At 37.3% G+C, this 144,179-nt stretch overlaps 3 protein-coding genes across 7 annotated transcripts; all 3 read right to left on the reverse strand.

Moving 5' to 3' along the window:
• Positions 1–1,917: 1,917 nt before the first annotated feature.
• On the reverse strand, positions 1,918–85,483 carry Tnpo1 (transportin 1). Of its 5 annotated transcripts, XM_074077319.1 has the most exons (26): positions 76,277–76,312; positions 75,066–75,155; positions 56,018–56,131; positions 53,500–53,575; positions 49,754–49,903; positions 48,108–48,214; positions 45,478–45,611; positions 36,770–36,851; positions 35,024–35,146; positions 32,752–32,870; positions 29,565–29,625; positions 28,957–29,125; positions 27,590–27,742; positions 26,851–27,076; positions 24,978–25,149; positions 23,567–23,653; positions 22,165–22,272; positions 21,892–22,050; positions 21,724–21,811; positions 18,365–18,463; positions 18,074–18,169; positions 15,202–15,277; positions 14,227–14,326; positions 10,950–11,024; positions 10,044–10,186; positions 1,918–7,631 (listed from the first exon to the last, which is right to left on the reverse strand). In XM_074077319.1, exons 3-25 carry the CDS (start codon positions 56,120–56,122, stop codon positions 10,079–10,081), a joined length of 2,673 nt encoding a protein of 890 aa, XP_073933420.1. In that variant the 5' UTR covers positions 56,123–56,131; positions 75,066–75,155; positions 76,277–76,312; the 3' UTR covers positions 1,918–7,631; positions 10,044–10,078. The 5 variants fall into 5 exon arrangements, with proteins under 5 accessions (XP_073933420.1, XP_073933417.1, XP_073933418.1 ...); XM_074077316.1 differs by lacking the exons at positions 75,066–75,155; positions 76,277–76,312 and adding an exon at positions 85,330–85,483; XM_074077317.1 differs by lacking the exons at positions 75,066–75,155; positions 76,277–76,312 and adding an exon at positions 56,256–56,405.
• A 23,072-nt stretch (positions 85,484–108,555) lies between these two features.
• LOC109680354 (large ribosomal subunit protein eL39) lies at positions 108,556–108,946 on the reverse strand. Its single transcript, XM_020155234.2, has one exon. It carries the CDS (start codon positions 108,883–108,885, stop codon positions 108,730–108,732), a length of 156 nt encoding a protein of 51 aa, XP_020010823.1. The 5' UTR covers positions 108,886–108,946; the 3' UTR covers positions 108,556–108,729.
• A 29,921-nt stretch (positions 108,947–138,867) lies between these two features.
• LOC109680353 (histone H2B subacrosomal variant-like) lies at positions 138,868–139,236 on the reverse strand. Its single transcript, XM_020155232.2, has one exon. It carries the CDS (start codon positions 139,234–139,236, stop codon positions 138,868–138,870), a length of 369 nt encoding a protein of 122 aa, XP_020010821.2.
• Between the last annotated feature and the right edge of the window lie 4,943 nt (positions 139,237–144,179).

Below are 144,179 nucleotides of genomic sequence, written 5' to 3' on the forward strand. Positions count from 1 at the left end.
ATGCACCAAATCCTCACCATCACAGGACATTTATCCTTGTTCCCTATACTCCCCCCCCCCCCCACTGCCTCGTAGACATCCAAAGGCTCACTTCTTCAGGTTTTTGCTCAAATAATGCCCTCAGGTTACCTCCTCTCTCCTCACGCCACACCATCACCACCTTTCATCTCCTCTTTCCCTAATGGGCACTTATCATTCTGTAACACAACAGTTCTATGTAGCCATCTCTGTACAGTAGAATGTAAGCTCTGTAAGAGCAGGGAAAGTGCAGTCTAAACTCAAGTAACTGTTAAATATATAATATGAAAACATACAGATTTTATATATAAAGTTTCCTAAAGTTAAAAAACCATGCAATTAAACTACAACTTACACACACAATAGCACCTTTAAAGCTAATGTTACTTAACTGAAAGGTAATTTACCTGAAACTATCTTTTTGACCCAACATATTTCACTAAGAAATCACTGTAACTATATGCATGTGTTTAAGCATAAAGACCAACATATCCACACTTAAGTGAAAAATTAAGTAATTTCTGAATATGCAAAAATAGTTTTATAAATTGTTCATAAGATACTATATAGCTATGCTAATGTATACTTATTCATTAACTAAGAAATCTGCATATGGGCTGACAGAGTGGCTCAAGAGGTAGAGTGCCTACCTAACAAGCACAAGGCCTTGAGTTTAACCCCTAATTCTGGGGGCGGGAGGAGAGCAAAAGCAATTTGGATATGATATACTAACCAAAAATGATGCAGAAATTAACTGTATATTCATATGTACTTCCAAATATTAACAGTAGTTATATAACTAGACAGTTGTATTAAAACTCATTTAGAATTGTTCACGTTATTGAGCTTGTTTAGTGAAGTTCTTCAAAAGCCAGTATTTAGATTGAAAAGCAATACGTTAACTTGTCAAAGTAAAATTACTATAACATGCAAAGAAATATATTGCATTAGAGATTGGCACAAAACCCTAAGGGTTCTTAGGATAGTAATCCTCTGCATATTATGGTCAATGGATTATAAATTACATTAAACTTCCAAATTGTGACTGACAAAATGTCTTTATAAGCAACAGAGATGTTTCAGGAGGTTCTTGAATTTTTACATGAAGTTAACATAAGACTCAAGAGATTAAGGACTACAAAATGACAACAGCAGCTTGAGTAATTTCCATATCCAACTAAACAGTACAGACAAAATCCAAACTGAAGATCTGTGTAGTTCCAATTGCTACTTTCCTAATCATTCCTAAATAATCACATCAAACGTACACTGTTGGGAGTCAGATTACGAATACAAAGTAAAAACACACTGACCTAATGTTAGTTTTTTTTTCCTGTTCTAAAATGCAAATAAAAAGACCACTTTACAGTTATGTACAAATATTCCCTGGAAAGTATTAATACATTCAATTTTAATTAGTAACATGCAAGTATGTTAATAGATTTCAACCTGAAGAGGAAATGACTATTCTATAAATGTTAATTCTCAAAATTACAAGCCTTAAGTTTTTGAAGGATAAACAGAAAGCCTTAATAGGACACACATTCATACACACTCATGCTCTATCCTTACACCCATTTTATATTCACAGGTTCACCTTTATTTCCTTTTAGGCAGAAGTATCTTTCCTATCACCAGACAGCTGAATCTAGAATCAATTGTTTACAAATTTATCAGTAATGGAAATTAAAATGTAGGGAAAAGTTTTTAATATACAAAACAAGAAAACACTTGACTTAAAAAATAAATGATTTTAAGATGACAAGAGTGCGCTAATGTGTACGCTAAGAAGAAAAAAAATCTTTAACCAAAAATTCCCAGAAGACCTAACAGGACCCAAACTCAGGGAAGGTGACAAAGAAAGCTCATTTCCTTCATTAAAAATCAGAGTGCAACATCTATAGTTAAACAACTTTATTAACATAGTCAAGCAGTGATTAACATTCACATCTATTATGTCACATCATACAAATGTAAATACAAAATTACTACAGTACAATATATATTCTCTGCATGATCCAAAATATTTGGTGGCCCCAAAAAACTCTCTTTAAAATTCAGCAGCTTATCAAAAATTAAAACCGTATTCTATTTAAAATGAAGATCTGTTAGCACAGAGTTAGACTTCAAGAAGTATCAATGTAGTACAGTTTGAGAAGTTGCAGGAGGATATGTTTGAAGGACACATTCTAACATAGTGTGTCAGGTACAGGAAACATCAGATTTAAAGCTTTTAAGCATAACTCATACAACCTAAGTTGTCAGCAGAAAGATCCAGTTACTTATAACTAAAGCTAGTACTACTAAATTATTGCACCCGATGTTAGCATGAGTATTAAGTGTAAAACTTTTATAATTTGAAGTAATGTACCACATTTAAACAGCTCTTTTCAAGATGATTATCTATTGAGTAAAATTAATTGTATAGTATTGTCTAATTATTAGCTCCATAAAAATCAACAAAGCTCAATTTGGTAATAGGTCCACAAAGGAAATAACAATGAAGTAACATGAGAAAAACACAGTGGAACCCCGTAAGGAGACTGACATTAGAAGGGACCATCACTGCCTTACAGGCTAACCATGTTATAGCAGGCTTTCAGCAAGGTAATTAGACCTGTAAAATAGTTGATCTGCATAATACCAAGCCACAGCATAAAAGGATTCTATGGTAAATAAACACAAATTCATAATAAAAGGAAAACTACTGTTTTTCTAATATAGTGAGTAACATACTGCTTGGCAAATAGATCTGGCTTGGTTTTAAAATGTACAAGAGGTGAAAAAAAAATCACCATTTTAACTTCCCTCAATATCATGCATACATTCAGTTGTTACACATTTTTTTACTTAAACACGATACATTCTGGGATACAGACCACAATAAACAGTTGCTATAATTTAAATGTATATCTTAAAATTAATATGTATAATAATTAGGAATAAAGAATTACCTATATATATGTAATGCCAATGGGAGAAAGATCTGTATTAAGACTGAAAAAGTTAGTCACACGTCACCCAGAAGGTATACAGGTGAATGAAACCAACTTTCATGTAAAATTTAAAGAGGCATCAGAAGCATCACTGTATTTAATACAGTATGAAACGCACTAAGTTGGTATACAATGCTATTGCATGGTATTAAACACTAGATAGTATTGTTAACACAGCTCACTACTGATGTGATTTTCATCTGGATTATCTCAGGCCCTTAACTATCTGAAGACCACAGCTTTCTTACTGACACTCCAATGCCTGCACCTCATTAACAGTACTAGCAGTAGCAACAGTTAGTGTTTTCCCTCTGATATTTGCAAAAGTAATTCCGTAAGCAAAGCTCTGTATTATGAAGTACTACCAAAGGAAGGCCTTAATTTGCAATTATGCATGATACACTCTTCTCTTGGAAAGAATGTTTTTTGCACCGTTAACTGTTAATACATTCAATATGAATAATATAGATTAACAATATGAAGCAAAAAAAACCCCAAAAAACAAAAAAACCCCAGCTTTTTCCTTATGGCAAAAGGCTTAAATTTAGACTCAAGGGTTTAAGATTTAAGTAATTCTGGCATTTGGCTATATGGAATAAATTTTATACAGGGGAAGAAAATTTTCCATTTACTTCCTTATTTTTGTGGGTTTGGAGGATCAAATTTAACTTTTGGGTAAATGTACACATAAAGGGCTTGTGAGGAGGACTCTGTACCACTCCAGCCTGCTAGTGTAAATGGAAAAAATCAGACTAACTGAAAAATTCTCAGTGAAACAACAACAAAAAACTTCCAAAAACAAAAACTGAAGACTGTTAAGTATGATGACCCTTTACAAGCACGTCACCAAAGCAAAAACAAGGATATTCACCTGAGATAAAACTTGTATCTGAATATTTCATAACTGAGTAGACAAAGCATTTCAAGAGGAAAGTCAGTTGAAATTATTTTAAAATATACATCTGATCCTATTTTACAATATATGCAATTTAAGCAATTCAGATCAATGAAAAAGTCTTAACCAAAAAAAATCACAGTGTTTATCAATATGTTAATTACAAAATGTATGCTACTTGTTTAGTTTTAAGATGTAATGGCTTGGTTAAAGTGTTTTAAATCTATTCTTCTGAAACCTAATTTGCGTAACAAAATCAAGTAGCAATAATGTAAAGCACAGAACTGGCTCTTAAAGATATTTACATGTTGATTATTTTGGAAATAACCAACCAAAATATATAAAAGTGATTTTTTTACACAGTATGAAGTCATTAAAGAGATTAGACAATACAAAAAGCAAAATTATTTCCTGAATAAATGATACCTGTGGCACTAAGTTCACCTGCTAATGGACTGTAACATGGAAATGCCAAATATGCATTTAAATTACGTCAAACACACTTTCTGTTTCCAACTTAGGTTGATCAGCAGCTTTTGTTCTGTTAGAATCCTTCAAAAGAGAGAAGCTCAAACAGGAAAAAGAAGGCATATATAAAACAGTAAACACTGACCTCCTGAGGTTCCTACAACATAAAAATATTCAAGTAGAAAATCTACATCACTTAGCAGCGGCTCTCTCTGTAGTTGAGCACACCAACAGCATTTTAGTGTGTAAGGAGCAGATGAAGGAAGCCGTGCTTTAAGCATGCCAAGAGGCAGAAACACTGGAATGTAACAAAGACAAACTCACAATCTCAGAGACATTCAGTCAACATTCAAAACTATTAAGAAAGAGTACACCACAAGAATTAAGTTGCTTTATATATATATCCCATGATGTATTAGGTTTTCTCATAACAATAAATGCTAATTCAGAGCTTACCTCAAAAGATAATGGCTTCTGCAAATTCCTGTGCTATACTACATTATCTAAAATATAAATTAAGAAGAAACAACAGCTTCAATGGAGACAATATACAAAAAAAACTCAACCTAATCTCAGGTTGCCAGTCATTATCTATCTAATTTTGTTTTAAAATTTTGTTAAATTTAGAAACAGGTAAAGTGCCTACAAAAATGAGCACATTCTTATCCTATTATACATCTGCCCAACTAGAAATTAATTTTTAATCAAACAAGTGACAATATTGCTTTAGTCAATACAGAATTGTCAATCACAAGTCTAGATAACTTTATTGAGGGGCTTTATGTTTTACTCTGTATAGAGAAGGTGTCTGGCCATTTCTTTTAATTTAAAATACCTACTACCTATTCCAGAATATTAAAATATCTCCCATATTAAATTCTAAAAAAATATTTAAAAGCACTACAGGGTACCACTATAATTTAAGAATAACATAGGTTCTACACAAGTTTTAAAGACTAACAAGGAAACAACTTTTGAGCTCCCAGCAAAGCAATTACTAGAAAGCAAAATGCCAAATACCTTTGAATTTAACTTAAAATTTAAAAAAATTGAGCATTATAAAAGTATTTAATCTCAGGTTCTACAGACTGAAATTTGCAAAGCCAAAGTAAAGAAAAGAAAGTAAAAGAACATGTTAAAACACACACAACACACACACACACACACGTAACAAAAATCTTTTTTGCATGCTACCATGCATTTGAAATTTTTTGAAATGGTATTTATAAAGTCACACGCACACAGCTCAAACTTCAGTGCAATGGCTGTATCATTCAACATGTTTAGAGTATAGAACCATGCAAAGAGGAGCAACTGCTTATAAAAATGGTTATTCAGTATTTATTCTGCAATGCAAAGGTGACAAACTAAAATATAAAAAGGCTGTTATGGCTTAACATTTCTGTTGCAGATTAAATATGCAGCATTGAAAAATGGAAAGGCGTGGCTTCATCTCTGACCAGCAGAGTTAAAAAGAAAAATCTCTCCATTTTCCTTCATCATCATGGGATACACTGCTCAGGCAATCCAAATTAATAAAGACTTGCACTTTCATATGGACATAAGATCAAGTGTACCAGTTAGGTTTTCACATTCACAGTATATAAGAAAATACACATGGAAGGAAAAGTAAAGGGTTAACTTAACAAGGATTTATTCACAGGAATACATGTAAGTAGAGAAAAATAACAGAAAAGCTAAACAAATGAAATGAAGAGGATCCAAACCAACTTTCACTCTGTAGCTTTTAACTTGCACCCTGTGTGCATATTATCTAGGGCACAGAGGGCCACCAACATGCGCCAATACAGTGTAGGAACCCTGCATTACATCCATTAACTTAAACATCTTTAAGATCATGCTTTGAACAAAAAAGGGAAAGCTTAGAAGGCAATATGTTGAGTGGGAATAAACATTGAAATATAGCAATCATTTTTCAACTTCTACAATCGTCTTTATGTGCCAACTAACATTTATGCAGCCTTTTACAGATCTTTTACCATGTAATTTAAATTTTAGAAGTTTTGATAAAATCACTAGTAGTATATAACCATGCAGAAAGCACATCACACTGACAGCACAGAGGCAAAGATTTTGCACAGGTATATCAGCTTTCCACATTGTGCAGGTTACACACAATACAATATCAATCTTATTCCTAACAGATCCTAAAAAGATACTTCAAGGCCTAGTTGTAAACTACAGTACTTTATATATCTATATTCTTAATAAAAATAAAATCCACAAATCTTAAAAAGAAATTTTAAATGCAGGGCTATAATGAATTGGTAAACTGCAACACAAACTGGCGCAACATAGGTAAAGGAATACCAATCTCACTCTATGTGATGCAAGCATGCTACTCCCCACTAATTTAAAGTACTTTCAATCACTATGAGCCAGAATGCATGCCTGAATTTTAAACTGCACTTTAAAATAACGTGTTGGCCTAGAAATTAAATCTAACGAATACAACCATCAAATTATATCCACTAATGCTTTAATGTAAAATTAAGATGTCACCTTTAGTTTGATATGCCCAACCCTATTTATTCCTCCCTCCCTGCCCAGCCCACAAAGGTAAAAGGAGTGACTCATTTGGCATTTCACAGGGAGCTTCATTGTTTAAATTTGCTCTGTTTTATTTCCAACATTTTTTGGGGGTACCTTAAACTGTTAACTTCCAAGAACCTGCTTCTACTATGGGAAGGCAAGCTGATTTTAATTTTATTAGCTTTGTTTGTATAGTTCTTCATCAGCATGCAAAACAAGGCCCCATAATGTGGGAAAATTTATATAAAAATCTTTAAGTAAAAAAAGAAAAAAACCTTCTTCACTGTTTGCAACCCCTACTCTTTAAGATTTCCTTTATTGTGCGCTATGGAATTTTTCTTCTTTCTTATCCCTATGCATCATTTATATGGTTCTTGTTTTGGTACAATTCCCCATAATATTCCAGAATATACTGTTTTGTGAGTAGACGGAATAGATTTTTTCTTGTCTTTTCTTTTTTTTTGCTTCTTCACATCCAGTGCAGAGTTGTAATTGGAGACAGATTTCCACCCACAAAGGCTCCAGATGTTAAAACGTTTCCCAACATCGACTTAATACAGTGACGGCAACACCTCCCTCCCGCCCCTCCCAGTAGGGTTGGGATTGTACTGTATTCCCTACTGGTTTACCCTTCCCCCCTGTAAAGGGTAACATTTTCCCTGGGTGCAGAGGCTCCCTCATAGTCTCCAACACTGAAGGACCTATAAGAAAAAGAACAAAAACAATTTTATCTTTAATAATTGCTTCTTTTTCAGAGCCACTGAAACAGAAAATTAGTCAAATAATGCTATCTTTACCTATAAAGAACATAAGAAATGAGAAATTGCCTAAGATCATGCCAGCCAATTATACCATGCTGCTTCTTCCTCCTAAGGCTCTGAATTATCACCTGCATCAGATGTGACAGTAAAACTAAGTTGGGAATATGCAGAGATAGGTAGAACTCTGTATAGATGAAATTTCCCTTGTGTAATGCTATCGGTATAATTCTTTATCCCTTTTAGCAAGAAGGACCCCAATGCAACTAGATATTTCTTACATAACAAGTTGTCTTACTTTGTTCAAAATTAGCCACACTTTCTTTAGGACAATCACTTTCCTTACAGACAATTAAAGCATCACCATTTTTCCAGTACACCAATATATTAAGGCAACAAATTCGAATCTATCAAAAACCAAAAAAAGGTTATTTTTGGTTGTCTGATGCTGAAAACATTCATTACCATACTAGGGTCAGAACATTCAGTAATTGTCCAAAAGTAAAACTTAGTATGTCTTCTTGATGTTCCCAATTAGTTATCCTTCTAACCCCATTTCATTCAGTTATTTTCTAACACAGTTTAATGATAAAAAGGACAGTGAGAAATTCAGTAAGATTATTGCAATATTTAAACTAATACCTGACAGTAATTACATAAAAAGCTTTATATGTGTGTGTGTGTTATATAAAAATATATATAAACTTTGGGCATTTATGAACATTCATGTGAATGCACAGAAGGTGATTAGTCCACCTGTGGAGAAGTACAAGCAACCCTCTTCTTGCCTTTGGAAAAACAGAAGGAGTACAAAAAGGCAGGAATAAAAAGTACTGACTTGCTGGGTGCCAGTGGCTCATGCCTGTAATCCTAGCCACTCAGGAAGCAGAGATCAGAAGGACTGCTGATTGCCAGCCTAAGTAAATAGTTCTGTGAGACCCTGTCCTGAAAAAACCCTATACACACACACACACACACACACACAAACAGCTGGTGGAGTGGCTCAAGGTGTAAACCCTGAGTTCAAGCCCCAGTACTGCTTGCTAGCTAGCTAGCTAGCTAGCTAGCTACATACATACATACATAAATAAATAAATAAATACATACATACATACATACATACATAAATAAATAAAAAAGGTACTGACTCACTGGTAGAGCTAATTTCAAAACTCATTTCATACCTATCTCAGAAAATGGACCACCAGTTAATTCCTAATTGGTGATGAGATCAAAGAGGTAACAAATTTCAAAAGACTTCTTAGCTCAGTGTTGAACCTTTAAAGTTAAAAGTTCTCTCATTCACTGAACTCTCATGAGCTAACAAAGTGAACCAAACACTCTTCCAAAATGCTAAAGCCACAAAATAGCTCTGAACACTTGAGACCAAAGTGGGACAACACGTACAAGAGGCTTGAGACATTCAGAGGCTGCCAAGTCCCTATTTTCCAAGTTAGATAAACTTGGAAGGTCAAATTTTCCATGTTTAAAAGCTAGCTCAAATTAAACAAGAAGCAAGCAATGAAAAACTACAATAATTCACTTTGGTATACATCCTCTGTACACACATTTAGTACATCCTATGGCTTCCATTCAAATAGGTCTAAATTCAAGTTCAAAACCTAAAGAATGTCTAAACTCTGTTCACTATATATATTGGCCTATGTTCCTAAACATTTACTGAGCCAATTTAGTGTGTTAGGCAATACACTTAAGTTGTGGTATTGCATACTGTACAGTATTTAATCCTCAACACAACTCAACGAAGAAATTAAAGCTAAGAGATCATAATTGCTAATCTCATGTAAGTACAAAGAACCTCGAGAAACAAGAATCAAAGTAGACTCAGCTCTCTACCACCCCAAATCAAAACAGAATCTTCCACAAACTACTTAAGTGATCAATGAAAAAATACTGGTTGAAAATTGAGTGTTAAATGTTGTTTACTGAGCCCCTCCCCATAAGAGGGCATCAGTATTCACAGTGGTGGGGTAAAAATGGTTGACTTTTGAAGCATGAATTTTGTTACTGATATATAGCAGGATCTTTGTTATGAGCTTTAAGGAAACCCATGAAGACTTGAAACTGAGTTCTGGCTCAGTGTACCAACTTGCATTTCTCTTTATCTAGGATTCAAAGAGGAGCCATTCATTTCACCTTGCTCGATGGACCTTTTAAAAAATTCTCTAGCTTTCAACTTAATTTTAAAGTCCAATATAACATGACATGAGATTATGTATTATTCAACCCTTAGAGAAAACAAATAGCCTTTTATTCTATTTAACACCTTTATAGATTGTAGTTGTGGCTAAATTTTCTACATCCCTGAAAATTTCCAAACTTTTCATAACTTACCCCTTATTTTGGAACTGCAGCTTAAGTGTATTAGATTAAACACCATAAAAAGCTGCAAGACGCTCTTTTAAGGGAAGAGGAAACTGGTCGGAGAAACGCCTCCAATTTTCATCCCCAACTTGATTTTTAAATCCATGAAGAATCTGTAAAGAGAGAAGATCCATTAATTTAATAAGAAAAGAGAAAAATTCAGATCTGTATAGCTGCTGAAATCAAACACTCTAGATTTTAGTGTTGAATTTTATTCATTTCCAAGTAGTAGAATTCAAACTTTGTTGGAACCTACATCAACCTGTGACTTGCCTAAAACCACTTCACAGCATGTGCTTTAAGAAATTTAAAACTCAGCAAATATCCTGGTCAAAGATGTACTTCTTAGCAATCTCTATCATACTAAGGAAGGTTTAAGTTCTTAACTGCAAATATAGCTCACTATCTTCAACGTTAGGTGACTCAAATGTTTAACAACGTTATTTCGTATTCTGTTACAGCTGCGTGCTGACTGGAGTTAATCAAAAGCAGATACTAACAAAGCAAGAACGGCACAGTCTCAATCCCTATGGAGGATACTTGGATTTACTCTGGTCAACAGTTTCAGCTTATGCTACAACTCTTAGTCACCCATCTTGGGAACATGCTATTGTCTATTAAGTAAATAATGAGACCCCATGAATCAGTAGTACTGATTAGAAAAATATTTTCAAGGTCTATGACTTACTGACAGAGTCACTGCCCTATCTTAAGACCACGTCAAGTTTTCTTTTTTTTTTTAAAACTAAGAACGAAGGTCATGTAGGCTACTAACAGACTTGAAGAGCCTAAGTTTAAATTAAACAAAAAATAATTCAACCCTTTAGACTAGGATTTTAATAGTTGCAAGATACAACATAAAGACTTATTAATTACCTTACAGAACATGTCTCTGAGATCATCTTTTGGGTTAATCCATGATGCAACAGCATCACAAAAAAATATAAAATCCTGTAACAAGCAAGAACCACATCTTAGATTGATATTACATTTACCAAACTCAGCAAAAGACTAAGTAAACCTCAGAATTTATGCCATGGTAGACTCCCAGCTAAAAAGGATAAATGGGTTGGTGAAGTGGCTCAAGGGGTAGAGCACCTGCCCAGCAAGCCTGAGGCCACTGAGTTCAAACTCCAGTATTGAAAAAAACCAAAAACCATAAACCTTTTAAATCAATTAGGTAGCTGGGCGTGACAATAAATACCTATAACCTCAGCTACTCAGGAGGCAAAGATTGGGAAGATCACTGTTTGGGGAAGAAGGAGGAGTTACCAAAACCCCATCTCAACAAACAAGCCAGGCATGACAGCACACGCTACGTGGAAAATAAAGGCAGAAGGATCACAGTCTGATGCTAGCCACCTGGCAAAAGGGAGAGACCCTAATTTGAAAGATAAACAAAAAGCAAAAGAGTTGGGGATATGGTTTAAGTGGTAGAGCCATTGCCTAACAAGTGTGGGGCCCTGACTTCAATTCCCAGTACCACAAAAATCAACCAGGATCATAAGGAATTAGAAGTGATTACATAGTGGAAGTCCCTAATCTACCCATTGGAATTTAACACCCTACTGTATCTTATCACATAACAAAACATAATGATCCTGTCCAATAAATGTTTTAATATCAGAAATGACCTGGAAACATCAGCTCATCACGTATAAAATGCTGCTTCATTTACTGGATTAAAGAATCCAAGCTCAGCAATATCACTCTTGGGGATATACCCAAAAGACTGTGACACAAGTTACTCCAGAGGCACCTGCACACCCATGTTTAATGCAGCACTAGTCACAATAGCCAAGTTATGGAAACAGCCAAGATGCCCCACTACTGACGAATGGATTAAGAAAATGTGGTATCTATACACAATGGAATTTTATGCAGCCATGAAGAAGAACGAAATGTTATCATTCACTGGTAAATGGATGGAATTGGAGAACATCACTCTGAGTGAGGTTAGCCTGGCCCAAAAGACCAAAAATCGTATGTTCTCCCCCATATGCGGACATTAGATCAAGGGCAAACACAACAAGGGGATTGGACTTTGAGCACATGATAAAAGCGAGAGCACACAAGGGAGGGGTGAGGATAGGTAAGACACCTAAAAAATTAGCTAGCATTTGTTGCCCTTAACTCAGAGAAACTAAAGCAGATACCTTAAAAGCAACTGAGGCCAATAGGAAAAGGGGAATAGGAACTAGAGAAAAGGTTAGATCAAAAAGAATTAACCTAGAAGGTAACACCCACGCACAGGAAATTAATGTGAGTCAACTCCCTGTTTGGCTATCCTTATCTCAACCAGCAAAAACACTTGTTCCTTCCTATTATTGCTTATATTCTCTCTTCAACAAAATTAGAGATAAGGGCAAAATAGTTTCTGCTGGGTATTGAGGGGGTGGGGGGGAGAGGGAAGGGGGGAGTGGGTGGTAAGGGAGGGGGTGAGGGCAGGGGGGAGAAATGACCAAGCCTTATATGCACATATGAATAATAAAATAAAAGAATCCAAGCTTTTCAATAAGCCTAGAAACAACTAGAGTAAAATGAACTTGATTTGAAATATAGGAATAAGTCTAAAATTAAGACCCATCTTTAGAAAGAAGCATAAATGAAATGACTAAAAGTCAGAAGAAAAACTATGTAGCTATCAACACCTAACCTACACAGCAAGAATGAAAAACTCAAAACTCAGTTCTCAGACAATTACTTAAAAAAATAATCAGGTTATTCTGATTGTAAGAGAAGTGCCAACAAGATTTAAGTTATTTCATAAAAATATTTTCTCAGCTGAGCGCTGGTGGCTCAAACCTGTAATACTAGCTATTCAGGAGGCAGAGATCAGGAGGATCACAGTTCAAAGCCAGCTGGGTGAAACAGTTTGCAAGACCCTATCTCAAAAAAGAAAAAAAAGAAAAGAAAAAGGCTGGAAGGCTGGTAGAGTGGCTCAAGGTGAATGCCTTGGGTTCAAGCCCCAGTATCGCAAAAAATAAATAAAAATTCTCAAATGATTACTGTACATGTGAAATACTAACAATTCAACAAAAAACATTCTTACTATTAAATCCAGAAAATTTAGAAACATTACTAATGCTAAATTATGTGCATAAAACGATTTAAGCAAATAAAATGCTATGTGCTTAAAGTCCATGAGTTACTCACTTAGGATTCTTCATTTTTCAAATATCTAAATCTGATGTCAAATTTAAATGCAAGTCAAAGCCAGGTGCCAGTGGCTCACACCTGTAATCCTAGCTATTCAGGAGGCAGAGATCAGGAGGATCATGGTTTGAAGCCAGCCCGGGCAACTAGTTTGTGAGACCCTATCTCAAAAAAATTCCACCACAAAAAAGGGCTGATGGTGGGTGGTGTGGCTCAAGGTGTAAGCCCTGAGTTTAAGACCCAGTATTGTCAAAAAAAAATCCAAGTCTAGTAATAATTCCAGTACTTGGGAGACTGAAGCAGGAAGATTCTGAGTTTGAGGGTAACCTGGGCTACAATAGTAAAAAAGACCCTGTTCCAACAAACCAATCAAGAGCCAGAATATTTAACCTAGGGTCCCAGTCTGGGCTTTGTTTTTTGCACACATGGTTCATAGTTCAACAAGTTCCTCTATTTTGTGTGTCTAGCAAATTGGCAGCTGGATTCAGATTTGGACTTATTCTATTGCTAAATAATTACAGTATCTAAAGATGAAACAAAACAAGGGTGAATAATAAGCTCTCAAAACCAAAGGAATTACAAATGGTTGATTCAGTATTCTATTTCACTACTTCTACTGACTTCTGGTGAGTAACAGAAAGACAGTATTTGGTCACTCTCTTAAGTATAGATACCCTCAAACTCAGCAAACTGATAATCCACAGATGGGAGGCACAAGGAAAATAAATGAGGTCTGAATGTGGATGAAAAAACTCCTGGCCGAATTCAAGCTAAGAATATAACTTTAGTCTTCCAATGTGCTATTACTACCATATTTAATGACAAAAAACGATTTAGGATATGAGAAACTGGCATTATTTCAAGATACTGAGAGTTGCAATATTTTAAGTGTATAATTGTTTCAGTATTTGTGATTAAAGCCTTACAGTATTTCTTCCTTTAGAATTTTATCATTCCGCACATTGTAAGTTAAAAACAAATCCTGTGAATATCTTACTTGGATTACGCCACTGGGATTCACACTGATCATGGTACAAATCCCACGGAATGCTGAATCTTTTTCCTCATTGTCTCTTATGTTTCTGAGAGAGGTACACCTATTGAATTATAGAACTGAGTTTAGCATTTAAGTAAAAAGCAGGTTCAATTTTAATAATAGACAGTATTTAATGGAATAGGCACCACAGCACAGATAATGATTATACTAAAGAGTTTTTAGAAAGTTTAATTTTCAAGTTTCTCATACTTCCTGTATGTTGGGCCCATCTCATCTCAACATAGTGGGAAACAGTGAAATTCACATTTTCTTAAAAGACTGCATATATAAAAATAGACAACTGATTCAACTCCCTCATTTAAACTATTAATGAGCCTGAGCCAAGAAGAGTAAATTCTTAAAATTTAAAAATTGTATTATGACTTGTATTCCATTAAACACTATTTAGAATGATTTGAATTATCAATTGAAGGAAGCAGAACATAGGATATATTGCCACAACATAAACTATTACTATACAACTTATGGTGTAGATGTTTAACTCTGACATTAACAAGCAAATAAGATTTTATACAAAACAAATTTAAACATGTATTTAATGCAATCAAAGTTTCCAAATTAATTCTAAAAAAAGAAACAATGCAGAAACCTAAATTTATAGAAACTGCATGCATCTTAATTTTTCTGGTGGATATTTAAATGCTTTTATGTATAATCAAGCTTTTTAACACAGCAAGCATGTGACAATCTTATCCCATGCATCAATTAGTCGTTAGCCACAACATAAAATAAATATACATGACAATGCTACTGAAAAACCTCACAAACCTGATAGGACAAGATTAGTCACATGGTTGGCAATGATTAAGGATTGTGATTTTTGTAACCAACTGAAAATATATCTAAAAGTGAGATAGAAAGAGAAAGAAAGAGTGAAGAAAAATGAATTAAAAAAAAAGATTGAATAATACACACCAGGGTCTTATAAACTGCTGTAGCATGGGGGCCACCTCTTGAGGACAAACGTAACCAAGACGACCAATTGTTATTGCTAAGGTAACGCAATCACGGTTATACACCACCAAACGCCAACCAAGACATGAGCAAATGAGGGGGAAGGAGAAAAAATAAAGAAAAAACAACAAATAACTCAGAAACAGAAACCAACAGAATTTGTGTATGATAATAAACATAAGATTTCACCAGTGCTGTTTATTACCACCCCCTAAAATAAGGGGCAGCAACATATATGGCATACTCTTGGAAAAAGAAAAACAAAAGGAATAAAAAAACTCTATAAAGATTGAGAGAACACCAAAAACCATCAATTGTTTTTCTCGCTCAATCAAATGTCAAATACTGTTAAAAAGATGAGCGATTAAAATGAATGAATTTGGAGAATTTTCAAAGTCAGCCAAATTTCACAATAGAAATCTGTTTTATTCCCAAGAATTATCAGTAAATGTGATTACATTTGTGAATTGTCTATTTACATACAGATCTCTGTAGCTTTAACAGTTCAAAATTTTTATCACTTCCCTATACCTTTTTTTTAATAAGTGATTTTATTCTTTGAAAATTATCTAGTGAAATTAATCTAAATTTTGGTAGTTTATACTTTGAGTTAACTTTTCCCAAACAAGCCAGTGGACATATGTTACCTTAATAAAAATTAATTGTCAGATTTCAAGTATTATGGTACGTCCTAAATGAATGGATTGAAAAATTGCTATGCTACATCAAATCCCATTCTGACAAACTTCTGATCACTCAGGTAATAGTCCACTAATTACAAACCACACTTGAAATAAAATTCTAATAAAGGAGATTTAGGCAGTCCACTTCGAAGACATGTGATATGTGGACCATAGAAAAAACTGTTTTTACTATAAAAGGCAAAACACAAAATAGATGAGAATACATTGCACATTAATATTTGGCTTCTAAAATTTTTGAAGGGAGCAGACATATTCACCATCAAAATCCAGGAACTCCTTAAACTTACAAAGAGCTAAAACATTTCCAACTCAGAACTGCATTCTGCAATTCAAAGATACATACATATAAATACATTTATACACAACAGGGGAAAAAAAAAAAACAAACAGAAAACAAACCATGAGGTGCTTTAATGGTGTTCTCTCAAAAACTTACAGGTTAACCTTTTATAAAAAAAGGGTGGGGGTGGGGAGTAAAGAAAAATGTTTCAGGATTACTTGAAGCAAACTACACAGATAATACTAAAATTCAGCAGATTCATATGAAGCAAGAGAAAGAAAACCTATGTTCAAAAGACACAAAACTATGCAACATTCTCATTAAACAGGCAAGTATGAACAATCCAATGAAACATGCAATAAAGCAGATGATGGTCCATTGAAAAAGTTCAGTGCAGGATATACTAATTGGAAAAAGAGGAAGTAAGGGTATACTAAGGAATTGGCTTTATGAAATATTGTGATAATGGTTACTGAGTTGCTAATACCTACAATGATTTAAAGAACATTTAAAAAAAAAAATCCTTTTGGGTAAGGAATAAAGAAAATAGTACTTCACATAGTCATTTGTGGTAAAAGTAATCTAATAAACCCCAAGTATATTTCACCATCTGATTCAATAAATCAACTGGGTAGGGGGCATTATCAACCATTTTATTTTTGTTTAGGACATAATCATACTAGAAGTATAATCTTATGAATAAAGCCAATTTATTAAAGGACATATAGCACATTCACCAGCTGATATCCCACAAAAAACTTTAATATACATTACACTCAACATATATTTGCACTTATGCATTCACATTTAAAGATAAATAGGAGGGTTTCTTTAGGTTCAACAATAATTTTCTAATGGCAAGTGTTTCCAATCTGAATGTCATGCATAGGTACTGTATTCTATGGTCATAAAAAATCTGTCAAGATTTTCAAAACCATTCTACATATACTTTTATGTTTTTCAGCAAGAAAACCAAACTCACTTTATGAAAAGACAGTACCCATACAAACAGCTAGATAACTATTTCATAATTAAAAGACTTCCTTCCATACCAATAAACATGATCAGTTTAAATCACATTAGGATAAAGAAACTGTTAATTTAAAAAAAAAAAAAAACCAAATTAAAATTCCTCAGAAGAAAACAAACTTTCTTGTTTAGAAAGCCTTATTTTAATGTTTGTCCAGTAATTTGGTAAAAAACCCTTAACAACTCTGAATAAATTACCAGAATTATCTTAATATCTTTAATAAAGATAGGGATGTCCCTGAATGAAAACAAAACTTTAATCTTTCATTCTTAGCCACAATCAAGGAAGGCAGAAAGGACTCAATCCCCCTAAAAGCGTTCTATAGTATGGAAGGTACTCTTTAATATAAACATGCTTTCTATAATGCAAAAGAGAAACAAGCCTCCTCAACAAAAATCCCAAAGGAACTACTTAAGTTCCAAAGTGAAGGAAACTTTATGATACATATGCCACTGTTAGCCAATTAATCATGGAATTACAATCTATTTTTGGCCATATTTTTTAAAAAAGCCATTACTTTTCATCTCCCAGTTACTCTGAATTTAAAAAGCAAAATTCACACAGCTCAATTCCTAGTTGGAATCTATTGTAAGGAGTATTAAAACATGGGAATGGGGAGAGAAAAACTTCTGCAAACTAATCATGAAATGTATCTAAAATAATATATTTCATTAGTAAGAATCCAAAATAAATGTTAGTAATCAGCAGCTGGGTTTTTTAAAGCTAGCTTTGCTTTGGTTTGGTTTCTCTACGCATCTTAATTTAAAATTAAAAAGCAACCAACTTTCTCTTCACTTTAACAGTTCAGTCATAAGGTACCTGTGTTCTCTAACAACGTCTTTGGTGTGTTGGGTCTGTTAATAATTTCTACAAGCTGGTGCAACACCATAGGAATATAAGGCTGCATCTCTATACCTAGATCATCCCACAAAAAGAGAAAACAAAAAAAGAAAAAATTGAATGTTAAAACATCTGTGTAAAGCATTTGCTTCTCTTATTAACTGTGACAGAAATCATATATACATACAGAAATAGTTAAAAAAAAAGCAAAACTAAAGATACCTAGGCACCTAAACATTTACACTTCTCTTGGGGTGAAAAGACTCTTACCCATTTGAATGGAGATTTCTCCAATTGCCCATGTGGCATTGTTGCAGACTGAAATGAACTCTGGATTTAAGTTGGTTCCCAAGATTGGCATGAAATCAGCTTGGAAAAAACAAAAGCAAAAAGTTAACACTATGTAGAACACTTTCATTTGCAGTCTATGCATTTTAAAGGAAATCTAGGGAGAAACTGAAATCTAGGCAATAAATAAAACATTGCCACATCAATTGTAAAACTGACGAAAAAAAGGGCTAGTAGAATAGCCCCCAGTACCCCAGTACCACCAAAAAAAAAAAAAAGGCTGATGAAAAAATAGGCAACTATATTATAAACATTTTTAAAGGGGCTAACAATATTTGCTTTAATTTGAATTTTCCACTATAAAGAATGAGTTCTCTCAGAGAAAAAATTTCTTATCGGTTAAGGCTGGAAATGCACAAAACAGGCTGGGGCTACCCTGTCATAAAAGAAAAGGACCCAGGAGGTAGCTTGATTAAAGTGCCACCACTAGTAGTATGGCATCTCAAACATCATTAGTAACACTCAAAGGCAAAAACCAAACATCAAAACCACTGAAATGCAAAAGATACCTTTAGATGATGTTGGGAATCAACTTTTTTTGTGGGGAGGGAACATTAGTAAATAAAGGTAAAACATCAAGTAATTGTTCACATCTCTTCTAAGTCGAATGGCACGGTAGCAATTTATTGATATGCAAAGTGTTTCTTTAAATTAAGAATCAGAGTATCATACATTTTTAACCCCTAATAAATTGATGGATTGCTATGGCTTGAATGTCCCCTCCAAAACATATTTAAAATTCTATTCCACTATGACAACACTGATTAGATTATAAGGGCTTTGCCCTCATGAGGTTCTTACTGTGGGAGTAGACTCCTGATAAAAGAATGATGCTCACCAGAGCCCTTCATGTACACTTCTTACCATGATCCCTTCCACTATGCTATGTTGCAGCAACATATTGGATATTGGACTTGCCAGTCTCCAAAACCATAAGCCAAATAAACACCTATTGTTTATGATTTACTCAGTCTGTGTTATTCTGTTAGAGCAGAGCAGCAGAAAACTGACCAAGGCATGGACCCAAGTTAGCTGTCTCTCAATTTTGGCAATATTAGTTGGCTAAGATTAGTTGTGGGGGAGGGGAAAGAATGAATTATAGGACATTTAGCTCATACACTGTGGAGTATTCAGGAACACTCTGTCTCTACCTGCAATGGTAAAGAAAATGCTTCTAGATGTTGACAAATATTTCCCAGAGAGCAAAACTGCACCCAGTTGAGAACCACTATTCTAGATAATAATCAGCATGACTGGTAACATTAGGGAAAAAAAAAAAACCTCAATGACTAAATGCCATTATCTCCTTAAGAAAGCACACAAAAAGCTGTACCCCAGTGGCTCATGCCTGTAATCCTAGCTACTCAGAAGGCAAAGATCAGGAGGATAGAAGTTTGAAGCCAGCCTCAACAAATAGTTCATGAGACACTGTCTCGAGAAAACCGACAACAAAAAAGGGTTGGGAGAGTGGCTCAAGTGTAGGCCCGGAGTTAAAACCCCAGTACTGAAAATAAAAAGCAAAAAGCAAAAAAAAAAAAACAAAAAACAAACAAAAAAAAAAAACAACAAAAAAAACCCCCCAAAAAACCCAAAAAGACCAAACCCACAAAGCCACCAGATTAGTGATGTTCACCTGTAACCCTAGCTATGCAGGTTGTAGAGATGGGAGGATACTGGATCAAGGAAGACCAGACCAGGTAAGATATAGTTGAGAACCTATCTCAAAAACAAGCTGAGTGAATCCCAGCTACATGGGAGGCATAAAAGGAGGACCATGGTCTGAGGCTGGCATTAGGCAAAAGCCAAGACCCTATCTGAGAAATAAATGAAAGCATTGAGGCATGGCTTATGTGGCAGAGTGCTAGCCTGGTTAAGCACAAGGCCCAGAGTTCAAACCCCAGTACCACAAAACAAAAATAAAACCTACAAAAATCAACACAACCTCTCCCAAACACAAAACCAACTATAAATCTTTAAAAAGAAAAACAGAACTGGAATCTCACTAACCTAAGTCTCTAGACCCAATGCCAGTTTACAGAAAATGCAAAGGACTGAGGAACATGTTAAATGACATCAGAGATGTAATCAGTACAATTCAGAACTTGGAGATGGGCGCTGGTGGCTCATGTGTGTAATCCTAGCTACACAGAAGAGATCAGAACGATAGCGGTTTGAAGCCAGCCCAGGCAAATAGTTCGTGAGACCCTACCTCAAGAAAACCCTTTGCAAGAAAGGGCTGGCGAAGTTGTTGAAGGTGTAGGGCCTGAGTTCAAGCCCCAGTACTGCCAAAAAAAAAAAAGTACCTGGGAAACCTGATTTCTTTAACAAAAACAATTCAAAGAAAGATTTGGAGCTATGTGCTGAAACACTAACATTTTAAAAGTATCTGGGGTCTTTGTGCCTGTGGTAGCAGTACGAGGGAAACACGATTTGACATGTACTAGCAATAGCCGAAGCTGGGATACAAAGGGTCTGTTACGCTTTTTTCTATTTCTGTATGCCTCAAAAAATTTTTGTAATAAAAACTTAAATAATTACATCTTTTCATGTAAATTTAAAGCCCCCAAACTATAATTAGGTGATAACTATTTGTCTAACCAGCTTCTCATAGTATAAGAATTCATTATGCTTTTTGAGTAATTATGTTTAAAACTTAATGGTTCCTAATATATCGTAACATTAGTGTTTATGTAAGTCCAGAAATACAGTTATGATTCAAAAGCACAATTTTATCAAATGAAAATCATTTAAGTCAATGTGATAAATTAAGGTTTAAATGAAACATTTAAAATAATTATAATCAAAAAAGTTGAAATATAGAAAGGAAGGAAAAAAAAAACCCAAGACATTTAACTCATGGGTTTGACATCAATACAGGTTCCAGTGCACAAGGAATTGCTTCCTTGTCTTCACAAAAGTCCAGGATAAGTTCTACACTATTGAATAGAAACAAAACATTTCTTTAAAAGCAGTACTTATTTGAAGTATTCTATGATATCTGAAAAATAATGCTGGTGTATTAGAGAAGAAAAGCTGGTATTTACTATTTCTGGATACTTCTATGAAAAAGGAGGCTAGCTATCAAAATATCTAGCACACAGTTCTGAGTGGGCACATCCTACACTCTCAATCGACATTATTCAAACTTCCCTCAGAGAAGCAACAGGGACTCCCCACATCTTGTCTGCTTTTACTACAGCAATTTTTCTTTAACCAGCAGTAAAATGTACACTGTAAAAAAAAACTGAGAAAACCACACTGATAGTAGAAAATACTCATACCTATACAAGGCTTAACATGCTGAAAGCAAGCTTTAGTCAGGTCACCTAACAGGGCAAAGGAACTCTGTCGAACTTCTGGCATCTTATCCTAAAAGAAATAAGAAGAAATTAATTCCAACATGACATAAAGAATCAGGTTCCAATTCCTTTTGATCTTTCAAGTCTTACCTGCATGCACTGATACATTAGTGTTAGGATGTTACTTCGGGCTACCAGCTGTTCAATGTTGCCTCCCAGTCCTTCTGCCAGGCCACTGAGTAAATCAAGAGCCACTATCATAAAATCTTTATCTGGAGCCTCATATTGATCTGGCTGAGCATTGTTCAGCTGAAATTTTAAAAGTTCAAGTTTTACTTTTAGTCAATTATTGAAAAAGTTTGTACATGTTGTGCTATGTTCAGAAAAATATTTATGTTAAGGGAAAGATATTTAAAAAAATACCATAGCTTGTGCAAGAGTCTTCTGTACTAGGTTTACACAACGCTGATACACAGGTTCACAGTATGGAAGGAAGCCAGACTGCAGGGCTGTGGCAACTGAAGACAGGCACTAGAAAGAATAGAGAGTGTACTGAGAAGAAGAGCCTCTACAGCCAATTTTACTCCTCAGATCTGACTGATACATTTACACTCCCATCCCAGTCAGTGGCACAGGTGGCTTTCTGGAACACATCCTGAGCCCCTGCTTAAAAGTGTACGTATGTACGCATGACGCTGTACCCTGTGGAGTCGACTATCAGGAGATATTTAGAAAGGAAAAAAAAATTTGTACTGACCTACACTCAACATGCACAAATTTTTTTCTCATCATTCCCTAAACAATATTTTATAGTAACTATTTACATAGCATTTACACTGTATTATGTATTATAATGCATTGTGTATTATATAATCTAGAGATGTGACATACACAAGAGATGTGTGTACATAATATGCAAATATTACGCTATTCTATGTGAGGAATTTGAGCACCTACAGATTTTGGTATGGGGAGGGCATGTCCTGGAACCAATCCCCCATAGATACCAAGGGACAACATATGCATATACAAATAAAATTCTTTTCTTGGGCCAAAAGTTTCACTTCTCTGGCTACAAACATTCCATGGCAAAAGTTGGTGACCCTTGAAATAACAGAGGAAACAGAATGGAAATAACTAAACTGGTCTATCAATATCAATTCAAATAGGTTTAGGCTGCTACATCTCATATTAAAAATCATATAGCCAGGCACCGGTGGCTCACACCTATAATGCTACCTACTCAGGAAACAAGAGATCAGGAGGACAGGGGTACAAAGCCAGCCCGGGGAAATATCTCCATGAGACTCTATCTCAAACAAAGCAAAACAAAACCCCATCACCAAAACCAAAAAAAGGACGGGTGGAGTGGCTCAAGGTGGAGGCCCTGAGTTCAAGCCCCAGTACTGCCAAAATAAATATATAAATAAATAAAAAATTTCAAATTAGAAAAAGATACAAATGAAATCCCTTTTCACTTGCACCAACTCCCAGTTCTACTTCACACATGTGAATAGTAACACAGATAACATATAAAAGAATTTAAAATGATTTCTTACAAATTTATTATAAACAGCAGACTAGAGATCTACATGTATAGTAAAATCCTTTGTATTTTTTAAAAAAGCTTATGTTCATTATATACTTTTTCTATTTAACATTTTTCTTAGTACAGATATTTCGTAATTCAAGTAAGAAGTATTTATTCAGCATTTAATAGAAATGGTTCTGAATATCAATGTATTAATGTTATCAAACACACCCATTTTGGATTTTTGATGACATACATTCTGAGATTAAATATTACCAACCCAGTCTAGCATACCTCAAGTAAAGGGAAGAGATCTTTATCTTCATCCTTTAACATGTTCCATTTCTGGATCAATGGAGGCATCAGCATCTGAATATATTCCTATTTACAATAATGAAAAGCATATAACGCTCTACTATCATGTGTAAACAAGTCCATTTTGAATCTATAATTAGAACCCATTTAGAGCAATTGTGTAAAAATCTTTACAGAAGGAATTTCTTTTTAATTTGCCCATAAAAGGTAAAGTTTCTTTTTCTTTTTTTTTAATGATATTATTGTTGTACTAGGGGTACACTGTGACATTTATAAAAGTATCAGAGTTGAACCCACTTCCTCCATCACTGATTCTCCTTTATCCCTCCTCCTTCCTTTACAGAAGGAATTTTAAAACCCGTGTTTTGCTCTTCATAGTCTCTTTGAAAATTTTCCTTTCTTTTTGACTTTATTTTACTTACATGTCTATTTTTAAAGTCATGTTTTGTGTATGTATATAAACATCCTCTCTGAAGCAAAATGTGAGTCACGTGATACATCACCACATCAAAATGTACAAATATACTTATTAAATCGCAATCAAGAACAATGTAAGTTTTACTTTCCAGTTATCAGAATTTTTTTAGTCCTGGGACCTGTAACATGTAAAATAGCTAGTGCTTTAGGTAACTTAAAGAGGAATATGGAGGAAAAGGATTCATAGTCACTAGTTAAACTGAAGAATAATTCATAAAAACCAGTAAATAGTCACAATAATCATGTAAATAGGTAGTATCGACTCTAAAAACAATCCACCCTCCAAACCAAACCAAAACCAACACAACTTAACTGTTTTCCAAGAAATTTTAAGTGTAATTTAAAAATCAAACATGCCTTAAGACTTTTTATAATTTTATATTAAATCATTTTTCTATTCTTCAGCAGGGAATTTCAAGCTATATTAAAATTCTATTATCACTTAAATCCTCTTCAAACAAACCCATTTGCCTCTGATATGCTACACTACAGACATGTCACTTCTTCTGTGCTACTATTTAGCACTTTTAACTTACTGCCCCAATTTCTAAATATTTTATACAGTATATGCCCATAAATGGTACACTATGAACAGAAGTCATAATATCTAGAGGAACACTTTAAGGCTGTGGTGTTTATGTATGGTGGTAGATACAAAAACACATGGGATTCAGTAAAAGTAAAATTCAGAGTATAAAATGTTCATCCCCTTTCCTCTTCTTACTCTGAAAACTGTTGGTATATTCAAGAGATGCTGGTATAACTTCTACACTAAACATATGCTTAGATTTGTATTTTTAAAGTAGCAAAAACTAACTTCATATCAACCAAAGTCTTCCCCCCATGCTTATCTACTGGTTATAGCTTATGCAACATATTTTTTTCCTATAGTAGTTGTTCAATGGATACTTACAGGTTTGTTTAAATGATGCCCGACTGAATCTGCTAATGTTCCTATGGCATCATAAAGAATGAGCAGATTCTTATGCTGGTATTTACTAAATGCGAAGACCAGTGTATCAAGTATATAAGCAAGGTAAGGAACAAGTTCTGTACAAGCCTCCTCTTCTAGTGTAGCAAAGGCACTAAAAAATTTAAGAAACAGTAAATATTTGTTGTTGTATAAAAGGAACAGCTTACAGGAGCCATGACACTCAGCCTATTATTAACAGGACACTTAATGTCCTTGCCCCATCACATTAGATGCTTACTTTTTACATTTCTTTCCCATTTCTTAGCTCTCATTCCTTTCCAAGAGGCTGTCACCCTGGGCATCTGCTTAACTGCAATGGTAAAATCTGAAACTATAATGTTGTTGGTGTTTACTCATTCAACAAGTTATTTCTTACTTACTGTTTATATAATCAGAGTGCTGCGATGAACAAGCATAGACTGAAATCAGAATTAGAATGGCTAAGTTCTACCTACACCATACCTTTATCATGCATTATCAGGGGCTACAAAATGGCAGAAATACTGTAATATTTCATATGTATCAGATGTGTAAGAATATACCAGAGTCACTCACCCCTCCTCAAATGTTCTCCAAGCCCTACTTTTAAGTGTTACTATAAATGAAATTATTTCTATTTAAAACCTAAATTTGTCTTAACTCTATAGTCCAGTCCCTCTAGTTCTTAATTTCTAAAACAATGTGTTTATCTTCTGTTTACCCAATTTGGAGCTCCCTAAAAATGATCGGCTTAAGCCACATGTTAACAAAAATATCATTCATTAGCATTCTAAACAACTTGTCCATTTCTTTCATAGCACCTGCCATAAATTATAATCATACAGTTCTTTATCATTTCCTATTAGCCTATAAGTTTCAAGATGGCAGGGACTATAAACTCATTTATTAAGTGTTTAACAATTAGTAGCTTTAAAATAAAGAAAATGAAAGAACTACAGGGAAAAGAAATCTGTCTTCCCTCAACTTCAAAAAAAGATTCAGTTATTAATCACCATATCCTCCTTGTCAACATTTTCCCATCTCATTAAAAATTAGAACTCTTCTAGATATTACTGCCTTAAATATAGTAAGGCCCAACTTAAATTCATCTCCCTCTTTTCAACAGTTATGTATTCCCATTAAAAGTGAATGGTAAAAGCAATCCTGTTTGACAAGGTTAAGAGTTAAATCTAAGGCCTGCCAGTCCTTTTAGAATATAAAACCTTGCTCCAGGAAACAAATACTGCAGCAATGAAAGCAACTCTTAGTCTGATAAAGAGACAGCCTCAAACCCAATTAACAGAACAGCTACTGGCACAGATCCACTAAGCACTAAGAATCATAGCTGGTCAGTAACAAAACATAGAATGTCTGTGGAGTTATACAAATTGACCTGTAGACTAAGGATGTAAATCCGCTCAAATTTTTGTTACTCTCTTAAGAGCAGGTCTGACACCACCATCTCTGTTGTTTGAGGGAACTCAGTGAAAGATAACATCTTCTACTGTTATTAGCCATTGAGTGGAAAAAGAATGAGTTAAGAAAAACAGAGACTGCTGTCCAGTTAAAAGCACATTTTGATTCACAAAATCATTAGATAAAAGCTGTAAATAAAGTCAAATGAAATGTGTAAAATATGCTAATGCACAAACACCAAAGCTACAGATCAGTCCCGTAAAAACTTTACCAAGAAAAAGCAGAGAAAACTAAACTTTCTGTCAGAGCTGGAAAGTTCTGTTGTGAAATATTCCATAAATGACTCAGTACCAGTATTCCATCATTTATCTCACTGGATTACCAATTCTCATACGTCTATGTTATGAATTTGTCCCACCTGCAGGCAGCTTCTTGTACTCTCTTGTTGCTATCCAGGATACGTTTTAGCAATTCTGTCATTAATGGCTTCAGGTATGTGTCCGGTGGCTGGCTGACTACCCAGTGTGCATAGCGGCTAAGAGTCCAGCATGTTATGGAACGCACAAGAGCCTTTTTATCAGAGAGGCACTGAATAAGGTGAGGAATGAGCTCAGGCAGGTATGGAATCATGCCCTGCATGCAACCTAGAAAAAATAATAACAACTGAAATTGGAGTTCACTGTATTCCTATGAATACAGTACCTTTGCTACAAAAATGATGGCTTTCAGAAATGCCTGTAAAATACTTTAATTTCTTTTAGAGAGAGATTTATAGACAAGACAGGATCAATAATAACCCTTTCTAGAGGATGGTGACACTCTTGCTTAATCATGTTTCCTAAACTTTTCTAGGGAATAAAGCTATTTTATATCATTCTGTTCCCTTTACTCCAACAAAAACATCTGTAAAATATCTGGATGGGGTTAGGAGTAAACCTATGATTATGTAGAAACTTATCCTATAGTAGTAGATTCAATCATCCCTTTCAAGGTTAACATGGACGAGTCTTGTCTACCCCCACACTGGCATTACAAGAGAACAAGAATTTAAGAGTACATGACTTCAGAGTGAATCTTAGCTGACCATGGAACAATTATTCAAGGAGCCTAGTCTTATTAGGGCCTATTAAGAACTTTACAATTCAAACTGGACTTACCTTCAGCAATTGCTCCTAAAACCAAGATGCCTGATTCCTTCACAACCCATTCATGATGGAAAAGCAATTCTTTCAGAAGTGGCAAAATATGTGGCAGCAGCTCATCGCGATACACATTTGCAAGCACGTCTAGGGCAGCTGCAGAGCATTTTCCTAAAGGAGTAGTTCATGAAACAATAGCGCTTTAACTTCTATTATAAGTGAACTGTATATTGAGTATTTATTGTATGTATAATGCTCTACTCATATTTTATAGTTTTAAAGTAAAAATTCAATAGGAGGTAGTCACACAAAAATTCTACTGAAAACATTGTTATGACAAAGAATTAACAATCCATCATGAAGACATTCTACTCTGTACATCAGTGCCAGAGTAGAATTCTTTTGTCTACATAGAAAAATTAAAACACTGTTTACTCAATTCAGTGCTTCCAAAATAGGATTCTTTCTGTCACAGTCGTACAGCAAAATATACTCATTTTTCAGTTCTACCTAATATTTCTAGGGTAGATCATTTAGAATCAAGAATGCAATTACTTAGCTGGAAGTCAGGCACATAAATTGAATAAAACTCACCACTACATAAAGCACAAAATATGCCAGAAAATATTCTTTACATGGCCAGGTGCAGTGGCTCACATCTATAATCCAAACTACTTGAGATTGTAGTTCAAGGGTAGCCTGGGAAAAAAATTTAGTGAGATCTCCATCTCAACAAACTAGCTGGGCATGGTGGTACATTTCTGTAATCCCAACTACAGAAGAGGACAAAGTAGGAGAAGCAAAGTCTTAGGCTGGCTGGAGCAAAAAGTTAGACCTTACTAATTATAAAGCAAAAAGGGCTGCAGGTATGGCTCAAAGTGGTAGAGCCCTTGCTAGGCAAGCACAGGCCCTGAGTTCAAACCCTACTTCCACCATTCCACCAAAAAGAAAAAAAAAAAAAATCCCCGACCCCGACCCTTTTTTGGCAGTACTGGTGTTTGAACCCAGCGCCTCATACATGCTCAGCCAGTGCTCTACCTCTTAACGTGCACTCTGCCCTCTCTCTACCTTTTGCCACTGGGGATTAAACTCAGGGCCTCCCAAATCACTTGAGCATGCCTTTTTGCTTTTAGTTTTTCAGATAGGGTCTTGCACCAACTTTGCTCAGGTTGGCCTTGAACTCATGATCCTCCTGACTTAGCCTCCCAAGTGCGGGGATTGCACGTGTACATCACCAAACCCAGCTGTTCAAGAAGGGTTTCACTATGTAGTCTGGATGGTCCTGGAACTATTTTCCTGCCTCAATCTCCTAAGTGCTGCAATATAGGCATATTCCTATAAAATGTTCCAAAGTAGCCAAGTGTGCTTTTCAGTCTCTGACTTACTTAGATTCCAGTCAGAAATTGTATCATCATCATCGATTTCATCATCTTCATCATCTTCCTCTTCAATTCCATCTTCATCATGCTGCTGAGCCACTGTCCTTGATCGATGAAAACGTGGCCTTATATCCTGCTCACTATCAGGAATTGTTTCGTCTTCTTCAACATCACCCTATTTTTTTTAAATTTAAAAAAGACATTCTTAATGACATTAATATAAGCTAATAGAATTTAACAACTGTCAGCATATCCAGCCCTTCCAACTGCACAATAAGCTGGGATAATCTAAGTGTATCTGAATCAAATTCAGATCAAGATCAACATATTTAAAATCAACTCCAAATAGTTTAAGTCAAGGGTAAACTAATGATAACCGTCCTTATTGTCACTAGCTAGTACCAATTAAGCTAGAATTTATTACCACCTATGTTCATTATGCTTGCTCTAGCTTTGAACTTCTGTAAGCTTATTATATGGAACAGGAAGCCTAATGATTACATATTTTCTGTTCTAAATAAATCATAAGTGTCCTTTTGGCCAAATTCAAAGATTTACTAAGTCAACATAGGTTATCAACCATCTCCCTATTCGTCAGAAAACAGTTTTCTTACCTTCAGTAGGATAATATCTATATCTGAGTACTTCATGCCATTCACTAACACAGGAATCAACCTATAAAGAAATCAATCCATGAAACAAAGATCTAAACATCTCAACTGAGTAAGTCTTAACTTTATATATATACTAATAAAACCAATGAGACAAGCACTAGTGATACTGTCTTTGGGTATTCAGCCTGCCTTCATTAAGTAAGGAATACTAACAGGGAAAAAGGAAGCAAACAAGACTTAAAATTGGGGATCTAAGAAGTACAAGCCAGCCAAACTTTTATGCTCAAAGCCCTCTCAAGTTCTCCAAAAGAAAGCTTAATAGTAATTTGCTATCCAGACCTTAAGTAGCAAGAAAGGCTAGGAAGAGGAAAACTCACATGAAAATCTATTGGTAAGTTTTGGGACAAGATGAAGGGTTACATTTTCCTTATAAAATAGAAGTTGTCAATGTCAATGTAAAGAACTTCAGATGTGTGATAAAGATTTAACACAGTTGCTCTAGTGAATGGAAGATAAAGGCTGATTTGGAGCAAGTGTTGGCAGACAGTGAAGTTCACAAATTTCTACAGTCAACAATGCCCCCAGAGGTGTAATTTTCTCCAACAGTACACAACAGCATGTTTAAAGAAGTAGAGGAGGAAAATAACCCAATACTCCAGAGTAGAGGAGAAAGATAAGGGATATCTGGAAGTTTTATGAAGAAGATGGCTGTTTTGTGATTATGGTTATCAAATAGAAGAAAAAAAATCTGAAATTGAGAGAAAAAGTCAAGGGCCCTGGCATCAGGTGGCAGTTAGGTTCTAATGAAGTTTGCAGGAAATATGGAACTAATAAAGCTAGTCAAGTAAGAGCATAAGCTTGCAAAGTGAGATATGGGTGTTAAGTATGACCACGTGGCAATCTATCGTATGTCTGAACAGTCATTGGGCAGATCGTTATTTTTGAACAGGTCTAATTATTAAGCAGCTTTTTTCTGGCGCCAATAGTAGCCATTAGAAGCAAGAGTTTTTAATGCAACAAATGTTAAGAACTTAAATACATGCTAGGCACTGGGTTATTTTACATGGATAATCCATACAACAGTCCTATAGGATATTGAGAATAAAGGTGAGAAAAAGACAAAAAAATTTGGTGGAAAAGCAAATGAGGAACTTTTCTACCATAGAACAAAGCACATTACTAAATGCTCAAAAATGAAAATAGTACAACACTGGTTGAAAAACAGAAAATAACACTATCTAGTCTAGAAACCGATTATCCTTGTTATATTAGTGTTTCAAAGAGTTAATATTGATAGGCTTCATATATATAGTATATTTTAATTCTTAAGCAAACTTTTTTCTGCTCAGCTTAAGCAAGTCTGGTTAAAAGAGCTAAGAAAACAAGTTCTTTTATCACATTTCTTATTGATGTTAATATTCTCCAACTGTGTCAATGCATCATCTAAAAAAATAAAAGCAGTCCTGTTTTATATATAAAAATGGCTCCCAGACCTGAGTTAACCCCACTACTGAAAAAGAAAAAAAGGCTCCCAAACAGTAGTAGGGAAGACAGGAATTAAAATTCAGTTATGACTGGCTTGAGTTATTTAATGTTTGTACTAATTAGCACAGAAAATGAGGTACTTGTCTCTTACTTTGTTACCAAATTTCTGCCCATTTTAAGAATGTTCAGATTGCATTAGTATGACAAAACATCTGCTCAGGTTTTCATTAAATAGTTCTATAGTTTTTATAAGAATGTTTATGACTTTCAAGAGTTAAGTGACCCTACAAGCAAGACCCCAAAATATAAAAATGGCATCACAAATTAGAGATGAGAATAATTAATACATGAATTTCCTAGAGAAAAAAAAATCCATTAAGCACATTGTCTTGTACTTTAACCCATAGGAAGTTCTAGACTGCCTAGAAGAAAAATGAGCTACTTTCTTGACTGGGAAAGAATTTATTGGGGAGTGGGGGGGGGGGAACGGACCTTAGTTGAATACATGAAAACGAGAACATCTAGGTACCACAGTCATCTGGGAAAAAAATATGGGACTCCACAATTACTAAACCAGACATAAATTTTCTAGAGAACAATTTGGAATATTTACGAAGAACCATTAAAATGCTCATAAACTTCAACCGTGGTAAAAACCACTCCCGGGAATTCTACCGGAAAGAGATAATCATTTATGAACAAAGAAATGTTCATTTCAGGATTAAATAAATCCAAACGACCCTAAATAGTCAACACAGAAAAATATTTACACAGTGTACACAGATAATAGTCAATTACAAATTTATCCACACGGGATAGTAAATACTCACTAAAATTTTTAAAGAATTACCTACAGGTAAGAAGCCTGTAGTTGTGAGCTTGCACCCAGTGTGGAGCTGAGATGGCCTGTCTGGGGCCTTACAGAACTAAACGTGTGGATAGCTGAACTTATTTCCTATATGTAACTTTTACTTCACTGGTTCTTCCACTCTGAATTGGCCACATGTTTGCTGAAGAGACATGTTTTCTTCTAAGATAATAGATTCTTTTTAAAAAAAAAGAAAAGAAGAAAGAAAAAACTTTTTCTATTGTTTGAGGGGAAAAAAAAAATCAGTGTTTCTTGGGAAACTGTGTATCTTCTCCCAAAATACAAATAAAATGTTTATGAAATGTTAAAAAAAAAAGAGGAAATTTAAAATTTTCTGCAATTTAATATTCTTTTTGAGCCTATATTACTTTACTTTCAGAAAAAAGCAAGGCTTACTTTTTTGTAATGTAAAACAACTCTTTTTATTATTTTGATATTAGAGATATTGTATATTTATAATTTGTACACTTAAAAGGAATTGGACCAGGCTGAAAGAAATTCTAAAAACAAAAACCAATTTCATAGCATCACAAATGGGAGAGCATTTTTGAGAAAAAACAAACTCCCATCATGGAGTTTGTGGTCAAATTAAGATTATTAAAAAGGGTCCTGCACCATGAACTATCCAAAATTAATTAGTAATCAGAATAAACTATCCCTTATGTAATTTTAAAACAGGTTAATTACTTTTTGAAAACCTATTAAGTCAGACTTCTTTAAAACCTCACTCCCTGATGGCAGAAAAGTGAATTTCATAAAAACACAAGTTTGAAGAATCACTGTTAAGAAATCAAGTTTAATTATAAGGCAGCATTTGTAAACAGGAACACTTACTTAGGAAGATGCCTTACAAGCACATCTTTGCATATTGGCTGCTCAGCCAAAGTGAGCCAAAATTCACAGGCTTCTAAAGCCACATTTTCATCTTGGTCTTGGGTCCTTTGTAGCATGTACTGTAAAAAGAATCTTAATATTAATCAGTTTAAACCATGCAACTAATATGAACTCAGTCCCATATGAGACAATTTATCATGGCTTTCAACAGACTTTATGATAAAAAAAAAAAAAAAGGCTCCTAGAATGACAAGAGCATCAAAAATATCAGAAACCTAACATCTGTGAAGGTAGAGGATATGAGAGTATGTATTGAAAGCTGTTGAAAATGGGGGGTAGGAGGGAAAAGGTAAGGGAGAGCAATGGAAGGGTTGAACAGACCAAAGTAAAGTATACTCACAGCAGGCATACAATGAGAAATCCCTTTGAACACCAACTTAAATACTAATAACGAAAGACAGGACTGTAAAATACGTACAGTTTTGGGAGGGTAATTTGGGGAAGGGGAGGGTGGATGAATGGGATTTAAGGTGAAGATGAACGGTTGACGAACTTCATATATGTTTATGAAATAGAAGAAAGAAACCTCTTGCAACTGCTTTAAGTGGGGTGAGGAGCGGGAGAGATGGTGGGGGTGATCTAACCAATGTTCAAAATAAGCCTACTTGGAATTGGCATAATGCATCCCCCTGTACAATGAATGTATCCTAATTAAAAAAAAAAAAAAAAAAAAAAACTCCTAGGCGATCTAAAATGCAGCTACATTTAAGAGTACCTGCTTTAGAATGTTGCCCAAGGGAAAGCGTTCACTGTATTTATTATGTTTCTGTAATGACTTTATAAAATCACTGAGACTTGACATGAGAATGTTAATAATCAAATATTAAGTCTTCTCAAATTAGGAATTCCATCATATTCTTAAAATAATCTTTTTATAACAAAAGTACTTGTCTCTTGTAGATAGACTTTCACATGTTTAGTATACATATTGAAATTACACGTTTGTCTCTTTAATTTGGAAAGAGGAAAGTAGAAGTAACATTTCATAGTGTGACTATAATTTATAGTTTTTAATAAAATGGTTTTATCATGTCCTCTGATCATATAAAGCTAAACTTTCTCCTATGTTTTCCTAATGTACCTGGGGCTGGAATCAGGCCCAATTTATGAATTCCTAATACACATCCTTTCATGGGTTGAAACATGTAACATGACAAAGTATGGCACACAACAGCTGTCACAGGTCTGTTCCACTACATACACATCATGTCGTACTTCTATGTTACTGAGTACTGCTGAGTGAAGAAATGTAATGTAAATTAGGTCCTCAAACTTTGACCTAGCAAGTAATATAATTTCAAAACCTTGTGATTAATTACAAGCTCTCTAAGCTTTTAACCAATCCTGCCTAACTCTTCAGAGAATAGACTCATCATAGAAAACATCATCTCCACTTCATGTTGCTACAGATCTTGTCTGTACAACAATCCTTCCTTTGAGAAAAGTTGCTGCACACCACGGATGTTAGCCTTCTTCTACCACATCCTAACCCCCATTCTTCAAAGATCCTCCTTGTCCACACAATATGGAACTTTGGAAGTGAAAGGGAGGCTCTAGATAATACGCCATTTAAAGAACTTGCAAAGCTACTTACTACTAGTGTAGGACTACACTTAGCAATGGGAAAACAGATGGTAAAATTTAACTCCAGCACAACCGTCTATTGACTAAAGAATATTATTCTAATAGTAATTATCTTACATATTCCGTTCCTACAAATATGGCTAAACTGAATGACACTTAAAATTTCCTAGTAAAATTATTTTAATTGTATAGGAACCAAGAGTCTTTAAAAATTTAAATGGCTCTGAAACTGTAATAGTCAATGTCTTTTCTAGTGAGAAATCTTATCATTTTTGTAAGTCAAATGTCAATCAGATGAACTTTATTCCAAGAATATGGCACTTAATCTTCCCAAATATTGATCATTTAGCCTACACATTTAATAAACACAATCTAAGTATTTCCTAGTTATCCCAATTAAAAGTTATCTACTTCTTTAAATAACTTCTTCCATAGCATCTTAAATTTCACAAAAGAAAAACATCATCATAAAGGAGATTTATAATTTAAAAACAATCATACTTATTTTTGTACTGTCCCCCAAATGCGCTACATAAATTTAAAACTATAGTTTGATATTATTCATTTAGTGCCTCACATTTTTCTTGGGGAAAAAATGAGGAGAGAGTCTCTAAGGTGCCTGAGTTACCTCAACGATATTGTGCATGTGAGGAAGCAGACGGTCCATTCGAACCTCAAGCAACATCACAAGTGCTCGGCACACATTTTTCCGCACCTCTGGTTCTTCATCACCAGCCAACGCAAAGAGATTCTATTGCACAAGAAACACATTTTTTTCCAGTTAAAACATTTCAATATGTTAAAAAGGTTCATACACAGTAACAAGTGATCTGTCAGCTGGTGATATTTAAACAAACAGTAAGAAGGCGTAACACAAAAAGAATGAATTGACCTACAATTTAAAAGAAGAAAACTAAATATAAGAATACAGTGTCAATAAAAGATGAAAAGGGATTCATTCATTCTTTCTGGCTGTATACTCAGCAGTGTTTTGAGGGAATTTTTGATCTCTAAGAATGAAATTGTATAATCAGGAGACAGGGGTCACCCAGTAGTAGAAGTAATGATCTGATTCCAAAGTGCTGCTGCTCACCAAATTGACTATTGAACACCATACAGTTATGTATGATGTTCCCAACAAGTTCCTCTACAAGGTTAAAAAACAAATGTCTGACTGAACATTAGATTTTTTTGTTTAATTTAAACAATTCCAGTTTTGCAGATGAGGAAATGAAAGCTCATGGAGCAACTCGCAAGCTAGTATGAGATTTGAAATTAGCCTCCATGTAATCTTAGGTCCACGCTCACTCCACTATGCCAACAGTTTCCACTGCAAGAATAACCTGTTTCTTGTAGAGGTTGCAAGTGATGGACTATTTAAATAAATTTCATCTGATGGAAATAAAAGTCAAAGTGCTTAAAGAACCTTGAAGTTGCTACTACTAAGCAGCAGGTTTTGTAGTACTGGGGTGCACCTCTTGGAAAACTGGGATTTGAAGAGGCTTTTGGGTGGAATCCATGGTCACAAGCATGCTAGACAAGTGCTCTACTACTGAGCTACATTTCTAGCCCAAGTAGCAGGTCTTCAAAAGAAACTGTACTGCCTACAGACCATGGTCAAAAAACTATGCTCTCGTCTTTCTGCTTTTATCCAAAAGTCCAGAGAGCGTTTTTAGAAATTTAAAAATCAATTTTTCCCTTGACACTTCTAATTTTATAATAGAAAGCAGAAATATAGTTATACATTGTTTAACTCTAGAGAGACATTCATAGTTAATTTGAATGGTTTAGTAAGGAAAACAATTTTTTAAGTAATCAAGGTATTAATAAGCAGAAAAACACATCCTCAGAATCAATGTTTGTATTGTGATATAAGCAGAAAAATTAGTAACAGAAAAAGTGTTTTTGCTTTCAGCTAACAAAAACCAGTCTAGAGGCTGGGTACCGTGGCTCAAGCCCTAGCTCTTTGGGAGGCAGAGACTGGGAGGTTCACTGCTCAAGGCCAGCCTGGGCAAAATGTTCACAAGACCCCATCTCAACCAATGGCTGGGCATGGAGTCATGCACCCATCATCACCCCAGCTAGATGCAAACAGAATCATGGTCCAGGTTGGCTTGGGGCATAAAGCAAGACCCTATCTCAAAAATAACTAAAGCAAAAAGGACTAGTAGTATGGCTGAAGTGGTAGACTGCCCACCTAGTTGGCACAGGCCCTGAGTTCAACTCCCAGTACTGCCAAAACAAAACAAAAATAATCAACAACAAAACCCCTGAAAAGTCCATACTGTATCACATTTTAATATTATAAAGATAACTAAATATTAATAGTTTACAATATTTAACCTCAAAAATACAGGCAGGGGTCAAATCTTACCTCAATAAAAGAATCAATGTGCAACATCAGAGCTTGAGTCCTACTGATAATAAACTGATTGACACATGCAACAGCATGAGACCTAGAAACAAAGTTTAAAATTTAACACATAATATACAGAAACTATTTTCTGTCTCCAAAAAGCTAATAAGAACATTGTTGCATAAAAAAATGATGGTATATTCATGCTAATATACACCCACTAAAAAGAATTAATCAGCCAGGTGCTGGTGGCTCACAGCCTGTAATCCTAGTTACTGAGGAGGCAGAGATCAGGAGGATCACAGTTTGAAGCCAGCCTAGGGCAAATAGTTCACAAGACCCTACCTCAAAAATACCTAACACAAAAGGCAGTAGAGTGGCTCAAGGTGAAGGCCCTCAGTTCAAGCCCTAGTACAGCAAAAAAAAAAAAAAAAAAAAGAATCAAATCTCTGTGTATCAACAAAGAATGTGAATGATATACTAAGTGCAAAACACAAGTTACAAAGCAGTGTCAGGGTTTCTAAGCAAGTGAAAAATATCTGATGCTATGATCTCTTAGGAGGGTTACTGCAAGAGGGTCTAACTGGTTCCCCAACTTTTATTGATCTGAACCCCACCACAACCTGTTTGACACGTGAACAATTTTACACTCTTGTTCAAATTGCTCCAATTAAAACCTGATCTATTTTTTCTGAGAAAGGACAAATGGCAAATATTGTTTAAGCATCATGGGCCACATCAGACCTCCTGTATCTTCATTTTCTCCTCTTTAAAAATGATCTTTTAAAATATAAATATCACTTTTACTTTGCAGGTTATGGGCTGAGTTTGGCCCAACAAGTGTGTGCTGACAACTACTCAGGACACTCCTTTATAATGGGGTTCTCCTGCTTAACTTCAATTACTACTAGTGCTGTAGCCAACATATTTCAGGGTCTTTTCCTTTGCTGTTCTGCTTTAAATGTTCTTCATTGTGATTTTTCAGATTTGCTAATTCATTCATAATCCTTCCATGGTATCAGAAGTCAACAGGAAAGAAAAAGTATTTTGAGGTTTTCAAATTTAGAACAAGAATCTTCAGAGGCCCTACTACTAACATTTCACAAATAACTTTTAGAAAGTTAAGAACAGCTGGAATTATTTAAGTTTTTAAGTTAAAGCTACAACATTCAACCCAAAAAGGTACCATTTATAACACTATCAAAAACTAAGTGTCTAGGAATATATCCAATAAAATTTCAAGACTGATAAAAGGATAGGCATAAAAATTTTAGCAATCAATATCATGAAGATACGTTTGTCTCCCAAATTGATTTATAGTTTCAACTCGATTCTAATATAAATTTCAACAGTTTTTCATGGCACTTGCTAATTCTATAGTTTATATAGAAGAGAAATGCACAGTACTGTCCAGGTGTAACCTCTCAATACCATTTCCCATGAAAAGGAAAAAAATTTAGGCCAGAAATGTAGATGAAAAACCTGGAACCCCATGGATGGCTGTGCACATAAAATTAATGTCAAAACTTCTTTGAAGTGCATGCCTATATTTCCAGTTATTGGGAAGGTAACTACTTGGAAGGTTTGCCTGAGTAAAAAGGTGTGAGACCTGGCCTGAAAAACAAAAGAGCTGGAGGATTAGCTGTGCAAAGTGCTTTCTTAGCATGCCAAAGGTCCTAGGTTCAATCCCCAGTACTGCAGGAAGAAAATCAAGTCAAACCAAGTTTCTTTATATAGATTATTTGATGATTAAATAATAATGAAGGGAGAGCAATTATTCATGGTACATATTCATGTATGTTGATTTCATAATGGTATCTTTCTGACAATGGGTAAATGGCTTTTTTCCCTGAAGAATAAATTTTTTCCAATTTCATCTCTCCCCTGTACATGATTATATATACACATTACATATATGTGTGTATGTATATATAAAAATATACATTTTGTGGTACTGGGGATTGAACTCAGGGACTTAGTCTTAAGCAAGCACGCTACCACTTGAGTCACGCCTCAGTCCTTTTGATTTTAGTTTATTAGATAGGGCTCTACACTTTTGCCACAGCTATCCTCCTACCTCTCTGTCTCTCTACTAACTGGAATTATAGGCGTTCACCATCACACACAGCCTAAGACCTTATTTTTCAAATTTGAAAAAAAGGTTTTTTTTTAAAAGAAGCATTTGAGGTATTCAGTAAGCTCAGAGCAAATTACAAAGTAGAGAATATTTCAATTCTAATTTTTCATACTGGAATGTCTGCATATTTTAGGTCAAATACTGTTTAGCCTTACTTCAATACTTATTTTATTAAACAAAACTCTTATTTATGGCTATTTCAAGTGCCAAATTCACATCCTGTAAAACTGCATGCTTTATTATCTTCATTTCATTCTGGGACTGAATATGAGTTTACTTTAAAAATAGTAGCACCATCAAAAATTTCTTCCAAGTTGAGATATTCGAGAGCACACTTTAAAAAACTGAAAATTTATTGCAATTTGCTAAAAGCCTCCAAACTGCAGATTTTTACAAAATATATCAGAATCAGTATAAAGCTATGGTCATAAAATGAAGGGCTATAATAAACCTATACTTACATGAAAGCTGGAATATGACAAGTTAGATTTTAAAACAATGGGGAATTATTTTAATGAATGCAGCAGGAAAAAACTGGTACTCAAATGGAAAACACAGTGTATTCCTGGCTTTAGAGCCCTGTGCAGTGGAAGGTACCTATGTACCTGTATAATTCCATATATAATGGTCAGCTAAGGTACAATCTGAGCCCAGGTCAAGAGTCTGAGACTAGGCTGGGCAGTAAGGGGAAACCCTGGCTTTGAAAAAAGAAAAAAGTGGGGGGGAGGAAAAGGAGATGTCCTTATTTGAAACCAAACACCTACAGATACCAAATACGTTAAACTAGTAAGTATCAAAAGCACAAATAATCCAGTAAAACAAAAGACATGTATAGCCAATAGCATGTAACAATACATTCAACATTCTTAATGACAGAAAACTACACTATCAATACAACAATGATACTGTGTCTATTTGATTAACAGCATTTAAAATGTGTGATAATACCAAATGATGAACATATAAATCTTGCTAATAGTACAAATTGGTGCAACCTCTTCAGAAAAGTTTGGTATTAGCACTATTCACTGTAGCAAAAACCCAGAAGTTACCCAAAGGCCGTAGGGGAAAGTAGATGAAACGTCTAATTATCTATCATGCAAGGCACTATTACACAGTAGTCAAAACCAACGACCTATAGCAACACAACATGATAAATATTAGCAACATAATACTAAAATCACAACAGACTACATTTACTACAATGACATTTATGTAATTCTAAGTACCAATCTATATAACACAATTTTCCTATGAATGTGGTAAAATTATCGAAAGAAATTTAAGGGTCTACAGCCAGTACCACCCTGAACGCGCCTCATCTTGTCTGATCTCGGAAGCTAAGCAGGGTCGCGCCTGGTTAGTACTTGGATGGGAGAAATTCAAGGGAAGACTGGCTGAGGTGGTTCATGCCTGCAATCGTAGCTACTCTGAAGGTAGAGAGACTAGGAAGATTTTGGTTTGAAGCCAGCCAGAGTTCCCACCTCAACCAATAATAAAAGCTAGGTATGCTGGTGCATGTCTGCAATCCCAGCTGTGTAGGAAGCATGATCCCGTTCCAGGCTGACCCAGGCACAGATGCCAAGACCCCATTTGAAAAAGAAATCACTAAAGCAAAAGAAAAAAAGAAAAAAAGGCTGGGGATATGGCTCAAGTACTATAGCACCAGCATAGCAAGCACTAAAGCACTTAGGCCCTGAGTTTAAACACCAGCATCACATTAAAAAGAAAAACAAGGGAAGGATGAAGTTGTAGTGGATGCAAAACTATACTCTACTGCCTCATTCTACACTTCGTTATTTTAAGAAGGAAAAAAATTCTAAGAATATACTAGTTAATGCTGGAAGTGTGGCTTACGTGGTAAAGTGTATGCCTGATAAGCACAATTCAAACCCCAGTACCACCACAAAAAAAAGAGTGGTAAGTTACCTGACCTGTGAAAATGGTTTGCTACTCATTTGACCCACAAAACCATGTAAATCAAGAGGTTCAAATCTTCATCTTCACTTAAATACACGAGAAACTGCTTAGGCCATCAAAGGTATGCATATCTGAAAAGCCACCAAGAATCTGAAAGATCTCATTTTAAAGAAGCAATGTGTGCCATTCTGATGTTACAACAGTGGAGTTGGTAGGTAAGCTCAGGCCAAATAGTGGGACAAGACAGGGTCCGTGGCCCAAAAAAGGGTTGGATTTTTGCTGCACATGTTTAACATTACAGAGAGTAATGCTGAACTTAAGGGTGTAAAATGTAGGTTCCCTGATCAATGAGCATATCCAGGTGAACAAAGCACCCAAAACACACACGACCAAACTTACAGAGCTCATGGTCAGATTAACCCATAAATAAGCTCCTCCTGCCTCAGAGATGATCCTTACAGAAAAGGAACAAATTACTCCTAAACCAGGAAAGGAGGTTGCAAAGAAGGAAAAAGATGTCCCTAAAAAAGCTAAAACTTGTAACATGGGAATAAATTCAGTATAAAATAAATGCAAGTAAGACTATACAAGTTAAACAATGAGATATTAAATAATGCAGAAAGATGAGTATGTTTAGTGCAGAGCTAAAATACACAGCAGACAGAATTCTGAGCTATAGCAATAAGGCAAGAGAAAGAAATAAAAGCAATACTAATAGGAAAGGAAAAGTAAAACTACCTCTAGTTGTGGATTATATGATCCAATTTTGGAAAGACCTAAGGACTCTACCAAAAAATTCTTAGATCTGACAAACACTTCCATCAAAGCACAATACAAAGACCAGTAGCTTTTTACAGACCAGTAACAAACATTCCAAGAGAGAAATCAGGAAAACAATGCTATTTAAAATAGCCTCAAAAAACAAAAAAAATCCAATGACCTAGGAATAAACTTAACTAAAGAGGTGAAAAGACCTGTACAACGAAAACTATAAAACACTGAAGAAAGAAACTGAAGACACTAGAAAATGAAAACACCTCTCACGTTCATGGATCGACAAGAAAAATACTGTGAAAGTGGCTACAATACCAAAAGCAATCTACAGATCCAACGCAACTGCCATCAAAATTCCAATGACATTCTTCACAGAAATAGAAAAAAAAAAATCATAAAATTTATATGGGACCATAAAAGAACCCAAACAGCCACAGCAATCCAAAGCAAGTTAAATAAAGTTGGAGGTATCACAATACCTAACTTCAAATTATACTACAGAGCTATGGTAACAAAATAGCATTGCACAAAAAATGAGACGCATGAAGCAGTGAAATAGAAGGCCCTGAAGTAAGTCCACAATAGACATGGCCATCTGATTCTTGAAAAAGGTATCAAAACATGCTGGCTAAAAGAGAGCCTCTTAACAAATGGAGTTGGGAAAACTGGATATCCAGATGTAGAAGACCGAAACTACACTCCTAGTTCTCACCATGTACAAAAATTAATTCAACATGATCAAAGATGTGGGGGAGGGGAAGGTAGCCCAAATAAGTACACACATGTAAGTAAATGTAAAACCAGTAAAAAAAATTTTTTTTAATGATTAAAGAGCTTCCTTAATTGTAAAAACTCTGAAATCACTATAAGAAAATAAGAGGAAGAACTGACAAACGTGGACGTGAGGGCGATCTGTCTGCGACATCTGTCATCCCATTGATTGCCAGGGTTGCTTTGGCTGATCTGGCTGGCTAGGTGGGTATCCCCTTCCTCCCTCACCGCTCCATGTGCGTCCCTCCCGAAGCTGCGCACTCGGTCGAAGACAACGACCATCCCTGATAGAGGAGGACCATTCTTTGGTCAAGGGTATACAAGAAGCTGCGCTCCCCTACTAGAACCTCCAAACAAGCTCTCAAGAATTGATAAATGCAATGCCATAAACTAAAGAGCTTCTGTACATCAAAGGAAACAGTTACCATGGTGTGGAGACAGCTTACAGAGTGGCAGAAAATCTTTTCCAGCCATTCACTGGAAAAGAGGTTCATATCCAGAATATATAAAGTTAAATAAATTAAGCACCAAAAGAACAAATAACCCAATTAATAAAGGGGGAAATGGATAGTTCTCAAAAGTACAAGTGGCCTATAAACACATGAAGAGATGTTCAATGTCCTTAGCCATTTGAAAAAAATAAGCAAATCAAATTATACTAAGATTCCATCATTTTAGTCAAAATGGCAATCTTCAAGAAAACAAAAAAATGCTGGTAAGGATGCAGAGGGAAAAAGGAACCCTTACACACTACTGGTGGGAATGGAAAATAGTGCAGCAACTATGGAAATCAGTATGGAAGTTCCTCAAAAAGCTACATATCTTGCTATAACCACTCCTGGGCACATATCTAAGGGAATGTAAGCCAGCATACAACAGAGATACCTGCACACCCACTTTTATAGAAGCACCATTCACAACAGACAAGCTATGAAATTGGTCTAGGTACCCATCATCAGATTTTTAACAGATAAAGGAAGTGTGGCATATATACAACATAATGGAGTATTATTCGGGCCTACAAAATGAAATTACGTCCTTTGCAGGAAAATATATGGACCTGAGATCATAATGTTAAGTGAAGTAAGAAAGACTCACAAAGACTCATATGTGGAATCTAGACTAAAAAAAATAAAAAGGTATGAATGTTAAGAAGGTAGACTGTTGAGCGAGAGGGCAGAAAGAGGAGGAAGGGTGAAAGGAAACGATGATGGGGGTATGCGTGATAGTGATCCAAGTATACTGGAAATATATCAAATGCAATAGTGTATCAATTACCAAGAATACATTTTTATAGATTTTTCTAGAGTTCACTTTTAATTACTGAGAATTGGTCACAAAAAAGATTCCTAGAATTGAAGTATATAAATCACTTTCATCACCAGTTGAATACTAATGGGAGAGAATTCTCAGCAGATACAAATTATGTCAGAAAGAACACATTATTTTTAAAATGTACTATTCATGCTTATGATACTACCAAAAATATATATCTATTCAACAATTTCCACTACATTTAGAGCACAACAAAAACTAGCACATCTTAAGATGAAAAGCAATTAAAATTAAGATGAAGTAGAAATCAATTAGTAAACAGAATTTAATCAAGAAATAGATTCATGATCACCGTCTGGTCACACTGCTGAATTATAACCCTTTGAAATGGATTTTTTTCTGGGGGGCTGATACTAGGGATTGAATTCAGAGCCTACCTAGGGGACCCCCAGTCATTTGTTTTTCCAGATAGGGTCTCACACTTTTTGAAGTACTGGGATTACAGACATGCATACCATGCCCAAGTTGTTTGTCTGAGATAGGGTCTTGCTTTTTGCCTGGGCTGGTCTCAAAATATTTCTGCCTCCTGGGTAGCTGGGATTCCAGATGTGTGCCATTATGCCTGAACTGGAATGGAATTTAAGTCTAGCTAATATCTTTGGTCTATAAATTAAAGTTCATGCACTTATAACTCCTTCTAGATAATAATTTCTTCTATGTACTAATATGTTTGATAAAAACATGAAACGTTGACAACTGGAAGTTAAAAGAAGTAACTGACAATTAGCAGAAGCAGCAGTGATTTCCATAAAAACAAGGAAGGAAAAAAATTATACAACTGGACCGAGAACAAAAAGAGACACACACAAAAATAAAAAGTAAAGAAGTATAGCAGCCTAGAGAAAGTTTAGTGTAGTTACAGAGACTGACACATTTCAACAACTAAAATGAAGACATCATTATTATAACTTGTGAGGACAACTGATGACAAATAATCAAAGATTACTTTAATATTCTAAGGATAATATTTTGACAACTCTATGTTAAGGGACTATTCTAGGAATGAGAGATACAGATATGGAGATGAAGAAAGCAGAGCAGCTAAACCTCAGGATTAGCCAACTAAGTCGACCATGTGATTTCAGGGTATACAAAAAGTTCTGCTAGTTTTGTACTTAAAAAGCCCCCCCCCCCCCATAATTACACGCAACACTCTTAAACTGAAAGTAGTTAATAATTAATGAGAACATATTATCATTAAAATTCAACCAATTTCCTAATCACAGGATGAAGAAAGAGAACAGGCCAACATTAGACCTAAAAATAAGGGTTTAGAAAAGAAAGCTTGGCTGGACACGCCAGTGGCTCATGCCTATAACCCTAACTACTCAGGAGGCAGAGACAGATACGGAGGATCACAGTTCAAAGCCGTCTTTGGCAAATAGTTCCCAGGACCCTATCTCGAAAAAAACCCATTATTAAAAAGGGCTGGTGGGGTGTCTCAAGGTATAGATACGGAGTTCAATCCCTACTACGGCAAAAAACAAAAATAAACAAAAAACCCCACAAAAACTCAAAGAACTCACAAAAGAATTCATAAAGCATGAATATTAGTTGTTTTGAATGTAATTAGCCATGTAGAAGATAGAGAACTATATCATATTTAATACAAGTTTCATCAGGAAGATGATGAACATTTCACAAGATTTCTTATTAAAGAACAAATTTCAATTATGTAAGTTCACCTTTGTAGAACATCCAGTATCTTTTGTCAATCACAAGAGTATTAGGTAAAGCAAAATATAACCTGCAGTGGTCAGGTGTATAATGGAATCTACTACAAAAATACCTTATTTTAGGGCTACTGTGCTTGAAGAACTGTAAAAATTTAGGAATCATGATGTTGAGAGGGCGATCTAAAACATCACTGTCTAAAATCTCAGCAGAGTCTTCACATATCTTCTGAAGGGCACCAAATGCTCCCTGTAAAAGACACAGATTTATATTATTAGAGTTCATTAAAAACAAAGGCATATAACAAGGCATGGTGCAGCATGCCCGTGACCTCAGCATTAGGGGAAGGCTAAAGCAATAAAATCAAGACTTTTGAGGCCAGTCTGTTGTACATCGCCAGAGCCCATCTAAGAAAACAAAACAAGGGTAAATGAAAACAAAGGAATACTAATTTGTGTGCATTATTATTCTCAGCCCACATAAAATGCTGCTCTCTAAAATCCATCAATTAAATCATTCAATTTACAAACAAATTATACAACTAAATATCTAAAATCTCAGTTGGTACACTTTAATTTTAGCATTAAGTAACTCAGAACTGGAGAGGGTATTTTAGAAATCCAAAACCCTAACTTCAGTAATAGTCTTGCAATTTTAAACCAACATTAATTTTTCTTATTAAATGTTAAATTGAATATAAAAATACATTTTCACAAAAACGTATTTAACCATGTGACACTTCTCTTTTTGAAATATGTAAGTCATCAATTCCATTAAAATCAATTATATATAAACCATTTATTGGGTAACTGGTGACAAAATTTATTAAAAGGACAGACAATTCAAATTGACAACTATTTCTATACAACCACTTTTATCTCAAGGGGAATAATGAATGCAGAGCTCTCACACACCATATAAAAACTACTACTCTATTTCCTAGCTTACTGTTAACAGTTCGATCACTAACAAGATAGTGCTTATTCTCCATCGTTCAGTTAATTTAAAAGGTATCCAGGCTCAAGTGGTACCATGCTTGACTAGCAAGAGTGAGGGGCTAGAATTCAAACCCCAATATTGCCAAAATAAATGTATAAAATAACGTAAGTGTCCAACACAAGGTACAATACCTTCAGGTCATTACCTAGTAATTCTTTTAGAGCTTGTAATACCTCAATATTATTAAATTTTTAAATTTTAGTTTAGAATTTAATTAAAACTATAAAATGTTAGTTTGATTTTATACATTAACTGTTAAGGATTTTAATTGTCATGTTAAAATAACTATATTTAGATTAAGGGGTTCTGAAAAAAAAAGTTCTAAAAACCAATGTTAAAGTGAAATTGTCAACTTTGTTTTCTGTATGGCCACAAAAAACCTGAAAATTTCAACTAAGAACAAATGTTTAGCAATTATCCCATGCTAAAACCCAGAAAGCCTACAATCTTTAGTTTAGAAGATGAGAATACTGTTTATTTAAAGTACAGTTTCTAGGGGCTGGACCATGGTTCAAAGTGGGAAAGCACCTGTTTTGCAAGCAGGAGGTCCTGAGTTCAAACTCAAGTACTGCCTGAACAATAAAAACAAACAAAAAAGAAAACAACCTCCCAAAGAGAGTACAATTTTTGTATAGCAGCTCTACAATTTATTACTGGACAGTGCCTGCTTAAAATTTCATCTTTTATCTTTGCCTTCATACCAAAATACTATTTAAATGGAGCAGCTGTTACATGGAGCTATTAATTTTTCTGTGATTTTATCAATGTTTGCACAGTAAGAGAATCACTGCGTGAGAGAGAATGAAAATTCCTTTTCTTCGGGGGAGGAGAGGGAAGATTGATACTTTAAATAGTCAATCGTTAAGTCTCCCTCTCCTTACCTTCTCTTCCCTAAGACAGGTCAGGCAAGTTATAAAACCACCTGCTTCCACTTTGTTATGTTATTTTAGTACCTTGTCCTGCCTCCAAGCCCCACTACTTTTTGAAAGGGAGGAAAGTCACAGCTTAAGGGACACAAAACACCTAAACTGGTTTCTGCCTAAATGGGAAGCCTGCTAATGAAACACATTTTTAGGAAAGCTGATTGTAGCGTGTTAAAGAAATCATTAACAGTGAGAAACTGTAAGAGAAAAAAAATCCTTATAGACTTCCTCTTCACCTCCCCAAGTAGAATAATTTCTATTGATTTGATTAGTGGCAAAAAAAAAAGAGATGGGAGTTAACATTTGATTAATACTTGACAATTAATAAACAAATCTTAGATATGTTGTACGGTAAGACAGTTTAAGGCTAAAAGTACTCATGGTGTGGGAATCTGATAAATTTCAGTTTATTGTTAAAATGTATCACATCAACCGATTAAGTTTGGAAACAGCTGCTTATTACCTACATATAACATCCCTAATTTTAGAACAGAAAAACAGAAGATATTTTCTTATAGGAAGTAACAGTAAAGAAGTTTTATAATGTAATATTGTTTATAGAAAATAGTAAAGAAAAATGATCAAATATAAAACACAAGAGTAACTTTGGGCTTCTGTTTTTATTGATTGTTGGGCAGTACTGTTTGAACTCAGGGCCTTGAGCTTGCTAGGCTGGCATTCTACAATTTGAGCCACTCCATCAGCCTGGCTTCTAAATTTTGAAGTTGTGTCAGAGCAAGTGTTTTTCCAAAAGTTGTAAATACACAGCATGACAAGAAAAATGGGGAAAAAAAAAAAGAAAAAAAGAAGCAAATAGCCTTACCTCACAGGTGTTATAATCTTCAGAATCCAGCAGGCTACAGAGTTTTGGTAAGAGGTCAGGCCAATTCTGCAATTCTCCCTTGGAGGCTATGGTTGTAATCAAAATACCTTGAAAGACAACACACAATTTTAGGAAAGCTGATTGCATTGTGTTAAGTACTGCCATGCGAGCAACACACTTCAGAATGTCCCACATCAGCCTAAGTTTTCCAAACTATGTAAATAATAGCACTCATCAATCCCAGTATTATCATACCATATCTATGGAAAAAGCACAGCACAAACCACATCTATTTCTAGCTCTGGTTCCCAACAACTCAACCTGTTTTTTTTTTTAATTTATTAAGTATCTGTACAAAGATGACAATTTGGAACTGGTGGAGTGGCTCAAGAGGTAGAGTGCCTGCCTAACAAGTGTGAGGCCCTGAGTCCAATCCCCAGTTCCACCAAAAAAAAAGAAAAAGTATCCAACAATACTAAGGATAGCTTAGTAAAATTAACTCACATTATATAAAAATTACCTAAAAAAGAGCACAAAAAAAATGTACCAAAATGCTAGTAGCTCTTATCACTTGCTGGTGAATTTGTAAGTCTGTTAGGTTCAAATAAAAGATACCTCAAGAAGCTAAGAACAGAGGTGTGGCTCAAGTGGTAGGCTGCTTACCTAACAAGCACAAGAGCCTGAGCTCAAACCCTAATACTGCAAAATAAATAAATAATTTTAAAAACCTGAAAGTTCAGGCTGGCAATACAGCTCAGTGGCAGTGTGTGTGCTTAGTATGAAGCATGGGTTAGATTCTAATGCCACAAGAGAAAAAAAGTCCTAAATACAGCTCCCACACAATCTCAATCTCAGTATCTCTTTCTCTGTCTCCAAATATCCTCTACCCATTAAATCTGAATTAAGTATTAATAATGACACTCAAGAAGGAAATCACAGCCAGGCTCTCTGTTGGCTCACGCCTGTAATTCTAGCTACTCAGGAGGAAGAGATCAGAGTATTACGGTTTGAAGCCAGCTCAGGCAAATAGTTCTCAAGACCCTATCTTTGAAAAAAAAAAAAACCCACAGACTGGCTCAAGGTGTAGGCAATGAGTTTAAACCCCAGTACTGCAAAAAAAACAACAACAACAAAAAGGAAATCAAAGTCTCTTTATAAGCGATGAATAGTACTTTTCAAATCTAAAGAACAAAGTACACAAACCTGCTGTTCAATTAGGTTTAGACAAGGCTAATATCAGAAACATGAGAAATGTTAGTATTTTTGAACCCTACATTTGGATTGTTTCTGTGACACGAGTTTTTCTTTACATGTGAAAGTGACACTAGAAATTACACTCCAACCATTACACAGGCAGAGAGACAACAGGAGCTCTGGCATGCATATGCAAAGAAAAGGCATAGTCTCAGATACCAGTCCCGGATGCCCCACTCAACCAACTTCGACCAAATGCCAGTCACCTTGGTCTCACTTGGGTAAGACAGCTTTTGCCCTAATTGTTAACATTGTCTCAAAAACATTTAAATGTTAATGCCCCCCATCACTATATGACATGAAATGATAACAAAAATTCCTATGAAATTTGTCACTTGTTAAAACAATACAGTTATAAACACAGTAAGCAAGATTTTGGTAATATAACTTACCCACAGTTGCTCTGATCAGAGGAGAGGAGTCACCAATATTATTTAAACATTCACTTTTAATAAAGTCTGTAACACCATTTGGGAAGTTCTGAAAATGTGCTTTCACATTATTCTTTAAGATAAGACCACTCAATGATCTTGTGGGTTCATCTGTAAAAAATTAACAGTTTTCATTTCAAAATGTGCCAACAGTAACTTGAAAAATATTTACATTGAAAGATTGATTTTAACATGTTTATTTTGCTATCACTGGTAAAAAAAAAATCATAAATGATTATCAAAAAATTAGCACTGTAATTGATAGGTCAAGATTTCCCAGTCCTGACACTACTGCCATGTTAAGGGTAATGTTTTTGTTGTAGGGCACTTTATGGTGCATTTTAACAGGGTTAGCAGCATCTCTGGTCTTAGATGTCAAGACGTGACTCCCAAGTCAAGATAACCAGAAATATTTCCAGATAATGCTGTCTCCTGGGGGACAAAACTGTTTCTTGTTGAGAACCAAGTTAAGAGTTAATTTAGTTTATATATGGCTACTGAACTAAAGCTATATTGTTACCTGATATAAACGTCAATAGACCTCAATAATGTATTAGTCACTAAAATACTGAGTGGGATCACTTTCACATAACAAATGTAACTGCCATTAATTCACATCACATTTTTTCACTTGCTTGGTGAGTTTTGTAAAAAAAGTACAGCAAAAAATTTCCCAAAACATTAATAAGTAGAATATATTTTAAAAGAAGTTTAATCCATTTATAAATTCTAAAAAGCAATGCAATACTAGTAAAATACAACTGACAATACAAATTGGCATCACCACCAACAGTTAACATCTTCTAAATGTTTATTATGTACTAAGCACTGCTAAGTGCTTTCCATGTAGTACTGCATTTAATCCTTACAATACTGAAAGACAGTATCATTAACCCCAACAAGTGAAGAAATTAGGGCCCATGCCAAAGTCATAGAGGTTACTAAGTGAGAACGCCAAATTATCAACCCCAGGAATCTGGCTCCAAAGCACACGCTTTGAATCATTCTATGGCACTGTATTACCCTCCACTGAAAGGGCTATAAGATCTAGTATAAAAGGTGATGTGCTCAAATGCTATTGTAATTACTGTTTTACCCACCTTATTAAAAAGTAAGTACCTCGCGCTTGTTCTAGTTAGTATTATGCTCCCAAATTCTGATTGGCACTGAAATCTTCAAGGGTAAAGCACATGTAGAGGCAAAAAGAACAGTTTCTCTGCACATGAACCCTATTTGGGTCATCACAGCAATATAATCTAAGAGCTCTTATGTCATTATCTGAAAATCTCTTTTCATTTCCAATTACAACTCATTTCAATGAGCAACTTGAAACACACTTATACATTCTAAGTTTAACTGCCATGAAATAAATGAAGAGTCAGATATTAACTTCCTCAAAAAGTCAGTGTGTGTAATCACATTCACTGAATGACGTAGCCATGTTATTATTTGAAATGGCAAGCGTATTTGTTTATAGGAAAATATACCACATTGTTTTCACAACAAATTTTAATGACCTATATATAACACAAGGTAAAACAATTTGAAAGTATTTTCTGTATCTTCCCATATATATCCTCTGTCCAAAGTCCATTTGAAAAAGCTACCAACTAACCATCATGCCCCCTCCCCCTTTAAATTTACATTTTACTTTTCTGAGCCTCAATTTGCAAATGTGCAAAATGAGGGAATTAAATCATCTCATTCCTGAGGTGTCTTTCAGATCTAAAGTCTTACTTGGTGATTCGGCACTAAGATTACTAAATAACCATTTTCACTTATGTTCTTTCTCTAATGTGGAAGGCTGTAATGCTAACATTTTTTAAATGGAAAATTAGATATGGCAAATGTGTCTAATCTTGAGCAGGGGTGGGGACTAGCCCAAGAAGAAATAATAAGAGTTACAGGAACATAAAACTCCTGCTACATCCTTTGAGGAATTGTGCCTAAGCAACAGAAGAAATACATTTTAGGATAGAGAAAATCTGAATAAATTCCTTTATGATATTTTATGGTTTTGTTATTTATAGTCCATGTGGAAGCATTTGCTCCCAAACTTTGTTAATGGAATTATGCTTTCTTTTTCTAAAAAGTACTTTTGAATATCTGTACATAACAAGAAAGCTTTAATGAGTAAGGAATGTAGTACTATAACACCTTTATTTAGGGTAAGAACATGATAGAGAATAGACAGCTTTAGCAAACATAATTAAAAATTTCAGGTGAAAGTTACAGATTAGAACATTTCATTTACTAAATATTTTAGTTCCTTAAAAACAAAGTGTGGACTTTTTGTCGTCGTTTTGCGGCCCCAATGATGGATTACTGATTACAAACTACTGTGTAAGAAAAATGTTTATATTAAGAAATAATGTATCATAAATAGTCTACCAAACTAGAATACCGATGATTTTAAAGATAGGCTAAAAGAATTCCTAGTTTTTAAGACCTAGATTTTGAGTTTTTAAATTTTCTACCATAAACCTCAATCACAAATTAAAGCCCATAAAATTGACTAGAAAATCATTAGAAAACAACTCAAAAGAAATCACTATAATGTGTATGAATTATCAAAATCTAAATACAAGATTTGTAAGACTTTACTACCATTAACCTGCTAGAGGTTGGAGCTGAAATCTTACAGATGGTCTGGTTGTCTAACACAGGCATTTTATAGCTGAAAGAAGCAAGAGAGGTTAAATGACTTAGTGTCAGAGTCCAAATAAAACTTCTTAGTTTACAACTCCAAGTGCAGTATTTTTACTATGGCTTTTAAAACACTAATCACAGAATAGGGGCTAGTACTTTCATTTAGAAGCCAGTCATCAATTAGTATCTTCTTTGTGTCTGACAATGTTCTAGGAAGGGACTATTCAATAACTCAAATAATGCTATGAAGAATACTTCTCACAGCAATGTAAGCTTCTTGAGGGCAGCGATCTTTGTTTCATTCAGACTTATTTCCCAGGAGCCTGCAAACTGCCTGACAAAAAGGTGGTACTCAATAAGTATTTGTGAAGTGAAACTCCAGGACACACTGCACGTGTTAGAAACAATGAAATGATTTATGAATCAGACTAGTTAGGCATTAAATTGCCACAGAACTAACTTTTAAATTTAAAACTGTTAACAGTTAATGAGAAAATTTCTCATATACTGTTAAAAAATTTTAAGTTACAAAAGTTCATTTATGAACAGAATCCTTTTGTGAAGTTATTTAAAAACAATATACAGTTATATAGAAGTGTAGAAATATATAGTTCATGAGACTAATAGTAATTATCTCTGCAAAGTGATTTTTCATTTTGGTTATATGACTAATTTTTCCTACAAAACCTTTCTTTCATACATCAGTTAATTATTCAGCATACATATATTCAGTTAATTAAGCCCTGAATTCAATCTGTATATTAAAAGAAATCAATCTTTATTATATCCATGTACAAGAAATGAAGCAAAACACCACAGCAGACTTTAACACATCTTCACTTGCAAAGAATAAGAGAGTTTACTGGATGAAACCCAATTAACAAGCAAATGCTTACTATGCATCTACATGCTTAGATTGGTAGTAACCCAAGACTGCACACCCCATAGATATTAAGCAGGAGGTTATTACAAAATAGAATCTTTTGAAATGAGTCATTCTCAGGATGGTAATAGTCTGCAAGACAGTTTAATTAGTTATTAACACAAACCCTACTTACCTTCAGATTTTAATTTTGTAAGAACAAAAATCAGGTAGTTGTTAAAGTCGGGATATTGATTGAGTTGTTCCAGTTTCTAGAACAAACAGTAGTTAAGGAAACTTCTCTGTAATCTAAGGAAGAAATTAAGCATTTTAAATCTAATAAGAATTCTGCCATATTTTACTAAGAATAAGGATGGCTTATTAATTACTGACATGTTATTTAAAAACATACTAGTGTTTGTTAAATCTATTTGATGTTTTATGAGCGAGATATATTAACTATACAACTTGAAGGCTTTAGCGTGCTCAACAACAATTAAAATTGACCATCTTAAAACATCCTAACCAGTAAAATATTTTAAAGTATACAGTAAGAAAAATTACAAACATCCTAAAGAAATGAAAACAAGTCTTTCAGAGTTGAAGAGCATTTTAGGAGAATCAACTTAATGGCTTTTTAACATAAACAGGTTCTCATTTCTTTTTTGAACTCAAAAAAATTAAGATAAAATGCTACTTATACCTCAAATCCCTATTATATATAAATCATGTAACACTACAATAATTCTACAATCCCCCTCCACCCAATATCTAACATTTCCAGTGACACCCATTTGCAGGTTATTTCGTCATGGCTGGCAGGCAGTGACATATGTTCTAAATCTTTCCTCAAGCCTTGACTATCAATAATCTTGCCAACTGTATTTTACTACACAAAGGATTACAGACCTCAACTTCTGATTAAATACAAGATACAAATTCTAGATACACTATATAAGCTATTCATGACACACTTGAAAAATACTCTCAAAATGTTTAAGGTAAGGATTGATGGAGTGGCTCAAGTGGTAAGAATGTCCTGCCTTGCAAGTGTAAGGCCCTGAGTTCAAACCCCAGTGCCATTCAAAAAAAAAGTTTAGGGTCAGAATATGAAATTCCAAAGAGTAATTACTTTCTTTCTCCAACCAAGAAAAACCTACACAAAGATTACTTGCTTTGGTAAATGGTCAAGAGTAACAGTGTGGTGATATACTAACAAATTTTCTTACGTTTCTTGATAAGGCTTACCTTCCCACAACTTCAGCTGATATACCTGTACTATTTACAATAGTCTTTCAAAAAGTGCTCAAGCCTATACAAAACAAAAATTAAATACATTCTATTTTAAGGAGACTCAAAAGAACAAGGCCACCATTAGCACTCTAAAAATATAAAGCAGTGCCTATTTTTAGTTAAAATACTGTATTCCTCTATCGGAAGCAGTATTAACAATTTCATTTGCTCTTACTCAGGACATACTAAGCCTAGGTAAACTGAACTGTAAACTACTGGACTAGCTCAAGCATAGCACCGAGCATATAAAAGGCACTTAAGTAGATGGTAAAAACAAGAAATTAGGATGGATATACAGTGCTACAGAGGAAATTAAAATGCAATTGTGGACTTGGCCAATTTAAGAGACAAGTAGTTGTATCATGTAATACCTGCAGTTAATTGTCAACCTCTACCATTTGTAGAGCTATGACAAGAATAACCGAACCACGCAGTTTCAGATAAAAGCTTCAATACAACTCAACTACTGTCCTCTCCTCAGCACCAGCAGTATTCAAACAAATGGCTTTTAAAAAAGTCCAGGCAGATCTGAAGCATTATCCCGTCCGTTTTTAAACGGGCAGTGTTCTATTAACCGAGAATCTGAGGACTTGGTCACCTACTGAAGGGCTTAGGTTACAGCAGTGCCGAACTTCTTCCAAACCCTCTGGTAAATAACTTCACCTCTGCAGTGTTCTAAAGTTAAGTTCAAATACACGCTAAAAAGAGCTGACTTACCAAATTCCACACTAAGTAATTTTGCTCTTTACTGACAAACGCGAGCGTTTTCCGCAAAGCCGCCGCGTTTCGTTTTGAACCGGCTGCCCCCGCCCCATCGTCCATGTGCAGCGCGCGCCGCCGGCTCCCATGCCGTCCTCAGCGGCTGGAGCAGAGGCCCGCTGCACACGCGCTCGCGGGACCCCCTCGGGGCTTCCTCGGCCTCGGGCAGCCTGAGAAAACCTCGCTTGCGAGCGGGAGGCTTGCAACAGGTGTGACCACGGGCTACCCCGGCGGGGCCCTTTGCCCCACCGAGGGGCGGGCGAGCGCGCGCCGGGAGAGAACCCCGACCCGAGCTCGCGGCAGGCAGCCCAGACCCGCGCCACCTCCGCCATCCAGCCCGCCCCCGACCCCGCCCCGCAGGACGCATTGTGTGGGCCCCGCCGCCCCGCGCTCCCCACCCCTCGGCAGGTCGGCCGCGGGCGGGGACGTGGCGGCCGCTCCCGCCGCGCCGCGCACATGTCGCGATCCCGGGCGGCGGCCCGGAAGCCGGGCGCCCGGGCAGCGAGCCCCACGCGGCGGCGGCGGCGGCGAGCGGGCCTGGCGGAGGGCCGCGTGCGCAAGGCAGGGCCGCGGCGGCGGGCGGGCTGGAGGCCGGGGGGAGGGGCGGCCGCCGGGGTCGGGGGGAGGGGGAGCGGGCGGCGGCCGGGCCTCGGAAAGGATACTTGTTGCACGGTCCGCTGGATGGTGGTGTCCGGGGACTGGGACTCCTTGAGCAGCTGCAAGATTTGCTGAAGCCCCTGCTCGTCGGGTTTCCACTCATACTCCATCTTGGTTTGCTGCAAATAAAGCCAGACACAGGAAGAGACAAACCAATGTTACTCGGGTGCACAGGCCCGCGGCGGCTCCCCGCGCCGGGAGCCCCGCCCGCCGCAGCCCCGGCGCCCCGCCGCTCCCACCTGCCTGGGGTGTCCGCAGAAAACCTGGGTCAGTGAAACCAGCGGGACCGCTCGCACTCGGCCGCCAACGTCTGCTCTGCCGCCGCGGCCGCCGAGCGCAAGGAGCCGACCAGACTGAGTCACCGCGAATTTGCAATCTGGCCTCAAGATCCGCTCACGGGAGCCCCCTGGGTCCTAGTGCCGCCGAGCTTCCTCCAGCGGCCCGGCCCGCTCGTGCGGATGACCGCTGCTGCCCACAGAGAAGCAAACCCTCCCGCACACCTCGGCAAATCGGGATCCCTTACTGCTTTAAGGAAGCATGGTGGGATAACATAACGACGAACGGTGGGAATCCGACAGCCCACAAAAATGTTTAAGCGAAAATTTTAATGACGCATTGCAATCACAATCCACACCTCGAAAGACCTTAAACATAACCTCTCCAGAACTTGGATGAAAAATTGCATTCTTTCAAAAACTTCAGCTTTTCAGTAAGTTAAATAAACTATCATGAAATAATTGCATTCTACAACTATGGGCTTTGGACCGCAGGAAAAGCAAGAAAAATAATGTAATTTTATAATTGGCTAGTGTTTAATTCTACTACTTTCACATACATTTCTTGCATTCGATTCTTTCGGAAATCTAGCGAGGCTATATTTGCTCCCAGGTTACAACTAAGGTGGAAAAAAACAGCGAACTAGTTCAATTAATCAGTGAAGGCTGGGAGAAGCTAGCTTTCGTAAGCTATCTTAATAAAGAGTTGTATCTCCTATGGCCAACTAAACTATTTTATCAATGACAGTTTCATTAAAACCCAATTCTTGAACAAAAACAAAAAGACAAGTATCAAGCACGAATTATTTAAAAACTCAAACATATAAAGGAGAGGATTGATAGAGGATTTTTAATAACTATTACATGATGCTGACAGCTGAAGAGTTCAACTTTTTCCTGACTTTACTACACTTCTCTAGCTAGCCTTGTTTTTCTTTCTTTTTTTCCTGTTATCTTCTTCACCTTTATTTTCTGCTTAATGTCCTGCAATCTTTGCTCACCACTTTCTACTGACTTTCAAAACAACTCAACCCAGTAAACTGTTCTTAAACAAAAACAAATTAAAAACCCAAAAGTTTTAGCTGGATGTATCTATTGATACTGTAGTATTTTCATGCCAACGTTCATTCTGCGTTTTTATGTACATTATATTTTATAATAATGGGGTTGTCACTTATTGCCTATGTTTACATAATTAATTTTGAAAAATGTTCCATTGTATGGCTGTGCCGTAATTTTTATACTTTTTAACTGACAGACACAAAATTATACAAATCATAAGCATATAACTAGATGAATTTTTACAAAGTGAACACATCTGTGTGACCAATACCAGCTCAAGTTGGAGATCAAACCTAACCAGTGCCAAGATCGCTGACCACTCCTGGTCATGAGCTCCAAGAAACTCCAGTCAAATTTCTAATATTACTCCCCTTCCTTCTTTTAAATTCAATTTTTTTAATAAATAAAACACAGTATAAGGAAAGTTAACTCAATCCTTCACCAAGGCGCTCTCTCTGAATCAGTTTTAACAGTTTGACATGAATCTTTCTACACCTTTCTCTGTTTTCATAGACAGTATACACATATATATTCAGTGTATGTTTTTTTCTCTTTTTAGATCATACTCCGTACTGTACTGTATTAACTCTACAACTTTTTGGTTTTTTGGTAGAGGGGTTTGAACTCAGGGCTGTGTGCTTGCTAGGTAAGCACTCTACCACTTGAGCTATGTATACCTCTAGTTCTTTTTGCTTTAGTTCATTTTTCAGACAGGGTCTTGAGCTTTTGCCCAGGATCAGCCTTGGCATGCCTGTGATCCTTTTATCTTTATCTGGGATTACAGATGTGTACCACCACACCCAGCTTGTATTTTGCGATAGGTCTCCCTAACTTTTGGCTTGGGCGGCTGGCCTTCCACTGCGATCTTTCTCGTCTCCACCTCACCTGTAGCTGGGGTTACAGACCTGTGACACCATGTCCAGTCAACTTTTTTACACAAAATACAGCATGACCACCATTCCAGGACAATACATACAGACTTAATTTATCTTTTAATAAATACATATTGGTCTTTAGAATGGATAATGCAAATTGTCAACTACTTTCTATTTGGCTTCCATACTGCCTCTATTTTTTTTTTTTTTGCCACTATGAATAACAGAGCAAAAAACTTGTATGTCCCCTACACACTAGTGCATGCCAGTGGGATTATTAGGCCAACCTAACAGTTATTACATTATTTTCCAAAATGTTATGCAATTCACCAACAATATAAATGCTTCTTGAATCACCACCAGCATATTCTTTTTAATTGCTGTGAAGCTACTAATGGGGGTGGGGAACTTGAGTCTGAGCTCTAGTTCTGAGTTGACCTGCCACAATGCACATCTGCTGAGGTGACATTCCATAGCTCAGATAACCCCTCAGCTGCCCTTTTCAGTAAATAGGGCCGAATCTGAAAAGCACCTTTATCATCACATCCATCCTAAGGACACTGCACCATAGTATCAGGTTATTACCATACTTACTGCTTTAGCTCTGCATGCAAATAAACGTGTTAGTATTCACAATATCTAATTTGATCAGTCTGTGTTGATAAAACAGGTGTTCCCCAACACCTTACTCAAGTTATCGGCAACAAAGGCTCTTAAAAGTAACTGACTGATAATAGCTTGGGAAGAGACCTCCGGCCACTTTGAAGTTCTGAAGCACATCTTTTTTTAAAAAAAAAAAAGGAAGGCAAAATATAAAGGTTTACTGTTTTAACCACTTTTAGTGTACAGTTCAGTGGCATTAAGTTTATTCTCATTATTGTGAACCATTATCACTATCTACCTCCAGAACTTACCACATCTTAATAACCATTAAAATTAGGAAGAATCTTTATCCTAGAGCACCCAGAACTACTGCAGGGTTAATTAGATAATCTCTGAAGTACTTCAAGCTAACCAAGCACACAGCATTATTATATGAGGTAGAGTCATTTATTTAAAAAATACTATGTTAATTAAATAGGATATCAAGATTAATACTGGTTTTCTTATCAAATTTAAATAATTACTACTTGGGGTGTTCTTTTTGCATGTTGAAGACTCAAACCTAAATGTCTCAAAAAAAGAAGTACTTCAAATTCTTCTTCTTTAGAACACACAAATCATGCTTACTGGTGCATGACATTCAAATGTGATCAGAAAAGACTTTTTTTTTTTTCATTTTTCTTTTATTATTCATATGTGCATACAAGGCTTGGTTTATTTCTCCCCCCTGCCCCCACCCCCTCCCTTACCACCCACTCCACTCCCTCCCGCTCCCCCCCCCAATACCCAGCAGAAACTATTTTGCCCTTATCTCTAATTTTGTTTTAGAGAGAGTATAAGCAATAATAGGAAGGAACAAGGGGTTTTGCTGGTTGAGATAAGGATAGCTATACAGGGCATTGACTCACATTGATTTTCTGTGCGTGGGTGTTACCTTCTAGGTTAATTCTTTTTAATCTAACCTTTTCTGTAGTTCCTGGTCCCCTTTTCCTAAGAAAAGACATTTTATTAAGTCAAAAGACGGTTCTTTAAAAAGTAACTAGAACAGAAGATAGAACCAAAATAAAAAGCAGCCTGTAAGACCAAACCATACTAGGTCCCAAACTGCTAAATTAAATTGACAAATTTTTTTTGCTCCAGTTTTGAGAATGATGTGCAGCAAAGAAAGCCAGACTAGATGAAAACAGTAAAACTAACCTCTCTACTGGAGAGGCTATAAAATACTCAGTAGCTCTGAAAACCTGGACGAGTTGACTAAATCCCTCTAAGCCTCAGTTTCCCCACTATAAAATGGGATTGTAATAACTCTGTGTTAGGATTATAGGTATATGGCACAGAGGATGATTTCAAAAGTGGTAGTCATAATAGATCAACCAATAGTCTCTACTCCTGCAAGATAAAAATGCTCTTCATGAAATGGTCATTACCTTCAGGGGCAGCTTCATCTTCTCGGACTGTATTCTCCAATAGTTCTACACTTCTCACACCTCTAAACCTCTGGATAGGGATTTCCTGTCTGGAATCCTCTTTTAAAACTCCTTTATAAGGTCTTTGGAGCTATACTCATTCATTGCATTTCCAAATGGTTATCTATCTACTTATTGCCGGGAAGACTGAAATCAGCACCTCACACTTGCAAACAAGTGCTATACCACTTAAGCCACACCCACCAGTCTTTCTGCTTTTGGTTTGTTTTTGAGATAGGGTTTGGAGCTTTTGCCCAGGCCAGCCTCAGACCTTGATCCTCCTACCTCTGCCTCCCGAGCAACTGGGATTACAGATGTGAAATACCATGCAGGGCTTGTTTTTGAGACAGGGTCTTGCTATTTTTGTCCCAGCTGGCCTCAAACTGCAGTTCTCCAAATTGTATCTCCCAAGTAGTTGATATTACAGGCATGCACAACTATTCATTGAGAATCTGCATCAGCACTATGATTGATAATGGATACTCTTTCTCTTCTGAGATTTCTACCCCCGACCCCAGGGATCTCCCCACAAGACTTCAGTGTTTTCCATTACAGATCTACAGTTTATAGCTACTTCCATTCTAGAAACTGTCATATTGTATTATAATAGATCATGTGTTCCTTGACAGCAGGGACAGTCTTTTTGTCCTCTTTGCTTAGAAGAGTCTTATTCAATAAATATTTCCTGGATAAGTACTATTGTCTTGCTATTAATTCAACTGAATAAATATTAAGTTAGCAATTATCCTACTCTTGGTGAGCACTGGAGATCCAAAGGTAAGTGAAATACAGTTCTTGTCCTGACTAAGCTCTCATCTAGTGAGAGAGACAGACACATACAGTAAAGTATAAGAAGAGAGAAAAGCAAATATATTCTGCTAGGAAAGGGAGAAGTGGGGTTCCCCCTCCTCCTAATTTCAATTAAATACAAGCAAGTATTTGTCAAGCAGTCAATGTTTTCACCTATGTTGACTTACTATGTGATAAATGCTGGCATCAGTGACATGATTTTCCCAAATGGTTAAGAGTTCCAAACAAAACAAGTTATAGTCATTCTTTAACACAGTAGTTTTTATTGCTAGAAAATTCCACATATATTATAACCTTGCCAAAAGTTCCATGTGTGTATACAAATTTATGTGTAAATATCTGTATCTATAGATATAGATAGATATCTACAGATAGATATAGATGCATGTATAGGTATACAGATGTATTTAGATTGACAGATAGAGAGACAGATATATATACTGAGTTAGGATCTTGACTCTCAAAACTATAAACACATTTTTTTTCCACCTAGGTAACTATCCTAGTAGAACATTCACAAGTCATACAGGGCCTAGGTCGATTGTTCATGGTGAACATCTAATATCCCTCAATGTCATCTTATAAATAAAAAGAGCCCCTCTCAGTCATAATGGCACTCCCAGAGAACAGCATTGCCTCAGTGGAGAATGGCTATGGCAGGGAACGTATGAGGGGGAGGAGGGCATTACACTAGCCCTGTCAGGAGGTCAGTTATGGACTTCCTTGAGGAAGTTACTTTTCAACAGACCTAATAGCAACTACTGAACAGCAAAAGCAAGTATTAGAGGAAGACAGAGGCAAGAAGGACTTCATAGCTTGAATTCTAAAGACCCTGTGGCTAATGGAAAGCTTGGGAAAGCGGTTTTAAACTGACAAAAGACACGATCAAATAAAAACCTGGAATGGGATTAATCCTCCCAGGAAGGAGAAATGGGGAAGGACAGGTTCCTATCTTTTGCTAATTTTAAAATTATGTTAATTTTTATATTACATGTCTATTTTTATAACAAAAATGATTTTGAAAACCCATCAGGTTACAATGAGGACTAGAGGAAGCTTAGGAAAACCTAACTGTCCAACCCACACCTAAAATGGGGTTCAGTTTGTTTGGACATGATTCATGGAAAGCAAAGATACTGCCAAAAATTCTGGTCCATATGTACTTCAGACTTAAACATTCTACTATTTTGTCAATAACATAGGCAGCTAATATTTTTTGAGTACCAGGCAGTGTTCTATGCATTTATAGGTTAACTAATTTAATCTCATGACTCTATGACATTTTAATATTAACCACATTATGAATAAGTAAATTAAGGCACAGAGAAATTAAGTTACTTGCTTACGATTACTCAGATAGGAGATGACAAGGCCATGATTCAAACTCAACTAATCTGGCTCCAGAGTCCACTCCAGTGGGTGTGGTGGTGCACGCCTGTAATCCCAGCACTCAGGAGGTAAAGCAGAAGGATCTTGAGTCTAATGGAAGCCTGGGCCACATATCAAGATTCTATCTCAAAAACCCAAAATAACAACAAAAAAGAAACCAGAGTTCACTCTGTAGGCCCCTGAAACAATGCATCTCCAATAGAAATATTATCAATCTCCATAAACTAGGAAACTAATAATTGTTAAAAAAAAAATAAGATACTAAAGAAATAATATGTATTTGACATCGTTGTGGGGTGGCAAAAGAGAAAAGTGAAAATCATACTTCACTATTATAAAAACTGTAATAGATATAAGAATCAGTATGGATGTAGGCTGAAAATATAAAAATTAGGTATTTTAGTAGCAGTGAGTAAATAAGTTAAAAGCATCCTAAGTTCAATCTTCACAACATTCCTTGTTGCAAGCAGGCATCCAGTATTATTTTCATTTGATAAGCAGGTAAATCAAAACATAGCTTAAAAATTTTGTTGAGTCATTTGCTGAATGTGAATCAGATATGTAGACTTTCACAGTAAATGTCTCCCACAGTGTTATTTATGTATTTTTTTTTTTTTACAAAAAGATGCTACAATAAGGAAGAAAAAATGAGAAATATCCAATGGTTTAAACAGCATACTACCTAAAGAAAATAATTATTTAATAAAACTTACATGAGAAAATGAACCAAAGTTCAGCTCTGAAGGGAAAAATCTATATATAAATTTAAAATTTTAAATTTTCATTTAAAAATGCAATTTCTTAAAAGTCAAAGAATCAAAATATGGAAAAGCTTATTAAACTCTTACCAGTGGCACTAGAAAGTCCTCTAGGAGATTCTATAAGGTGGCCAGAGGTTTTTGATCAAGAAGTTATAGAAGAAAAGCCAAATAAATGGTTGAGACCAAACTAGCTGAGGAAATAAGCTCGACTATATCAGAAGAGCAGGGAAGATACATGTGTTACATGGTGTTAAGACACACAGGTTGTAAGTCACCCTTGATTGATTGACTGATTAGGGTAAAGGCTCTAATCTCTAATTCACCAGTCACAAGAATTATGCTAAGAAATTAAAATTTTAACTTTATGGCATTACAAACTTATTGCCAACTAAGAGCTGGAAGATTAACGAAACAAAGGGAAAATGGTACTAAGGAAATAGGTACTAAGGAAAATTTAAATAATGAATTCTTAGGAGTGCAGGGAGACCTCTAAAGATTACTGGACATGTGCCTCAAATGCTAAAATTTATAAACAAACAGTTAAAAAAAAAAGGTCTGGTATCTAAATGAGTGGGTGATAAGGTGAAGCTTAATTTTGAAATTCAATCTATAACCAGAGACTTCTTATATTTCAACTCATTTAATATTCACAACAGTACTATGAGATAGATATAGACTCCATTTTATATTAACTGAGGTTCACAGAGGTTAAGTGGTCTACCAGCTTGTCTGTGGCAAAGAGGGCATGAAATATAAACTCTGTGCGATTCCAAAGTATGGACTGTGCCAAGGAGTAATAAAGCAACCCTGCTATCATTTAGTGAGGTGCTTCTTATATGCCTGTTATTACTCAGAGTTCTTCAAATGCACGATCTCGTTATTATCTCTGTTCTCCAGAAGAGGAACATACTTAAGAGAACTTAAGCAATGTGCCCAAGGTTACACAGACAATAACGAACAAAACTAGGATTCAAGCCCGGATGCATCAGATTTTAGAGCCAGTGCCTTGAACCACTCTGCTCATTTTGCCAACTCCATGCACATGACTAGCCCTTCACAGAACTTAGCGGTGGGTAAAGCATGAATGCTTTTGGGTACACTTCTTTTCCCTCTCTAGTCCATGCATCACGAAGAATTCAGCAATTCTCTTGATGGTTTTCCAGTTTCTTCAGTTCAATCACTTCTGGTTTAGTTTGATATCTGCACCTTGTTTTTCAGAATTCAAGCTTTTCATTTTTAATCAAAACAAAAGGCTGGTAGTAGCCTACATATTTAACTTCTGATGACCCTTTTGCCATTCTAAAACACCAACTCTCACTCTCCAAGAATGTTTAAGCAATTTATTAAGTCAGTGGTTCTCAACCTGTCTGCACATTATAATCACTGGGTATTTACAACCAGATGAGAACCACTACCTTAACTCAATGTATCTGCTCCTGGAGATCTTCATTGTTTCTTTCTCCAATGAACAGCAGGGCTCTAGCTGTACTAGAAAGCAACAGAATGAAGACTGCACAAGTTAACATGGAAACATAACTGATCACTAAAGTCTCTATGAAAATCAGAACTTAAGAACATACTGCCTAAAGCTAATAATTGGTACTACTTTCTAAGGGCATAGCAGAAGCTAGTAAATACAATGTTCACTTACTTGGTAACTTAACAGCAACAGCGACTGAGTAAGGAGTTGCACTTAAGTTTCTGGACAGAACAGGAAATTTGGGAAAATTGAATTTGGGGGAAGCTAAGTGTTTACTTTCAATAAATTATAAGTAAAACCAACTAGTAAAATAAGCCCTTGATTGTGAAATAGGACTTAAATTTCTCTATCAAAATCAATTTATTCTGCGAATGATAACCACATCTTTCTTCAAATGGCAGTACTAAGTCATTCAAAATGCTGAAAGCAGTAAATCCACACATTAAAATTCAAATACACTAAATAAATAACTTAGTTCTTGCTCTTAGCATTGTAATATTCACCAAAGAGCTTTACTAGGAAACTGCCATGGCTGCATTCAACTGGAGACTTATTTCTTTAAACAGTTCAATGAGTTCCTGCCATTGCCTGTGCAACCCTACCCCAATAGTTTTCATTTCTGTGACACAGATTTAAGAAAAAAAAGCTCTTTTAAAGTCTTCTTTAAGTATTATAACATGATTGTAAATTCCATTTCAGAACATTGGGTGATCACTGCCAAGACTTTAAGTAAATAGAGCACTTAATAATTTTCAAAATACTTTCATATTTTATCTTATGTAGTTTTCAAAACTATCCTGTGAGTTGAAGAAAGTCTTAGAGATGTTAAGTGACTTGCAAAAAGCCACTTAGCTACTAAATGTTAAGAACAGCTGGAATGAATGTCTTCCCATTTTGGTTCCAATGTTTTCACCATTCTAAACTGCTTTTTAAAATTCCTAACTCATTAAATATGTAAGTATAATCAATGAAAAGAGTAACTTTTCTTAAAATAACACTGATTGTTTACTCTGGCTTACATGTAGCATGCATAAAAAAAGCCAATGAAAGGAATGAGTCAACTCACTGCACTCATTTATAAAGGGAGCCATATCTGTGTAGTTGATAAGAAGCCAAGCTGGTGATTTTTTGAAAACCAGATACCACATGGGAATGACTGTTATAGATCATTTCATTTCAGTGAAAACAAGAATAGTTGTTGCTAAAGTTCTGACCGAGAGGGCCCTGGAACCTCTCATTCATATCCAAAGTTACTTTTGATTATGTATAATGTGTTGATTCAACATTTGACAATTTCAAGTGAAAACAGTAAAAGGAACATAGCACTGTGCTTACTGGCAAAGGCTGAATTAGAAAAGGTTGAGAGCAGTTTAAACAGTAAAATAGAAGGGTAAAAAAATGGCCCCAGCTGAATAGCATTAGCTTTTACCTGATCTTTTACTTGTTCATTGGGATCTCACTGACACATACCAGGCACACATCAGTCAGATTTCAGTTATGAGAAAACAGACATAGAGCAGCATATGAATGAAATCAAGTTTTACAATTTTAGTTCTATACTACATGTTGCTGGTAAGCAGGCAAGACAGAGTACAGAAAGCTTGGGTTCCACAGTCACACACACAAGGGTTCAATCCCAGTTCTCTCAATTGGCCTTTTTCAGTAAACTTTCTGAGCCATACTTTAGACATCTGTGGAATGGGGCAGAAGAGATAATTAAATGAGAACATAATACCACAATAGTAGGTACTTGATGTTCACTCCCCTCACACTATTCAGATTCAGATTTACTGAAGGCAATTCATACCACCGGATAACAAGTAAGATGAGTATAACTCACATTACTTTTATACAATTAAAAAAAAAAAAACTTGTCAGTAAGGTGCTGCTATGATTTGAATGTCTCTAGCCTTCTAAAATTCATGTTGAAATTTAATCTCCAGTACACGAGTATTATAAGGTAGGGAACTTGAGGAGATTGGCTGCCCTTGGAAAAGCACCCTAGAGATACTGTTTGGCCCTTTCGCTCCCTTTCTCAAGCAAGAAACAGCATTCATTTCTTCCTCCATGGGAGGACATAGCAAGAAGGCACCATTCATGAAGTGTTACCGCACCAGGTAACACTTTTTTCCCAAGACATTCCACATCTCAAAGGACTATAACATCTCTCTTACACATTTCAAGGAGGTAGAATTGTGTACAAAGTGGTGGGTATGTATACACTTCATTCAGACAAGTATAAAAGGATCTCATAGCATATTATAGCAATACAAAGTTAGATGTTCCAGGAAAACAGTAATATATTAGTAACTTTATCTGGAAAACTAATTTAGAACCAAAGATAGCACATGACAAATTTCACAAACGAAAATGCAACATTACACAGACATGGGACAATGCTGAACTTACTAGTAATCAATAAATAAAATAATAAAGTATAACATTTTAGTACAATTAGCAAGATAATTTTGCAGAAATAATAGCCTATACTGCTGGAGATATATGAATCAGCTTTAATAAATTACTGATAGTAGTATGAAACTAGTGCAACCTATTGGAAATTAACTCAGCAATCTGTATGGAGCCATATAAATTTTTATACTATTCCCCCCCTTACATTCTGAGACTGTCCCCTAAGAACATTAAATTCAGAAAAGAAAGGGTTAATTTCAAATGTTTTATTCCAAAATTATTTCTAATATCAATAAATGTATGGGTAAACAACACAACATTTAACTGATGAGCTACTATGCAACCATCAAAAAAGATGCTTAAGCCAGGTATGATGGCTCACAACTGCAATCCCAGCTGCTAGGGATTGGGAGGATGGTGGTTCAAGGGCAGCCCAGGCAAAAAAAAAGTTAGGGAGACCCCATCTCTCCACCAACAAGCGGGATATGGTAGTACATAACTATAATACCAGCTACCAGGAAACATAAGTAGGAGGATGGAGGTCTGAGGCTGGCCCCAGACAAAAAGACAGACCCCATCTGAAAAATAACTTAGGCAGAAAAGGAATGGAAGTATGGCTCAAGTGACAGAGTGCCTGCCTAGCAAGGACAAGGCCCTGAGCTCAAACCTCAATATCACCACCCACCTCCCCCCCAAAAAAAGAGAAAGTTAATGGAAAATGTTCATGTTTAAGAAAAGAATTGTATACAGAGCATAATTACAAATAAGTAAAAATACATATCAGAAAAGAATGGATTATTAAATGAAAAAGACTGGAAGAAAACAATGAAAAGCTATCAGAGTGTCAGCATTTCTGGGTCCTTTATTCTGACTTTTACATATGGAGAGCAGAGGTAAAGGACCCCAAAGAACGTTACTATTTCATGGCACAATGCTGCTATTAAAAACTATGTCATGAAGAAGCTTAAACTACACCTTAAAAAAAAAAAAAAAAAAAAGGCCTTTTAAGAAGGCAGAAAAATATGAGATGTATTTTAAAACGAGGTTACGGTACTTATCTAGAAAATTCACCTACTTGGGAGCAACTTTCCCCAGATCATGCCACTGAAATAAAAAATCTTCGCAGTAATGGAAAAAAATATCCAACTTTTGAACATCACAAGATTTATGCCAGAAAAGCTGTTTTATAACAGAAAAATCCTAGTCTCAGAGGAAAGCCGTCTAGGTGTTAGAGAAGACAGGTTTTATTTTTTACTTAGATAATGGGAGTTACTATAGACTACTCTTGTGATTTCTGTTCTAATACTGTATAGTAGTAATTTTTAAAATGTAATCATAGTAAGAAATTAATATTAAAGACCTTCTTAAATATGAAATACTAAGATTTGCAGGAACAGTAACACTACTACAAAATTTAAAACAAGAATGCCAAAATTTTATTCAATTTCAAAAGAAGTAACATTGCAAACATGGTTCATTAATTTCCTAATTTTTTAAAAATTTTTAAAATTTTAATTTTAAAACTATACACTTCTGAAGAAAGAGATTGAGGAAGACTATAGAAAGTGGAGAGATCTCCCATGCTCATGGATTGGTAGAATCAACATAGTAAAAATGTCGATACTCCCCAAAGTAATCTACATGTTTAATGCAATTCCCATCAAAATTCCAATGACATTCATTAAAGAGATTGAAAAATCTACTGTGAAATTTATATGGAAACACAAGAGGCCACGAATAGCCAAGGCAATACTCAGTCAAAAGAACAATGCAGGAGGTATCACAATACCTGACTTCAAACTATATTACAAAGCAATAACAATAAAAACAGCATGGTACTGGCACAAAAACAGACATGAACACCAGTGGAACAGAATAGAGGATCCAGATATGAAGCCACACAACTATGAGCAACTTATCTTTGACAAAGGAGCTAAAAATATACGATGGAGAAATAGCAGCCTCTTCAACAAAAACTGCTGGGAAAACTGGTTAGCAGTCTGCAAAAAACTGAAACTAGATCCATGTATATCACCCTATACCAAGATTAACTCAAAATGGATCAAGGATCTTAATATCAGACCCCAAACTCTTAAGTTGATACAAGAAAGAGTAGGAAATACTCTGGAGTTAGTAGATATAGGTAAGAACTTTCTCAATGAAACCCCAGCAGCACAGCAACTAAGAGATAGCATAGATAAGTGGGACCTCATAAAACTAAAAAGCTTCTGTTCATCAAAAGAAATGGTCTCTAAACTGAAGAGAACACCCACAGAATGGGAGAAAATATTTGCCAATTATACATCAGACAAAGGACTGATAACCAGAATATACAGGGAACTTAAAAAACTAAATTCTCCCAAAACTAATGAACCAATAAAGAAATGGGCATGTGAACTAAACAGAACTTTCTCAAAAGAAGAAATTCAAATGGCCAGAAAACACATGAAAAAATGCTCACCATCTCTAGCAATAAAGGAAATGCAAATTAAAACCACGCTAAGATTCCACCTCACCCCTGTTAGAATAGCCATCATCAGCAACACCACCAACAACAGGTGTTGGCGAGGATGCGGGGAAAAAGGAACCCTCTTACACTGTTGGTGGGAATGTAGACTAGTACAACCACTCTGGAAAAAAATTTGGAGGCTACTTAAAAAGCTGGACATCGATCTACCATTTGATCCAGCAATACCACTCTTGGGGATATACCCAAAAGACTGTTACTCCAGAGGCACCTGCACATCCATGTTTATTGCGGCACTATTCACAATAGCCAAGTTATGGAAACAGCCAAGATGCCCCAGCACTGACGAATGGATTAAGAAAATGTGGTATCTATACACAATGGAATTTTATGCAGCCATGAAGAAGAACAAAATGTTATCATTCGCTGGTAAATGGATGGAATTGGAGAATATCATTCTGAGTGAGGTTAGCCTGGCTCAAAAAACCAAAAATCGTATGTTCTCCCTCATATGTGGACATTAGATCAAGGGCAAACACAACAAGGGGATTGGACTATGAGCACATGATAAAAGCGAGAGCACACAAGGGAGGGGTGAGGATAGGTAAGACACCTAAAAAACTAGCTAGCATTTGTTGCCCTTAATGCAGAGAAACTAAAGCAGATACCTTAAAGCAACTGAGGCCAATAGGAAAAGGGGACCAGGAACTAGAGAAAAGGTTAGATCAAAAAGAATTAACCTAGAAGGTAACACCCACGCACAGGAAATCAATGTGAGTCAATGCCCTGTATAGCTATCCTTATCTCAACCAGCAAAACCCCTTGTTCCTTCCTATTATTGCTTATACTCTCTCTACAACAAAATTAGAGATAAGGGCAAAATAGTTTCTGCTGGGTATTGACGGGGGGGGGGGGGGGGGGGGGGAGCGGGAGGGGGTGGAGTGGGTGGTAAGGGAGGGGGTGGGGGCAGGGGGGAGAAATGAACCAAGCCTTGTATGCACATATGAATAATAAAAGAAAAATGAAAAAAAAAACATAAATAAATATATATGTATAAATTGTGAAAAAAAAAATTTTTAAATTAGGAAATTGTAGAGATAACATGTAGTAAATTATCATAAACGGCTCAAACAATATGGTGAACCAGAAGAATTCAGAAACAAAAACCCAAAGATGTAGAGGCCAAAAGCAAATGAAAATGAATTTAAGCTTAGAAAAGAGTGCTTATGGGCTGGTGGAATGGCTCAAGTGTTAAGAGTGGAAGCCTTGCAAACATGAAGCCTGAGTTCAAACCCCAGTGCCACAAGAGTGCCTATAATTTTTCTTCTGTAGTATTAAGTTCAACAGATTTTTCTTGATAATTTTAATTATAAATATTTTAAGAAAAAATTACATACAAATGCCTTATAAGAAAATCTGCATTGCAGAAATAATCCTAAATTGTATAAATGGGCACATCTACAAATATTACATTTGTCACTTAGCATATACTGAACTGAAACAGTATTTTAGCACTTTTCATCTTGCTAATCAATCATTTGTGTCATATATGGTTTTAAGAAAAAATTCATAAACCATTTAAATAACTTAAGACCTTCAGAAAGTAGCAATATATTTAAGATCTTAAAATTAGCCCCGCACCAGGGGCTCATGACTGTAATCCTAGCCACTGAGGAGGCAGATATTAGGAGGATCGTGGTTCAAGGCCAGCCCACATTGCAAAAAAGGGCTGGGAGTGGTTCAAGGTGTATGCCTGAGTTCAAACCCCAGTACTGTAAGAAAAAAAAAAAAAAAAAAGATTTTAAAATTATGTTAGAATCATCAGTGGATTCTTAACATATTTTTCTGCCTGAGGAAACTAATGTAACAAGCGGGATAGAACGAAATGTGTGCTTACACCTGATTTATAGTTAATGGCACAGCCCTGAGTGGCTGTTTAGTCTTCTCAGGTAGACACCACTTATGATTACACTGTTGTAAGCAGCAGCCATCTGATCTGGTGAACTCCCTCAAAAACATACTCTACTTCACTGATGGTTATAAACATGAAATTCACTTTTAATAAAATAAACTTCTCCTAAATCATTTTCCTGGAGTAAGGTTGGGGGCACACACAGCCAATTTTTCCTTAAGTCATATGAAATACACTTCAATTTAAGACATATTTTCAGGTAGCAACTAATCCATATTACTTACATTAACAAAATACATAATGTCCAGTCACCTCTTGAGTATTTGTTCCTCTTCTTTTTGGAGATGGGTCTCACCATCTTGCTATATGCCTGGACTGACTTACCTCCTGGACTCGAGTGACCTTCCTGCATCAGACACTCACAACGGTGCCTGGCTTTGACTATGTGTTCTTACAAGAGTACTGTGCATCTTCTTCATAAAGGAAGGAGCTCCAGTTAGTAAATCAATAAGCAAATATTTATTAGGTGCTTGTATAAGCAGGATTTTACAGCTGGAAGTTACAAATAAAATTTTTAAAAAGTCTGAATGAAAAGGATGAATCAGAAATTCCTAACAACTTTTTAATTTTTTTTTTTGATAGGACTAGGTTTTGAACTCATGGCTTTGCACTAACAAAGCAGGTGCTCTACTGCTCGAATCACACCTCCAGCCCATTTTGCTCTGGTAATTTTGGAGGTGGGGGTCTTGAGAACTATTTACTCAGGCCGGCCTTAAACCATAATCCTCCCGATCTCAGTCTCCCAAGTAGCTAGGATTATAAGCATGAGCCACTGGTGCCCAGCTTCCTAACGTATCTTAAGTTATTAAACTATTTGACCCAATAATTCACTATGTGGGTAGGCACTGGGTGAAAACAACTCAAAAACAGTTGAGATATCCAAGGGTCTATCTTTCCCACAATCAGAAAATTATAGTTTTACCTGAAATCACCATCTCGCCCTAGGTAGAATGGATTTGAATGTATATATATTCTGTTTTACAAATAAAAATTGCCTTCTGTGTACCTGATCAGAAGTACAAAGCTAAACCAAAAGCCTCTAGCCATGGGAGGTAAAGTTAAAGCAAAGCTAGAATTTTATTAGAGCCTTTTTCATTTTATGCCTCATTTACTTATTTTGCTACTGGCTGTTACATTTCTCTATCAAATGCTTATGCAAAAGTATTTTACCACTCTCTTGATTCAGGATTTATCATCTATGCTAAATAAGACTCCCAAACATTACAGTACCTCCAATGTGTTGTTTTGTTTTTAATGGTACTGGGATTGAACTCTGGGGCCTAGTAGGCAACTACTCTACCACTTGAGCCATACCTTCAGTCCTTTTGCTTTAGTTTGTTTTTCAGATAGGGTCTCCTACTAACTTTGCCTGAACTAGCCTTGGGCAACTATTCTGCTACCTTTACATTCTGAGTAGCTACAATTTCTTGTTTTGAGTCTCCCTAACTTTTGCCAGAACTGGCCTTGAACTGAGATCCTCCTATCTCTGCTTCCCAATTAGCTGGGATTACAGTCATATGCCACCAACCTCCTTTACTTATTTAAGCAAGGAACTGAACCAACAGAAGGATGGTCTTTGACGAGGCAATGCAGACACTTTAACTTACAGCTACAGTCTGTCAACAGCTAACAGCTCTGTGTGACTTAGTGAGGCTTTAGAACAAACTGTCTCCCACCAAGGATCTTCTTCTGTGCCAGGAAAATTCAGGAAAAAGGAAGGGGTATTTAGTGCTCTGGAGCTCTACTCTTAGTTCTCTGCACTAAGAATAGATACTGGACCATCCTATACAAATTACTGAAACTCATTTGGCTTATTTCTTCACCTTTGAAGCAATTAAAGACCATGTTCCTTTATGCTTCCAGGAGAAAATCATTCAGTTGACTGTACATAATGAATATGGTCATACTCCATGTACAAAAGCCACCCTTATTTCTTTTCCTTCGTACTTGCCATTGAATTTCTCCAAGCCCATCCTCTCATGTAGGGAAACTTGTGTTCAATTTAATTGTTCAAGTCAGTTCTGGTGCTACTAAATTACGTGAGTAAGAGCTTACATGTCACTTGATTCTTCTGGTAAATATGTGGGCTCCTATGGAAGGGCACAGTGCTGTGCCTGCCTCATTTCTTACACAAGTCACATTCAGTAGTAAGAATAATCTTGGATTGAAAATGTTACAGAAAATTTTTCTTTACAACTTGGTCTTCTCTTCAACCTAAGTCTTTACTCACTAGCCCCTCAAACCCGTATGATAGAAAACTATAAAAGTATTATTGAACCAAAAATCCAGCAGAACATTCTAATTCCCGTTCTGGAGCACCTGCAGTTTCAACAGTTCACTCTTCAATGCTCTTTTCCTAAATTCTCTTAATATTTTCTATCAAAAATTTGACAAGCAGCACTTTGCAAGATGAAACAAACTACACAACAGATCAACTCAACTATATCCATATATTTTTAACTCAACCCTATCACAAAAGAATTGGTGTATTTTATTTTACCATTCTGAACAATCTATACCAATAACTCTGAAAGTATATATGCCAAAGTCTGAATTTTTTACATGTAAGGTTCAAATATCTTCACTCTTCTTGCTTTTCCTTCTGTATTAATGCTTATCAGGGTAACACATTAAACTAATATACTATTATCAAGTGTCATACTACAGATCTACAAACCTAAAAATTACTCCTTGAATAGAAGGATATTGTCTCTGATCTATACATTTGACTTAGCTGTCCACTTTTGATATGAATTTTACATTTTCCTACATACTATGTGGAAAGACCGTAGTAGAGCGCTTAAGAAGGCAAACCCTGCAGTCACTTTGCTTGGCTTTGAGTTCTGACTCTATCACTTATTAGTCATGGGAAGAATAATTAACCTACAGTCTACAAAATGACATAATGAATAGTGCCTATATCTCATGAGGTTATTCTAAGGATAAAATGGCAAAAGTGCTGTCTTAAAAGGAAAAACCCCTCTCTGCCTAAAAAGACATGACAACTAAATGTAATATAAAACCCTAAACTGGATAATGTATTGGCAGAAAAAAATAGTATAAAGGATGCTACTGGGACAACTGACAAAACTATAATTTGGGTGATAAAAGCTTAATTTTCTGATTTTGCTAGCACCCATAAATACCTTAGGTTCCTTTCTTTTCTCATCTACATAACCTCATCCAATCTGGGCAATTAAATTGAACCCTGAATTCCAGACACAAATTACCAATGGCTTACAAGACACATCCATTTGTTTGTTAAACAGGCATCTCAAATATTGCTAGCTGAAACAGAACTCTTAGTCTCTTCTCCATCCCACTCAAATCTGTTCCTCCCCTCTACTATCACTAAATGCTACTATCTTTCTCCCAGATGTTCAGGCCGAAATACTCAGAGGTCATCTTTGATTTTCCTTATCCCTCAAATCTATACCATCAGCCAGTGCTGTCAAAATAGACTCTGAATCTGACCACTCACCCCTCCACTAGGTAAGTTCAGAATTCAGGTCCTGTAACATGATCTGCTACAACAGACTTCCCAGTCTCTTGTTCTCTTACAGCCAGATCTCTGAGACAAAGCAGAAAAAATGAGCTAGTTAAATCTATAATTAATCATGTCTTCATTAAAACCTCCCCTGTTGTCCCATCACAGTTAAAATAAAACCTTGTATCACTATCATAGCCTACAAAGCAATATCTAATCTGGGTCTCTCTCTTGAGATTCATCTCCTAGTAAGTAGTTTCTGCCCCCCTGTTCATCATGTTCCAGTCATACCGGTTTTCATGCAGGTCCCTGATCATGCTAAGCTTGTTCCCACCCTTAGGGCCTTTACTTTTGCATGCTCTTTAGCCTAATATTCACATTGCTCACTCCTTCCTTTGTCCAGACTGCTGACCAACTATGACTTTTTACAAAGGTGATGTTCTCCTCCCTCCCTCTCTACCCCATTACTCAGTATTTCCTCTCCCTGCCTTATTTTTTAAAGTATCAATTTATTTTTCCCTTTTGCTTAATTAAAAAACCTTTAAGAAACACAAAAAGAAAAACAAAACGTAAAAAAAGAAAAAAACCCTTTAAATGAAAAATTAATGACTTTTCATTGTTTAAAAAAAAGTAAGCAATTTAGATACAATTCAGGCTCCCTTCAACTACCTCTCCTAATCCTGGTCCCCCTTGCAAAGGTACTTGTATTCATTTGGTATGTATCTTTGTATAGCTCTTTCCTGTGCATTTAAATGTAAAGAAATAGGGCTGGAGGTATGGGATGTCTGGCTAGCAAACACAAGGCTGATTTCAAACCCCAGTACTGCCAATAAATAAATATATAGAAATAAAAAGCATTTCATTTCTGTTCTCTAATAAATCATTCCAAACATGCCTTAACTTCCCTAGTCATTATACATAGATCTATTTCATTACTAGGAACAGTACAGTTTTGTGGGTTTTTTGAGCAGTAGTGGAGTTTGAACTCAGGGCCTAGAGCTTGCTAGCAGACCGTATCATAAGGCATGCCTCCAGCCCAGTACAGTTTATAGATGACTATTTACCTATTTACAGTTTTGCACCATTAAATGAGCCATTGCTCATTTAATGAATATTTACTGAGTGCCCGCTATACTCTAGAACCGTTAAAGTTGCTGCAGGTACAGCAATAAATAAAATAAGGGTATTGCCTTCTTGGAGCTTACATTCTTCAGGGAGGAGAAAGACAACAAGCAGGATAAAATATACAGTGCGAACCTTTTCTGAAAAAGAGCAGAGAAAAATACTTTAGGAAGGGCTGGGTATGTAGATCAGTGGTAGAATGCTTGCCTAGCATGTGTGGAAGACCCTGGGTTAGATCCCCAGCACCACCAGAAAACAAAACAAAAATACCCTTTAGGCTTAGCAGGACACATATTTCTTGCATATTCTTTGGTTTACAACTCTTTAAAAATGTAGAAAACATGCCAGGAGCCAGTGGCTCACTCCTGTAATCTTAGCTACTCAGGAGGCAGAGATCAGGTCGAAGTCAGCCTGGGCAAATAGTGTGCAAGACCTTATCTTGAAAAAACGCATCACAACAAGGGGCTGGTAGAGTGGCTCCAGGTGTAGGCCCTGAATTCAAACCCTAGTACCACACACACACAAAAAAAGGAGAAACCATTCTTTGCTAATAGACTATACAAAAACAGGCAAGAGCTTTATGAAATTCCAGCTTGCTAACACGATATAAAAGTTTGAAGGTAGTAGATGCTATGCAAAAAATAAAAACATACCCAGAATAAGAGGGCAGTGAGGAAGGCAGGATAGGATATACTGTTAAGTGTTTAGTGCAAGTGAGATCTGAGCAAAGACTGAATCAAGCAGAAGGGAAGGGACATTCCACATAGCACATACATAGCAAGGAGCCTGGGAGCAAGGAGGAAAAGTGGTAGTAGGAAATAAGGCTCAGGAGGAAGGGAGAAAAGGGAGTAGGTTAAGCAGGTCATGAACTCTATAGGTCACTGTAAGCACTAGCTTTTCTGAGTTAAAGAGGGAATGCTTTAGGCTATTCAAGCTGCTGTAATGAAATATCATAAACTAGCTTATAAATAACAGAAATCTCTCACCATTTTGGATGCTGGGAAAACCACGTCAAGGCATATTTGTAATCTGCTCAGGTCCTGCCCTCTGGCTCATTGATAGCTCCTTCTTTCTGTGTTTTCAAGGGACAAGGGGCAAGGGACCTCTCTCAGACCTCTTTAATAAAGGGTACTAATATTCATGAGGACTTCACCTCCCAAAGGTGGTGAAATACTACCACACTGGGTATTAGGATTTCAACATAATGAATTTTGGGAGGACACATACTTTCAGACCACAGCAGGAGCCACTATGGAACTTAGAATGGAAAAGTACGGGGCCATGGCATTGAGAAAATACTACTGGGAGGGGCTAGTATAGAATGGGCAGAACAGGTAGTAACATTGCAGTAAATCAGCAGGTTTAGATGGTAGTGGCTTGGATCAGGGGAGTGGTATTTGGGTGGAGGTACAATAGGATCCTGGATGTGTTTTGATGATAGAGAAAACAGACTGTCCTAAAAGAACAGAGTTGAAGAGTGGAAAAAAAAAATGAAATAAAAAATAGTTTCAAGACTTTGGCCTGAGCTACAACAGAAGATAGAATTGCTATTTGCACAAATGGGGGAGTCTATGGGTAGAGGAGGATTAGAAAGGAAGTTTAGGTGTTGAGTTTTGGCCATATCGAATTTGATGTTTATCATTAGACTTTCAGGTAGAGATGCTGAACGGGCAGATATACACATGAGACTGGAATTAGAGAGAGAGGCTAAAGATCTAAATGTGGGCATCACTGATATTTACAAGGTATTTAAAGCCATGAGAGTAGATGAGATTACCAATGGAGAAAGTATAAATTGGTAAAAAAAAAACCAAAAAAACATAAAAAGGACTGAGCCTTGGAGCTAACATTAAGAGGTCAGTGAAAAGACAAGCTTAGGAGAATTACAAGGAGCTAGTAGTAAGGTAGGGGATAACCTAGAATGTTTCTAGCTGAGAGGAGCAAAGAGTCGTGTCAACGATGCTGTTAAGTCAAGTATAATGAGAAGAATCAATTGCGTATGGCATTTAGCAATATGGAGACTATTGCAGAACCAGAGGAGCCTTTTTAGCAATAGTGGTGCAGGCAAAGGCCTGGTTGGAAAGGGATTAGAAAGGTACTAGAAAAGAAAACAGCAATGGCAAATACAGACAACTCTTTTGAGAGTTTGAGCAGTACCCTACTGCAAATGGAAACCAAAAAAAGCGGTCAAGTTTTTCTGCTTCTTCTTGAGATGAGAGAAACACAGCTTTCTGTACCCATGGATTCTACATCCATACAATCAAGCATGTACAAACTGAAAATATCAAGGGAAATAAAACCCGTGTTTGTAGTAAATACAGACTTTTCCTAAACAAAACAGTATAGCAACCACTTACACCGTACTTACATTAGGAATTATAAGTAATCTAAAGATGATTAAAAGCATATGGAAGGTAAGGCTGGGGGAGTGGCTCAAGTAGTACAGTGCCTGCCTAGCATGGATGATGCTGAGTTCAAGCCCCAGTAACTGCCAAAAAACCCCGAAAACAGTATATGATATATGGGAGGATGTCTGTAGGTGTAGGTTATATACAAATATCCTCACTTTATAAGAGGGATGTGTGGACCCAATGATTTTAGTATCCTAGAAGCACAGGAACTAAGGGATATCTGTAATAGCACGTCTATTTGCTGGTAGAAATGATTCAATAAAGTGAAAAAAATGGATGATCTAGAAGGAGATAAACTGAAGCAATGTCCTTAAGCAGATGAAAGAAGACAGATCTACTACAAAAGCAGACAAAAACAGAACAAATTAACTTAGGGTCAGGCATGAAGATAGTATGTATTGACATAGATGCTGGTAGGTTCTTGGGGGTGATAGGAGTCTACAGAACTTCTCTTCTGATTACTTCAATTTTCTTAGCAAAGAAGGAAGCAAGGTCATGAGGTAAAAGGATGGGAAAAGAGCCATAGGTTTGGGAAAGAGAAGACATGAAATACTGTTTGCCATTAAGAAGAATGGGTGAGTGTACAAGACTAGAAAAATTCAGTAAGACTACCAGGAAGCATGAAAAACCCACTTGAAGTTTAAGATCATATGTAGTTTTCTTCTTTCTTGCCACACTCAGCTACACAGGAGCAAGTACCAAAAAAACAAACAAACAACAACAACAACAACAACAAAAACCAGAGAAGACTTGGTTTTAACTAGGCTCTTACCAAACAAGCAAAAGAGCAAGAAAGGGCATCCAAAGGAGTGGTTAAAATGAATAACCATAGAATTTAAACTGAGTAAATTCCACGTAAAAGGAAGTAAAAACATCAAGATGGTAAGTGGAATAATAGGAATAGTAATAGGAGATTCTATTGGGGTTAGGAAATGGTTGGGTCTGAGGTCCTAAGAGTTAACTGCAAAAATAGAAGAAGTGGTCACAGAGTACAACAACATCAAATGCTAACTATGGAGTAATAGCAGTTATTGACAATGCAGAGGGTATCACTGCAGAAATGACTGGCTGATGTTGCAATGACAGGAAAAGATGTCTAGAAAGAGAGGCCAGGGTACTAGAACAATCTGTCATGTATATTCTTACCAATTTCAATATAAAAACTAAGGTGGTAAGTAGGGTATATGGACTTTTATGATATAACCCTAAGTTGAGGATTTGGGGGAAGAAGGTGGCAGAATAGTCTGAAAGCAGTATGGAGATTTGCAGGCATCTTTCCCACCAATAGGAACGGTGGTAAGGAAAGCTATGCAAAAACCAACAAAACAAACCAACCAATCCAGGTACAGCTGCACAGTGCAAGAGTCAGGTTTCCATCAAAACAGGAAAGTGAAGGGGCGCTGGGCATATTGTTACACACCTGTAATCCCAGCACTGAGGAGGCAGAGACAGGTGAAAGAGATGTTTACGAAAAGAACAGGCTGGACAGTAAATTCCATAGGGCACCACAGAAGGATATGAAGAGTTGGAAAGGGGTGTGTATGTATGTGTGTGTGAGAGGGAGAAAGGGAGGAAGGGAGGGAGAGGGGAATAGAGGGGAGAAAGGTAGAGAATGAGAGAGGGAGGATGGGAGGAAGAGAGAGAGAGAGAGAGAGAGAGAGACAGACAGACAGACAGACTCTGACTCTTTTATGAACAGCATGCAGATGAAAGGTGACCTGGGAGTCTGGAGGGTCTAGTTACTGACAAAGACATCCTAGCACACATAACTCCTGACTTACCCATGTGTGTTTCTCTTTGAAAGGGGAACTGACTGCCGTGTCAAAAATGGTTTTACTTTAAAATTAAAATAACTGTACTATTGTATTCAAAGTATGAGTTTCCCTACAACCTTGCTAGTACATGCTAGCAAAACATTTTACTTTTGCTAGTATGGTGGGGGGAAATCCACTGCTTTACTTTGCATTTTTCTATTGGTGAGGTAGAAAACTATTTCATGTTTACTGTCTACCTGTGTTTCCTCTTGTCAACCTGTCCATTTTAAAAATTGAATTGTTTTCCTGTTTTATTTATAGTGCTTTAAAATCTGTTTTATTCTGTTCCTGACGGTTCCCACAAACAATGGCAGTGGTTCATGCTGGGTCACACAAGGCTCAGAAGGCTGTCTCCCTCCCAAATCCTTCCACACTAGGTTTTAAGAGGTTGTCCTCCAGGCAAATCTGGCTACACCTGTTAGTTTTCTCATCTTCTATGACTGTTCTGCACTACAATGGCAGAGTTGGTGTGGCCCATAAATAGAAAACATTATCTATTCCTTTATAGAAAAAGTTTGTGGGACACCTGTTCTTTTATCTTTCAGGTCCTTGAACTGCTTAGAGTTCCAAGAAGGTAACAGGTTCTTACCTTTGTTGACATACTCACTGAAATGGGACTTGTACCTCCTCACATGTCCCAGACCTTCTTCCACTCTTTCCAGGGAGTACACTACTAGCCCTGTGCACATCATAACACCTGTAACTACACTCATTGCACTTATCTGTAAACACGTCTCTCTCCGCTACTAAGTACAAGAGATGATCTTGGCACTAATAAAAGGCATACTAAGTCTTTTATGGTTTGTCATTTTTCTTACAATTTCATTGTTCCCCTGTACTCCAGCCAAAATAAACTACTTGTATTTTAAATTATTTTTCAGAAATATAATTTCTATTCGAAACTTAAGTTCTATAACTGTATATTCATTTCTTTAAAATTTAGTGGCTACTACCTATTCCTAATCATTTATTTAATACATTTATGATTTATCTTCCCTAATTCTTTCCTTAGTGAAGACAAAAGCAATGGAATTGTAGCCAGGCGCATGTGTGTCACGTCTATAATCCTAGCTACTCAGGAGGCAGAAGCCAGGAAGATTATGTAAAAACTCATCACAAAAAAGGACTGGTGAAGTAGCACAAGGGGTAGGCCCTGAGCAAAAAAAAGCAATGAAATGTGTCATTTCTGGGATAAGCATTTTCAATTATCGTAGTGATTTATGCACCTAAATAAAGAAAAAAGAGGCTGCATTATTTCATTAACAGCTTCAGATTCAATTATAATATACAACTCAAATGTAGTTTTTTGCGTTCATCTTCAATATAAAGTTAACTTTCTACACCTTATAGATGGTTTTATTCTTATATTGAACATTATTATTTTTTGTTTCTTTCTCTAATAAAGACTTTCTTTTCCCAGGGTCAAGTGTGGTGATATATGGCTGTGATCCCAACTATTCAAAAGGTGGGGATGGGTAGTGAAGGGATGGCAGCTCAAGGCCAGTCCAGGTAAAAGGTTAGCGAGATCCCCAACTCAACCAACAAGCCAGGCATGATGGTATGTGCCTGTCATCCTAGCACCAGAGGCAAAGGATCTCAGTCTGAGGACTGCCCCAGGCAAGATCCAATTCCCAATCTGAAAAATAAGGAAAGTAAAAAGGGCTGGGGGCATAGGTCAAGCAGTAAAGCACCTACCTAGCAAGCAGGAGGCCCTCAGTTCAAACCACAGTACTGCCAAAAAAAAATAAATTTACTTTACCATGTGTATTTTTTTCAATTTAATTATTATTAATGGGCCTTTAAATGTCTTTTAGTCACCAAATTTAATGGAATCTGTGGATTTGTTTCATTCTTCCCAATTTGAGAACATTACTCAGAACGGTGACTCAACATAGACTCACCACTGCATTCATTTTAGAACACAGCTTTATATGTTTATTACCAATTATATCTCATTCAGGTAAGGATTTTTTTTTTCCTTTTCTAAAATGTGTATGGAAAGTTAAACTTTGGTAAGAATATACTTACAATAACAGGTAAAAAATGCAGAACACAAAACTATATAATAAAATCTCAATTATGTAAATATGAAATAAACTCCGAAAAATTATTGGAAAAGAAATGCACCAAAGCACTTACGGTAGTTACTGCACAGTCTTCATATTGGTTATTTTTATTACTTTATGGCCATTTTCTATAGTTTTCTAAAATAATTAACAATGGTAGCAGGGAGGAGAGATGGCCTAAACAAAGTATGCACATATGAATGAAAAATAATGTAAAAAAATGGTAATGACTAGCAGGTATTATTTATGGAACATTCACTGCACGACAGGCCTAGTTCTAAGAGCTTATTGTAGTAATTCACTTAATCCATCTAACATTATGAGATGAAAAATGGATGCACTGTGAGATGAAGTAACTTGCCCAAGGTCACACAGACAGCCTGTAATAGCAGACAGTGCCAAAATCTGAATCTCAGTAGCCTGGCTTAAAGCTTCCTGTTCCTACTACACTGAAAAGTTTTGTTTTGTTTCATGAAGTTAACCATTAAAAAGGCTCGTCAATCTGAACTTCGTGGTCCTCACACTTTGCCAGTACTGTTCAAATATTTGCTCTGTCACTGACTGCCTTTTTGGAACAACATGTGGCCACCATTCCTGTACTGGTTTTCTCTACTCCAGAAACTCCCAAGATAAATCTCCATCCCCATTTCCTGTTTCCATTTCACTTAACCATTGAGACTCTTGAATGCTACCATTCTAACTACAGGAACTGGAACTGATGGTGCTTCAAAAAGCCCTAGCATGGAAGTCTTGGAGAAACCCAAACATAGAATTTCTCCTTCTCCCACTACTTAACCACAATTCAGTTACCATTCTTGCAAATATCTGTTTTGCACTGTAAAGTTCACTCCCTCTACAACCTAGTAGACCTTCATTTGCCACTTCTCACCAGGTATCTACCATGCCAATGGACCCAGAAAGAACCCCAACATCAAGAAAATTTCACTCTCTCTAATCTGTTCTTTTTGAAAGTGGCATTGCTCTCCAATGTTTTTGAAAACCTCATTAGTTAATCACTTTGAGTCATCTTTCTCACACTTTTTCAGGTAAACCAAACTGTTTGGGGGGAACAAGATCTTTTTTGTCACCAATACAAATTCAAATGTCAACCACAGGAAGAAATATTAGAAATATTCATGTTTTTTACATTCTGGCCAATAAAAATAACTCCCACCTACTGCTCTGTTCTTTTCGGTACATATTTGATCACTTCATTGCATATGCAGTTTAGTTTTAGCTTCCTTTTAAAAACCAGATTTTTTTTTTCCTTAAAAAAAATGTTCGCAGGATCCAGCATGGTTAACAAATGCAAGAAATTCTTCTAAATATAGAATATTTACATTTTAATGCAGTTCATCTACTGCTTTTTGAAAAACTGACTTCACTCCTGTGGCTTTAACATTTAAGGAAGAAAAACCACAGTCAAAAACAAATACAACAAATGTTGGTAACAGCCAGACTATATCCTAATTTTATCAAAATCTTATTCTGTACACATTACATAATGGCAAAAAGCTTTTGGGAGTGGAGGAAGAAGTACAAAAACGATTTTGATAGCTATTTCAGCGGGAGTAATATAATAATTCCAGGATGAAGAAGCAAATTAGAGCTAATCCAAGGCGGAAGTGGCCGCTTTTAGGAAAAGAAAGTGGAGCACTAATGCTTAGTTTATGTTAAATTACTTAAGTAAAACCATACTGCCACACTACCGTGTATTTATATTTTGCCTATGCCAAATAAAAAAAAATGTACACCTTCAAACTAGTATTTCTCTTTTGCAGTGGTTGCAAGTTTTCAACTTGGGGCAACCATTCTGTAGAACAACCGAGGTCTAGAATAGGAAAAAAGTGGAAAACAACCCTTTCTCCAAAACCTGAATCCTCCATTTCACCAAATACATTTCCTTCTCACTCTAATATTTTTGTAGAAAATGGAAACTTAAAATCCAGCTGGAACTTTATAATGAGTCTGAACAGTCATTTTTCAACCTGATTATTTCCAAATACCAATTACGACAAACACCTTTAAAGTGATCTCTTCTTTAGGGAGAACAAAAAGGATCACATGTGCACTCATCACTGAAGTCATCATTGCTTGAAAAGCAGGACGATTCGGCTCAATACAAAATCGATTTGTAGCTAAGCCTCCAACTTCAACTTTCCACATTTCTATCTGCTGGGGAACTAACCTGCTTGGCGATTGGGATAACAGATTTTTAATGGGTAAGCAATCCTTGCAAACTCCAGTGGATTTTACTAATCCGTAAACACCAGAAGATCGTTTTTAAAGGAAGAAAGCCCTCCCGAATCCAGCTTGGCTGCGGTGGCCGGCTCGCAGCTCGGTAGCTGCTCCCAATTGGGGGTAACGTGGGAGCGGAGGCAGAAGTACAAGACCCGCACCCCACACAAAACCCGCAGTTACAAACATCAAAACGTGTGACCCCGGGTCTCCGGGGCGAAGGAGCCCAGAGAGAAAGGGATCAGACACCGGGCCTTCCGGACGGGACAAAGCCCTGCCCACAGCGGGCAGCGGCCAGGGCGGCGGCGGCGGCTCGGCAGGCGGGGAAACGCTCGCCTCGACTGCGGCTCTCGCTTTCCGCCCTCGCTAACGGGCCCAGGCCCGGACCTCGGACCCCTGAGGAGCCGCCGCAGGGCGCCTGGGGCAGCAGCTGTTGGGCTTAGAACCGCGCCGCAGCCGCCGCCGGGCTCCAAACGGCCGGGCGGACACTCGGAGAAGGGCGGGCCAGGCCTGCGCTGCTCCCCGCCGCGCAGCAGGAGGCTTTGGAACCCCCTCACCTCCGCTCCCGCCCCTGCAGCCGCGGGCCGCGCACCCTTACGCCACCTACCCGGTCCCACACCATCCCAGAGGCCTCCGGCGCTCGGGCCTTCTGCCGAAGCGGCGCTGCCTCCCGTCCGGGGCCTGAAATGGCTGCGGAACAAAGAGAATCTGGGCTCTGGTGAGCGCCGGTCCGATTGGCCGGGGGGCGGAGCCCGCCGCGGGAACATTCGCCGGCGGTCGCCTTGGCAACCGCGGCGGGGCTGGGGAACACTGGGCTTTGGGCCTGCCGGCTGCGTCCAACCGCGCGCGGCAGCGGTTTCCAAACGGGTGGGCCTCGCAGACAGCCGCGTCCCCGGAGGCCCCGCGTGGGGCGCAGCCGCCGTGGACGCTGCCGGAGCAAAAATGGCCTGCAAGGGTGACACGCCGTACCCCACCATCACCCCCAAGTGACAGCCGTGCTCCCGAGCCTGTTCTACGCAGCACGCCGCTCGTCCCGCAATAACACAATCCAGCTCCCCTGGTCAAAAGCAGACACGGAGTGGGAATCTAGCTGTGGGACCGCTGGCTGCGCTGTACAAGATGGGTTTTTGAAGCATGCTGTATCCAGCCCAAAACTACTGTATCGTTAAAATTGCATCAGGTATAAAATTAAATTTAGCATCTCCAGGTATGCATCTTACATAAATTAGTTTCTTGCTGTTAGAAATCGCCAGCCCTTCTCTCCTAAGCCAGCCATCATGAGAAAACGTATTCTGATTTCTAACAGAAAATCATTCAAAATGGGAGCGGTAGACATTTTTCTACCCAGTTGTAATAATGGTGATGAATAGATTACACATCGGCTCCCTCCTGCCAGATTATTCTTATATAAATTTATTGTAAATAACATTTACATTTTGCATAGCAAGGTGGCCGTTATTCACTAAGGTGATGTGATAATATTCCTCATAATTAACGTGTAAATATTCCTCATAATTAACGTGTGTAAAAATACCAGCAGTTCCAACTGCCTTACTTGAAAGTGTTGTGTATGTTTTGAAAATGTGTAGCAGTTGTTGTCTTCCAACACTTTGTAGATTGCAGGACCTACAATCTTTAACCACTAGAAAGTGTGGTTAAATTTTTACTAAGACAGCTTATTTGTCAATAAACCTGCCAGTAATTTTCATTTGTAATAGCAATCATTTTACAGGAACAACTAGTTCATTTAATTTCCACCATTGGAAAGTTGAACACAGAGAAGGAAAATATTTTAAATAACTAAACTACACATCAGGGGTCAACATTTTCTAAAGTTAACTAGATAGCAACTGGATATGTTGTGTACATGGAAATGAGGCTCCCAAGTAGGAATAGGTTCCTAAAAAATTAATATAAACCTTCCTAAATGGTAATTTAGTATATTTGCAGTGAATTTTACCTGGAATAAGTATATTTATCCAAATAAACAATTTAAGTGAATTGGAGACAAAGTTGAGCATTATTTAGCTCAGCTGAATTTTGAAAGAAAAAAAATCTTGATTGTCAGATGTTATAATATTGAGATGAGGCAAATGAAGAACCTATTCTCTCATGAAGTTTAAATGAAAGTGAAGAGAACATTAATATAAAATAGTTCTGTGTTGAATAGAGATGTTTATACAGGTAACGTTTTTCTCTGTCTTCTGGGTTAAATTAAAAATGTGTGCTTTAAACAGTTATCTTCCTGCCATTAACAAGGGTTTATTAACATGTTTTTAAATTTTTTTCTTTTCCTGTTATTTGTTTTCTCTTTGCACAGTTTGCACATATAACAGCAGCTCTCCTCTTCTGTTTTATCTTTATACCTAGACACAATACAGCAATACTCATCTGGCAAAACTTTGAAGGATTATTGGCATTTTAAAATGGTGTATACTGAAATTTAAAGTAGTAAATGAACTCTTTTTAATTTCAGAGCTCTTATTTTTCTTTTAGTCTTTTTTTTTCTTTTGAGAAATTTTATTTATTTATTTAGTTCATTTATTCATATGTATGTGTACATTGTTTGGGTCACTTCTCCACCCTGCCTCCCCCTCTCCCCCTCTCAGTTCCAGGCAGGTCCTATTCTGCCCTTATCACTGATTTTGTTGAAGAAAAGACATAGGCATAATAAGGAAGACAGAGCGTTTTTGCTAGTTGAGTTAAGGGTAGCTATACAGAGAGATTCCTATTATTGCTTTCATGTACCCATGTGTTAATGACACATTTTGATTCAACTCTTAACTGATCTTTACATTGTTTCCTGATGTTTCTGTATTAGTTCCTCTGGAGTGGGGACATCAAACGCTTTCATGTTTTGGGTTTTCTACCTATCAGAGCTTTTTTTTTTTAGCCAGGCACCAGTGGCTCACGCCTGTAATCCTACCTACTTCGGAGGCAGAGATCAGGAGGATCTCAGTTGGAAGCCAGCCCAGGGAAATAGTTCGTGAGACACTGTCTTGAAAATACCCATCACAAAAAGGGCTGGTGGAGTGGCTCAAGGTGAAGGCCCTGAGTTCAAGCCCTAGTACCACACACAAAAAAAGCGCTTTTTAAAAAATTTCTGTATTAATTTTTTTCTTAATTGGTCAAAAAATTGACCAAGATAAAAAGTGAAGAATGTTAGCATTTATAAAATATCATTTATGGGAGAAAACATACCTATAAGCTTTCTCTTAGGAAAGAAAAGATGCTTACTCTGTCTGATGTAGCATTGTTAAAACAAGGGTGAAACTTGGAAGCAGAGGACCTGTAGGTAGATGCTGACTTTACCACTTCTAAATGCTTTCAGTCCATTCTCTCTGAGATTTCTCTCAAAGAGCTCAATAGCAGAATGCCAGGCAGATAAAGGGCAATAAATGAAAGTATTACTGGACTTTTGTATATATAAAAGAAGAGGATTGGAGGTGTGGCTCATGAGGTAGAGAACTTGCTTTGCAAGCGTGAAGCCCTGAGTTAAAACCCCAGTCCCACCAAAAAAGCAAAAAAACAACAACAACAACAACAACAATTATTTGGCTGAGAAGGAGGAATGATTATTTAAAAAATAGATCTGGAAGCCCAAAAATTGTTAAATAAATATCTTTAATAGGCCATTGTTAGTGAGTATATAGAACCTCAGTAGATGGGTGAAGTAATGAAGTAATTTTTAATTTAGGCAAGTGTATAAAATAGAATTTTTCTGAGAAATACTGTTTTTGTTTATATTTCTAGAAACACATGGGAAATCTCATTGTATTATTTAACACTGGACAGTTTAAAGAATTGCCTTCCCCTGAAACATCTTCAAGTGGGCATTAAGGAAAAACTGTTTGTTTTTTTTCATTTTTCTCTATTGATATCCTTTTTTTCCCCAGTACTGGGGTTTGAACTCAGGGCCTTCATGTTGAGCCACTTCCCCAGCTCATTTTTTTGTAAAGAGGTTTTTTTGAGATAGGGTCTCGCAAACTATCTTCCCGGGCTGGTTTCAAACCACGATCCTCCTGACCTCTGCCTCCTGAGTAGCTAGGATTATAGGTGTGAGCCACTGGCTCCCATTTTTTTTTTTAATTGTTGTGCTGGGTGAGGGTACATTTGGGGCATTTACAAAAGTTCTTACAATATATCAAATGTATCATACTTGTATTCACCCCCTTCACCATTCTCCTTTATCCCCCCCTCCCAAGGAAAAACAGTTTTGAAGTGATTATTTAGAATTTAATTCAAATGTTGAAAGAGGACAGTCATTGTCAATATTCAGAAATATGTAAATAATTAGAATTATTTCTCCTTTAATGGAAACCTATATATAAAGCCTTAACTTATAAAATGATAAATTAAGGTGTTATTATTATTATATATTATTATATATTATATTATTATAATAATATTATTATATATTATATTATTATAATAATATTATTATTATATATTATTATTATATTATAATAATATAATATAATATATATTATATTATTATTATATATTATATATATTATTATATATAATTTAATTTAAAAGTTCCTTTAAATATTAATATTTAAATATTAATATTACTCAGACTTCTACTTCCGGTAAAATAGAGGAGACCTAGTTTCTCCTGTTCTTCCCACTAAGCGTAGCTAAAATCCTGAACATTACATATAAAACAAATAGATGCTGAAGGGCTGGGCTTCTTGCTTATAATCCTAGCTACTCAAGAGGCAGTTCAAAACCAGCCCTGGAAAGTAGTTCGCAAGACCCTATCTAGAAAAAACGCTTCACCAAAAAAGGGTTGGTGAAGTGGCTCAAGATGTAGGCCTTGAGTTCAAGCTCCAGTACCACCAAAAAATAAAATTAAAAAAAAGAAGATGCCAAAAGGTAGACAGAAAACAGACTAGAGCCTGGAGACCCGAGGAACAACATGATGGTTGATTCTGTGGGTTTTCTTTTTTGGAAATACTAATGGCATATACAAAAGGCCCCTTTGAAAATCTCTCAGACTGATGGAGTGCCTAAAGTGGTAGATTGCCTGCCTAGCAAATGTGAGGCCCTGAGTTCAAACTCCAGTACTGCAAAAAAAAACAAACCAAACCAAAAAAAAAAAAAAAAAAACTTCTCTTTTGGTGTGGCAGACAGAATACTTAAACAATAATGCTTACCACAGAAACCACAGAAACCAGTCATGTCAGCAAAAGTCTCATAGAGAATCTAGATTCCCAACCTCACTAGTCTCTAACAAGGCATCCCAGCTCCATTTCCCCAGGATGATGTTAGACGAGGTCAAGTAGGAGTCAGTATTTCGTCACCTCTGGGAGCCTCCCATCTTGTGTATCAGTGTAAGGCCAACTGAGGAACTTGAACTTCTCTGCCAAACTGGCAGTAATAGGTGGTGCCTGTTCCCCATCCCACTTACCCTGCCTGCACTGTGTCAGAAAAAATCAGCTGAAAGGAAGATTTTAGAGATCCCAAATCGTATAGTACCCCACATGTCCAGATTTTAATAGAAAATTATTCATCAAGAACTAGTTGGGGAGGGGTGAATTCAAATATATATTTGATACATTGTAAGAATCATTGTAAATCTACACTGTACCCTCACTGACACAACAATAAAGGAAAAAATTAAAAAGGACTATTTGTGTGCCAATGGCTCATACAGGTAATCCTAGCTACTTAGGAGGCAGAGATCAGGAGGATGGCATTTTGAAGCCAGCCTGGGCAAATAGTTTGTGAAACCCTATCTCCAAAAAACCCAACACAAACAGGGCTGGTGGACTGACTCAAGTAATAGAGTGCCTGCCTAGCAAACATGAGGCCCTGAGTTCAAACCCTAATACTGCCAAAACAAAAACCACAACAAACTCAAGAAACTCAAGAAAGTGAAAAGATAATATGCAGAGAGTTATCTAGAATGAAGAAGCTGCTTTGGAAAACAGTCTGGGAATTCCACAAACAAATACAGAATTTCCATATCTCTCAGCACTTCTCCTAATAGAAGTGAAAACAAGTCTACACAAAAACATGTACACAAATATTATTGTATCATTACTCATAATTATTTATAATACCCCAAAAGTAGAACAACTGAAATGTTTAGCAAGTTGATTAATGATTAAGCAATATATTAATATATCCATAAAATGGAGTATTAATTGGCACTGAAAAGGAGTAAGTAAATAATGTTTCATCATACAAATGAGTCTTGAAAACATGTTAAGTGAAAGAATCCAGTCTAAAATTTACATATGTATGATCATAGTTGTATAAAATATAAATACAGCCAAATATGTAGAGACAGAAAGTATATTAGTGATTTTCAGGGTTGAAGGAGGAGAAATAGAGAGTGATGACTAATAGGTGTAGAGTTTCTTCTCTGAGGTGATGAAACTCTTCTAAAATTAGATAGTAAAAGTTGCACAACCCTATAAATATACTAAAAACCACTGACTTGTAAACTTCAGAAGGGTAAATTTTATGGTATATCAATGGTATTTAAACAAAGCTGTTATTAAAAAAAAAAGACAAATGGAACATAAATAGGATAAACCCAAAGAAACCCTTACCAGGATACATTATTGTTAAAATTCCAAAAACAAAACAAAAACAAATATTGAAAGCAGAAAGGAAGAAGTGATACCTTCCTTACAAGGGGCAATCTGAATGACTGTGGATTTCACTTAGAAATCCTGAAGGCCCAAAGGAAGTGATACATTTTTTTAGTGTATAGAAGAAAGAACTGTCAACCAAAACCCTATATCCAGCAAAAATATCCTTTAGGAATGAAGGAAAAATGATAACATTCTCAGATGAAGGGAAACTAAGACATTTTGCCAATAGTGGATTTTTGAGCCTGAAAGAACTGCTCAAGGAAGTTTTCTAAGCAGAAAACAAATTACAAAATAAAGAATATGGAGGAGTGGCTCGAGTGGTAGAGCGCCTGCCTAATAGAAAGTGGGAGCCCTGAGGTTCCCACCATGAAAAAAAAAAAGAAAAGAGTACAGGAACCTTAGGAAAAAGGAAAAAGACATTAAGCAAAATGAGTAAATTCAAGAGTACAAATTATCATAACTCATCCAACATGAAATAGATAATTTGCACAGTCCTGTAACTATTAAGGAAATTGAGCTCCTAATTTAAAATTTTCTTGGAATGAAATCTCAAGGTTCAGGTGGTTTCACTGAAGATTGTATCAAGCACTTAAAGAATTAACACCAATTATACACAGTCTCTTTCATAAAAATAGAAGAGAGTTACTCTTTTTCCCTGATAGGAAAAGCAGACAAAGGAAGTACCAAAACAAACAAACAAACAAAAAACCCCCAAACCTATGGAACAATTACTTCTCCTGAAAATAGACTGAAAAATTTTAATGAAATATTAGCAGATAAAATTCAGCAATATACAAAAAGAATATACACCATGGCCAAATGGTGTTTATTTTAGGGTTTCAATGCTGACTCAATATTCAGAAGTCATTTGACATCATTAGTCATCAGAGAGATGCAAATTCAACTATCATGACACCTTACTGAACAACAGCTGAAATTAAATACGTAAGTATTAACCACAAGAATGGCAATGATGGAGAGAAACTGAATCTCTCATACATTGCTGTTGGGAATGAGTTGGAGGCAGAAGGTATCAACTTATCTTAACAGACAAAGAAATACAACAACTGATCAGGTAATCCACCAGAATAAACTGTACAGGCTCGAGTGATCAGAAGAGACCTTCTTACTAAACATATGACTTCCTTTTGACCCAGTAATTATACTCTTGAGCATTTGAGTACCCAGAGAAATGAAAACTTATTTTCAAACAAAACCTGTACATGAATGTTTATAAAAGCTTGGTTTGTAATAACTCAAACCATTGAAGACATCAATGGATAAACAGTTTAAGAAAGTGTGGTACATCCATGCCAACGAATACTACTCTGTAATGAAAAAGGTACAAACTATTGGTACAAATAACCCCCTGGCTTAATCTCCAGAGAATTATCAGGAGGAAAAGGTCCTCATCGATGGATCGTGTTAGTAAAGGTGAGTCCTTGTACTTGACTCCATCCTTCTTCTCCATTATCTTCAATCTCTTCCTCTCCACCAGGTTATTTGCTTCATCTGTAGAAGGACCTTGGAAGTCATGACAGAGAAGTTAGATAAAGCCAAAACTTTTCCAGAATAAAACTCAATATTATTTTTAATATTTGCAATGGTCGTGTGGTCCTCAGATGAGAAAGAATGCAAGATTTCATTAAGTCCAAATGTCTTTTAGGGTTGGAGGCAGAAGGCATCAACTTATCTTAATAGACAAATACAACAACTGATCCACCAGAATAAACCTTAGAGTCTCCAGTGGTCAGAATAGAACTTCTTACTAAAATGGAATTTGGTGTCACAGTGAGCAACCTATGAAGCTATGGAATATCAAGTGCAAACCACAAATAGGTCCAGTATGCTCTATCAGTGTTGCTGGGCTGACTCAATGTCCTCCTTAAAATTTCTAGTCATTTGCAGCCTCAAACAACTTAAGAAGGAAGTGTGTTAGTTACCATTGGATTCAGCTGCAAGTGACAGAAAATCCACAAGAAGATACAAAGTTATATCTCATGTAAGCATAGGTGGTCTGGAAGCTTCCATCGTTCTGCACGCTTTTCCATGCTTAATATAAGGCCTCTTTCTCATGGTCCAATATGAATTAGCATGTATACCTTAGCTATTTACCATTAGAAGGTAGAAGAGATAAGGAGAGTTGTGTGTTTTCTCCCTTTCAGAAAGTTGCACACACCATTTTTATTTGTCATTAACTAGAACTTTGTCACATTTTCTAACCTAGCTTAGCATCTAGGCCTAACTCTACTCCCAAAGGAAAGTACAGGTTTTGCTCTCTTGGACAAGACCAGCCTCGTGGAAGTTGTCTTATGTTATACTTCTGCTCAAAACCTCCCAAACAGCCAGGCAAGGTGGTACATGCTTGTAATCCCAGCACTTGGGAGGCTGAGGCAGAAGGATCATGAGTTCAAGGAAAGCCTGAGCTACATAGCAAGACCTGTCTCAAAAAACAAACAAAAAAATCCCAAACAAACAATAGCAACAACAACTAAGGAAACCCAACCCAACCAACCAACCAAAACCTCCCAATATTTTCAATAATGGAGTAAAATCCTTATCATAACTATGAAATTCTCCATATTCTGGCCCTTGCTACTTTCTGGCCTCATCTCCTACTTGTCCCCTATTTGGTGATTGTGCTCCAACCATACTGTTCCACACTCTGAGTTTATTTCCACTCTAAGCCGTCTGCACTTCGCATTTTCTCTGATGGATTGGTCTATCCCCAGTACTTAACCTGGTTTGCTCTCTTACTTTTTCAGATCTCAAATGTTTGAATATCTTATCTCTTCAGATCTCAACTACCCTACTGGTTATCCCTTGACTACCCTATCAAACCCTCTGTCTTCTTATCTCACTTAATTTAACTCATTACATTTATCAGTATCTAAAAATCATATTCTTTGATCTTTTCTTTTGCTAAAATGTTGACTCTGTTAGGGTGGGAACTTTCTCTCTTACAATGGGATCTGCTGCATAAGAACAATGCCAGGCATAAAGTAGGTACTCAATAAACAGTTGCTGAGTGGATGAATGAATGGGTGGATGGATGAATAATACTCCATTGTGTACATATACCACATTTCCTTAATCCATTCATCAGTTGTGTAGCATCTGGGCTCTTTCCAAAGCTTGGCTACTGTGAATAGCGCTGCAAATAAACATGGATGTGAAGTGGCTCTATGATGTCCTGGCTTACATTCCTTTGGGTATATGCTTAGGAGCAGTATTGCTGGATCACAATTCCTGAGCCCTTCCAGCCCCATAGAGAGAATCCACCTAATTCAATTTAGAATTAGGCACTTTGATTTCAGGTTTCACTGCTCTTTTAGACCACGTTCTACTTTTGCATCCACTCTTCATCTTCACCAATTTAACATTTCTAGTCTGTGGTTGTCTCTAGTTCTCTCTGCACTAGTAATTTAAAATTTTTTCCTTTACTGTCATTTTCAGGTAATTTCCAAAGAGAAGAGAGAAAATGTTTAGCAGACTAAACCAGAATTTTTGACACTGCTTATTAAAGCTGTTAAATGATATTCTGGACATGGTTTCATCTTTAATTTTGAGTAAGAAAATAAAGGATTTCAATGTATATAATTTTGAGTTAAGCAGGTTAATAACTGAAAGTGAAACCTGTTATTTTGTACAATTAATTTAAAAAGTGAAAAAAAGTTAAATTTGGATTTAACTCCATTGATAATTTAGGAGTCAGTGTTATGATTTTATTACATGTAATTGATCCAAATAAACTACCATATAATTTCTTCATGTTTGTTATGATATTTTTATACAAAATTAATTTATAAATAAAACAGCAGCTTTCATAGAACAGATACATTCTATCCAGTAAGGCTTATATTTTAAAATGAAGATTGTTATGGCAAAAGTTAGATTAAAAAAATCAAGATACCTATACGTATAGCACTCAGAATATACTAACCCTGCAGACAGAAAACAAAGACAATAAGAAAGGGGAACAGGTAAGTGGGTTTATAATTTTTTATTTTTGTGCCAGAAATTCTAGTCTTAATATCCAAGCATCCCATTCATTCCACCAAGCCATGGGTCCTTTCTTTTATAAACATATGTATTCAAATGTTTAAAGCAATAAAAGATTTCTATAGGAAGTTTTCCCTTGGGGCTCTAAAATTACACGTAAACTGAACTGGGTTCTTTTCCTTCTTCCTCTTCCTCTGCATTTTTAGTTCAATTTTCAACTGCATTTCTCAGCTACTTCTGTCCTTAGTATGCACTGCTGTTCTTCCTTTAGGAGTCAATAGATTGGCAGATCATCATGGACTGATTTGTGATTCCCTATGTTATGCTTTCCTAGCATTTCTGTCAGGGAAGATTTAAAGAATTCTAAAATGAGGTCGGCTCTTCTGTAGTTGGCCTGAAGTGGAAGTGGTAATTTGGATTTGCTTTGCTTGTACTGTGATGATTGTACAGTCAGAGAGATGAAATTTAAGGTATCAAATTCTGCCTTCATTTCATAGGGCTTTTTTTTTTTTTGCCTGTGAGGGAAAACATATTCCATGCTCCCTGAGGACTAAACAAAAGCTTTCTAATCTTGGAATCTGATTTTTCTGAGGGCATAAATAATCACATAAATTAGAAAAAAACATTAGGAAGTTTTATTATGAAGAACATACATGATGATATGATATCTAAAAAATCAAAACAAAGGAAAATACTAGCAACAGTTATAGATAAGCTAGCAGTTTATATCCTTTAACACATTTCCTGTCTCCTTATTAACACTTTGCTCCATGCTGGTTAGTCACAATTATGCTTATTTTTGCTCAAATAATTTGTGTTGTTTCTTGGCAGTATGTTCTATTATATGCAGTGCATAATTACATTGTTATAAATGGATATAATACTGGAATTTGGGCTTCTGAGGAAGCAGGGCGCCATCATCTTCCTATATTGAGGATTTACCATGATTCTTGTATATCTTAAGTTGTTTTGATTCAAAAGACAGTTTCTTACCAACTATCCATATCATTTTCCTCTCACTTCAAGATCTGAGTAGATGCTGTTAAGGTGCAAAAAAATCTATACAGTTTATAGATCTGTGTCTGCTGAATTTTCTTTTATGGGAAACCTGTGCATCACAATCTGAAGGACTAGGGCTCAAAGGTGAAAGAATCAAGGTGGAAATATCTCTAAGCCATACAGGTCAGCTTTAGCTGGAGAAAGTACTTCTAACACTAGTTAAGCTTATAGCAAATTTTCAGTTTGAAAGAGAAGAGTAATGTGAAGGCAGTGGAATGGAAGTCACACAAACAAGGTTTTAAGAGAAGCAGTCATCCAAAGAAGAGGGATGTCATTATCTTTGTATCACTTTTGATATCTTTGGGGGTGAGGAGAGGAGAAGGCAAGAAAACCAGACTACTCAGTTTAGGCACAAAGAGGAACTTACTGAAAGAATTCTGGAGTATTTCTCAAGGATGAACTGAATGACCTACTTTAGAGGTGGGGATTCAGCTAACCTAGGTACCAGCAATGTCAGATCTGTGCCTCTTGCTTCTATAGACTATCTTTCCATGAGGACCACTGCCAAGGTCTAAGTCTTATGAGGGCTGAGTCTTATGGTCTCGAGCCTTAGGGATCAACTCACCTTCTGTCTTAGTTTTTTCCTATCTAAGTCTCAGATTCCTGGGAATGAGTCTCACTTGCCCTGAGGACGTGCCCACATATGAACTGGATGATTAGATGTGGCCAGAAGGAAGGGTCGCATTATAGCTTGTAGGAACAGTTCCTAGAAACAAGCAAGGGGCTAGGGAGACTGCCCTGGACTCTTTCACTGCAGAAGTACTTCTTCAGATGATTGGATTCATGAGATCTAATGGAAGAGATGATATGATGTTTGAACACAAAAATTCCACCACTATCCCACCATTATATTTTGGTAAGACAGCAGTACCTAAAGGTTTAGCAAGGTCTACTTTACAATTTAGATATTAAAGAATAGCTTGTTAATGTTAATTTTATAAATTTCTCTTGTAAATTTTTCGTTTTTAATTGCAGCTACAAGGTGTTGACATCTCTTTTTTAGAAAAGAAGAGCTAAAGAAGAGGATAAATAACTTGCCCAAGGTCCATCTGGGCTGGAATTCAAGTCTTATTTCTTATCTAGTTCTGCTAGCTTGATCTCATTATTTGTTTGGAACTACTTTATCTTTTGCTAAAAAATGAAGGATTAGAAGTTCTTATTTGTACAATCTTTGAATCAAAGTATACATAAAATAAATCCCAGGTCTCATTAAGTCCAGTAGCAGCAAGACTTAGAGCAAAATATTAGCTCAGAAGTAGAGGCACATCAGTTCCACATTGTACTGCCTCCTGAGTGAAAGTCCACTCCTCCACAGAGATGATTGGCAAAGAAATATGTAGGGAAAGCCAGGCTTTAGGAAGTAGCTTTGGATTCCTTTAAACCCAAGATGGTAACTCTAATGCTAGGTCATGGTATTTCACAATGTAATATGACAATGAAGATGTCAAAGTAGCCTGTACCAGCGAGGGCCCTCTGCATAGCACATAAATAAGCAAGTTAATTCAAGATAACAGCAAAAACTCTCTGAACCAATAAAGGACTCAATACAAGGGAAATTGTCAACATAAAAATTCAAACTCAGGAAGTAGAGATCAGGAGGATCACATTTTAAAACCAAACCAAGCAATTACTTCATGAGACCCTATCTTGAAAAAACCCATCACAAAAAAAGGGCTGTGGAGCGGCTCAAGGTGTAGGTCCTGAGTTCAAACTCTAGGACTATAAATAAATAAATAAAAATAAAAGAAATAAAAGGAGGAAGGGGCTGGGGATATAGCTCAGTGGTAAAACACTTGCCCAGCATGCTGAGGCCCTGGGTTTGATCCCTAGCCAGCAAAAATAAAGGAAAATAAAAGAAAAAATTAAAAAACTAAGACTTAAAAGAGGTGACTTTTTAAATGGTAGAGCAAATCTGGCAACACTTCCCTTTAAAAAATGAATAAGCAAAGGTATTCTTTGTCATCATTATGTTCTAGTTTAATGCCAAAATTTCTTTTTATCACAGTGACACTTCCAAAAGAAATGAAAACTAAATATTGGAAGAAAATGAAAGCAAAAATGTTATTTGAAGAAATGTAAAACCCAAATCAAACCATCCCTACCCCCTACAAAACTAATTAGAGATATTAAAAGCATTCAGTGAAATGAGCAAATACAAGATAAATCTGAAAACACCCATATCTTCCCTAAAAATTAATAATAACAAACTGGAAATGATAACTGAAAAGAGATCCTACTCATAAGCTATAATGAAAGAAATTTTAATAAATGAAATGAGGCCAGCTGTTGTGGCTCACACCTGTTATCTCAGCTACTCGGGAGGTGGAGATCCTGAAGATCAAGGTTTGAGACCAGCCCAGGTAAAAAAGTTAGCAAAACTCCCATCTCAACCAATAAGCCAGACAGGGTATTTCATGTCTTGTGATCTGAGAGGCTGTAGGTAGGAGGATCCCAGTCTGAGGTTGCCTTTGGGCAAAAATGCAAGGTCATACCTAAAAAATAACTAAAGCAAAAATAAATAAAGGACTGGGGGCATGACTCAAGTGATAGTCCACCTACCTGCCTAACAAGTTCAAGACCCTGAGTTCAAACAGAAAAACCCAAGTGAATGCAGAGACATAGCATATTCCCACTTAAAACCAAAGAATACTTTCTAGAACTCTACAAAAATGATTACAAAACTCTTTTGGTAAAATAACTGGGCAGAATCATCAAATAGTACTCTAAAAGGAAAATAAGGAACAATAAAGAAGAATTACTCTCTTTGATACTAGAATTTTAAAAGAAATGGGTGGATCATATGGAACTAGTAAAAACAAAGTAAAACAATTTTAGATTTTTTAAAATGATACATTTAAAGAAAGGTAAGTAAGGATGAACTCATCCTTACTCAACGATAGGGAAAAGAATCATCACTTAAGAACCAGTAAGAAAAAGCAGGAATTAGTATGGAGAACAATGAACTCAAACCTTGACCTACCAGTACATTTGTATTCTTTCTGCAAGAGGTTGCCCTTTAGGACTTTCCTTCTTTTTGGAAGCTGGCATTAAATCATTTGAAAGTTGTCAGCTGCTTTTTTTCTATAGAGGTGAAGTCATCTATTCATCTTTGAAGAATGTCTTTGTTTTGGACAAAAATCACCAGAAGGGATCTTTTAAATTATGTAAGTGTGAGCAAGAACTCACTTGTTGACTTTGGAACATCTTGAAAAATGTGTATCCCTGGAATATGGATTTAGGCTGAATTGTCCTTCCTAAGGACTGTTCACTTATTTTGGGAAGGAGGGAGGGAGAAGGGAGAGGGATGAGTGAGAAGGATAAGGGAGGGAAGGGAAAGACAGGGAGAGGGAGAGAGGGAGGGAGGGAGAGAGGGAAAGAGAGAGAGAGAGAAATAATTTAAATAATTGCTTATAGGAGATCATCACACTGGATCATGACAAGAAGCTGTGAAGGTCTGAGCCCTTTATGCTGGAGATAAAACACATGAAAAGAATCAGCCGGACAATGCTGCTTGGATTGCCCCACTGGTGCCTTTCACATGGGGTTATTTAAGGCAGAATAACTCAGACCTTGGAAGAGTACCGCCGATGTTTATCATTGTCTTGTTTGAACCATGGGAGCCAGAATACTACACTCTGCCTGGGTGGGTGCCCACTGCAAATTGTTTACTTTGCTTAACTCATTCAATCTTTACAACAGCCATATTAGGCAGGGTATGGCTTTAGAGAGGATTCTCTCTCTCTCTCTGCTCCCCCCTCCTCCACACCAAGGCCTATGCTCCAGAGTGTGGAGATGCCTGGAGATTTTTTCTTGGTGGAGGTGAACTGGCCACTGCCACATTGGGTACTCCAAAGTAGCACCTCCCAGTAGTTGTTGGAATCTACATCATATTTGTCCTTCTTTTATACTCAAATCTGCAGTACATTTTTGCTAATTGTTTTTATTCTTGTTTTGGAGAATTAATGGAGGGATCAGAGTCCATGCTTGGAGAGGAACTGATCGGGCTGAGTGGCATTCTGGCGAAGCAGTTATGAGACAGCAGGAGGGACCACTGAACTCAAATGGCGATAACAAATGATCACAAGGTGTGATTAGAGGAACATGTAATAGACCCATGGGAGGAAAATCCAATGGAAGAATGAGTTTCTTATAGCCCATACAATGCAGATTCATAGTTTTAGTAAAGCACTATTAAAGGGAATGTGACCTTATTATGTAATCCCATGTGTGGTCTGTGGACTACTGGAACAATTCACTTGTTCCTTCATTTATCCATTCATTCTACAAATATTTATTGGCTGTTGATTACATGTTGCAAATGGTCTGGGCACCACAGATACAGTGATGACTAATAGTCTGCCTTTAGGACAAAATTTTCTTTATTAGCATATATAAGTAGATTTTTGTGTTGTAAATGTTAGGAAAAGAGTTCCAAATAATTAAAAGTAATTTTTATTTATGCAGAAACCAAATTGAAACAAGGGAAGAAAAACACATAAATTATGTACTTGAGAATAAAGGCTCTTTATACTTTTTTCCTATAAATAACAAAAATGATACATCCCATTCATTACATGTCTACCATGTGCCAGGAACTATGCTAAGCTCTCTACATAATTTATTGTTTTTAATCCTTTATGTAGCCCTAAATTTTATTGTTATTTATTATCACCATTTTACAGGTGAGAACACAGAAGCTTGAAGGAGTTGAGCCATTTGCCTCAGGTCACACAGTTTGTGTGTGGAAGAGCCAGGACTTAAACACAGCTCTGTCTGAATCTAGAGATCAAGTTGTTCATCATACTGATATTATCTTCTCCTTTCCCTTCTTTGCCCAAAATACAATTTGAGTTACTTTTTCTAACGTTAGCTCTGTGATGGTTACAAACAGCATTATAACTAGTTGCCTTAGAAATGAAGAGGTATCATAAATGAACACTAGAAGTGGCTCACAGTATTAAATATGGAGGTCTTTGAAGAGCAATCTGCCATAATGACCAAATAAAGAAGAAAAACAAGAAAGTATAGAAACAGAATATGGAACACCTTCTCAACAAATTTATGCATATATATATATATATATATATATATACATATATATATATGTTCCTAAAAAGAACAGTATATATAAGTTTTAATGCCAGTAGGGAATAAAACTTTGAAATTACCTAAACGTGCTGATTTCATCTGCAACTTTTCCAGATGTGTCCCCTTTTTCCTCCTTCCATGGGTTCAGTCATACAAAATACAGCCTTATACACAGGATTGTCACTTATGCTGAAGACTTTACCACCCCACTCAAAGGCTGATACCGGTTCCGCAGTGGTAAATTATGCCATATTTCAGAGGTCTGCCATGAGTATCTTTCAATCTTTCTCTTACTTTGTCTCTCTTCCTTTAGCTTATTCCTGAACCTGAGAATAAAAAATTTCTTACAAATATAGGAAAAGATTGATTATTCTGAAACCATGGTAACAAGTAGCTACCATAACTGGTTTTAAGCCTGTTCAATCAAACAACAACTTGCTTCAGTAAACACAATTTTACTCAGTGTCAATCTCTCACTTTTGAAATCAAGTCAGCCAGTCAAGGACAGACTCACTCCAGTATGTCGGTGAGTGTTACCCAATCAACAACAGCCTCACCTGAGTAACCATACCTCTATAGATGATGTCAACATACTTAAATTTATGAGAGCCATCCAGTTTCCAAACTCCATGCTCACCTGTTTGTTCTGCTTGCAAAAATCGTGTCTGACTTGAATCTCTTACTGTAACAAGCAATAAGTTACCTTTGTCTTTTTATTTAAGATATTGAATAATGGTTTCTTTGTCTTTTAACTGTTACAGACGTTCCACTGAGGAGATTTTGAAGACTCTCAGTTGGCAGCATTTCAGGGAACCATTAGACCAACAGGTGCACTCACTGGACACCTTGTGTCAGAATTCTGTTTACTTTCAGATATGATGTCCAGTGACTTAGGCTCAATAATAATCTGACCTCTGATATTTTCACTGAGTTCATATTGCCAAATTTATTTTGTTATTCTAGGGTTTATAGCCAAATAGGTCTTTGCTTATGCGTAGGTCTTGTATAAAGCCATTCGGCCTTTTGGTTTAAAGATGTACCATATAGTAAATAATTAGACCTGGCTCTTTGTATAAGATAACTTATCCTTTTGTTCCAGAGGTAAGTTATTTGATAATTTTTAAACTATTAACTTGGTTATTCTCCATTTCTTCCCTTGCTCTTGCTGCTGTTTATCTCTGTGTACAAGTGTTTTTATTTTGTCCTTAACTGCTTGATGGGGTATATAAAGGAGTTTTATATGCAGAGCATATGGAAGCATGGATCTGATAAGTTTCTAAGCCAGGGAAAACAGTCTCGAGGGCTAATGGAGAGCAGTCCAGCATATAGGCAATCAATTTTAAAAAAAAATTTTAAAAGGTGTTAGTCTTGGGATATATCATAAAACCTTCATGAAGTCTGCTTTTTTTTTTTTTTTTGACAAGTCCAAATCTTTAATGTTTTTAGGAGGATATTTTTAAAAATTAGGACATAACAACAGTTAATAATTCTTTAATTGATATAAAACCTCAATAAATAATTATAATACCAAGAGAGTCTCTCAGACTATATAACTTTTTGAAACATATCTTCTTTGCACCCCTTCCCCCTCTGTTTTTTGAAACAGGAATCCATTATGTAGCACAATCTGCCCTCCAACTTTTTAATTCTCCTGCCAGTCTTCCTGAGTGCTTGGATCTCAGGCATGAGCCTCTCTGCCCAGCTATATTTCTTCTTCTCTTCTCAGCTTTACTTGACAGGCTTAAACAGCTAATTAGCTATCCTTTTTTTTTTCCAGGAAAAGAATAAATACATTGTAAAATTTCTAAGACATAGGACAAATTCAAAATGTGGGTCTAAAAAGTCTGACCTAGAGCTAAGGATTTTCCTAAATAAAGACTTTTCCTACATTTTCAGAATACAGGCTGACAGTTACAGAATTCAGTATTTTGTTACCTGCTTGATTTCCACTGCAGATCTATACTAACTAATTCACTGTTAGCTTCTCAAATAGGGAAAATGCTTAATAAACAGAAAGATAGAAAAGAAAATACTTAAATTACCTCATTGTATAAAATATTTTAAATTGTCTTAAAATAGCAGTAAAAATCGAACATTGAGTGCAATGACAAAACTTAAGGAGATATTATTTTAACGGAAAAACTGAAAAAAGTTTCAAAAAGAAGATGAAAAATAGACTTAATATTTGCAAAGTTAGTGTAAACCCATAGCAAAAAATGCAAACCATATCCTTTTTTATTATAAATGAGATCAACCCTGACATAGGGATTTTAAAAATAAAAAATTGAAATGTAAGCTTGCCAATTTAGAAAATACTCAATATGTGGTTACATATTTCCAGAGTCTCAGGAAATAAATAAGCTAAAACTTAATGTAGTGTTTCACACTCTAGTCAAGAAGCAACCAAAAAAGTCTCTATTTTCTAAACACTGGGAGTCTATGGACAAGGATATTTGTAGATGTTGCAAGTACTAGATAATAGAAAGAATTAGAATGGTAATAGAAAGAATTAATGTCCCACCTTGGCTAAGAAACAGGATAACTACTCAAGAACTGTCCCTGATGCTGCACCAAGGGAGGCCATTACACACTCACCTTTCCCTTTCCTTCCTTTAAACTGGCGAATGGAATAGCACAGCCTTCTTGTTGCAAGAACAATGATAATTACCATTCACCTCTTTACTATAGAACATGAGATTCCGCAGAGTGAAAATTTAGTTATTGATGAGCAACAAATAATTTCAATAAGTGCCAGAAAAATAAATATTTTATCTTAAAGTAAAAAGGACTGGTTGTTCCAGATGGCCAAAGAAGATAATAAAAGACAAATTTGAGACTATATAGTATATTTTCCTTGGTTTGTTGGAAATGCTTAAATAATGAAAATTTTGAAAAAGCCCAAGTCCTAACTTGTAATTGATACTCTGGAATTATTACCAAAAGGACCTCCACTTTTTTCTTTGTGACATAACTTCTGCAAATACATAGGGGTTTACTTTGCAAAGTAGCAAACAAAATGATTACTTTTAACAATCCCAAAGAGCTGGGCATGGTGGTGCATGCCTGTAATCCTAGCATTTGGGAAGCTGAGGCATGAGGATCTCAAGTTGGAGGTCTGCCTGGGCTACATAGAAAGATTCTGTCTCAAAAGACCAAGAAGAAGAAAAAAAATTCCAGAAATTTTCTCACACACAAAGTGCACCTGATATAGTGAAAATATACCTAAAGTAAGATTCAAGAAATCACTAAAGAAGTAACTCTTGTCCCAGAATCCTTCCTAAGGGCAAAACGGTCCATGGACATAGGCTGACTAATGAGAGCAAAGCCCTTAAACGTCTTCCTAGATTGTAGAAACTGTGTGCTTTGTTTCTTGGTACATACATGAAAATGTTAGGTCACACTCTAAGGGGTTTTAACAACGTGGTGCAATTTACAGAAGACCCCTTGCCTATTTACAGCCTACTCTTTAATTCAGTATCAGAGTTACTGTTCTTGCCTCAAAATATAAGTTTCTACTAATTTAATAGAAACCCTTGGAACTTATATTAGTCAATTATTTTAAATTAGTCAACTACTAGATAATTATAGAATATTGATTACTTTCTTTCCGTATTATCATCCATTGGTGAAACACTCTATTCCCATTCCCAAATGGAGAAGACTCTTCTCCTTGTGTTTTTGCATTTCCATGGTCAGGGCTGTGGCTCAAGAGGTAGAGCACTTGCCTAGCAAGCATAAGGCCCTGAGTTTAAACCCTAGTACTACCACCAAAAATAAAAAAAAAAACGCCATCCTACAGCGCCATGGTTAGAATTTTGTGCATTTTGGTACCAACTTCAGGCTTAATATTCTTTGTTGTTTCAATCATATATGCTGACTATATTGTTTGTTGATGTTTCTTATACTTTAATTTACTTTTTGATGGTACTGGGATTTTGAACTCAAGGTCTTGTGCTTGCTAGGCAAGTGCTCTACCACTTGAGCCATGTCCTCAGCCCATGTTTCTTATATTTTAAAAGTAAGACTTGAGGCCAAGCATGGTGGCACACTCTTGTAGATAAGTCCTTGATATAAGACCTAAAACTATAAATCCCCTGGAAAGAAACATATGGGAAATTTCAAGGTGCTGGACTTGGCAATGACACCAAACGCACAGGCACTTAAAACAACAGAAATGGGATGACTCAAACTCAAAAGCTTTTGTGTATCAAAGAACACAACAGAGTGAAAGACAACCTTTGGAACTGGAAAAAATGTTTATAAATCATATCTCTGCTAAGGGGCTAATATATCCAGAATACAGGAAGAAGTCCTACAACTCAATAACAAAAGGCTCACATGATCCAATTTAAGATGGGTAAAGGACTTGAATAGGCATTTCTCATAAGATAAATACTCATGGCCAACAGCAGGTGAGAACATGTTCGGCACCACTAGCCACCGGAGAAATGCTCGTCAAAATCCCAGTGAGAGCTCACCCCATCCATTAGTATGGTAACTATAAAAAGAAATCTTTGGGAGTGCTGGAGAAGATGTGGAAAGATTAGAACCCCTGTGTGATGGTAGTGGGATTATAAAATGGTGCCATAACTATGGAGAACAGTCTTGGGCTTGATGCTTGCTTGGCAGGTGCTCTTACCGATGGAGCTACTTTACCAGGCCTTTTTTGTGATGGGTTTTTTTGAGATAGGATCTCATAAACTATTTGCCTGGGCTGGCTTTGAACCGCGATTCTCCTGTTCTCTGCCTCTTGAGTTGCTAGGATTACAGGTGTGAGCCACTGGTGCCTGGCTGGAGAACAGTTTTGAAGCTCTTCAAAAAATTAATGCAACTGCTGGGCACCGGTGGCTCACACCTGTAATCCTAGCTACTGAGGTAGAGGTCAGGAGGATCGCTGTTTGAAGCCAGCCCTGGGGTGGGAGGGAGGGTGGTGGGTGTTGTTTGAAAGACTTCATCTCAACAGAAAAGGCTGGGCATGGTGGAGCAAGTATGTCATCCCAGCTATATTAGGAAAGGTAAGCACGAGGATGATGATCCTGGTCCAGGCCAACCCAGAATAAAGTGAGATGCTGTCTCAAAAATAACCAGAGCAAAAAGGGCTGGAGGCATGGCACAAGTGGTAGAGTGCCTGTCTAGGAAGCACAGGTCCCTGAGTTCAAACCCCAGCACCACCAAAAAAAAAAAGAAGAAATAGGATTGAAATATTTTAACAGAATATTACACATTAGCCAGACTGTCTGAAATTCTTACACAGAACTTCATACAAACAACAGCAAAGTAATTTAAAAAATCCCCATGGAAGTATATGAGTTCCAGAATGGCTATTCAAAATCTGAATGCCCAGGTTCTTAAAAGAAACACTGGTAATCTTCCTGGTTAGGAGATCCATGGAAGTGAGGTCCAGCACAAACGAAACTTCAAATGGCCAAAATTCTCAATAGAACATCCCACCACAGTAGGGACAATGTGCCATACTTCTTTAGTGTAGCAGAGGGCAGAGGACATAACCAGTTCATGGTTTTTTGTTTGCTTGTTTTTGTGGATCTGGGATTTGAACTCAGGGTTTTGAGCTTGCTATGCAGATGCTCTACTACTTGAGCCACACGCCAGCCCTTTTTGCTTTAGGTTATTTTTCAGATAGGATCTCACACTTTTTTTCTGGGCTGCTCAGAGACTTTGATCCTCTGACCTACACTTCCTTTTTATCTGGGATTACAGAAACAACCACCACACTCAGCTTGTTTGTTGAGATGGAGTCTCACAAACTTTTTGCCCCATCTATCCTCAAATTGTGATCCTCCCTACCTCCACCTACAAGTACCTTGGATTACAAGTGTGAGCCACCATGTTTTTTTTTTTAATTTTATTATTCATATGTGCATACAAGGCTTGGGTCATTTCTCCCCCCTGCCCCCACCCCCTCCCTTACCACCCACTCTGCCTCCTCCCTCTCCCCCCCACCCCCTCAATACCTGGCAGAAACTATTTTGCCCTTATCTCTAATTTTGTTGTAGAGAGAGTATAAGCAATAATAGGAAAGAACAAGGGTTTTTGCTGGTTGAGATAAGGATAGCTATACAGGGAGTTGACTTGCATTGATTTCCTGTGATGTGTGTTACTTTCTAGGTTAATTCTTTTTGATCTAACCTTTCCTCTAGTTCCTGGTCCCCTTCTCCTATTGGCCTCAGTTGATTTAAGGTATCTGCTTTAGTTTCTCTGCATTGAGGGCAACAAATGCTAGTTAATTTTTTAGGTGTCTTACCTATCCTCATACCTCCCTTGTGTGCTCTCGCTTTATCATGTGCTCAAAGTCCAATCCCCTTGTTGTGTTTGCCCTTGATCTAATGTCCGCATGTGAGGAAGAATATACGATTTTTGGTCTTTTGGGCCAGGCTAACCTCACTCAGAATGATGTTCTCCAATTCCATCCATTTACCTGCGAATGATAACATTCCATTGTGTATAGATACCACATTTTCTTAATCCATTAATCAGTGGTGGGGCATTTTGGCTGTTTCCATAACTTGTCTATTGTGACTAGTGCTGCAATAAACATGGGTGTGCAGGTGCCTCTGGAGTAACCTGTGTCACAGTCTTTTGGGTATATCCCCAAGAGTGGTATTGCTGGATCATATGGTAGATCAATGTTTAGATTTTTAAGTAGCCTCCAGATTTTTTTCCAGAGTGATTGAACTAGTTTACATTCCCACCAGCAGTGTAAGAAGGTTCCTTTTTCTCCGCATCCTCGCCAACACCTGTTGTTAGTGGTGTTGCTAATAATGGCTATTCTAACAGGGGTGAGGTGGAATCTTAGTGTGGTTTTAATTTGCATTTCCTTTATTGCTAGAGATGGTGAGCATTTTTTCATGTGTTTTTTGGCCATTTGAATTTCTTCTTTTGAGAAAGTTCTGTTTACCTCACTTGCCCATTTCTTTATTGGTTCATTAGTTTTGGGAGAATTTAGTTTTTTAAGTTCCCTATATATTCTGGTTATCAGTCCTTTGTCTGATGTGTAGCTGGCAAATATTTTCTCCCACTTTGTGGGTGGTCTCTTCAGTTTAGAGACCATTTCTTCCTTTTTTTTTTTTTTAAAAGGTTTCACATATTTATTACCACACCATCCTTAAGGTAATCAAAGAATTCCAATTTAAAACACCCAACTGTCCAGGTAGTGTGACAAGCCAGCTTGATGCCAAGATGATCGCCAACCACGGAAGAGCATAAATATGTGTGCCATCTCTCATAATTCCTTACAGACCCAGCTTGGTTCTCCTCCAGTGTCTCCTCTTAGAGTTGTACCTGATTTTGTTACCAGTTTTCATACGAATCCACTGGGGAATGGGACGATTTTGCTTTTGTTTCTTGGCCAGGAATCGTTTGATTCTGAAAGTCTTATGAGAAGACATGGTGAGAAGCTGGGCCAAAAGCACACACCACGATGGCGGACAAAAGCAGAAGAGGGGGAGAGGGAAGGAAGAACTAGAGACCATTTCTTTTGTTGAGCAGAAGCTTTTTAGTTTTATGAAGTCCCATTTATCTATGCTATCTCTTAGTTGCTGTGCTGCTGGGGTTCCATTGAGAAAGTTCTTGCCTATATCTATTAATTCCAGAGTATTTCCTACTCTTTCCTGTACCAACTTTAGAGTTTGGGGTCTGATATTATCTGTTGAATTATTACTTAGGCCATTCCTAGGGGATGATTCCTGTGGTAGTCTGTCTCTAAGATGGTACCTACTGACTCTCACCGCCTGGTATCCACACCCTTGTGCACATTGAATATGGCAATAGTGATGGTATGTTACTTCCAAGATTAGGTTATAAAAGACATAGTGTTTTCTGTGTTGCTTTCTCTCATGCCTTTAACTCTAGTGGAAGTTCACTGCCATGTTGTCAGCAGCCCTATGGAGAGGCCCGTGTGGCAAGGACCAGAGGCGTCCTGCAACAGCTACTGGGGAACTGAGACCTCCAGCCATCAGGCAGCCTATTGAGCCTTATTGGGAGGGGATCCTGCACCTCCATTCAAGGCTTCAGAGAATGGCAGCCTCAGCTGACATCTTGGCTGCTACCGCTTGAGAGACTCTGCAGATAAGCTCCTTCCAGGTTCATGACCTTCAGAAACTCTGCGATATAATTTTCTTGTTTTCAAGCTGCTAAGTTTGGAATGATTTCTGACAGAGCAATCGAGAATGAATACAATTACCCAACGTCCTTTCAAAGTGTACAAAAGCATAAAATTTTTTATGGGGAAAAAATCCTGAGAATAACAATCACATCCACAGAAACAACCAGTAGAGGCATTCGTCAGAGAGTCCTTCCATTACTTTGGCTGATGTGATTAGTAACACAGCTCAACATCTGAGGCACAACAAACCACTGTAAATTCTTAAACAAGTATGTGGTTATAGGCTGTAAAATGTCCTTGGATTTTCATTTGCCCAACCCAAGAAGATTTTTTTTCTTTTTGTGGGTACTAGGTATTGAACCCAGGACCTCTAGCATTCTAGGCTAGAGTTCTACCACTTGAGTCATTCCTCTTTCCTCTAAGGAAGATTCTTTACCATTGCTAGCACTGTATAGCATACCTAAGCACTGCAGGTGAATTAGGCAACCTGGCTACCTAAAATAGACTGGAAAATCTTTGAGATTTGTTTTCATGATCAGATCTGGAAAATTTGGGGTCATGGTTCTGACTTATGTTCCAGGCCCTTCCAGTTATACTAACTTGCTTCACTTGCTGTTGTTTAAGGTCCATTGTGCAGGGTCTTAAATGCTTTTGTGCACCAGCCATCCTGACTCAGCAAAAACGGGAGTAAAATCATGCCAACAGACATGCAAATTGAAAATGGAATCTTCCCCCATGAAATCTCACCTTTGAGGGAAATCTACAACAATGACAAAGATCTTTGCAACACTTGAAGTTCTCTGGTAACAACTTTGATTTAGCAAAGACCAATAGGAAGGACTGAAGATATGGACAGTCCCACAAATGTAGAAAAAAATTACTGTTTTTCTGTAGCAATGGAAACAAGTAGCCACAAGAATCAATTTTAAACCCATCTGATCAATAAAGAATAACGCACCTCAGTAAGTCCCTTGCTCAGGAGAATCAGCCCATTGGGACAGTCTCACCCCAGTGAACACACCTCTGAGTGCTAACTAATCAACTAATCAACACAGTTAACTGACTAAAGCAGATACCTTAAAAGCAACTGAGGCAAATAGGAGAAGGGGACCAGGAACTAGAGAAAAGGTTAGATCAAGAAGAATTAACCTAGAAGGTAACACACACACACAGAAAATTAATGTGAGTCAACTCCCTATATAGTTATCCTTATCTCAACTAGCAAAAACCCTTGTTCCTTCCTATTATTGCTTATACTCTCTCTTCAACTAAATTAGAGATAAGGGCAAAATAGTTTCTGCCAGGTATCGAGGAGGGGGCAGAGGGAGGGGGTGGGGTGGGAGGAAAGGGAGGGGGTGGGGGCAGGGGGAGAAATGACCCAAACATTGTATGCACATATGAATAAATAAAAAAACAAAACAAAACAAAACACAGTTAACTGAGTTTCTCCAGATGATGTGAACCCACGTACTTCCTGAAAGTCTCTCCATTACAGGCTTTCCACACTTCTCCCAACACACCTACAGAGGCGCACAGCTTGCTGTGCTGGGAGAGGCTCTGCCTGGTCAGCAAGCTCCCTTGCTGTAGTGAGCACTGGACTCAGATGGCTTGTTTCCCAGGTACTGGGTGGTGCCCTCAGCATCCTTTTGCAATGACTTCTGATTTGTTTCTCATTTTTCATTTTATTTTATTGTGCTGGGTGAGGGTACATTGTGCCACTTACAAAAGTTCTTACAATATGTCAAATATATCATACTTGAATTCAGCTCCTCCACCATTCTTCTTTTCCCCTCTACCGCATGGTTTTTTATTTTACTATTTTTTGGTGGCACCAGGGCTTGAATTCAAGGCCTCATACATGCTAGGCAGGAGCTTTTACAGCTGAGCCAGTCTGCCAGCTCATTTATCATTTTTAAATCACTTGTTTACTATTACTGTTATCAGAACTGGCAATGCTCCGGGGAGGAGCTGGATACTGAGTTTATGACTTTGTCACAAAAGCGAGTTGTAGGACACATAGAGGTAGAGACCAAGTTTATTATTAAAATAAAGCAAAAGAATAATAGAAAGATAGGACACAGCCCAGATGTGGGCGTGGGCGCATCTGATAACAGCTGCAGCGTGTGCTCTCACATCAGGAGTATTTATGATGAAAAAGTAAGTTGGGGGTTTGCTTGAACCTGCCTTAGGAAACAGTGCTCTCCTTTGTTCTGACACATGGTATAATTGGTTGCTTTGCTGTTACAGTGTATTATCAATTGGGCCCAAAGATTCGAAGACTGGCCCGCTTATTAAATTTGGGTCATTATGACTTAGATGTTTGAACATCCCCTTTAAACAAAGGATGGGTCCTGCTAGATGTTCCCTTCAGGACAGGTGTCCACCCTTGGGAGAGGTATTTTCCTTTGTAGACACTTTTTGTGCCCATAAGAGTCATTTTCCCAAGAGTTCTTTCCCAGATAAATGTCTTTAAGATATTCTTGCTCAGTTCTCAGAGCACACTAATTTTTGGGCAAGAGAGCAAGGTCAGGGGAAGAGAGTTGTTTATTTCTTCTGTTTTTAGTAAATGTTGTAGTTTGTTGAGGGAGTGTAAGGCTTAAAGCAAAGAAAGAAGTATCTATATGTTTTTAATTGAGTTATACTTATTTGTAAATTCCTGGCTGCTGTTTCCCATGCTTCAATTTCCCTGATCTATCTTGCCTCATTACTACCAATAGCCATGATGGTGATGGCAGTGATGAGGCCACAATGGTCACTTACTGGACACATATGCTATGGTGAGGGCTCTAAACATGTTCTCTTAATAATTGAAGCCTTCCAGTAGTCCCTGACTATGGCACTTCTTAGATTTTTCAGGTAACACTCAGACCTGAAGTTACTAGCCTTGTCTTATTTGTTGTGGTCATTTGCTTGTTTGTCTTCAAATCTGCTCCTCACCTTTACCCTTTTCTGCTTGATGCCTCCAGGTGGAGTTTTCCAGGCTCATGTGTCATCTGGTTTCCAGCTCAGATTTGCTAAAGGGAATCTGTGGTGAAAGGAGGCACGGCGCTTCTTTCTTTTCTGCTTCTGTGGCTTGGGCAATAATGTGTTTTCTTCCATTGCTCCAGCCCTTTGGACATGCCTCTTCTCAGCAGTGGAGGCCAAATACTGTAGATAAGTAGGCGGTCTCAAAATCCTGTTTGGATTATCAGCTTTTGCATCGTAATGTTTCTTCTTTTTGAAATTCCCAGAGCGCTTTCTGACTTCCTGGGCCACGGATAGCAATCAGCAAGAACAGATGGAAGAAACCGCACCAGGCAGAATGGAGAGACCTCTTGTGACTTAAAACACAGCACAGTTTGGTGCCTCTGTTTGGCTAAGTATACAATGGCATGATTGATGATTGGTCTATAAGGTTTTTAAGGGTTCCCCTACCATTCTGTTCTACTAGAACTACACGTTTTGAAAAGAACTTTTCTCATATAACAGTTTTAAAATTGCTTTAAAATGAAAGACTAGGACCCTTTTTCAAAAAGCAGGAAAAAAGTGTCATTAAAGATACTGTAGGGGCTGGCAAAGTGGCTCAGGTGGTAGCGTGCCTGCTTAGCAAGTGCAAGGCCCTGAGTTCAAAACCCCAGTACCACCAAAAAAAAAGATAAAAACACCGTAAATAAAGATTTTCCTTTAAAATATTTTACTACTTATAAAGTACAATAGAGGTAGAACAAATATACAACTGATGACATAAATCCCAGAGTACAAAATATGATATGATCATACAATGTAGACATAATAATATAGATGCAATAATACAATAGCTAACACATTATTAATGTGATATTTTGATTATTCATAAGACTTTTCAGACTTGGTTTTCCACAAATTCAAATAGTAGGTCATCATAATTTAAACTTTTAGCAATTTTATTTTCAATTAATACAATTGAAAGTGACATTAATTGCTCTTGAAAAATGACAGTTTGCAAATAACTTTTGAGAAATTTACATTTTGATGAGGATCTTTCTACTGACATAATTGTTTATTAGAGCTGTTGTGACTATTTTCTAACCTATGACAACATTTGGGATACATTTCTGATCAATTATTTTGAAATAATTGTAATACATGTAAAGCCGATCATTCTCATGGGGCAATTTTTCTAAAAATATTTAGTTTTTCATATAAATCAGTTTTATGTAAATCTAAAGTTAATTTTAAATGTAAATTTATACAATGGAATTTTAATGTTTTCTGTGACATTTTCTGTAACTTATGGAGGTTGTATAAGAAACTAAATGTGGCTTTATGATATGTATAAAATTCAAAAACCTGGTTTATGTATTCTACTAATTTATCTTTAATTATATGGAAAAATTAATTTAAAATTGTCTCATTAATAATTTGTTCAGCTGAAGCTTCACATGAAAATAGTGTATGTTTCCATGAAATACCATAATTTTTAAATTTACTTTCTATTTTAATCTTGTGGATATGTGCTTTGCAATGTTGAGTTTTCAAAACCCGAGATTCTAAACTCTTTAGTGACCACCTGATAGGCTCTCTCTCAATGACCATGGGTACGTTTTTATTTCATAATAATTTACTAACAAAGTTGAATGCCTGTGTTTGCAGTTCCTGTCCTGGTGTCAGGACAGAGTTAGTGTGTGTGCCGATGCCAGAGGGACTGATGGGCCAGCCGGCCTCCCACAGTGGGTCCCAGGAATGTCTGCACATAGAATCTTTCTTTCTCCCAGGCCTGAAGCCCTTGCTGTTGTCATACGGCTGCCACCATCCCTGCTGCTGGTCTGGGCCCAGGTCAGGTAAATATAATCTTTCTGTGTACCTAAGACCTTGAAAGATGAACAGGATACTGCAGGAGTCAGGACGCTTAGCTTGCTTGTGAATTTATGTAAGAAATTCTTACAGCCTCAAATAGGAGGCACCTTGGTAGCTGAGTCTTGCTGGCACCAGTAAGTATAAAATCAGGGGCCCAGACAAAGAGCTACAGAAGCGCAGGAAAACCCTTTAGCATTGCCAGGGGACCCTTGGAAATGAGCATGGTTGTTCCCAAGATATCCAACAACGTAATTAATATTAGGTGACAGAACTTTCCAGACCTGGTGTTACATGAAGATTGCTATGCTTGGAGCAAATTATCCAAAGATGCTTTTTTTTTTGAGACTATGCAGCCTATGCTAGCTTCAAACTCACTGTGATCCTCCTACCTCAGCCTTCTAGGTGCTGGGATTATAGGTGCATGCCACCATTTATGGCCCCAAAGATGCACTTTTTTACAGAATATAGAAATGATTGAGTTTGTGCTGACCTAAATATGTACTTCCTCCAGGCCCTGGTGTCCTTTATCTGCAAATGTCTAACCACTCTGAGGAAATTTACGAGTTTACTTAAAGGCTTAGCGTGCTATCTTTAGTATTTCTTGAAGATTCATTTACTATGTGAAATATATCTTACTATTTTTTAGTGGTACATTTTAAGTACTTTTGTTATGGAGAATTTCAAACATATAGAAAAATAGAGAGAATGGTATAAGGTACCTTCTTGGATACACATTGATTCAGCTTTAATTAATTCACGAGTGAGTTTTATCTGTATTCCCACTCCCTTTCCTCACACTCACTTCCCTCAATCCTAGATTATTTTGGAACACACTCCAAACATCATTCTTTTATCTGCAAAATATTTCAATATGTATCTTTAAAAGAAATTCTGTGTTTTTTGGGGGGGTGTATGTGGTGTTGTGGATTAAACCCCGGGACTTGCTAGGCAAGTGCTCTACCTCTGAGCTACAACCCAGCCTCACATTCTAACCTTTTAGGTGATGGTATTAGGAATTTGGGCTTTGTCTGAGAGTGGTTAGATCAAAGGGCAGAGCCCTCATGAATGGAATTAATGCCCTTATAAACGAGGCTCATGAGAGTCCCTTTGTCCCTGCTACCATGTGAAGACATGGTGGAAAGATATATGAACCAGTAAGCAGCTCAATAGACAATATATTTCAACGCGCCTTGATCTTGGACCTTCCAAGCCTCCAAAACTGTGAGAAATACACTGCTATTGTTTATAGACTATACAGTTACTGTATCTTGGGATAGCAGTCTAAATGGATTAAGACGTATCTCTCAAGTATTATTTAACATGTCACTTATTGTATTTCTGTAACTTCTTCCTTGTATTTCTGTAGGTTTGAGAGAGTATTTGGCATGTGGCTTCTTCAAATGTGGTCTAATAAACTTCTACCTGAACACAGTAATGTCCCTTTTTTATGTTAGCAAACATCAAATCTTTTCTCAGACCCATTATTTCATGGGGGTTTGCAAGATGGTTATATTTAAATTGTATCATTATTTATTAGGTGGACTATTTGAATAGAGTCTTCTCTGTATAAAATATAGTTATTATTGTCTGAGGCATAGTATGTATAAAAAAGATAAGACCTGCTTGATTCCTTCTCTTTATTTTAACAGTTTTCAAACCAGCATCTTACAATTGTGATCAATGAAGTTTTTTGAAAGTACAATTATGAATTCATGAATTTTAGCTTTTTTGTTGTGTTCTGGTAATTATTAGCTTTCAAACTGTCATATCTTTGGCCAGTGGAAGCATCATGGAGTTGGTCCCTGAGTCCTTCTGATGGACGCCAGTAGTCTTTTACAGTTTCCTTGCTTTTTGGTATAATATGACATTCTGGCTTCATCGGGCACACTTTCCACTCCAGATCTGGAAATAAGTTGTTTTTCCAAGGTGTTAGGTGTTTTTTTTGTAATGATGATTTATTGGAACTGCAATCAAATTTATAGGCTTCTTCAATGGTCAGAACTAGGAATAAAATAAAATACACGGTGAATTCAGGCTGATATTTCCAATTCAAACTCAAGATAACAGGGTTTTTATTTAACAATTTCAGTCTTAAGTCATCTGTATCTCTTTTCTCCAGGTCAAAATTGGTTGGTTTCCAAGGCTACCACCATATTCTTCATTTGCTTTGTATCATAAAGCACACATATGTCTCCCCCAAATGCCAGTATCAGAGCTATACCAACAATGTTCTTACTGAAAGCAACTTAAGATTCTTTGTATTCATCCTTTTTTTGTCTTTAGGGTCTATCTACCTAGGCTTCTGCAATCAAGTTAGGATGTTGCAGCACCACTTGAAGTAATTGTGTGATTCATTTTTTAATTTTATTTTTGTATGCAAATTTTTGTTTCATTTCTTTTATAATTAGTTAAAATACTTACATAAATAAAATTATGTTTAGAGCAGTATAACTATTGCCTGATCTTCCACTCTTTCTCTTCCTCTACCTCTACCTCTATTTCTGTAAATATATATTTTTAAGCTTGGTGTAATGGTACATGCCTGCAGTCCCAGCACTTGGGAGGCTGAGGCAGGAGAATCACAAGTTCAAGGCCAGTCTGGAGTACATAGCAAAATCCTGTCTCAAAAAAATCTTAATTTTTCAATGTAGTATTCTATTATTCTTGTTTTCATGTAGTTGTTATGGTGTTTCAAAAGATAAATATATGTAACCGGTCAGGATCACTAGCAAATTAATTAGCTGAGACAACCTGAAGTGGCAGAGTCTGGGATGAGAAGGGATGGGATGATAATCATAGCAATATTTGGTTTATGGGCTGGAGTGTGAAGAACACCTGCTGTTTCTTCCTTGGAGAGACAAGGGGAATGCTACAGATATCTGGAGGATATCAGGAAAACTAGGATCATAGTGAGAAGGAAGGCAGAGACAAGAATCCTTCATTCAACATTTGTCAAGGACTGGATGTTTTCTGGAAATAGTGATGCGGGCAAGACTAGGCTTCAGGGAAGGTCCATTTCATAGGGCACATATTCATTAATGATACTTTGGTTCTCTGATGTAATGTATACAAGAACTGTACTGACAAAGGCTTTTGTATTGTGCTTTGAAAGCAGTGGTGCTTAAATCTGTATCAGTGCAATGTTTCAGCTAAAATAGTTCAACTCATCTATTTCAGATATATATATATACACACATATATTTTGCAGTACTGGGGTTTGAACTCAGGACCTCCACCTTGAGCCACTCCACCAGCCCTATTTTTGTGAAGGGTTTTTTTGAGATAGGGTCTTGTGAACTTTTTTGCCTGGGCTGGCTTTGAACTGCGATCTTCGTGATCTCTGCTTCCTGAGTAGCTAGGATTACAGGCATGTACCTCCAGCACCCAGCTATTTCAGACACTTTGTGAAATGCTATGAAGATACAGATGTCTAACAGATGTAGTTCTGCTTTTTGTCAAAAGATATGTTTTTGACATTTACAGTCAAATAGGAGTGAAAGGAGGCAGATTCTCTTAAAATACAATGTGGCGAATAAATACCACAAGGGAAAAATGGCCAAAGGGTCATGGAAACCCAGTAAAGGAAACGTTGATCTGTGATTGGGGGTATCAGGAAATACTGCAGTCGAGTTGTAAAGTCCTATAGTGCTTTGTTTCATTAGGTGACTCTTGGGTAAGAACTCATGAAATGGAGCGGCAAGGAGAAAAATCATCCCAGAAAGAAGGGGACAAGTGACCTAGTTAGTGTGTGGGTGTGTTGCTGAATGAATATTCATTTGTGGATGGTCTCATGTCAACCATTGTCAGAACCAGGACTTGGGTCAAAACAACTCACCCTGTTTAAAAATGCTTGGTGGTTTGGCAGAACCAACTAGTATGGTCTATGGGGAACATACTAACATAAGGAGAATATATTTCTTTTCATAGAGTTATATTATCTAGAATGCAATGGTTAATTTTACAAGTGAACTTGACTAGCCACAAGGTGACAAGATTAAGCATTATTTCTGAGCATGTCCATGAAGGCTTTTCTGGATAGGGTTAGTATCTGAATTGGTGGACTCAATAGATTATTCTCCCCATGGGAGCTGAGCTTCTTTCAATCCATCCGGCGGGCCCAAATATGTCAAAAGGTGGGGCTCCCTCTTTCTACCTCTTTGACCTGGGACCTCTCATCTCATCTTCTTTGGCCTCAGAGTACGACTGACACTACTGGCTCCCCTGATCTCAGACCTTCAGGGGATGGAGCTATACTACTGTCATTCCTGGGTCTTCAGGTTGCAAATGGCAGATCATGGGACTTTTCAGTCTCCACAGTAATGTGAGGTAATTTCTCTTAATAAAGCCTCCATCTTCCTGGTTTTGTTCTCTAGAGAGCCATGACTAACAGATTTAGCATTTTTTTTTCAAAAACAAGCCCTGCCTGTGAGAAAGGTAAGCACAGCCCTAAGATCCTGTTATTTCCCCAAATCTCCTTTGCCCCTTTCACAGCTGTAAAAGTGGAATAGTCAGCTGAAATGGGAAATTATTTTCCATTGTACTAAATGGTTGTGAGGCATTTATTAGAGGCACCATCTATTAGAGTGCTGCTTTTATTTTTTTCTGTGTGACTTGTCAGGTCTGGGAGGTAATAAAATATATTCTTGGATACCATGGTTAAAGAAAGCACTTAAGAACTTAAAGAACTGTAAGAAGTACTGTTTTTTTTTTTTATGTACTATTAAGAAAGAAAAAAAAACCTGTTCATTCAACTGTGGCACAAATATAAAATTAATTTCAAATTCAGAGATGTTGAAATGGGGAAATAGATGTGCATTTTAGAATCAATGATGGGTGGTAAATATTGACTGCCTGCCTGCTATTTAATGGGCTCTGTTTGTGATTCTTAATTCTTAAAAATACCTAGTGACTTGAGTGTTCCTGCCCCCATTTCATAGATGAGGAAAATGAGGCACAATGAAGTCAAAAACATTGACTAAAGATCACAGAGTTAGAAAGCTGAGCAAGCTTCTCATATCTTCCTTTTCTCAATCTTTTTTGGCACAACAGTTGTTTACTGCCTCAGGCAGTTGGAGATGGTCATAAGTTTTGGAATAACTTGATAAGGGGGATGGCTCAGGGGTTTCTTACAAGAGTGTGTCACCTGATGCAGATGGAGGCTGGAATAGGCAACTTGAAGGTGTCTCAGACATGGCTGGTGAGTTGCTGGAGCTATTGGATGGGGACAGTTCTTAATTCTTGGCCACATGGATGTCTCCATAGGGCTGCCTGAGTGTCCCTGTATGTGGTATTTGTATCCCCCTAGAATAAGTGATCCAAGAACCCAAGGTAGACTATGCTAGGCCATTTCTGGTCTATCCTTGAAGGACACACACTGCTGCTGTACAAATTTCTGCTCTTACCTGTGACTCTCTGGTCTATGTTACAAACTGTGACTCTCTTGAGTCTTAGCATCAGATTACCTTTCCATCACAAGCACATGTCATTTGTGGCAAGGGTCTCCTTAGTCAGGCAAAGCCTTATGCCCTAACTCAGATGGGCTTGACCATCTAACTGAGGGACATGGAGACTTCATTAGCCTGGAGAAAGGGGTAAAGGAACGGTGGGATTGGCTTGGACCCCAAGGAGTTATCACCTGGCCAGCATGAAACCCCAAAAGGTCAAAGGTAATAATCCAGAGCTGACACTGAGCAATCCTAGCCACAGGGACCTATGATGAATGGGCAGCCCAGAAGATGTTTGAAAATATGACAAGGGACTATTTATAAGTTCAAGATAGCTCATCTTCTTATCTTGGAATTCAAGGGACAAGATCAGCTACCCAAGAGCTGGGGCTCAGGAGAGCCCTCTAATCCCAGCAGAGAAAAGGGAATCTGGAGAGTCTAGCAGAATTGGGGTTTAATAGCCTTGATTGCATGGTGGAAGCAGGGAGGAGCTGTAACTCAATGGGCCCGGCTGACGGGGTTGGGGGGGGTCAGGGCTTGAAAGCAGGTTCTGCAGACATGGGGCCTGAGACACTCTCCCACTGGGGTAGAGGAGGCAAATCAGGCCTTGCTCACTGCAGAGCTGTCATGCTCAGTCTGCTCAGGGGTCTTGGGTGGAGGTTAACCTGTAGGGCTGGAAAAGAGGCCCTCATGTGCCTCACTTAGGAAGGGAACCGGTTGCAACTAGACAGGGAGAGGCACACTGAACAATCTTGTTCTTACTGATTTTCTGCTTATACTTTCTGAATCCCCCTCCTGAACGTAAGTTCTACTCAGGCTCGTATTAGTTGTGCAGCCATAGGACAAGTCACTTTACTTCTGCCATTCTCAGTTTCCTTTAGAGCAAAATAGAAATAATATTGAGCTATAGATTAGATGTGAAGTTTAAGTAAGACTAAATGACCACAAAGCCAGTTTCAATGCAAATGATTTCCTCTTCCTTAGTCCTCCCAGGCTGGGTGTTAAATGGCATTTGTACAATGAAAGTGCTTCTAGCCCCTCCCACCTTGAAGTTGTCATGTATATGTGGTCTGTAGTTCCCTAAAAGTTGTTCAATCCATTACCGTATTACCTCTGCTGATTTTTCAATAATCCATTAAAATAGATAACAAAATATTATTTTAAAATGGCTAGTAACATTTAGTAACATTTAATAGTAATAATAGAAATATCTACCTTAAAATTTCCAATTGCAGTCAGGTGCTAGTGGCTCATGCCTGTAATCCTAGCTATTCAGAAGGCAAAGATGTGAAGGATCGCAGTTCAAAGCTAGCCTGGGCATATAGTCCAAGAGATCCCTATCTCAAAGGACTGGTGGAGTGGCTCAAGTGACAGAGCACCTGACTAGCAAGAGTGAGGCCCTGAATTCAAATTCCAGTACTGCTAAAAAAAAAAAAATTCCCAGTTGCAACAAGGCAAGTTGAAATTTGGCATGTTGATTTGGAAATCTAAATTTGTCTAGATGTATGTATTTAAAGCAGATAAAAGATGTTGGGAAATGATTGGAGACAAGTTGAATTGTGCTTTGGGACTCTAATACTGGAACATAAGGAGTCATCAAATTATTACTTGAGTAATGTTAATAAAAAACTTTTTTTTTTCTAGGAAGTAGTTTCTCTTGGTTTCCAAACAGTGTTTTAGCTTATGTATTTAACATCTCGGAAAGAGTTACTGATCATGGGCTGTTATTGTGCTCTATAGCAGTAGAATGCAAATGTGTCTTCTAACAAGACAATTCTTTACTGCTTTTCAAATGGTCTATGCATTTCAATTCTCAACTACTGGGGACCACTGGTCACTGGAGTGAAAGTTCCTTTGTTTTAAGCTGGACCATTTGAGTGAATTCTTTCAATTATGCATCTGCAAAGCAAACATCTCTGTATTTTTCTCAAGAAGGCTCAGATTGTAGGGCAATAATCTCAAGTGCAAAAGCTCAGAGGAAGATAATAAGTGTCTGTTTAATAATGTAAAAGGTGGAATAATAGCAACTTAATGAAGAAAATTCATCTACATTTGGATTTCACTCATCTTTTGCCTGGAAACAATTATATTAGTGGAGTTACGTGTCTTTCTTGTCCACTCAAGATTGGGAACCACATGGGAAGGCCATGCAGGCCTGGACTCCCTTCTTCCCTCGAGGTTAATAGATGCCTGTGATAAGGACAAGAGAGCTCGAAGCAGCACTAGATGGACTGGACCAGTGGTGGACTACACAGGGGTTACTTAAGATGGAGCAACTCTGATTTGGGGAGGGTTTAAGGGCTTGCATGACTGTCCAGGTACATCTTTGGGCTGTGAGCAGCATCACCCAGAAGGAAGGGAATATTTCATTCACCTGCCATCCTGAGGGGGAAGAGAAGGGCTGGACTGGGGCCATTACCTTTGGGGGTGAGTAAGAATGAATTGAATTTGGACTCTGTGGAATGTGGAGGTGACTGGAGACACCTATGGATGGGGTTCAGCTGGATTCCCTCCCATCAGGAAAAGACATGTGGGAGCCAGGAAGAGAGAGTCACCTTGTGATTGGGCTGTGGCTGTCAGAGTAACAACCATTACTCACCACGTGGGCTGCCCTCTAGCTGTGTTCTAATTCTCTTCAATTTATTAGTGAAGGCTTCTTTGACGGGACCCCCACCTTCCCAGATGTGACTTGGGTCTTTAGTGGAGAGGTCTCTGTCTGTGCTTGAGACTGAAGTGAAGTTGGGAAAGCAGAACGAGCCTGGGACAGATGGCTAAGAGTGAGTGGAAATGCTGTGCACACAGCAGAGTCTTCTGGCTTGGGAATGCCAGGACTGTGGAGCCTGTCCTCATCCATCAGGACTTGAGGGACTAACCAGTGACAGACAAGACTTCCTGCTTTTGGAGGGATGTGGCTCTGGTTATCCACCTCTGTGCATTGAAGAGAAGGTTCCCTTTGGAGCTGCACAACATGGGGAGAGAGCTGAGCTGTACATCCTTTAACACCGCCAGAAGTTATGTCTTTTTTTTTTTTTTTGTAGTACTGGGGTTTGAACTCAGGGCCTACACCTTGAGTCACTCCACCAGCCCTGTTTTGTGATGGGTTTTTTCAAGATAGGGTCTCGCGAACTATTTGCCTAGGCTGGTTTTGAACCATGATTCTCCTGATCTCTGCCTCTTGAGTAGCTAGCATTACAGGCTTGAGCCACTGGCATCTGTCTGCTGTGTCATCTTGAACCCTGTGCAGCCTGTGTCTGAATTCATTGTCTTCCCCATTGTTCCTTTAGCCTGCTGGCTGCTACTGTTCATATAAGTAAATAATGGAAGCAACTAACATGGATCGAGTGCTCACCTTGTGCCAGTGAGTGAAGTGCCTCATGTGAGTGATCTCATTTAGAACCTTGGTAATCCCACTTTTCAGTTGAGGACGCTGAAACTTTAGAGGGATGGTGTGATTTGCTTCAAGTCCCACAGCAAGACATCCATGGAGCCAGGATTTAATCCCTGGTGGTCTGGCTCACAGCCCATGAATGCAGGAATTAGGATGTGCTCATTTGACTGTCAACTTTAAAGAAAAAAATATGAGCTTTCTTTGGATTGTGTCTGTCTTTTATCTTTATATTCCTATCTATCTGTCTATCTGTCTATCTATCTATCTATCTATCTATCTGTCTATCTATCATCCATCTGTTTTGTGGTGCTAAGGATTGAACTCAAGGACCTTATGCTTGCTAAGCAGGTGCTCTACCATTTCAACCATGATGCCAGGCCTTTAGCTTGTTTTGGTCTTTCAGATAGGGTCTTGTGCTAAAGTTGCCTAGCCTGACTTCAAACTGTGACCTTTCTACCACTGCCTACTGAGAAGCTGGGACATCACGTATGAGCCACCATGCCCTATCTTTTAGTATAGTGTTCAGCATATGGTGTTTGGCAAGTGTGTATGGAAAGAATGACAGAAAGATATGGCCTAAGAAGGAAATTTTTCAGACAATAGCACACCGAAGGTTTGCTACAGTGTGTGAATGAATAATAAAATATTCAACTCAGCCAGGTACCGGTGGCTCACATCTGTAATCCTAGCCACTTGGGAGATGAGATTGGGAGGATCACAGTTTGAGCCTAGCCTAGGCAAATAGTTCAGGAGACCCCATTTCCTAAATAACCAGAGCAAAATGAACAGGAGTAATGGCTCAAGTGGTAGAGCACCTGCTTTGCAAGTTTGCAAGTGCAAAGCCCAGAGTTCAAATCCCAGTTCCACCAATAAATAAATAAATAAATAAATATATACATACATACATAAAACAACTCTGCTCTTGGCATAGCCACTCAACAAATGTTGGCATTGATATCATTGTTGAAGATAAAATAAATTTATGTAGAACAAGTGCTCTTACATAGGGATCCATCACATACCTTATTTTTTAAAAAGAACTTTGCACATTTTCATTGAGTTTTAGAAAGAGGCCAGCATTTCATTTCTATGTAGTATTTTGAATGTATAGGAGTTAAATGTCATTTTTGACAGTATTTCCCCTTGAAATGTCTAGCAATGCTTGCTAGACATACAAATGCAGTTAAGTAGAAACTTAACTGCAAGTTCCACTTAAGCAATCTGCAGTGCAGCAATGTGAGAATGCAGATGACACTACAGTAAAGGGTTTTTTTTTTATCAAATGCATCCAGCCACACAGCTCCAGGGCAAAAGCCAAGTGGCAGATTAGAGGACTGCTGTGATCTCAGTATAATATGAAACCCAGTCTTTTCATTTTTGCTTGCTAACTGATCTATTTCCACTATTCTACTTACAAAAACATCTAAACTGATTTCACATTAAGATGTTATAAATAGGAAATAAGCCAGGGTGCCCATTTTTAGTGTTAGAATATCCTGCTGTGGGTGTCTTTGGGGGAGACAGAGTGAACTACTGTTGTGTTATTATTATTGTTGTGTTTATCCTTTCCTCCTTGGGCACAGAACTCTGCATTTAAATGAAGGTAATATACCTCCCTTGCAGTTAGTGTGGGAATGATTACGTGATAAATTCTACTCAAAAAGATAAAAGTGCTGTGGAAAGTCTTTTTGAAAGGGAAAGACTAGACCTTTCTTTCCCCCTTCCTTCTCCCTGTTGCACTGAATGTGTATATGATTGATGGAGCTCCAGCAGCTATTTTGGATCATGAGGTAACTTGGAAAATGGAAGTCACGAATGGCAAAATAATGTAGAAATATATTGAGTCTCAAACACCATGAAGTCTTCATATTATTAACTTCTCCCTTTTTATTATGTAAATGAGGTGTAACTATAAACTCATCTTCTTTCCATGTTATTTTGGGTCTTTCTGTTATCCTTAGCCAAATCCAATCTTAACAAATAAACCATTATTTTAGGAAAGTACATACACCTCAAGAAAGCTTTGTGTTTCTATGAGCATGCTAAGGTACTGTCATTGTGGGGTGTCCTGGTTCTAGCTTCTCCCCTTCAACAGTCTTTTCAGCTTGCCATGAAGATGTTAGCTATTTTGAGGACCCTTACTTCTGCACTCACCTCTTGCCTCTCTCTGTAAGGATCAGCTACTTCTCTCTTTGAAATTTGTGTGAAGTCCCAGCATAAAAATCACTATTACAGCAACAAACACAGTGGTTTCTCATGAATTCAGAGGGCAGGATCTTGTGGTCACAACTGTTGTAAGAGATGTTTTATTTAGTAGGATTTCTGGAAACTGATTTTTAGATAGTGTTTCTATGATGATAGATAGGCAACCATGGAGTAGAGCCCAGGCAGCCTGACTTCAGCTAAGCACTTGACGGTCTCCAATGGGAAGCCGTGAGCACAAAGAGCTCCAGCATGGGGTCTAGTTCTCACACTTTAGACCTTGGAAAAGACAGTGAAGTCTTGAGCCTCGCTTTCCTGCTTATGTGGTGTTTATACACAATGGAATTTTATTCAGCCATAAAGAACAATGAAATTTTGACATCTGCAGGTAGACGGATGGAGCTGGAAAACGTCATCTTAAACATCATCAAAAACAGGTCATGTGAAGGGGAGATCACTAACAGGAGAGGGAGGGTAAAAGAAGGAAGTTAAAAAAGTGACCATGGTTGATGTACTTTCTATCCAAGAATGAATACAGAATTTTTAAACCTGTTGAAATTACCATAAAAAGGGGACTAAAGGAGAAAGGAGAAAAATAGGAGGGATGAACCAATTTGGGTTATAATACATATATGCATAGAAATGTCATGTAGGTAAGGGAGGGGGCAGGAGGAAAGGGGGAGAAATGACCCAAACATTGTATGCACATATGAATAAAAGAAAAAAAAAAGAAATGTCACAATGAAACTCCCTATATAGCTATCTTAAACAAACAAAAATATCTTTTTTCAAAAATGGAAAATAGGAAGGTATAACAGGTCCTGTCTAGGGGTTGGTACCAGTGGGAGGGGGAGGATATAAGGAAAGGTTGTAGTGGGTGAATGTGGTGAAAATATTCTGCACTCATGTATGTAAATGGAAAAATGAGACCTGTCGAAACTATTCCAGGAATGGGGGGAGAGGGGATAAAGGAGAATGATGGAGGGGGTGAATTCAAGTATGATGTATTGTAAGAACTTTGGTAAATGTCACAATGTACCCCCAGTATAAAACTGTAATTAAAAAATAAAAAATAAAATGGGTGGTGATAAAGATTAAGTTAAGTGAATGACAAGCAATACACCCAGCAAACATGGTTTGTTTTTAACTCTCATGGACTTTGCAAATGTAAGACAGTTCAGGTCAACGTAAAGAGTCTGGGTCCAGAACTAAGTATACTCTTACCAGCTGTGTGATTTTTCCCCAAATAGTCAATGTTTCTAGGTCTCAATTTTCTTTTCTGTAACATGAGAGCAACAGTAGCATTACCTTACAGGGCTGCTGCAAGAATGAAATAATTCATGTGAGGATCCAAAACTCTACCTGCTGCTCAAAAGCTGGAAAATATCAGTATTCTTGTGCTGTTACTGTTACTATTACTTTCTCAGAGATAAATGGCAGACCTTTAAAGTAGGTAAGTGGATGGGTAGTGGAACCATATCACACACACACACAAAAAATCCATTACTAAAGGAACAGTCTGGGTGGAGCAGTTAATCCTCAGTCTCAGCCTAAGTTCTTGCTAATAGTTCTTGCATGAAGACAAAGTTTGCCTATTACAAAACAGGCAAATGGAAGAGAATGGAACCGGGAATGCAATGAAGGGAAAAGACAGGGGTTGGGCTTTGAGTCCCAAAACACAGTCATATGATCACTCAGTTCCTCTGCAAATTTTCATTTCCTCTGTAAAATGAAAATAACACCAGCTGAGCATCAGGTAGGGGCACTGTACATGAGCATATGTTTTTAAAGATTCCACTTAATTCAAGACACATCTTGAGAAAGGATGATGGGTTTGCTTGTTTACTGCCTAAAAACAGTAAGTGGCAGTAATGTAAACATTGTTAAAGAAATTCGAAATTATGCATTTATTGACAGTTTCTTTTAAAAATAGGTAATTTGAATTATTTAAAATTTTATGCACTAAATGTGCCCTTTTCAAATTCATAGACTTAAAATTTGCATAAAATGCTAGCAAATGAATGAACTTAGACTGCTACTCAGGAAAGGGCTACATTTTGGGGATTCTTAGTCAGCCTGAGTCATTGGGAAGACTTGGAAGCAGCATTTTGGCCCAAATCTGGTGGTTGTTGCTAAAAAACCCGTCTTGAAAGAGCACTGACAGTCACAGTGCTTTGTCTCAGCCTGAACTCTGAGAGGACAGTGCCTTGCTGGTGTCGGTGGACAAGCTGCTGGAGCTGACTAGGTAAGCTTGACTTATAAAGAAAGTTGGATGTTATGGTTTGGATATGAAACGTCCCCCCAAAAGGCTAATGTGTTGAAGGCTGGATCCCCAACTGGTGATGTTATTGACAGGTGATTAGATCATGAGGGTCTATTTGGGAGTAGGCCCTGGTTGGAGGAAGTAGGTCACTGGGGATGTGGCTTTGAAGGGTATGCTGCTTCCTGGCTGCCATGGGGTAAGCAGATCTTCTGCTACAGGCTCCTGACGCCATGATGCTCTTCCTCATCACAGACCCATAGCTATGGAGCCAGCCAATCATGGACTGAAACGTCTGAACCAGTAAGCCAACATAAAATTCTCCTTTTTTTAAAGTTGTTTAAGGGATGAAAGGTGAACTAACACATTGGATAAAACTAGACTTTGAAGATATACCGGTACCTCTTATTTTCAAAGTGTAAGAAGGTTCTAGACACAGACATCTACCAACATTGGCTACACAAAATGCATTCTTTCAACTTCTCCTGACTTTGAAGGACTCAAGTTTTAGGTTTTGCCATGCCTACTGTGGTGAGGGACTCTACATGGGTGTTTCTCTTACCTGAGTCTCTGGCCCCTCTTACATTCCCAGAGCTGTATGCAGTCCCATGCCATCTGGCTTGGGATATACTTAGTAACTGCTGAAGGGGATACAGCCAGGGCGTTCCAGGTATAAACTCCTCATACACCAAACTTTGACCAGTGGGAGTTAGGGTGGAGCTAGCAGGTACATCCCCTCCCCACTTCTTCCTCCAGCAAGTTGTTCTGTTCCAGACATGTCCTGTACCTCCAAGTGGGAGCACAAATCAGGATATAGCCTGTGTACTAATAGCCAGTGTGGTCAATGCATTTGCTTCCCATCCTTCTCGGCTTCTGTTAGCTTTTCCTTCACACTTGCTGCCCTGGGATTGTACTTTTCAGGAAAGTTTTGCTTCGCACTCACTTTTTCTAGGGAACTCAGACTAAAGCATTAACAATGGGCATGAATCGAGCTAAGCATGAGTCCCTGCCTTCTAGGAGCTTACGATTCAGGGTGACAGATCCATGAAGCACAAACCAAAACAGAAAGCCATGTGTGATGACAATTCACCATCTCTTTGAGATCCTCCAAAACATGGATAGTTATTTCTAGTTCTGGTGATTTCTTTTTGTGCTAATTATCTGAAACATCTTGGTGTATTTGTATCTTTGTAGTTAGTGCTCTGGGATTTAAAAAATACCTTGTTTTATTGGGAGGCTAGCATTTCCTTTGGGATTTCAATCCTTGGGTTTTCAATGTGTTCATGTTTCTGTAGGCATTGTGCTTTAGAAAATATACCAATTGTTTTTTCTTTAGTAGTATCATTTTATCATAATTCTCTTTTTCTAAAATCAAATAACTGTCACATTTTTTTCCTGCTTCTCTCTTGAATCAGTAATTGAATATAATGATGTTGTTTATCCATAGAACGATTTTTGTCTACTTTTTGAAATAATTTCAGCAGAACATGCACCTGTATGGTGTGTTAATGGGACTTTTAGACCTAGATGTTTTATTATTTCTCAACATAATTATTTTTAAGCAGGGATAAAAATGTACTGAATTTGAAAAGTGCCAGAAATTTTCCACAGTTGATTAAATGTGGAAGACAAAACCTGTTGTGGATAGTTCTTCTCTTCTTCTCTCTCTGCTTTATTTTTGTTTATGTGGACATAAATTAGGTATATGGTTTAAACATTGCAGCTTAACAACTTAAGGTTTCTGAGGGCTGTTAGTTCAGGAGCAGTGTTGTTAGGTGGTCCTCTCAGGGACTTTCATGAGTTTGCATCTAAGATACTGATCACAGTAAACCTTCTCATAAGACTATACTAAGACTGGAAGATTCATTTCTAAAAGTGGCTTCCCAGGTGATAGCTGATGGATCTTTCCATAGGGCTGCTTTGACTCATGTCATAGTAATTGGTTCTCCAGAGTTTCCCAAGAGAAAACAAAGAGGAAGCGGTAGTGCCATTACGCTGTAATGTCATTCCCACTGTCTTCTGTTGGTTTCCCACACCAACCCTGACATACTGGGTTGAGTGAACTACATAAGGAAGGGCAACAAAACCAGGAGCATGAATCTTCAGGGAGCCATGGAGGCTGGCTACCACATTAAATAACACTGATTATTTTTTCCTGAAAGCCTCGTAACTGTGGAGTACCCAAATGCAGGTATGGTAGGCTGTGGTAAAGAGGTATTTTGTTTAATGACGTTTTCAAAGGTTGGCCTGACTGGGGAATCAGCACGCATTTCTGCAGACATTGGTAGTAAGTGATTTCTGCCTCATGTGCTGGAGAGACCCCAGAAGGGGGGAGGAAAAGTGAGAAGAGATACCCACTGGAAGGCTGCATGGTAGTGAGGGAAGCCTTACCTTTTTTCAGCTCAAACCTTCCTTTTTTCCTTCCCTTCTTCCCTCACTCCTCTACTCCTTCCTACCTCCTATCTAAAGCAGAATTTGTTTTTTAGAGAACTTTTAGGTTCACAACAAAATTGAGCAGAAGATACAGAGATGTTCTTTACATCCCCTGACCTCACGCATGGGTCTCCACCCCATTACCAACCTTCCCTTACCAGAATGGCCCATTTGTTACCAGTGATGGATGGCCATCCACACACCATCCTCACCCCAAACCCAGTTCATATTAGCTTTACTCCTTGTGTTGAATGCTCTATGAATGCATAATGACATATATCCACTATTATAGCATCATTCAGAAAATTTTCACTGCCCTAGACATCCTCTTTGCCTTGCCTATTCATCTCTCCCTCTTCACTAACACCAGGCAAGCACTGATTTATTTGTTTTTACTGTCTCCATAGTTTTGCTTTGTCTATAATATCACATATTTGGAATTACACAGCATGTAGCCTTTTCAGGTTAGCTTCTTTCACTTAATCATATGCATTTAAGTTTTCTATGTCTTTCCATGGCTTGATAACTCTTCTCTTTTCAGAATTGGATAATAGTCCATTATCTGGATGTACCATAGTTTATCCATTTACTTTCTGAAGGTCATCTTGGTTGCTTCCAAGTTTTGCCAATTATGAACAAATTTGCCATACACATCCATGTGTAGGACCTGATAGATGATGTTGTGGAGTTTTGCTGTGCTTCTATTGTATATCTGCCTTTTGGAGTTACCATTTCTGACAGAGGAGTGTTGAAATCTCTATAATATTGGATTCATCTATTCTTCCTGGTTATATCTTTATGATTTCCTTTCTTTGTCTGGCTTTGAGCTTTATTTGTTCTTCTATTCCTAACTTCTTGAGGTACAACTTAGTTTATTAATTTGAGACCTTTCATCTTTTCTTTTGTAAGTATTCGAGTGTGCTGAGTTTCTCCACATTACTTTAACCTCTGTCCCATATATTCTGATATACTGTATTTTCAATTAGACTGAAATTATAGCTAAGTTGAAATTACATTATTTTAAAATCCTTTGACTCATGGATTGTTTAAAAATATGTTGTTAGCTGGGTGCCAGTGGCTCATGCCTATAATCCTAGCTACTCAGGAGGCAGAGATCAGGAGGATCTCAGTTCAAAGCCAGCCCGGGCAAATAGTTTGCAAGACCATATCTTGAAAAAAACCCCTCACAAAAAAAGGGCCAGTGGAGTGGCTCAAGGTATAGGCCCTGAGTTCAAGCCCCAGTATTGAAAAAAAAAAGTATATTGTTTAGTTTCTAAGTGTTGAGAGCTTTTTTTCTTATTTGTGGTTTGAGTATAGAAATTTCTGGTTAGGAAATACCATCCGATTTTAATTTTTAAAAAATTCATTGGGGTCTTATGACCTAAGGGATGATCTGTCTTGGGTGAATGTTCCATGGGCACTTGAAAAGCATGTGCATTTTGCTGTCGTTTGCCAGAATGCTTTATTTATCAGTTAATATCCTGTTACTTAATTATGTTATTCAGATAGTACCTAAACAGCCCTATCAGTTGCTGAGCAGGGGAAAAAAAAAACTGTTTAATTTTGACAAGAAGCTTCTTGAAAGAATCACCATCTCCAGTAAGATTTTAGCTGAAGCCCCACTTCATAGCAGCACGTGCCTCCTCTTCTAGGAATGTCCCTGTTCTTTCCAAACCAATCAGCAGTCACTCCTGTTTGCTGACAACTGACTAGCCTTCCAACCTGATGCATATTTTCAGCTACTACTGCCCCCCCATATATTTACATATTTTGCTAGATTTTCCCATGCTTCCAAGTGTCTTCTGAAACAATCGGTTGCAAGAAGTAAGGCAATCTGTCAACACCTGATGTGTGGCATAGCAGAGTTGTGATAAGAAATGATTTCAAGTGTTAAAAATTCAAGCTGTCTTCTTCTACGCTTTAAACAAGTGCTAATCATCTACACTAGGTCATTTGACCTGCCAGATCCTCTGCACTTTGAGTACTCTTGTGGTATCGCTCATGCGTCACCATTTAAGACTGTCTCTTGAATATCAGAAGGATATTTTACATGGCAGTGCTAAGAAACTGTGCCTAATGACTTGGATCCATCATGAAGTCTCCTAGGTCAGAGCCCTGGGAATCCCTACTTGGCAATTTCTCTACTTTTGCACACATTCCACCTATTTTCTGTGAAGTCTGCCTCCAAAATATCTTTCAAACTTATCTTTTCCTTTTCATACCTGCCACCCTTGGCTTGACTCAGGTCTTCATCAAGTCCTTCCTGGATAATTCCAATAATATGCAAACTAATCTCACCCTGCTTTACTTCTTCTTCCGTGTCATCCGTGTCAGAATAATCTTTCTAAATATAAATGAAATCACATCTTTCTTCTGGTTCAAATCCTTCCATAGGTCTCCCTTCTGGTTCTGGGATCAAATGCAAACTATAAGATACCCTACAGATTTTTGCCTACCTCTCTGACGTGATTCCCTTTCTTTTGCATTTATTGACAGCCACTCTGCTTGCAGTGGTAAGTTTATGCTAGTTAATGCCCTGTGATTTTGCAAATATTCTTCCCTGTGCCTTATGTGCATTTTCTAATCACCCTTCAAGACCTAGGTTCTTGAAGATCTTGACGATGCCCTTCTGGTCTGGGTTAGCTTGCCCCTCCCACATTCCGTAGCATCTTTTGTATGCCTCTGTTCATATAAGATGACATATTGCATTATGGTTTAAATTGTAGGCTCTAGCACAAGAGTGTGTGGTTTTAATTCACATTTCTTGTCTTGGTATTGTGCAACCTCTGGCGAGTTTCTTAGCTCTTTTGAGTCTGTTTCCCTGGTTAAAATGATGATACTTGTCTAATGTGATCGCCTGAGCTGTCTTTTGGAGAAACTTATGTGCAGTACTCAGAATCATGCCTTATCTCAGTGCGAACACTCAGTGTATGTCAATTTCCCCAATAACTTATTTTCACTTCGCTGTTCCCTAAGATTGTAAGCTTTTCAGGGAATGAGCCTTGTCTTTGTTTTCTTAGTATCTACTGCTAAGTATGCATCCAGTGTTTTCTGAATGAGGAGGATAAGCCCCATACATAAGGTATTCTAGACTTCATGGGACTTTTCTATTCTCTACAATTTTCTGGCACATGAAGTCCATACAGGAGCAAACTGGCAGTGTGCATAGAAAGTCCTTAAACAATTACAGTAAATGACAGCATATATAAGATATTGCATCATTCATTCCCAAACAGGTTTTCTAAGCTTAGAGAACAAATTTTTAAGTTTGTTAGAATTCCACTGTTCAGGCACTTTATATTACAAAATCAGCAACTATTCTTGTTTATATTTGACCTTACGATATTATGTATCCCAGTTTCAAAGCACCACAAAATCCATATGCTACTCATGTCAAGTTGGCCTACTAGAAAATCCTGCTTCCTACTTCCTTGAATCTATCTCTCTATCTTTGCATTTCAAGTAATGTTTCAAAATTACATCACTCCAATAGAGTAATAACTAGCAAGCACTCGCCATCTGCATTCCATATCCCAAGAAAGGGCTGCTGAATGACATGAGGTTCATTTATAGCAGCATCATTTGGCAAATACACAAAACATTTGTCATCCTGCATTTCTAGATTAATTTGTTTTTATTTAATAAGTATGTAATCATTTTGAGACTAACTGTGTTGTGTAGCAGTCAATACTCTCCCGGATGTCTGCATTAGAATTAGGTTTGAGTATGAGTGATGGAAAATCGAAGTAACAGTGGTTTAAACAAGTTGCAGGTTTATTTCTCTTGTGTCAGTGTAGGTAATCCTGGGCAGAAAAAACAGTTATCAGAGACTGGTGCTCTCTCCACCTTGCTTCTCTACCATCCACAATAGGCATGGTCCGAAATTCTAGTTGAGAATAGCTTCTCCAGTTCCAGTGATCACATTGTCAGTCCAGCCAGCAGAAATAAGAAAGACGGAAAAGAGCACTTCCAGGAAGTTGCATGAACCTCCCCACTCATTAGAACTTGGTCATGGGGACACACCCAGCTCAAAGGAAGACTTGGAAAATGTAGTCTCTGTCCTGGATGGCCATGGGCTCAGCTAAAAGTGTGGTTCTTATTTCTTACAAGAAGGGATAAATGCATATTAGAAGACAACTACCCACCTATGCTACTTTGTATTTGCCATTTAACCATCTCAGGTTAATAAGGGCTAAGATTGGAAAAAAAAAGTTAGTAAAAGTGGCCTTATTGAGGTAAAAAAATGTATTTCTGAAGGATCAAAATTAGGCTATTAGCTAATGTGAGACTCTTTTTACTTTAACAGGTATATTGATTTTGTGAATTGACTCTGAAATATTTAAAACATTGTTGATACTGTTACAAATAATTTTCTCATAAAAGAGTAATAAAAACAAAGTGGCATATAACACTCAGGGTACAGGCAACAAAAGATAAAATAAACAAATTGGACTCTAGTAAACTTTTGTTTATCAATGAACATAGTCAACAGAATGAAAAGGTGACTCAAGGAGTGGGAGAAAAACATTGGCATATTATATATCTGAAATGTGATAAAGAATATAGGAAGAAGTACAACTCACCCACAATGAAAAAAATCCCAAACAATCCAGTTTTAAAAATGGGCAAAGTATCTGAGTAGATATTTCTCCAAAGAAAATATACAAATGGTCAATAAGCATGTGAAAATATCCTCAACATCACTTACCATTAAATAAATGGAAATAAAAAATCATAAGGTGTTACCACTTTTCCCCCATTAGGATGGCATTATAAAAAAAAATAAAGAAGGGATTGCAGAGGATGTGGAAAAACTGAACCTTTGTGCATTGCTGCTGGGAATGTAAAATGATGCAACTGTTGTGCAAAATGGCATGGAAATTCCTCAGGAAATTAAAAAGAGCATTATCATATGACTGAGCAATTTCACTATTGAGTATATACCTCAAAAAAAATTGAAAACAGTGTCATAGATATTTGTATACCCGTGCTCATAGCGGCACTATTTGCAACAGCTAAAAGATGGAAGCAACCCAAGTGTCCACCAATAAATGAATGGATGGACAAATGTACATTCATGCAATGGAATACATTCAATGTTAAAAGAAAGCAAATTCTGGTATACATGACTACATAGCTGGGCCTTGAAAACATTATGCTAAGTCAAATAAGGCAGTCACAAAAGATAAATCTTTTAAGGTTTTCCTTGAAGGTGGTTCCAGAGGAGTCAAATTCTTAAAAGTACATGGAGATTGACAAGGCCTGGGATGGGGATCCTAGTGGGTGTAGGATCAGTTTGGGAAAAGGCTCTAGAGTTGGATGGTGGTGATGGGTGCACAGCAATGTGAATGTACTTCATGCCACTGAAATGGAAATATTTAAAATGGTTAAATATATATATATAATGCAATATATATTACAATATATATTACAATAAAATGATTAAATATTCTGAAAGTGGGTATGCTTATACACATGCAGTTCTAATTCAAGATGTTTTCTTTAAGAATTTCGATTTTGCTTTGGAATTCTATCCCTTTAAAATGCCTTAAAACATACACAAAAGTAGAGAGAATATGTAGAGAAGCCCCACATATTCACTCAACATTAACACCTCAGTTTATCTTTTATTATAACTTTTTTTGGCAGTATTGGTGGGGTTTGAGCTCAGGGCCTTCTGTTCGTTAGATAGGTGTCCTCCACTTGAACCATGCTTCCAGCTCCCTTTTTTGTTTGGTTTTAGTTAGTTTTCAGATAGGGTCTTGCTTTTGCCAGGAACTGTGACCCTTCTATGACTCCTGCATAACTGGGATTACAGATGTGAAGCATATCATCCAGTTTGTTTGTTGAGATGGGGTAGAGGAATCTCACTTTTTGTCTGCACTGGCTTTGAGCCATTATTCTCCCAACCTCTGCTGCCCAAGTAGCTGAGATTATAGATATGAGCCACCACACCTGGCCAACACCTCAAGTTATAATAAAAAGAATTTCTTCTAGTGATTAGATCATCATTCTAAATATTGAATAGTATTTACTTTTACCCTTATATTCCAATGTTTTGAAAAGTCACCTATGGGCTTTTTATATTTGTGAACTGAGCTGGCAAAGGCTTAGAAAACCTAGTTATTACAAGGCCTGCCAAGTAATAGCATTGTACAAACCAGTGGTTGGCAAACCTTTTCTGTGAATGTTCAGATAGTAAATACAGTGCTTCTGAGAAACGCACTGCTAGATTTCATCACCAGGTAGTTGTGTTATTGTTCAAGCATTGTAAAGAGTGTTTACACAAACTCAGAGGACATAGCCTTTTGCTCCCAGGCTACAAGTCTGTGCAGTTTGTTACTGTACTGAGGACTGGTATTTGTGTATCTAAACACAGAAAGGTACAGTGACAGGACCAGATGATAGAAGTCATTCAGCTGCATTGTAAACTCATGAGCTCACTGTCTCAAATGCAGTCCATCACGAACCAAAATGTCATTACACAGTCCATGACTATATTTTAGGCTTTGTTGGACCACACTGGGCTTATTAACTAGTCTTCAGTGTTTTGTTTTTTAAACATCCTTGTTAAACAAACAAAAAACCTTGGCTTGTAGGACCACACAAAAAGGGCTGAAATTTTCTTTGTAGCCAGATTTGACTCACAAGCTGTCATTTGCTAATAGGGATCTATTAGATGGTGAAGTCCTGGCACCAAGCACAGTTCACAGACAAATGTGAACATCTGTTAAGACCAACTAAACTTGAGGGCAGCCAGCAGCCTCTGTCTGGGCCCAGCTTGACTTGAGTGAGTAGGCCTATTTTCTGAAACTCTGGGAGGGAAGATTTACAAGTGTCCTAGGAGACACAGAGAGTGAGAAATGAGGAAGAAACTTCCCCTAGAATAACCTCAGTTCCAAGTTCAGGGTATACATAAAATAAGTGAGGGGATTCATGGGTTCCTTTAAACTAGAAAAGCTAAATTACTGTCATCTACTAGCAATATAGATTGATGCAAACACTTTTGAAAGACAATCTGGAAACACCTAGCAAAGTTAAGTATGAGCTATCAAGACCCAGAAAGTCCACTCTCGTGGCATTCTTCCTGAAGAAATTCGTGTGTACCAGAAGTTATGTACAAGAATATTCACCTCATGCAGCCTGCTGTCCATCACAGACTCTGGTCACTTTATTAAATCCCAGCTCTGCCACTACACAGTTGTGTGACCTCAAACAAGTTACTCAGGTCTCTGTGCCTCATTTTTATTTTCAACATCTGTGGAGTGGGGATAATTATTTAATCCTCACAAGGTTATGGTAGGTATTTCATAAATTAATACATATGGAATTCCAAGCACATCTCAAATGCTGTATGTTCTAGCTAGTGTCAGAACTGTCATTATTACAGTGACTTAATAGTAACAACCAGAGATCAATTCAAACCTCCATCAACAGACTGGTAATGAGCAGTGGCATAGCCACACTATGGCATCCTGTGTAACATAGGAGTGAAAAGGACAAATTAGAGCTACATATATCAACATGTACAAATCTCAAAGACATAATGCTAAGAGAAAAATCCAGACACAGAGAACACACGTAGCATGATCTTATGTTGCAACATAAGCAAAATTAAATCCACTGTTAAGAGACACATCCACAGGTAGCAAGAGTACAAAGCAAGCAAAAGAATAGAAAAGAAATGAAACTCAGGGAGATGGGATTGGGAAAGATTTTCAGTGACTTTCATAAAAGTTCATAAATTTCCTTAAAGTTCCTAAATTGGGTGGTAAGTCTTGAGTGTTCATACATTATAAATATAGAACTATTAACCACAGTAAACCAAATGTTAAGATAAAATTGATATGGACAATGCTGGTGGAGTGGCTCAAGTGGTAGAGAGCCTGTCTAGCAAGCAGGAGGCCCTGAGTTCAAACCTCAGTTGTAGAAGGCCCATTTTCATTAGCACTCTATAGGCATGGCCCTGTAAACTGGGCACTGATGACTCACCCTTGTAATCTTAACTATTCAGGAGGCAGAGATCAGGAGATCATGGTTCGAAACCAGCCCCGGGGCAAATAGTTTGCAAGACCCTATCTTGAAAATACCCAACACAGAAAAGGGCTAGTAGAGAGGCTCAAGTGGTAGGGTGCCTGCCTTGTGAGTTTGAGACCCTGAGTTAAAACCCCAGTAGCGCCCCCCACCCTCCAAATTGATATGGAATCAACTAGGTTGCCTGAAATGCAGGAATTAAGAATTAAAACAAAAAGGAAATAGTTAAACATGCTCTGTAAGGCATTCACTAAGAAATTAAATTGGTTGAGTGGAGTTTGTCCTATAAAATACTTTCTGATGAAAATTTGTCAGTGCTGCTATAATTTTGATTAAATTGTCTTCCTAAATTCAAAGTCATTGTAACCTGGTGGTCACAATAGCCCGATCAAGTAATCCTGTGGATAATTAACAATACCTTAAAGATTCGATAAGCATTGAAATTAAATATTGATCTTTATGCATCCATAGGAAAAATGACGTTTCTGACAGGTGTCAAGAAAATCTAAATAGTCAAATAGTTAAAAAGTAAAATAGGAACAAAGCAACTCATCTCTAGAGACAAGAGAAATGGAAAAATATCAGGAAATACTGTGAGGCTCTAAGAAAGAAGAATAAATCCAACATCAGTGACTGGGTGGTTACTTTGGTTTACTTTTCCCAAGTTTCAAATAAGCTGGTACATGTTGCTCAGGAGTGGACAAATCTGTGGACCGCTTCACTTCCAAAAGCCACTGCATGCTTAGCTAGTTTCCTAGGACACAGTAAATATACTGCCTTCTGCACATCTTCAGGGGTGAGAGTACAGCGATTTCTTAAATGCATCTGGTGGTGGGCTTCCATAGCAATGCGTGCAAAGATGTCATTGATCAGGATGTTCATGACGTTGAAGGTACGAGATGATATGCCCCCATGGGGAACAACTTCCTTGAGGACCTTGTTTACATAGAGTGAATAGTTTCTATGGCCAAAATGGACTCTGCAATATGACTTCTTTCTGTAGATTGAGCTTACATGTCGTCTGATGGATCTGTGCTTTTGGATGACGGATCTGGCCATTGTAGGTGTTGTTCCCCTTCTCAGTTAGGCATGGAGAGGAGAAGGGCCAAAGAATGATGGGGAGCTCTTGTATTTATAGTGACATGTCACAGTCTGCTGCCAGGGCTTCTCTTTGATTGGTGGTTTCATTTTCTATGTCATAATCACTTAGCAACAGCACAGATGGGTTGTTAAGGGTAAGTCCAATCTCAGCCAATTTAAGGCTTTCATAAGAAAATAAAGGGAGGGTGGCAGAAGGATTAGTCTGACTTCAGGCAGACAGGAAGAGTTCTCATTTTTTAAAAATTTTTCTTAGCAATTCGCAAGCATCCTATATAATAGTCTCAGAATTGGACACAACCAAATCAAATGGGGAGGAGGTTGGTATAATAAAAGTGTGGCTAATTTATAATAAATTGTTTAATAAGAGATATAAATATTTTTATTATACTGAACTTCGCAGTAAGGCTGCACTATATGTAATTTCTGGAAAGCTGTCTGTTATTCTTCCTTCTTTTCTCCCACTCAAATCTGAAATGAGGCAAGAGGTTGTTATGGGGATAACTTTGAACTGGCTCTAATTTCTGAAGGCAACAGCTGTCATGTGTATATGTCACACTATTGCTAGTCACACATCTCGGCCTACTGCCTCTACTCTACTTCAGGGTGACAGCTTGTTAGTCAGCTCTTGCTAATTTTGCTTACAGGCTTCTCCAGATATAATTACTTAGTTTGCTTAATTACAGCATAGCTTTATTTGCTACCATTTAGATGTAATGATCAGGTGAAGAGCATTCATTCCCTCCTCCTCACCTATCCATGTTAAAGAGTTGCCCCCAGAGTCACTCTCCTGTCCTCTCTTTCCCCCTCACTCCTTCCTGAGACACACGACTTACTTAGTTGAGAAAGTGGATTGGCAAGGCAGTCAGGCCTATGCAGCCCTTTCTGGATTCTCATAGGGTTTGTCTGTGGGTAGCTCCATGTTAGGGAATGAATCATTCTTTTAAAAAATTGTTTTATTCTTGAATTAGCACATAATAAAATGAGGGGATTTCATTGTGAGAATTCCATACATGCATGAAATATACTTTGAACACGTTCACCCCCTCCATTATATTTCCATTCTCTCCTTCCCTCCTCCCCCATTTGTCAGTATTTGGTGGGTTTCATTATTACCATCTTCATATGTGCATATGAAACCTCCTTTGATCCTCTTCACCACCCAGTAGCCTTTCCTTTCCTCCTCCCCTTCATGCTGATCCCCCTGATAGTCCTCCATTTACATTCATGTCTTATTATTAACATCATCAACAATATTGTTTTAGATTCAGGTTCCACAAATGAGTGAGAACATGCAATATTTGGCCTTTTGAGCTTGGCTTATCTCACTCAGTGTGATCTCTAGTTCCATCCATTTTCCTGCAAATGACATAATTTCATTTTTCTTTACTGCTGAATAATACTCCATGATATTATACAACAGAGCCATAGTAACAAAGACAGCATGTTACTAGCACAAAGATGAGAAATGCAATGGAATAGAATAGAAGACCCAGGAATGCAACCACACAACTACAGCCATCTCATCTTTGATAAAGGAGCCAAAGACATACATTGGAGAAAAGACAGCTTCTTCAACAAATGGTGCTGGGAAAACTCTGGCTATCTATATGCAGAAGACTGAGACTAGATCCCTGTCTCTCACCCTGTACAATAATCACTTCTAAGTGGATAAAAGATTTTTTTTTTTTTTTTTTGCGGTACTGGGGTTTGAACTCACGGCCTACACCTTGAGCCACTCCACCAGTCCATTTTGTGATTTTTTTTGAGATAAGGTCTCTTGAGCTGGTTTTGAACTGTGAGCCTGATCTCTACCTCCTGAGTAGTGAGGATCACAGGCATGAGCCAGTGGCGCCTAGCTTGGATCAAAGATCTTACTGTGAGACCTAAAACTTTGAAACTACTACAGAAAAAGAAATAGGGATAACTCTGCAAGATATAGGCATACATAATTATTTTCTAATGGACTCCAATTGCCCAGGAAATAAGAGCAAAAACTGACATATAGGACTTCATCAAATTAAAAGTTTCTGCACATCAAAAGAAACACTAGAATCAAGAAACAATGTGCAGGATGGGAGAAAATCTTCTCCAGATATTCAATAGATAAGGGATTAATATCTCAAATATACAAAGAGCTCAAAAAATTAAATAGCAAAAGAACAAATAATTCAATTAACAAATGGGCAAACAAATTAGATAGTTTTCAGAAGGAGAAATACAAAATACTAATAACTACATAATGAAATGTTCAACATCTTTAGCCGTAAAGGAAATGTAAATCAAAAGTACACTGAGATTCCATCTCATCCCAATCAGACTGGCAATCATCAAGAAAACAAACAACAACAAATGCTGGTGAGGATGGGGGTGGTGGATGGGGGTTGGGGGAGTGTTAGGAACCCTCCTACACTATTGGTGGGAATGTAAACTAGTTCAACCACTATGGAAATTAGTATGGCTTTCCCTCAAAAAACTGAAAAATAGACTTATCTACTGACTCTGCCATATCACTTGGGCATGTGTCTGAAGGAGTGTAAATCAACATACAGGGGAGACACCTGCACACCCATGCTTATTGCTGCACTCTTCACAATAGTCAAATTGTGGAAACAGCTGGGGTGCCCAAAAACCAATGAATGGATAATGGATTACTCTTTGTTAGCATCTGGTGGTTGAGTAGTTCATTGCCTTTAATTCTTCCATGCTATGTTAGGAAGTCTATTGTGCCACATTTCAAGGCTGTTTTTAAAATAGTGGGTCAGTAAGAAAGCTGACATTTTGATCTCTGTCTTTCAGGTTTCTTTACTCAGTTGGTTCTGTGCTTGGGTGGGGAGAAGGAAGGGTACAGTATATCACTGTGGCTAAAATAAAAGAGATTTTAAAGCCCCAAATAAAAGCTATAAATGAAAATACTGATTGAGGAGCAAGGTCAGAAAATGAGGCGTTTTGACTCTATAAAATTTCTGGCTAAGTTTGGGTTAATCCAAATTCTCTTTTAACCTTTAATCAGTATGTATGCGTTCACTACTGATAACACTCGTTTTCTTTAGACACTGGAGTAGGAGTTGTATGGGCACCAGGGAAGGGGTGAAGAGAGAAGGAAGAAAAAGGCTAGAGTGAGGGAGGTGAGTAATGAAGGGTGTCAGTGGAAGAGCATGACACATGCTTTCTGATCATGGGACTCTGGGGTCTGAGACATAGAGAAGCCTACTTGTTTCTGAGCATTGTAGATGGCAGCATCTGAAAAGTTCTTCCCGTGTTTGGCAAGGAAGAGACTGAGAAGAACCTGGGAGAGTAGAACCAGGCACCTGTCCTCTTTGCTATGGAGGCCACTTTAGTGCTGACCTGTGTTATATTTCCATGTTTGAGGAGGAATAAAACAAAGAAGTGCTCCATGCTACCCATTCCTCATTGGTCAACAATCTTCTAACCTGCACTATTTCTCTTTGATTTGACTTTCTTTCTCTGGAAACAGAAGGTTAATTCCCCTAACCTCACTAATGCAGAGCCTTCTTCCTCTCATCCCAGTCACCTGTGTCCTACTTTGGCTAATCTGAAAGCTGGGTCATTGTTCTTAGGTAACCTAAGACAGAGAGAAAAAGATTGGATTAGCTTTCCTCAGAGTAAGAACATAATGAAGGATTTAGCTTTGACCTTGAGCAGAAAGTCATCAGTCCTGGTGAGGCTCCTGATGACTCTCACATTCTTTAACATGAAACAGAACAGGTATTGGAATAAGAGAAAACTTAATTTTGTTTTGAGTTCTGTTTATGTTTTACAGTAAAACATTAATTAACTAAAAAGCAATTATTGCCCCCCAAATCAATAACCTTATTGCAAATGGATGTAAAATGTAATATGAAATGGATCTTTCTCTTACTATATAAAGAGTATCCTTGTTAAGCACAAAGAATTGGAATAAAATTTGCCTAAGATCACATGCTTGGGAAGTTGTAGATCCAGGAGATAAACTGAGGCCTGTCAGACTTTCAAACTGGAGCCCTTAACCACTGTACCACACTGCTTCCCATTGATTTGTCCAAGGGGAGGATGTATTAAGTGGGAGGAAAAAAATGAATAACAGCATGGAATCACAAGGTGTTTCAAGAATGCAGGGAAAACTGTCTTGCTAAGAGTGGAGGGAGTGCATGTGAGAGTGACAAGTGAAAAGGTATAGTGGGCTCAGTTTAAAAAGATTTCTTACCATGTAGTCCAAGATGTTAAAATTATTCTATGAATATTTTAGGGTCACCAAGAATTCGAAGCATGTAATTAATTAATTGGCTTAAAGGGATGTTTTGAGAGAATTGACTTGGTGCTGTGTACAGGAAGGTTTAGAAGCAGAAAGGAGACAAGAGAGCCCATTAAGGCCATTGCTCAGTGGCCCAAGAGTAGGATGGTGGAGGCCTGAACGGGAGGTAGGGGAATAGGAGGAAGGAGTCATTTCTGCAAAACAGATCAATAAGACTGATACTTGGTTCACTACTTGGGGCAGAGGAGAAGGAAAGCTTGAAAAGCATGCAGACATTTTTGGAGCACTGACTCTGGGTTTGACACTGTTCTCAGTATTTTCCAGGGAGCAGTGCAGTTCTCACAGCCACCCCATGACACAGGTATATCAGCACCTCCTTTTCACAAGTGAGGAAACCTGGCTTGTGTCAGCTCACACAGATCGTTAGTAGCAGAGCTAGAATTTGAACCCAAGCATCTGGATCAATCAGGGTCCATGTTGTTTCTTCTTGGCCAATCTACTTCTTTCAAAATCCCTTTAGTGTATGGTGCTCTATGTGCTAAATGTGCCTGAGGAGGGATGGCATCTTGTCTGAGCATCCTAAGAGTCCAGGCAAGGGGGTTCTTTTTGCCTCACAACAGTAAATGGTGCTGTCAATGATTAAGTGTCA

Source organism: Castor canadensis, chromosome 6, assembly GCF_047511655.1.
Source record: "Castor canadensis chromosome 6, mCasCan1.hap1v2, whole genome shotgun sequence".
Lineage (NCBI taxonomy): Eukaryota > Metazoa > Chordata > Mammalia > Rodentia > Castoridae > Castor > Castor canadensis.

Coding starts and splice junctions, on each gene's coding strand:
- Tnpo1 (XM_074077316.1), bottom strand. Junction 48,215..49,753: donor TCTGATCAGAGCAACTGTGG/GTAAGTTATATT, acceptor TTGTCTTTCAAG/GTATTTTGATTACAACCATA. Junction 21,812..21,891: donor TAATGTATCAGTGCATGCAG/GTAAGACTTGAA, acceptor TATTTCTTTTAG/GATAAGATGCCAGAAGTTCG.
- LOC109680354 (XM_020155234.2), bottom strand. CDS start 108,885: ATGTCTTCTCATAAGACTTTCAGAATCAAACGATTCCTGGCCAAGAAA.
- LOC109680353 (XM_020155232.2), bottom strand. CDS start 139,236: ATGGCCAGATCCGTCATCCAAAAGCACAGATCCATCAGACGACATGTA.